The sequence below is a fragment of the Catharus ustulatus genome, chromosome 15 (genome assembly GCF_009819885.2).
Source record: "Catharus ustulatus isolate bCatUst1 chromosome 15, bCatUst1.pri.v2, whole genome shotgun sequence".
In the NCBI taxonomy this organism is placed as follows: domain Eukaryota; kingdom Metazoa; phylum Chordata; class Aves; order Passeriformes; family Turdidae; genus Catharus; species Catharus ustulatus.
In genome coordinates, this window is record NC_046235.1 from 7264876 (window position 1) to 7374192 (window position 109317).

The 109317-nt window shown below is 37.5% G+C and overlaps 1 protein-coding gene across 2 annotated transcripts; it reads right to left on the reverse strand.

The window, feature by feature from the left end:
* Positions 1–24467: 24467 nt before the first annotated feature.
* Positions 24468–66180, reverse strand: GABRA1 (gamma-aminobutyric acid type A receptor subunit alpha1). Of its 2 annotated transcripts, none has more exons than XM_033073084.2 (10): positions 65798–66180; positions 63477–63564; positions 59692–59804; positions 50120–50187; positions 45392–45612; positions 43912–43994; positions 39290–39433; positions 33561–33713; positions 30652–30854; positions 24468–27307 (listed from the first exon to the last, which is right to left on the reverse strand). In XM_033073084.2, the coding sequence occupies exons 2-10, from the start codon at positions 63548–63550 to the stop codon at positions 26999–27001; spliced, it is 1368 nt and encodes a 455-aa protein (XP_032928975.1). In that variant the 5' UTR covers positions 63551–63564; positions 65798–66180; the 3' UTR covers positions 24468–26998. The 2 variants fall into 2 exon arrangements, with proteins under 2 accessions (XP_032928975.1, XP_032928976.1); XM_033073085.1 differs by lacking the exon at positions 65798–66180 and adding an exon at positions 65612–65714.
* Between the last annotated feature and the right edge of the window lie 43137 nt (positions 66181–109317).

A 109317-nucleotide genomic window follows, 5' to 3' on the forward strand; every position in this document is an offset into this window, starting at 1 on the left:
GGGGGAGCTGCAAGGCAGACTTCCTTAGTATGATAATGGGAAAAATTCTCCACAGAGGAGGAAGAGTAAAGCCCCCCCAACCCCCAATACGCACACATCTATCCTGTCTAAAATTTAGGATGAGAATATTAAAGAATACAGTAATTTCACGAGTATAAGCCACACCATTTTGACTAAAATTTTGATCCCAACCTGGAAATGCGGCTTACACTCAGGAGTGGCCAATATATGAAAAAAGTTCTGAAATTTCCCAACCCAGAAGTGCAAGCCGAGGTGCCGAGCCTAGCACCTACCAGTAAAACCTGGGATTGCGCGATTGTTACAAATTGGTTACTCTGTTGCGCGGTGGCTGGAGGCGGGCTCCCGCCAGCAGTGCTGGGGGGAGGCAGGAGGCTCTCTCTCTGCCTCCCGCCGCGGGTGCGAGCAGGGTCCCGCCGGCACCGCAGGGCAGCGCCGGGCCGGGGCGAGCGAGCCCGGCGGCACTGGTGCAGGCAGCGGGCGGGGGCGAGTGAGCCCGGCAGCGGTGGCAGCAGCAGCCGGCCCCGAGCGGCCCCGCCAAGTGGCAGTGCCAAGCTGGGCCACCCAGCCCCGAGCAGGCCGAGCCTGCCTAGCCCTGAGCCGAGCCAGTAAACCCCGTGATCCCACAATTCAGTTACTAATTTTTTACTTTGTTGCACGCAGGTCCTCTCTGTGAATGAGAGTGCAGCTTATAATCAGGTGCGGCTTTTATATGGACAAAGACCTAAATGTTACCGACACCCAGAGGTGTGGCTTATAATCAGGTGTGGCTTGTAATTGTGAAATTATTGTATGCTTGTCCCCAGAAAGTCTGATTTGTAATATATGGGAGGATGATTTGTAAGGATAGTGCAGAAGGCAATTTTCCTCAATGAATTCCAGCTGTACTCATTACCGAGGAGTGGAAACAGCCTTGCCCATCCAATTAGGATGGGTGTCATAAAAGAGTAGATTAGCTGGTTGTCAGTTTGTTGGAGTTGGAGCTTGAGAACCAGAGTCTGCTGCAGTTTAAGGTAAAATCTGCTGGCTGTGCTGTGAGGAGGAAGGAAAATATAGTTGTGCAAGGGATAGATAAGGTGAGGTGTTGTGTGAGGGACAGATGGGATTAGGCAGCTGGGTAAGGGACAGGATGGAGTTAGCCAGGTATGCTGAAGGGAGAAGGCAACTTGCAAGGAGAAAGAGTCAGTGCTGTGTGGAGCAGCTAAATAAGCAAAGGAGTCAGTGTTGTGAGAGAAGTCCAGAGAAGGCGTAAGTTTTTAATATGGGACTGGTGATGGTGCCAGTTGTGTCTGCTCAACAACTACATAACTACTACTGTAATATAATGTAAGATGGTGCCAAATAGGCTTGTTGCTGGTTGCTTTTTATTTCCAAATGGCAATAATTTCTCATTATGAGCTCCAAGCCTTTGAAGAGTACAGTAATGTCACGATTATAAGCTGCACCATTTTGACTAAAATTTTGCTCCCAAAGCGGAAGTGCGGCTTACATTCAGGAGCGGCTTATATATGGACAAGTTTTGGAAATTTGCCAACCCAGAAGTCCAAGCCAGCAGCAGCCCCGAGCCAAGGTGGAGCCTGCCCGGCCCCAGGTGGTGGCGGGGCAGCAGCAGCGCTGCCCAGCCCCAGGGGGCGCGGCGGCAGCACCGGTGGGCACGCAGTTCTCCCTCTTCCCGATGGCACCAGCCAGGGACGCCCCTCTCCCTCCTCCCAGTGGCGCCTGCCAGGCACACCACTCCCCTGCCTCCCGGTGGCAGCAGCAAGCAAGGCTGGGGCCGCCCCGAGCAGGGCCGAGCCAGTAAACCCCACGATCCCGCAATTCTGTTACTATTTGGCAACTTTGTGAAAGTTGCACGCGGATTCTTGCTGCGAATGAAAGTGCGGCTTACAATCCGGTGTGGCTTATATATGGAGGAAAAATGAAACATTGCTGACACCCCGGAAGTGCGGCTTATAATCGGTGCGGCTTGTAATCATGAAATTACTGTACACATAAAAAGTAAAGGCTGGATTACTTTTTTTTAACACTAGCAGCTGGCTGCCATTTATTTAAGTGCTTGACTTGTTTCTTTAAAAATGTGATTTAGTTGGAAAAGATTTTTCTGTGGCACATTGTTTCCCCTCAGGCTATCTCTGAGTCCATAGCACTGGAGATGGTGGTTAATGAAGACAGATGACATTCCCAGCCCTCAGGCTACTGTTTTCATTTTTCAATACCACCCTTTGCATCAAGGAGTGAGCAGCAGCAGAGACATTCTCTACCAACAGCAGGATCTTTCTTTTGTTTCCCACAGTTGTCCCTTAATGGGAATATAAAAATTGTGTTTCTATAATTCTATGTTGTAGAAACTTTAAGGAACAGTGTTAATTGTAAATACAATGTTGAAGACAACTATGAACAACTAAACCAATGAGCATTACTGTGCCATTTCCTCCTCTCCTGTACCATTTCTATCATTATTTGATACAGAGTGATGGATTAGAGACAGGAGTGAGTAAATGAGTTTTCCTTCTTTGAAATCAGTGAAACTATACAAATTGCATCTTTCCTCTTGTGTGAATGTTGGGTTGTAATTTTATGAGAGTGGCAGACAATATTTGTGTTTGCACAGCAAACATCACGAGTCTTTGGGGATTAAGTAAATGGCTGGAATTTGGCTTGTGGATAAATACCCTTGCATGATTGTCAGGATTTCAATACTGGCCACTTAACTAGGTCATTTGTGTCCTCACACAGTATGTATATATTATTTAGTAGCTCAGATGAAACTGTGGTAGAATTTATTTTAAAAGAACGAGAATAGTAGTTTTCTAAAAAATTACATAAGCATGCTGAAGTCACTTGAGTTCTGCTTACTTTCTAACCTAGCTGATCTAACCCTAGATAATTAAATATGTTTCTCTTTAAGTCTGGAAAATATAAATAATTTAATTTAATAGATGTTCATATATATGAATTTGCTTTCATGAGTGCATTTTTGTTAATATTTTGTAACTTTGATATTAACATTGCAGCTTTTGCAATTTTTCTCATATTAGGCTATTTACTAAAATATTCATGAAAAACAAACACAAAGTTGTCAGTTAATTTAGAATATACATTCATTTTCATTTATGTTCAGTTGGCGAAGTTAAATTACATAATTGTTTTATACAATGCAGGGTTTAATGATTAGGACTGAAAGATGGAACTCTGTATTCAAAAATAGTTATGCTTTTGTTTCATTATGGTTTTTTAGTTCTCTGTTAGCTTCTGATTTTCTGAGACTTTTGCCATGTTCTAATTGCATATAATTAGTTTACTGCGATAAGTAGAACACTTCAAGAAAAAGAAATCTTAAGATAGTTAAAGTCTCCCAGAGAATAATCATATTTGCTTCCCTGAATCTAAGCACTTCAAAGTTAAAAATTCAAAGAATCTTTGAAGAAAGACAATCTGAGAAATGTGGAGATCAGTCTACCTGTTTATACTTTCTTCCTAGTCATATAGAGATGCAGGAAATTGAGGGGTAACATTACATATAGGCATGTAATCATCTTTGAAGCTTGAAATCCTTTCAAAGTCAATGTAGCTAATAATTTGTAGCTGACTTTAATAGAATCATAATTTGATCCACTTTATGAATTTTCTAGTTGAAAAAAGGTCCATGAAGTGGGGAGAGTAAGGGGAAGCCCACTCAATTCACTTCGGGGGAGTAAAAGCAGTATTTTATACTAAAGAAGATTAAATATTTAAATAATTATGTAATAGATAAAACCCAGCATGGTTTGGAACATTGGTTGCTTAGGTCTTTCTGCAATGATGAGCTATCTACATTTGCTCAAAATGACTAAAGCTGAAAAGTCATTTTTCTGGTGATGTTTAGAAGCTGCTGAATTCCTAGGATTGCCATGCTGAGATGCTGGATCTCTTTTCTTCTTTAAGGAAACTGGTTAGGAACAAAAAAATTTTTTCTGCTCTGCACTTGTAATATTACAAGAAAAAAAAAATCAGTTAAAAGAAAAGATATATTTTGGAAAAGAGCACATCTGGTTGGAGAAGGGTAAAAGTAGTGAAAGCCGCAGTCATATTATAGGATTTTTCTCCACTCCTGAGAAGTTTCAATTTACCTACTCAAGTGACTTATTAGCTTTTGGGAAACACATTTTTTAAAGAATTCTTCCCTTCTTTTATACCCCAATATCTCCCTCTAGCATATAGGGGATGGGGATGACACTTAACAGCTAAAATCAGAAAACCAGTGAACCTTTTTTTTCCTCTGCAATTATTGGTATTGGGGATGGTGGGGTTTTTTTAATTCAGAAATTTATTTGCAAAGGAAAAAATTGGAAAATTAAAGCAGTTATAAATCAAAATGTTGGGTGAGTTGTCCTTGAGTGGTGTGCATGAATAAACTTCCTATTTATAAGATGCACTGTAGCACTTTTTTGAAAGTTCCTTATCCTTCTCTTAGACTGTTTCCCACAGTTTTCCAGTTAATCTAGTCCCACCGTGTGTTATCTCTCACTCTCTTTGCCCATCAGAGTGTGGAGATCGCAATTGTGAGGTTCAACATAACCTTTGCAAGCTGGTGTTCTTGAGCAAGCTAGAAAGGAAACACAGTCAGGTTCCTCCATCCTGAGTAGAGCTGGCAGTCATGTTTTGAAAAGTTCCCTTCATGAAAAAAAATCAGTGCAGCTATATTAATTCAAGGGATAATGCTGAGTAAAGTTTTTAAGTCAATGAAACTTCTGCATTGGAATTTGCAGGGAACAGACTCAGTATCAGCAGAGGGTAAAGAGCAGTTTGAAAAGGGTCCCTTGATTGCTCAGCTAGCAGATTCTTCTTCAGATTATTCTACTTTCCACAATAAACTCATGACATGAAATGAAATAAAATAAATTACTTCTTTTCAGGGCTTTTGGACAGGGAAAGATCACAAGAGATAGCCTTGAATATGCCTCAGCCTTTTCCAAATTCACTAAATTAATTTTTCTGATTTCCCTTCCTCACTAAGTGTAGAAATAATGTGTAATACTTCTTTGAGATCAAATAATTTTTAAAAGATAGATATGTCTAAGCCTATATATATACACACACAGTGTTGTCCTAAAAATATGGCCAAGCTAATAGCCATATTCCAGTTCTTAATTTCATTTTTCTTTGTTTTGTCTCCTGTGTTGCTGTTTGATACTCAAACAAGTTTTGTGTATTGATTGAGGTTTCTCCCTTTTGGTCACTGACCTCCACCCACTCAGCTTCAAAACTTTGAGTCATCTACTTCTGAGCCTGCCATGATTCTGTAAACCTTTTCTGAAACTTAATGTTTCAGTGGGTACAGTATTGGCTCCCAGGCACACGAGCCTCAGTGAATTGCAAACTGAAGAACTGCTTATTTCGATTCACTTATCAACGATAACTTTATTCCATGGTGTTTGGGGTTGGGGGAGTTTTTACTCTTTCCCTCGGTGGAGAAACTTTTCCCATTATCATGCTAAGAAAGCTGGCCAGGCGGCTCCCCTTTAGCTCTTACTTGCTCAAGACAAAAGGGAGGGGTGGGGTGGATGGTCATGGGTTGCTTTGTCCTTTGGGGGGACACTCGCTCTCGCCGGCCTGAAGGCAGAGGAGAGAGGTTTTTTCTCTGCAGTGGGATCTGCCCTGCACTCCGGCACTGCTACAGCCTCCTGCTCTGAGAACAGCGCTGAGAACCGGGATGCAAAGGGTGAGCAGAGTTTCCTTCACCCTTCTCTCACCTGGGACCGCCCTGCCCCTGACACCTCGCCTCCTGCTGCTGCTGCTGCTCAGCCTGAGAGGGGCTGCACCGCCCCGCTCTGCACCGGGACCGTGCGGAGGAAAAGAGTGTCTGTGACTGGAAAAGGGACGGAGACTGAGTTTAGTTCTGTTTCGTCACTGATTTTTCATAGCTGATATTGTTCTTGTTTGTCTTCTAGATATATCAGTAAAGAACTGTTATTCCTAAAACCATACTTTTTGCCTGAGAGCCCCTTAATTTCCGATTTATAGTAAACTGGGAGGGAGGGGATTTTTCACTCCATTTTTGGAAAAGCTCCTGCGTTTTTCCTGGCAATACTGTCCCCTAAACCAGGACACATGGCATGCAGCTTAGTAAAAGTGGAAGGAAAGCAATTCCTTCTGCAGAGAAAAAATAAGTGGCTAGAACAAAAAGGCCAGAAAAAAATACCTAAGAGCATCTCCCAGATAAGAGTAGGCCTTTCATTATGATAAAAGGGAAACTGAGGGTCTTTCTTGATGGCACTTCCAACTCCTCATCTTTTCACAAAAATACAGTGGCCTCCAAGGGGAGGCTGGTACTTTGTGTCCTCTTCCATCAAGTTGAGTTTCTCATTTGTTCTTACAGGTCCTGGCCTTTTAAATCATTCAAGGAGTGTAGTTCCTTTCATTAAAGAAAACTCTCAGTGGAAATTCTTGTGTATATTACAAAAACTTTTCTAAAACTAGCAACAGAAGCAAAAAATTTGATGTGTGCTTTCTGAACATTTTTCTTGTTTGGGCAAAGGCTTTTTGAGCGTGCTTGTTTTACTCAGTGAGAGAGATATGGAAAACTCTGCCTCAGCTGCTCTTTCTTTTGAAAACTATAAGCATTCTCAAAGTTTTACTTTTTTGACCTTGAATTGACTTTGAGCTGAATGTTGTAGTAATTTCTCATGTTTCAAATGAGGTGGAAGTATGCCCAAGCACAGAATTCATCCCCTCTGAGGGCTTTCAGGTGAACACGCATGACTTTGGGAGCAGCCTCTCGCAGCTTCCTCTCATCCGCCACTGCAGTTCAGCAATTTCTTCACTTCCAGAAAGAACCATAAGCAATTAATCAAAGTTTACACTGAGATGCTTGATGAAGAGATCAATAATTTGTCTGACTGCCTTAAGTGACAAGTTCAAAATAAACAGGGGCATGGTGACACTGTTTAGGCTTGAGCAGAATAGATGATGACAGCTTATTTATGAATTGGATTGAAACAGCTCCTTTCCCTTGTCTGTCTCCCTTCATTTCTTATTTTCCAATGGAACAAAAGATAATTTTTAAAGTAGTTCTTAAGACCATTACTGCAGTGCAACTTGTTCTGAGTTTTATCTCGGGGGAAACTGCACATTTTTGCAGGGGATCGTGGACTGTGACTCACAAGGATCATTGAAATTGAGCTATTGGCCCTGCACAGGAATACCTCAAGGATCCCTTCATGAGACTGAGAGCATTGCTAAGCATGGCAGCTACATAAATTTTATAAAGTTGTGTTATCACTGCACTGGCACTGTTAGGCCATTTGTTACTGTAGATTAAGTTCTGTTTTGTTTTTAGTGGAATCATAAAGGCAGGTGGCAAATGAAAAGATGGGAAAGTTCACCAATATAGAATCACCTGAATTCTTTAGGTGTATGTCAGAAAAGAGCAATAAGCATTTAATTATATTTAAATAGCTAATAATAGAATGTGTTCAATTTTAAGAGACTGGGAGACTGTCTCTGAGAAGTGATGGCTCAAGGGTTATGGTAGATTATAAACTGGATAGGGTAATATGGTAGCCAGAAAAAAAGTAATGTAGCATAATGTATTTTTCACATGGCTATCAGAATGTACTCTCTTTATTTGTTGTACCTGTTGTCAAGTATGGAGCAATAGAAACAAAATATGGTGTCTGGGTATAAACAATGGTGTGATTTGAGTGTCTGAAGTTTACTCTGAGGAAAGAGTATTGAAGCTTTAGGGCAAAGAAGTAGCAGACACCTATAAAATAACAGCTGTTGAAATGAAATTTTGTGGTAGGGGAGCTGTATTTCACAAAAAGATAAATGGTTGTCTTGTAGGAAAGGAATAATAAATTTATAGAAAGAAAATTTGCAGTTGGATACTTCCAAATATGACTAGAATATTCTAATTGATTTAAGCTAAATAACTAACATTATTTAAGATTTCTTTGTCTGTGGAAGGGAAGGTAGCCATGTGTAACCAGGTTAGAGTTATTTGCCTCCCTCTCTGACCCTGTGCTGTTAATGAATTGCCCAGTAGTTTGTCTTATGTGGACACAAGATGTCTGACAGACCTTTTGTGCCATCATCTCCTGGAAGAATCCAATAGGCTGGAAACCTGAGTACCTGTTTCTATGATCCACATCCACTTGTAAGGAGCAAAACTAACAAGGGTGATTAAACCCAGAGAAGAATTAGAGACAGAGTAGGAAAATATCAGAGAAGCAGGATTTATGTTTTGTGGTCATTTAGATATCGCAGCTTCGGTGAAAAAGGTGGAAGTCAAATATATCTTCTGCCTTTGAACCATTAGTAGTTCATGTTCTTTGTTTGTGTTTGTTAGTAGGCTAATCATTGCACCCATCTGGTTGGTTAGTTGTTAGCAATGTTGAGTTTTTTAGAAAAATACCAGAAAGGAAGCAATCTGAAGCTAAAAATCTGAGAATTCAAGAGAACACTTTTAGTAAATTCTGTGGTCTTCCTGAATGTCAAAAGGCAATGGGTGTTTTCTTTGACATGGCTCTTGTTGGGCACTAAAGGGGGGACATACAGAGTGTTGCACATCCTCAAGGCACTGGGAAAAGTAAGACCTTCCCCACCCTCCTACCATGGGTAGATTGAACCCTAAGATATTTTTGGAGAGTATATGCACCCTCTAAATGAGAGTTCTATGAGACATTCTCATAGGTGACCTAATTTACATGATCAGTCATTATTTATGCGTTTGTTTTCAGAAATTGCAGCTAACAACTTGATTGCAAATGCTGATGCAGAAACAAAGTGAGTTTCAAGAGGTTATCAACTTGCATTATTTACTGACTTTAGGTCTGCCTGCTCCGTACAGTCTCCCTGGTTCTCTGGCAAGAACACAATGAAGATGCTTTGAATGCTGATGCCTTTTCTGTTTGCTTTAAGTTCTGAGTGAACCAGGGTTAGAGCATTGCTCAACAGATCCACATGTATCATTTCTATTGATGATATGGAGCAAAATCCTTTAAATTATGGAGCTGTTTCAATTCAAATGAAACCAAACTGAAAAATAGCCAGTTTTTGTTAGGTGATTGTCTTGGTTTCAAAGACAGGTGTCTGTAAGGAAGGTAGAAGCCTCCCTTGGAATAGAAAATGTAACCCCTATCCCTTCAAATTAATAAAATTTTGAAATTAAGTGATTTTCAGGCAAAGATATGAGAATATGAATAAAAATTCTTTACTAGTATGCATAATAAGGCAAACAAAGAACAATGACTATGGCATTAACACCAAACAGACCCAAAAACCCAGTGACAATCCTCTCAGCTGCGGGCTCTTTCCCTTTGGTGCAGTTCCCGTCACAGCCAGCAGGGGCGCTGCTGGCTCCTGCTGGGCAGGGCGGTGCGATGATTCCCGCCAGCTGCAGGGGGCGCTGTGGCGCGAGCTCGGGGAGCGCGGGGTAATGGCGGCTGAGCCCAGACAGGAAGGGACGGGAAAGAGAGGCCTTGCTTCACTTCACAACACTGGGGTGGATGATCCCAGTGCCCCAGTGGAACACTCAAAAGCATCAAGCTGGAACGGCAGGAACGAGCAAGCTCCACTCATGGTGAAGAAAAGCATCAGAAGATGGAACCCACAGTGGTGATGAATTCTCCCCACAGCACTGCAGTCTTTCTCCCCTCCAAATGCTGAGAGCACAAGAGGGCCAGTGGCTGCACCCAACCCCAGGCGGGTTTTCCCAGTCCCAAATCTCACTGTATCTCTGCCCAATACATGATAGCACAGATAAAGAGAGTTGCCCAGGTACAGAGAGCCAGCTGTGCCCCTTCCTTGAGCTGTGAAAACTTCTTTCGTCTCTCCGAAGTGTCTGGTCGTCAGTGTCCTAGCAACATGTATGGGGGAAAATTCCTTAAGAGGGGAATAAAAAAACCCAAAAAAACTAACAACAAAAGGGGAACTCCCAAAACCACAATAGTGGTTTGGTGTTTGTCGGATGGTTCTGTGTTTTTTGTATTGTAGCTACAGATGTGCAGCTTAAACATGCTGGATGTAGGTAGTTCACCTAAACCAAAAATTTTCACTGATCTAAAGCATTTTATGAAACTTTAGAGTTGAAAATCATAGCAAGAAAACCTTGGAAAAATCTCCAGATTTTTGTCTATGGCTTCTGTCCATGTGATGGAGTACTGAATAATCATGTATAATGGTATTGGAGTGTTAAGTGTCTGAATAACTACACAATCTGTATTAACAATCTTTCTGTGATTATATAGATATAGTTAATTCATACTTACCACTCTATAAAACTTCACATAAAAAATAGAACAGACATAAAAGACTCAATTTGTCATCTTGTGATTCTGAAAATAGTTTGACTCTATAGTTCAAATGCTTCTGAAATCTGAATACAAAATGCACTTCACTTGTAAATATTTATCATGAAAGCTTGTAGTATTTTTTTCCACTTATTTTCTCAGTGTATGTTTTTTGGGTTTTTTAAATGCCCTTCAATTCTGGATAATAAACAAATGTGCTGAAACTCAGGAATGTTGTGAAAATGTAGCATACAGTCTCTTGATAACCCATCTGACTAGGTGCTTGAACTTGGGTCTTGATTATAGAAAAGATATATATTACTTATTTACTAATCCACACAGTATACCTAATTTGTTATTTTATCTCACAAAGAATGATTAAATTCCATCTAAACATCAGTTAATCGTGCCTAGAAAATGAGTTCATTAAATTAATGTAGAAGTGTATTTTGTGGCACAAATCCTTCTCATGGTTGAATAAACAGTGCTTCATTTATGTTTCAGAGTAGGAACATTTTTAATTTCTTGATGATGTTTTAATTATGGCCACTGATGCTACAGTTAAGAGCACAACAAAATTTGCACAGTATGATAAGGCCATTCCCAGACTGTGTTTAGTTGTTGCATTCCAGAATACTTAGTTTCTTTTTTTGGTCGCCATGAGAACACATGCAAGAGGGGAAACACAGAGGCAATTTTTAAGCAAAGAGAGTGGTAATTAGGGCCATTCTTCTCAGTCCAGAATGAAGTGATTTATCTGTAATTGTCACTTCATGGCTGCTTTTGTTTCCTGTGAGTACCAAGCTGGTTCTCTGCACTTGTCACTGGTGGTTAAATTCAGTGCACAGAATTTCTATAATATATCAATTTAAACATTACTGTTGTACTGAGACCCTTGTTGAAGGCAGGAAATGAGGGAAGGTGTGAAAATGCATTTGGTGATTTCCAGCTATACTGATCCTTAAAGAGAAGAGTGGGGGTTTTTTGTCAAAGAGCTTATGAAAAAAAATTGCTTTCAAATTGCTTTGAGAAGTCAGTAAGACCACACTAATTTCTTTTTCCCATCTGTGTATAGTACCTGGAACAACATAGTATAGCTCCTGTTTATAATATAAATGATGATAAAGCCAGGGAAAATGAATAATCTCAGGCATTACCTATGAGGCATTCAGGAAGAACAGGTGGCCATTTCTGCTAACTTCTCTTTGTTTAAATAAACAAAATATTACATTATCAGAAGTCTGGCAGAGGAAGACATTCTTAATTTTAGAAATGTTCATTTCCAGTATTAAGTTCCCTTTTCATAATTTTTAAAATTATGCTGCATGTATATTTGCTGCATATTTGCATATACTTGCTTTCCTTGCATATGCTTGTTCATTAGTTTAGGCTATTGCACAGATATTTGTGAAGTGTGTTATTTTGTGCAGGTGAATTTATTTAATTTTTCATTCCTGGATGACTTCATTCATCTATAAACCTCACTAGATGTCTCTGCTATACAAAAGCTGACCGTGCCTTTAAAATCCTGTCTTCAAAATTAATAAAGAAGCATGTGCAACAACAAAATCTTAATGAGCTAACAGTAGTCTGATTACTAACAAAATTCAATTTTCTATAACTTTTTTTCTGTAGTCTCTTTGAATATCTACTGTAAAGAAACCTGATTATGAGCCAATCTGACAGCTATCAGTCACAGGCTAATTGGAGTGTATCTGTACAAAGATCTTGGATTCAGTTATGTGTTCAAGAAAATGCCTTAGAACTAACCTTGACTTCTTGTATCTTAGAGTCAAAATAAGGAAAGATGTGTTTCAGTTTTTGAGTTTGTCCCAGATTGAAAGACAGGTGTCTGCTAGGGAAAGCAGGGCCTTCCCTTGAAATAAAGAAAGTAAATCGTCTCCCTGTGGACTAATTTAATTTTGAAATTAAGGGGGCTCTCAGGCCCTCAGATATGGGGATAGGAATAACAGTTTTTACTAGTATATGTAACAAGGCAAACAAAACAACAACTACAGAATTAACAACAAGCAGAACAGTAACCCAGTTCTAGTCCTCTTGGCCATGGCACTTTTCCCCTTTGGTGCAGTCACAGCTGGCGGTGAGCGCTGCAGGCTCCTGATGGGCAGGTTTGATGATTCCCACACAGCTGCTGGGGCGATGGCAGCTGTGTCCCAGGTGGGAAGGGATGGAGGAGAGACAGGACGCATGGAAAACAGAAAACTGAAGGTGGGAGGGTGTCTCAGCAGGCAGGGATGCGGGGTCCAACAGCAGGAGAAGAGGCAGCTCCTGGCTTTGGGATATCAGCGTTAGCAGCGACCTTCCTCCTCTAAAGCCAAAAGCGAGTGAGAGAGGAAGCAACTGTCCCCCCGCCCCCCACCCTCCCTTTACAAGCTTCTAATCTCGAGGTGTTGTTCCAGCCCCCCTCCCCAAGAGAAACACCCCAAAAAAACCCAGGGAGGTTCCCCTTGACCCCTTATCAAGGATCTGGCCATCATTGCTTCTTAGCATGTCAATGGGAAAAAATTCCACAGGCAAAGAGGGAAGGAAAAACCAACCCTCAATAGTGTTTTTGTTCTTTCAGCATTTCGGAGTTTTTTCAGGACTGTGTCAGTTGTTTCCAGAATGTTTTTCTGTAAGGTAAGTAAGATTTTGAGAAAGAAAAGTGGATAAAGGAATACTCCCAAGAACAGATTTTTTTTTTTTAATGAATAAATGTTAAGGACAGAAATAACTACTTTAAGGTGCTCTGCACTATAACTGTTCTGGAGCCATTGTGGGTTGACAGAATTTTCCAGGTCATTTATGATAATCCTTTTGTGTTAGATTGTCTGGAAGAGTGATGGAACAAGTGAGCTAAGATCACTTAAATCTATTTATAACATGGGCTATGGCACTTTGATTATCATGGGGATTCAGAAGACACTGATTTTATATTTGAGTGCAAGGTCTGTCAGGGATGGAGATTAATTTTATAAAGAGGTTATATACAATCTCTCTCAAGTCTTTGGATGATGATTCCAGCAGAGCTGGAAAGCGAGCCTCCAATCTGTTGTCTCAGCATCTTTCAGTGTCTGAAAGGACATGGAAATAATCAGTGATTGGGAAGATGTGGATGAGGTGTAGGGGTGTGGGGGGAAGAGTCTAAGATACAATTTTTATTACCTGAGTGGGATGGAAATACAGCATAGTATAGAAGAGACTCCGGGCAAAATTTGCTTCCCTTTCTAAGACTAATCTGCTCTTATCTCTATGTCTGGCTCCTTTATCAACTTTTCTTTCTTTTGCTTTGCTAACAGTCATTTCCTGGAGATCTCTCATTTATATAAAAGTGCTTTTTCAAGGAAGCCACAGTATTGTCTGGGACTCTGAGATGTCTGTTGTGCTAACTGAAATTCATGGAGGGCCAAATAAGCATTTACAAATATGTCTTTCACTGGTTATCAGTCAAGATGACACAGAGAAGATTCCCGAAGTGGTCTGCTCATGTGCTTCTCATCAGTGTGTGCTGGTGATGGAGAATTAGGGTGATGGAGAATTAGGCCTAGAGGCTTACAATTGACATGTGAGTAGGATTTGGTGATGAAGGAGATTAATTTCCTCACTTCAGATTGGGAATTTGGCTTTTCTGACAAATAATTCCACCTTTACAGAGGGCAATCAATTTGACTTTGCTGCATAATATTAATTGGTTTAATCAACTTACTTGATTACTGTTTCTTAATGAAACAGGTAGCATGTCATTTTACGTATAGTTGTCCAAACTACTGCACAGATTTCTTGTTCATACCGCACATTTTAATCTCTCCTATCAGAGACAGTTTTTAATTTTTAATTTATTATATTTTAAGAAATCATTCTGATCTATATAAAGTCATATGATGTATATTAGTTGTGTTGCTCAGGCACTGTGGGGTAACTTCTTTTTTGTCTCAGTTTTCTGATCCAGAATTGAACAGAATTTCTGTGTTTAACATCCTATTACTATAGATTAAAAAAAAAGTAGATACCAACACCAATTTTTTAATTTTTAAAATATTAATTTTATGTTTAATTTTTAATACATTTAATATTTAATTTTAAAATGTTTTAAATTTATTTCGCTCCAGTCTCTTTGGAGCTCTGATTCCAATTTTCATTTTCCTGCTTCATGACTGCATTGTATCAGATTGAAATTTGTAAATTTTCAGCAACAGCTCCCAAATCCCTACCCTGGTCTGTTTGCAGCAGCATAAGCCTAGACCTCGTGTCTGTAATTTTACTGTTTGCTTTTCTGTTTTATTTTCCCAGTTTGGGCTTATAGGTTTTTGTTTTATTGTTAGGTAATAGGATCCTGCACTCATCTGCTATTTCTGTCTGCTAAGCCCAGGAAGTAAAATGATACTGTAATCCACTTTAAATCACATTAAAACAATCCTTATTAATTGAGTCTTTGTCTTTAATCACCTCATAAGATTATGATGATAGAGTTTTGCCTAAAAGCTGCTGCCCATGCTGTCAATAGGGCCACTGGATCTCCCTGGAATCCTCTATTTCTATACAATTGAGCATGTTACTTCATTAAAAACCTTTTTCTTTTATCCCAGCCTCATTCTGGACACATTTTTCCACACATGACTCAGTACCATACAACCTGCAAACTTTCAAATCTCTGTTCTGTATTGAGGTGCAAAAAGCTCACAGATAAAACCCTCCTAATTGTCAACTCTGAATGTGTGTCTAGAGCTGGTTGATTCAAACTGATATTTATAATTAGGGCTGAAATTTCTCATTGGATATTTGGGTCAGGTAGGAAGTGATCATGACAATTATATTGATTAGGATGCAGGAATGTTTTTCTTGTTCTTTTCTTTCATATGTCTCTTCTCCAAATTGATCAGGAATTAAATCCCATTTTAATTGTATTTATATTGGATCAATTACTATGCTAGCACAGTTTTGTGATGAAGCTGGAGAGAGTCCTAAGTCAAATTAGTACTTAGGTTTTACTTTCTTAACAGGAATCAAAACTGTAGAAATACAAATACAACTAAAGTACTGGGACATACATTAATATGCTCAAATCTCATTACTGGTAGATGGAAGCTTATTCCCTCTTATTTTTTTCTGCAACTTCTTTGAATCTTCCTTGTATTGCACATAGGACTTTTTTACTTCTTAATGCTTTCCAGCTGAATCTCTGAAATCCGTCATCTGTGCTGCTTTTTTGTTTCTCTTTGTGTTTTGTACAGAATACATTTTTTATACTATTCATATAAAATACAAGACAGACTGCAGATATGAGAATGTTTTGTATAGCAGAATATACCTAACATTTACAATATACTTTATTAACTCATGGAGATTGAGGAGGATTTTATTGGTCTACTATCTATTCCTTGTGAATCATTTGATAACACAATAATAGTAATGCCACATTATAAACCTTGAATTTTACTGATCATTTATAGAACCACTTCTTTTTCATAGTGTCTTATATTGCCTATTAACTTAGAAATAAAATACCAACATCATCGCATCAAAATCTTTTTTAGAGCAAAAAATACCTTACTCAAAAGAAAGTATTATATGTATCTTTTAAAGAAAAAAAACCTTATGGAGCACAGGCAGTGAAATTTTGAGTATTTACCAGGGTTCTTTTTATACTGGTAGTTCAGTATTGCACATCATATTATTTGATTGTACACAGTTTAGACTAGAGCAATTTTACATTGGTCTTCCTAATTCGGGTTTCTCAAATGGTATGTTACTGATTTGTTAAGATTTGACTACACAAAGGTTGATGTTGTACCTGCTGAGTACCTGCTCATTAAATATCATCTAATCCAAGTAAGTTCCAGTATTTGTTTAACACCATTGTCAAACTAATTTCTCCATTTTTTGAGTCCAAATACAGCTTATAGTATGGAGGAAAATTATATTAAAAAAATCCAAAAATCAAAAGGAAGTTCGTATTCATGAAAAAGATCCAGTTTGATGACTCAGCAGAGAGTAACCATACACTTTTGCTCCAGAAGCTAATTTTTTATCACAGACAAAGGCTAAGTTAGTTCAGTATAAGTGTCTCAGAATGCACTGGAATGCAGCAACTACTTGTTATTTGTTTCTATGTCTTATTGTCTCCTTTGACTAGATTGGAGATGACTAAATGGGGATTTTTTTTTTTATATTTAGGCCATATGCAGTTGTTACAAGTCACAGCTCTGGGGCACTGCTGTCCCAGGACTACTGCTTTCTAATTCTGACATAGGTTGCCTGCAGCCATAAAATCTTTCCACAAGTTTGTTGTGTTCTTAATCCCCTAGTCCCTTGTGGCATGAAACAATCTGTCATCTCACTTTTTTCCCTGAGTTTCTTCCCTATATCTTGCCCTAATATGTCTTGGCAAAAACAAGAGTGAAACAAAAGAACACAATTGAAGGTTTAGCAAAATTGAGGGAATCTGCAAGGAAATTCTAGCTCAAATGTTCCATTAATACCACTGAGAACAGAATTTCCATGACTTACTATTTCAACAAGATCTGTTGAGAGTGAAAGTCAATACGTTTCAGCCTACATCGGCTAAGACCCCAAACTTATTTAGGCACCCACATTTCAGTGGTTAACTGTGATTAAGATGTATCATGTACTTAGTCATCACATTTGGTCACCTTAACTTTCCTAGTTCATGAGAACTCTGTCTAGGTATACACAGCTTGAAAAACAGCTTTGCAGGAGATTTCAAACTAAAGCAAAATGTACCCCTACAATAAGAATTTGTGGAGAAAGAAGGAAGAAAAGGTGGCAAATGAGTGAAGAATTCTGCATCTGTGAAACATCCACTTAGAATCAGACTTCCAGGTAATGTGCATAATGTCATTCATACATTTGAGTAGCTCACTATTTATCTCCATGGAAAATTGGAACAAAATTTTGAGGGTTACTGAGATGGACATCACTCATGAGGAGCTTGATCTGGCTCATTTAAAACCATAATTTTGTTGTACATATGGCTTTAAGTAAAAAAGAAAGCCTGAAGTGAGTGTCAAACTCCAAATTTTCTACTGTTTTACACAAAGTTAGGAGGAACTGTGATTCCATGGCTCTGTTCATCCTTCTCAGGAAATTTTGTAGTGTGGTATTCTGTGCATGAATCCTGTTGTATTGCAGGTGTCTAGATACCAGGCAGATAGAAGAATCACTTGAACTTGGGGAGAAAATTCATATGTATGTGTATAAATTAATAAAATTTTAAAAGCATTGTAATAATTTGATTAGAAATTTAGAACTGTTTCATTAGGTTTGAGAGTTCCTCCTCATCATGCCACAATTTAAGCTCTAAATACATGTATTTAAGACATAGTTATTTTTCCTCAATGACTTTGTGTCCTTGGCATAGTCCCAGACCTGATGCAAATTTCTCTAAGGGTCAGCAGATTTTGCACTCTTTCTGTTATGTTAGCTATAGAAATACTTGAATTGTATTTTATATAGATAAATAATCTGTCACCCCCCCACCCCCAAATAGTAATTAAGAGCAATGAAAAAAGAAAAATCTGAATTTTTCTGACTCGTCCTGTTTCATATTTACTGAACAGCAGTCTCACAGTGTCCTCTTTGGAGGAATAAAGAGCCATAAGGCAACTGGTTGTATTTAGTAATCTTCTGCATCAGTAGTTTTGCCTTTTGGACTCCAGAACTGATTTTCCTCATCTTGGCATATTTTTACAGCTCTGCCCCTTGACCTCTGTTGCTCTGCACTGGCCAGCGGTGACACGAGTGGCAAAAGAAATGTAAGTAAGACTGGTGATTTCTGGAATATCAGAAGTGACAGCTGCAGAGTAGAACTCATGGGTAGAGTGAGTTCAGACAGTTCTTTTGAAATATATTACAGCTGGGAATCAGTCACCACAGAAAGACCATTCAAACTTAGGAAACTTTCTTTATGAAGAAATTCGATGCAAGAAAGGGAGCTTTTCTACCCTGCAACCGCAAAACCCAAAGGTGTTGTCAAGACATTTTAGGCTTCTGCTAAGAATACCATAAACTGTGTGATAACCATCTATCTCAAAAATCTTCATGTCTTTGATTTTTCACTAGAAACATGCTGGGGTGGAAAAGGTTTCCACAAAATGTATTTCTGTTTAATTTAGAATTCTCTTTTAAAACTGACTTAGCCACAATGTGCTTGTATGCTATTGCCTAGTACAGGCTAAAATTTTGGGTATTAATAGCACATTCCAGTGCTGAGACTTCTAACATACATGAACATTACCATTACTTGGGTGAGGTTTCCAGCTTTTCCTGCCTTTTTCTAATTACATGCCTTTTAGCTCTTTGTACAGCGTTCACCGCTGAGAAGTCCCAATTGCACACCACAGATCCTAGGTGCTGTTACAGATAATAGCAGTAATACTTAGCTGACACCTGACTTTTTTTTTCTCAGCTGAATATAAAGGTCGTTGAAGAATCTTGGGAGAGTAGAGGAGATCCTTGCATGATTTTTTCAAATCCAGTGAGCTGCAAACTATTCTTCCTCTTAAACATCATTTGTTTAAAGAGGGAAACATGAGTATCTATAAGCAGCTCAGCATTACCATTACCATCTCACATTATTGAAAAAGTAATTTATCCATGTTTACCAAGAAAAATACTTGGTAATTTGGGTTCCTTGGGCAGTTAAATCATACCTAAGCCTTTGGGTTATATCACCTAAAATATGGTATTGTCACATGGTCAATATTTTTTCTCTTGGCTGCAGTAGTGGACTGAAACTTATGTTCAGATGAACAATTTCCTAAATCTCAGACATCCTGAGTTACCAGTTATTGCATCTAACAGGTGGTGGTCTCATCTACTTGTTTTTTTACCTTCAGAAGTCTGAGTTTCTTGGACAGAAAACTGTTGGTATACATCCAATGTTATTGGTTTCTTGGCCTTTTTTCTCTTTGCCTTTTTTTCTGTGGGCACTGATGAGTGCAGGGTGTCTATTCTAACTATGCAAAGTACACTCTGTAATGAGTGAAGTACCAGAGCTGAGATCTCAGGAAAGTTCTTTTCTGTTCCTATATAGAAACTAATAGTAGTAGAAACAAGTTATATTTTCCACCTGAGATTTTAATGTGATTCATTGCAATTCTGTTTGTTCTGTGCTGCTCTCTTCAAGATCCTTCACAGTACTGGCCTTGATGTAAGATTGTTTTCCTTTATTCTTGCATGCCATCCAGCCACAATTGTGGTGTGAAAAGAAATCAATGATTATTTGCTTTTGGACTGACCACGCTTTCAATTTTTTGGCGCTTTCAGTATTTTATCTTTCAAATATGCGTTCTCAGCTGTTAAATGCTAGATATAATAAAACAAAATAATAGCTAATAATCTGTGTAGCTTGCTTGTAATACAGAGATATAATAGCTTGTCTGGCATTTTTAGAGCCAATATTTATCACTGGTAAATGCCTCCTGAGACTCATTATTCATGTAATTCCCATCAAGAGGCAGTAGTAAAACAGCTTGTTGTCTTACAACTCTTGTTGTTAAGTACATTATGTTTAGTAATAAATAGTCAGCTTTTGTTACATCAGAGAATTATTATTATTTCTTATCTCCAGACATTTATAAATAAATGAATCATGTGTATTTATAAACTTATTTCCATTTATTTCTTGCAGTAGCCAGATAAAACTGCTTTTCTTTGGGTACATGATTATATCCCTTGAAGCTTACTTACTCCTTTTGAACCTAAGGCTCTAAAAAAATTAATATTCTTGCTTTTTATATCTTTTACTTTTCAATTAACCAAGGATGGTATTTAGGAAAAAATAAGTTGTATTGAAAGATAAATTCTGTCAGTTTAGAATAATGTGGTAAGAATATGTCACAGAATTTACTTGTTATTCCTACTGCCACTATTAAGGCCTGACATAGGAACATAACAAGTAACTTGTGTCTAAAATCTATCTGATCAATGGTTCCATGCAGATCTATGAAAACCCTCAATAGAAATTTCAAGCTCTGTTATACAATTAAGAAAATCTTTTGCAGCAATGTGAATATAACCTAGAATTCTTTCACTATTTCGAAGTCTTGAAACCCATGTTTCCACGGCTTGCCACCTCAGTATTTATGGCATTTTTCATTTAGCTGCAAGAGGAAGACTTTTAGTTCCATGCTCTGGTAGAATTCAGACTCAGAAAATTTTATTAGCAGAACTTGCTGCACAATCTAATTATGTTTTCCATGTTATAATTGCTTTTAGCATCACCAGTATACTTTTAAAAGCCATTCTGTACATGGATAGAAATAATGATGTTTTCAAAAGCATCAGGCACTTGTTTAATTCTGCTTGTGTCCACTTGAAAGCATTTTTGTTGTTTTATTAACTCATTTGCTACTAACAGACGGGTGCTGTCAAGGGATTGAATGATGGATGGTTAGTTACCAACTAAAGCTATGATAAGGAATTTCTGCTTTACCAGTTCTTTGTATTGTCCATAATGACCTTTCTCTTCTGTCTCAGTAGTCTTAAAATTATTCTTCTCTATACTGTCTAGGAGTTGTAAGCCAAAAATCTGTCTGGTAAGAGACTGTTAAATGGATGCAGAATTTTTGGCCCTGCAAACTTTGTTGGAAAAGAAAGCCTGGGTTAGAATCAGAGATGAACATAAGCGTTGATATTCAGGAACTCACTGACCAGAACACAGCTTCAATACATTTTTAGAAAGCTGCTAGAAGTCATGACTGGCATTCTGTGGAACTGCAAAATAATTATCTTTTCTGCAAATATGGCTGTCTTTTGAAGGATAAGATGACATGGATGTAAAATAAGTTCTTGCAGGCATGAACATTCTGGCTTTGCAGCTATTAAACATTGTATCAGTACATTCATTACTGTCCTGGTTCAGATGGTCCTTTAACTGTTGAAAGGGGATCCAGTCACTTCATTCAAGTTTTTGTTCCCTTTCACAGAGAAAATGAGAGGTTGGTCAGCAACAAGCTGTTAAGCGTCCTGATGGCCCAAAGCCATTACTTGGTCTAAATCAGCAGAGTTCCTACAAATCCAGGCTGGTGAGGCAACACAGGAAGGTGTGCATTAATGGAAAGCAAACCCTATCAAGCCCTTGTTTTTACATTAATCGGTGTATTATCTTGTCGTGTCCATGAGGTGTAGCTGAGCATTATTTGTAGTTACAAAAATACTTTTCACAGTCATGTTTAAGCTAATGTTTGTTGTAAGACTTCTGATTCCTGTCAAATACATGACTACCTTGGAGAATGGTGTCCCTTACCTTTTCATGCCTACCACAGCTCCTCAGGCAGGAGAAAGATGAAACCAGAAGTTGAGTTTCGTGTGATTTTGTACAAAAACAAAATCAAAGCAAAACCCTGTCTGAAATGCATCCTGAAATGTTAAAATAAAAAATTCCATCAAGAAAGAGAGATGAGCTCTTCTTTGATTAAGTTTAATTTTTAAAATGCTAGTTTTCTTTCTTAAATGTATGTGCATAAAGCAGGTCCTAATAATTGGCAGTGGTTTTTACTATCACCTCCATTGTCTTTTTCTCTGATTCAAAAGGTGTATTCATTTGAAAGATTCTTGGCTAAAGTCAATTTTGCTGCTTTTATAAAGTATTTAATAAACAGATAATTTAATTTAGGAAAAAGAGCTTTCTTTTTAGTTTCACTATGTTTTATATTTGGGTTTAGGTAACCTTAAAAGGTTTTCTTCTCTTTAATTTTTTTCTGGGATTTTTTGTATCCTTGAAGTAAATTTCTTGTATTAATAAATATCACTACAATGGAGAGCCATCCTAGAAGCTTACAAACCACTTCTTTGAAGTGTGATTCTGCTGCTATGGGCAGTAATGGAATAGGATCTCCAAGTATGTGAGGTGTTTAAATAACTTTCATTAATTCTATGGCAGCTGAATTATTTTTTCTTATGAGGCACTGCAGGGATCTGGTGCTAATCACATGATACATGTAAAATCAGACAAAGAGTGCAGCGAAGGTACTGTACTGGGCAGACAACAGCAAATCACTGCAAAACAAATTTAATATCTTGTGGCTGGTTTAGATCCTTAGGCATGTACCACTTGAGGCTGATTAAATACCGCATACATAAGGACACTTGAAAAGAAATTCATTGTATTTGTTTGCATTCAAATGTCCTTGGCTGAAGAAAGAGTTCATCGAACACATCTTTGCTCCCTTGACAGCACATTCAGAAAAGCTGTGCCCTTTGTTGGTTGACCTGCAGGTTTTTGGGGGGAAGTATCTCTAGTCTTTGCATGAGATGCCTCTAACAGCCATGCTGCAAGTGCAAAATCCACTCAGAGCATCTTCAAATGCCTTGAAGCAGTTTAAACAAATAAATTTATCAGCATCTGTGATGTCGTCCTGCCACTTTGGATGGACTTATGGCCAGAGAGAATGAGCCTATAGAAATTTGTCATTTCAAGGCTTTTACCTCTCTTGTTGTATTTGACGTAGTTTGTAATGAGATGGAACATGACAGCAATAGCTTGACAAGCTGACACTTCACTTGCAAAATTCATGTGCTAGGACTGTAAAAACATTTTTATTTAAGATATGTCATGTTTATGCATAGCACAAGGATTTTTTCTTCAGTGGATCTGCTATATAAAGTCTGAGGAGATCTAGCAAAGTATGACTGATATTTATATTTTAAAAGTATGACTTTGCCCAGTCAATTTATTTGGACAGTAGTTCAGATCAAAGCATAGGCTGAAAAAAGTTATCTTATTACTTATCACTTATTACTTATTACTTGGTTCATAAACTGTTATTATTTATCATATGGATGGAAAAAAGGAGATAGAAAGAAAATCAGGTTTTTCAGGTCTTAGACTCCAAGAGAAAGAATTTCATTAGAAAAGTCATTGGTGGTGTAAAAAAGGTTCTTGATCACTCAGAAAGTCCTGCAGTAGCTTCTAGGGATGATTCAAGGAAAACTGAAGGAACTTCTGTTGATGTAATATCAAAACACAGAACTCCCATGTCAGGGTGTCATGCTGGACTGTTTGGTGGCTGAGAAACTGTCCCCTGATGAGGCTGTTTTTCCACACTGTGAAACTAAATAGTATTTTTTTCCTCAAATCTTGTTGCCTCTAGACATTTTGACTCATTTTTACTTGAGTAAAATTCTGTCTAAAAATGTCTGAGTAGTGACAAAGATGTGAGAATCCCTATGTATGCTCTGAATCTGGCATGTGAACATAGGAGGTGGGTGTTCAAACAGTTTCTTTACCATCCTCTTCCAGAAAGGCCCATGTGGGTTTTCATAGGGATTCATCTCCCTGGAGTCAATTGTAGGAGGCAAGGAACAGGGATTCAGACTGCATTATCCTCCTTCAAAATAGGGGAAAGCATAATAAATTAAGAGAATCTGAGTCCTTCCAGGTATTTCTTTCCATTTTTAATAATCTTTCTGTAGGACTCATGTTTGAGAACACAATGAATATTCTTATATACAAATATATGCTTATATCAGCCTTTTGGATCCTCTAAATCTATATGTCTGTTCATGTCTCTCCCTACAGAAGACCACAAGCCTTGCTTTCCAGGATAATTTTCAAGAAAGTCTGAGGACAGAATGCACTGCAATGACTTTTCTTCTCTCCTTTTTTCTATTTGGGAAAGAAAGAGGAGTTGAAAACTAAAATTTTTAAGGTGTACATATCTTGTTTGAAAGCTATCCCTACAACTATTTTAATAAGTGAAATATTGTTTTATACAGCCAGAGGTTCTTTTCTAACAATCTTTCTCAGATCTCTGTGTTTATTTAACCAGTTAAATCTCTGACTTAAGTAGTAATATTCTTACTCTCAATCTCTGGTTTATCTGCCATTTTGCCTGGGAGAAAATGCGTTTTATTTTGTTCCTATCTTGTATGAGCCAATGTTGTGGTACAAAACCTTAACAACTGTTCACCTGATGCAATTCATTGCCTTACTGGATGTATATGGTACAGAATGAACTGTCTTTTCTGAATGTCAAATCAGATTTGGGAAACATTCCTGTTATATTTGTCCCTGGAAAACACTGGACAGAAAATCACATCTATTAAAACTGTATTCATTACCAAATCCATGGAAACCAAGTTTTTGAATGAATAGTAGCTAATCAAGCAATGTGTCATAAAAGGCAGTAACTAAGAAAACCGAAGTAAAACATTCACTTGCATTATTGAACATTTTTAGCTTTATTATTATAATAGAATTACAGTCTGACATAAAATAAAGAGCTTTTGCTAAACTCTGTAAAGCAATACATGCTTCTGCCATAAACAACCTCTGTTAGATTTAGGTTTTATTGCCACATCACTGCACTGAGGTGCAATAAACATTCAATGTCATCTTTTTAAAATTATCTCAGGAGTAAACAGAAACTGTCCTCTATAAGAGTGTATCATTATTTTCAAGGAAGACTTACTATTATTACATGGTTTAGCAAAGCATTGTAAAAAAGCTACATAGAGAATACCTTGTCTTTGATAAAGTGTGCAGTCAAGTTTATACAGTATAATACTATTGGCATAGACTAACTAAGAGGTGATATAATGCAATCATTGCATAGCAAAAAGCAGACTAGTTAAGTAATATTCACATCTAGTGTGCAAAATGCAGACCAAAAGGTAGCTATGAATTGCTAGAAAGATAAAATGCCCTAAATGAACACACTAGTTTAATGCCAAAAATAACAAGATAAACAACTACACAGAAGTTAAAGAGCCATAGTTTATTTTTTTCTATACATATATCTACACATTATACCAGAGATGGAACATCCCCTTTTAAATAAGATCCAATCAGATAACTTATTAAGTTCAGACAGGACTAAATGTTAGACAATGAAGCATTTGGAAAAAAAAAAAATCTCTAAATCAGACATTACATATTTCCTTTTGTAGATAGAGAATGTCAACTTTTTTGATTTATTAAGAGTTTAGAAATGACTGCCTATTAAACTTGACTCTCAGTAGCTGTTTCTCTAGAGGCGCATGTAGCACTGTTTCAAAATCCATTCAGTAGCATAAATCATATTTTGTTAATTGATTCCTGCAAATCTTCACCATTCTTCCAATCTCTTTGAAAAAACTTTATCTGAAAGTTTATTTCTAAGAGTTAGCAGTAACTAGTATCTAGTAGATATCAGTAGACACTGACTGGAGTTTTTTTAAAGGGAGCACATACCTGCAAAATGGACATCTTGTATTTAAAGCCCTTACATATTATTCCTACAAATATATTGCTACAGTAAAAATGAAATGTAGTAAGTTTGCTCAATAAAATCTGTTTTTCTGTACATTCTTTTATGTATGACTTCTTTGTATTTAATGCTACATATATTACATCACTTATTGTAACAGTTATGTTTCAGCAAATATAGCAGTAATATACAGATGAACTTCTCTTTTAACAAATATTTCACCATTTTTATCTACCAAATATAATCCCATACTTTAGTGTTTATGCATGACCTGAGCAGACCAGTCATTAATCTAATAGTATACATTGGATGACATTGTCAAATTGCAAGCTGCTGTATACTTAACCACTTTACAAATGGAATAAATTCCAAGCACTTTCTGCTTATTTTTTTGGTAAGCTTTCCAGTAACACTGATTTATTTTTTTCTTTTAATTCAGGCTCTAAATATGTTTTATTGAGCATTTAACAACATATTAAGAGCTAAGAGGTGAATCCTACACAATGTATTAAGAACATAAATTTAAAAAAGTAAAAAAATGTACAATCTCATGCTGCATATTTACAGATATTATTTAAATACTATATTTTATCTTTCTGCTATTCATAAATCTCAGTCTAAAGCTTCTTTTAATGTATCATTTTATAAAAGAATACATTCAACATATCTAGAGCTTGCAAAAAATTTGTTTTTTTGTTTAACTCTCTAGAACATAGTGATGAATAAAAGCTATCTTTAAAGCATCCAGGAATTGTTTGGATTACACAGGTGATAGTAGAAATTTGGGGTCTGCACTTGGATGTGCAACTGGTTTTAAATCTATTCTAGTGACAACTCAATGCTTAGAACAAGCTTGCAGTAAGAGAGCAGATTAAAGCATTTGTTACCATTAGATCTTATGTGCTATGCAGTGACAAACTGTACCTAGAGTGAGTAGATTTCCTTTCTCATTAAAGACTAATATTATAAGTCAGGTAGTTTGGAACATAGAAGAGAAAATGAATTAGGAAAATACCATATCTGATGAAATTTAGCAAATGGAAAGCTTTACATTCTTGAAAAGATTATAAACAGTGGCTGAATAAATATAGTCTAGTATGTGCATCAGGAATGTCATAAAGAATATTTCCCCTCCTCCCTACAATCTTCTGAATAAAAATATCTTTATCATGTACATATACACTATCTTTTGGGGATATTCATTACTAAGCTTGCTACAAATGGTTTCTTTTTTTTCACCCTCCCGTCACTCTACAATTCTCTACAACTCTACAACTCTTCCATTTCCAAAATCCCTTTTCCAAAGTATATAGTTTAAAATGTTCACTCCCTCACACACAGGTTTTTAAAATATACAGATATATTTAACCTTTTGCTAAGTATAGAAACCTTTATTTTCTTTAAGACAGAGGCAATGAAGCAAATGGGAATTACTGTATGTGGAAAAGGGAAGCAATTCCCAGAGCAAAAGACAAAACAAAACTATGTGAATAAGTGATGTTATTGATGTGGAGTTTGAACTTTTAGCTGGGGCTCCCGGTTTAAATAGGTAGCCCAATAGACTAAGTTAAAGATTCCAAAAAGCAATGGGAAGGCTATTCTTGATAACCGATCAATTTTACTGACGCTGTTAAAAGTTTTCTTGGGTTCTGCAGGTTTTGTTTCTGGCTTAACTTCTTTGGGCTCAATTGTTGCACTTTTAGCAATGGTTGCCAGCCCAGGGTCCCTTGCAATATTAGGGGTGTAGCTCGTAGCTGCAGCTGTATATGTGTTGTTTTTCTTGATGAGAGGATCCTTCACTTTCTTTGGCTGAAGAAAGAAGAAATATTTCATTCTCAATACCTTCTCAACAGATGCAATTATGAATAAGCACTGTGACATTTTGCAATTAATCAAATTCATACCACAAAGTATAATAAGCTGTAAGACAGAAGTTAGTTCTGGATATATAATGTATGCAAAATATTTAGGTAAAAATAAAGACAAAATAATACATTTGTATTACTTGTATTACGTAAACCAAATTAGATAATAGATAAAAATAATGAGACCTGATGGCTAGGCTCACTGGCAAAATCACCTTTAATGATAATCAGCAGTGACAAACCACTCATAGTTCGATATTCCCATGAACAATTGTTTCCCTTGATCAGGATAAAAACTTAAAAGACACTAAATTCTTAATGTAGCCTTTCAACATTAGGACAAATATTGTGATATGAAGAATTTAAACATAATTTATATACAAAAATACACACTACATTATCATGTAACCATGCACTAAAGGAGTGGTTTATTCAATAAGATGCAAAGCTGTCAGGATACTATTCACTAATGGTTTACACCAAAGGCACATACATTATAGATTAGGAACTTAATGTTCTTGTTTGAATCTTAAAATTGGATCCTAATGGCTGAAATGGCATTCCGTATGCAAAGACTTTAATGTCTGTATGGTTTTTTCATCCACCTACTTATATTGCTAAAGCAAGAATGTATTGACTATCTTTGAGGGGGAGGAAGACTTATTGAGCTTATTTAGACTTATTTTATCCCTAAGTCTTTATATTTTCTAGTATTCTATTTTTGGAATATAATTGTAGGAAAAAGTTTAAATTTTGACATCTGGGCATACCAGATAGAATTTAACTGTCCCAATTTCTGGCAGACCAAACTTCAGCCGCTGCCCAAGGATAAACACAGAAGAGAGATGTAGTAGGTCATTAAGAAGTTGTAAGGATTCTTCCAATTATGAGAAAAAAACCCCAACAACAAAACATACAGTGAAAACCAATTCCAACAGCATAGAAAAATATTCAGGCAGTATTTTCCACAAAAAAGAAAAGGCAAATGTTATCTATTTTTCCCCTTGAGATGGGGGAAGATTTGGTTAAAGAGAAAATATCAGTGGAATTTGATCTATTGTGGTATTTCACAAGACAGCAAATACAGTTCTATGTTTTCAAGAAGCAGCTATCCCAAGGAGACAATATTTTTATGTGGTCACAGTACTTTTACTGACAGATCAACTACAGGTTAATGGCTACTTTGACACCCTAATAATGTGGTTTTGATAAAAATTTCTTGTTTGAGATGTGAATGTTTCAGGGAGCGGACAGACTCTGGTTGGACACAGGGGAGCAGGAAACAAAGCTGCAAAAACCTGAGGGCAAATGGGGAGATGCTTGTGGAGGCACAGCTTGGAGCCCCATGCTGGAAGGAAATGTAGGCTCAAATGCTAAAATTATGCTACTTAGTAAGGAAAGGGATTCACCTAATGACTCTGATGTAGATGTGCTTTAATTCACAGCAATAAAATTCTTAGCTTCAGGCCAAGAAAAAGCTTCAATCTTTGGAACAAACAGGTTTAAAAAATGTAGCAACAAAAAAGGCATGTCAGGTTGGTTGGTTGGTTAGTTGGTTGGTTGGTTGGTTGGTTGGTTGGTTGGTTGGTTGGTTGGTTGACTAGTTGGTTGGATTTGGGTTTTCTGGGGTTTTTTTGGATATCCATTTTTTCCCCTCCCAGGTAGGGAGGCTGCTAATGTCGTTGCTGAATGTGAAGGCAGTCCTGTTTGCTTTTCAATCAGATACTCTGGTGAGCAGTAATAAATCCAGCAGACAAAGAGCAGCTTTACTGAAGTCTCAGAGGAAACCCTTTCAATAGATTTGAATGTCATTAGAAAGCTGAACCACAGAAAACTCTGACACCAGCCTGGGTCTTAATATTTCATGTCAAATTCATCTTCATAAAAAATCAATATGACAGCTAATTAGAGCTCTAAATTTGATTAAGCTGTGATGCTCTGATCATTGTGAGCTTTCCTTGCTCACTTTTCCTCACTGCAGAAAACTTACACCACCAGGTGTAAGGACACATAAAGCCCCTTACCTGCTAATGAGCACAAAGCCATAAATCTTGCAATGTTTTAAACAATGTTTATTGGTGTAGGGCTTTTTTTAGAATGTAATTTTCTTTGTGACAAATGAAACAGCTCATTATAGTAACTACATTGCAAGAGAGGATAAATTAGTAAGGCATTATTTAATATTTAAGGATGCAGTTCTGTCAATGCAGTTCATTTTTATAACAGATGTCATAAAAATAGGAAAACAAAGAATAAAAAAAGTTATTTTCAGTGAAAATATCATCAATAACTGAAAACTCAACATTCAGCAGCAGTTGTGCAGTTTATTACTGTAAGTTTGTTTTGTTACTTTACTCATTTGTTTTACAATACTTTTGTAGTCATTGCCATTGTATAAATGCCCTAATTTAATTGGGAGGTTTTTTTTTCACTGACTTATGCAGCTAATATACATAAATAATATATACACATATGATTCTGAATTAAAAACATATCTTTGCATACCAGTGAGTTACATCTGCTCCTCCAAATACCTGTCCTATTGAATCTCTAGTCTGTGAATGTTCATGATTACCAGTTCAGCAAGTTAACTGAATGAGCTTGCTCTCAGAAGCAGCTGACATGGTAACTCTTAGGAAACTTCTCTTTCATCTCTCCTAAATGTCTTCAACAGTTTCTTGATGCACCTGTGGTTTATGGACCAGGTCTGATCCCAGACCAAAAGGAATCAGTGTGAGTTTTCTCTAGTGCATTTAGGGAGGTACAGGTCAGGATTGCACACTCCCAGCACAGCTTTCAATTCCCAAAACATTTTTCCTATAGCTAAGGAAGGTAAAAAGAACTCCTGTGATGATCTATTTGGTCATGATAATAGAGCAGCCCTTCTGAATTTCATGTTGGGGAGCACTGTATCTTGGGAACTGTTAAACACTGCAGCCACAAGATTTTTTTTCCCTACATTTACACTGAGGTATCCGTACTTTCTCTTGTTCAAAAGAAAAAATTAATTGCCTTCCCTTAAAATTAGACATGTTTATCTTTTTTTCTGCTCAGTTGTAGAAGTCAAAATCTCAATAGAATATTTCATTATTAATAGCATTAAGTATCACTCAGTATGTCAGAAGTAGTATTTAGGTCTAAAATGTCTAAGTAATCATGGCATAGAAATGCTGTATGTGGACACAGGAGGAAACAGAAGTAATAACTCTTCTACCTAATAAGAATTTTTAATGTGCTAAACCCTCTCCCATAGAGTGATCTTTTGGAATGGATATGAGGTGGTGTTACCTTTTCTGGAACGACACTCTTGCCATCCCATGCGTACCCTCTCTTGGTGAAGTAATTGACTGTAGCGAACTCGATGAGTGCTGAGAAGACGAAGGCGTAGCACACGGCTATGAACCAATCCATGGCCGTGGCATAGGCCACCTTGGGCAGTGAGTTCCTTGCACTGATGCTCAGGGTGGTCATGGTCAGTACAGTTGTCACTCCTGCAAAGCAAAGAGTTTGTATCTTCATGCCGGGGGCTATTTTTTGTACTTCATGTCCCAGCTCCTATAGGTGGGAAAGCCTTTTCTGCACCCCTGGTTCTTACAAACTTCCCCACATAAGTTCAGTTTCTAAATGAGGATATCAGGTTTCAAGTTCTGTGGAAGTGGCAGGATTTTCAAAACATTTTTATTCTTTTATTCTTTGATGTTGCTATAATAGAATACTATTTTTAAAGTCGTAATGGAAATATAATTTGTGAACTACTTTACTCTTCCTGGTATTTAAAGGATTTTGTTGCAGTTCTTTATTCATGCCCTCCAAATTGTACTACAGATGTAACAATTTAACATTCTTTGTTCTTTCTTGCAGCAGTTCTGAGATATTTAGAAAACTAAGAATCTTTTTTCAGCTTATTTGGGATATTATACTTCAAAGATATATTCAAAGGCACCAAGATTTATGTGTTATTTCATTTTTTTGAATTGATGGTTTTACAGATTTCTGTCCCTTTATTCACTGACACCCTGAACACAGCAAAGATTTTATGTAAGAATGACAATGTAATTTCATTTCTCATATCAGAGCTTCTCACTGCTGAACTTTTTCTCTTACCTGGCCCCAGAGTGCAAGCAGGACTGTACTGAATTTACTCTGCTTGCAGCTGCTTGGAAAAATGAATCTCCGAGTGCAGGCAAGATATTTACATCAAATCACATGTCCACAAGTTACCTTGACAACTGCACTGTCACATCTTGAATGTGTCTGGCAAGTTCATCTTCACTGCATTGAGTGTTAGTGGAAATGAACAGCGGTCTAAAATAGGTCAGTTAATGAACAACACACTTATGGGGTAGTGTGAAGAGCTTGAATTATTAGTGCCTAATGAGGAAGCAATTTCTCTTTCCTGAGATGCAACCAAACATTTTGTCGACTTATTGCTAGGGAGCTTATGTTTCTCTTACTTAGTACCAGAAGATTTATAACTTCTATTATCTGTGGTACTAAGTGGGCTAAAAGATGAATTATTCTTCTGTGTGTATATGCATTCATGCCAGATGTTCTGAAACTTTGTTTCACTGCCCTTTTGAAATGAAAAAGCTAACTTGATACCTAATGATGGAGTAAACACAAGAGTATTTACTAAATCACTGGCTTCTAAAAGGACAACTGAGAAATTTGTGGGTTCTTAAGCTTGTGAAGATAGCAGTTTGAAAATTGTGCAGTATTGTATATTATCTATTGAGACTAGGAAATTCTGTTCTCCATCTAATGACAGTGAAGTACAGCTTTTCAAATTGATGATCAGAAATTTCTTTTTAAATGGTATGTGCAAAAAGAGGTGAAACACTTACAATTTCAATAGCTTTGACTATAAAAGTCCCTAGCAGAGGAGTTCTCAGCAAAGCTGATGTTACAAATTCAGAATTAATTTTAGTTGCTAATCTAAACAATATTATGTAAATCAAATTTGATTATACTGTAGTCTAAACCACTGTTCTGTGTTTTAGAACATGCACATGCACATGTTTATGCACATCTGTATATCAACAGAAAGCCACTGCTTGGTTTTTGAGGTGTAAGGCTATGCAAGTTTTGACTGATTTCCAGAGGAACTGGGAAATTAAAGCACAGCTGTGAAGGGTGCAAGAAAAGATCCATAAAAATAGCTCTTGTTCAACAAGAGCTTCAGAGGCTGCATTTCTCAGCAGTGACTCTCTGGCTTTGCCGTGTTCAGCATAAATCTGTTAATTCTCATTGGCAAAGCCAGAGGGCCCAAAGCTTCCTGCCATTGCAGTGCCCTGAGCAAAAGGAGTGTCAAAGCCAGCTTGGCTGGGGGCGCTTCTACCTCCTGCCAAAGGTGTTCAGCAGTCCCATCTGGATGTCACCAAGGACTAGGTAATGTAGCAGAAATCTCAGGTTCTAGCCTTTCTAAATAAAAAAATGTTGCTTTTTTTTGTTTGTTTTCTTTTTTTGAGGTTTGGGGGAAGGGGGGGCCTTTCGTTTTTTGTTTGTTTTGTTTGGTTTTTGTTATGTTTGGTTTTGTTTGTTTGGTTGGTTGGTTTTGATTGGGTTTTTTGTTTATTTGTTAGTTTTTTAAAATATGTACTAGACTTGGGTTAATATCTCCAAAGAATATGAAAGAATGTAAGAATTTTACGACAGGCATTTGCAAGCAGTGGATAAACCCTAGGGACCAGCTGTATAAACTTGAGAGTCTTTTAGATTTCCTTCTCACTGCATTCCTTGAGTGCATGTATTCACTGCTGTAAGCACAATAAATTGTTGCTGATTTCAACAGTAGCCTGTAAAAGGGATTAAGGGGGGAAAAAAAAAAAAAGGAACTTTCAGAAGGCCTAAAGGTGTCAAGTGATGGATACCCATTGATTAAAGCCTTTTTGATGATCCCATGATGCACATTATTGCCATTGTCAGAGATGTTATATTTATAATCTGATTGCTTTGGAAAATTCAAGTGGTAATGGATAGTTTGAAGTATTTTCAGGTCTCTTTTCACATTCAATTCAAGATCAGTTTAAAAGCTTTGGACCTATATCTTCACAATGAAATTTTTTAGCTTTTGTGTGCTGCAACATGTCCAGATTCACACTGTTCTCCAATACCATGTTACACATAGCTATGTTACCATAACATTTCTGAAACCCAATTGCCTCATGATTGCCAGGAGATTTGTAGGTCTTGCTTACCAAATACAGTTCTTGCTGGAACAGATTCTCTGTTAAGCCAGAAGGACACCTGTGACAGTATCACTGTCATGATGCATGGCAGGTAAGTCTGGATGACGAAGTAACCAATCTTCCTTTTCAAATGAAAATGTGTAGTCATAACAACATATTCCCCTAAAACCAAGAAAAAAAAGAACATTAAAACTTTTATTAATCAGAGATCTTTGCAGAAAATATTTTTTTCATTACATTCACCCCTATTATAAAATAGAAGCCCTCAAATCAAAAGTTCTTCAGAAAACACTTAATAAACCTGGTGGGTTTTAAAATTTTTCCCTAATAATACAAAATTAGACATTTATGGGAAATGTTAATTAAATTTACATATTTTCATCTCTGGTGAGTAGTGAAGGAAAGTCTGCATTAACTGGTGGTTGTTTAAAGCTCTTGTAGAAGGTTTTATTCCATTAGAAGATGAAAAGCCACCACAGCATACCCATGTAAACATCATCTAAAAACTAAATCAAGACAGCCTCCCCAAAGTGTTTCTGTTGGACCAAGATTAAGATGTAATTGATGATATGATGGTTTTTGCATTACACTGTCAGTGCTTTGCGTACTCTGAACTGTCCCTGTTCTGCTAATTTAGTACCTTAGTAAATTATTATTCTCTCCTGAAATTAATTATTGCTACAAGAATAACACACAATATTTTCATTAACACTAACGCTTTTGGAGCTACAAAATTGTATGAGCTGGGTGCTCCATATGCAATGAAAATTAGTTGGTTTCTTATATATAAATAAATTTTATTTCTACTTTTAAAAATAAATATATCTAATATTCTGATATATCATTCCATAAACCTTTCTTGCCTGTAGAGCAAATAATGCTCATTTTCAGATCATTATATATATAATTTTAAATTTTGGAGAACAGTATATTCTCCAAAGATTGAAAAAACTATTGTTTTGATGGTTTGGGGGTTTGTTTTGTTTTGCGTTGGGGTTTTTTCTGTTCTTTTTTTGTTTGTTTTTCGGGTTTTTTGTTGGGTTTTTTGGGGATTTTTTTGTTTGGTTGGCTTTTTTACTAGACTGATTCTTCTTATTATGCAATAAAAATCTTAGGAATGAAACAAATAGACATAATTGAATGGAAAATTCTAAGTTAGAGATTATGTGAAGTTACTGTAGTTCTATTTTAAAATGTAGGCAGCTGGAAGGAGAAAACTGCTCTTGTATAGGAAAAGCTTAAACTTGATTGAAAAATTATGTCTAGACATTGACTGCTTATGCACAGAGCATGTCAAATGCCCATTTCTGTAGAGTCCAGAAGAATATTCATTTGAGCAATCTTGCTCAATTTCTAACCCCAAGGAAAGCTTATTTATAAGATGTGACAATACTCTTTCAATATCAAATAAAGTAGAAAAGGGGGAAAAGAGGATAAATTTTAAATTGAAAAGTAGAGCAAAGGACATACAAGAAATTTTTTTTTATTTCAAAAATAGGATTGGCTGTAGTATAGTGGGAATTATTACTTGAAATTTGCTCACCTTTTTTTAACTTTGACTGAAACAAACTCCTTCTCCTCTGTACCAGAGATTATGATCTTACAAAAGGTGCCAGTCTTAGCTAGGAGAGCCAATAATTTAATTTTATCTACTTAAAATATGACATGGGAAACTATTTTAATGCAATCAGATATAGAATGCACACAATGGTATGTCAGAATTAATTCAGTGATTGTAGATGGCAAGCTAAGAATACAGAGTGAAAACAGCACTGTACTCTGAAGCTTTATTTAGCTCCCTAAATTATCAAAGTATTTTTAACCTCTGGAAAATGAGAACAAGATCCAAAACCTAAAGGCAATTAAAGAGACAGGGATTACTCTCATCTGTTAAGCACTGCAGATCTGAGCTGGGAATCAGATAAAGGTAATGCTGGGAGGAGTGAGTTAGGTAAAGTAGAGGCCTGGAATAATGATCTGCACTTCATTTACAAGGCAAAACCATGTTCTTAAGTTGCCACAGTACCAATGGACTGCACTTATTGGGCAGTCACTTATTAAAAGACAGTCGATGTTTTACAAGATTGATTGAAATGACTGCAGGACATGAAAGCACTCTGGTTATTTACTGCATCTTTAGCTTTCCATATTTTATGGCTTTCTTTAATTGAACGCTCTTGCCACATTGGTGGAAGCTGTTGATCACTCTATAACTTTCCAATATCTCTCTCATTCTATCTTGAAAGCATTACAATACAATCCTAAAATTCCCTACAATCTAAAATTTTCAATAGCTCTTGAGCAAAATATTGTCTATATTCACACTGTCTGATTGTTAGGCTTTCACAATTTGTAGCTTATATATCTTTTATTCTCTTATCTTTTCTTATCCAAGGAAGTCAGAAAGAAATTTATTTCTTTTTAGATAAATTGTAATTCCCAAAGTCTTCTACAAATAACTGTATTGTGCAGATGAATTTGGTTTTTATTTTATGTGTTCCAATGTTTAAATTAATTATATGTAATACAAAATATGAAGCATTTCAAAGTCATCAAACAAATTCTGCATCTATATTAACTTAATTTTTGAATGACTATCCATGCTGGAATATTTCCAGAGTTTTGGAAGAGTTGTACCTATGTTCAGTGCTTCTGTAGGTGCAGTTTTTAACCAGCCCTTAATTCTACAGTATATTGCAATAATTGAGTCAAATGTGCAGGTGATATAAACTAACCTGTGCCCATAGAAGAAAGCAGTTGATAATTCAGTGAAGTTACATTAAAACTCTTTCTCAGTGTTCTGTAAACTATTTGTAAAAACCAGATTTATCAGTGCCTAAAGTTAACGTGCATCACATCAGACATAAAGTTTGAGGTGGGGACTGAGTTTGAGCTGTAACAATAATTTTTCTAGTAATTTTCTAGTAATTTTCTAGGTAGAGAAGTAAGGCTTTCCTTGTCATTAATTTACGACAAAGTATTTATCATTTACTATTTATGCCATGTAACTCAGTAAAAAAAATCTCTTAAGAACAATAAGAACAAAAGTAATTGTTTTGAGTATAAATCCTGATGATTCTCAGTGCAAAGCAATGTTTTCAAGGTGGCAAAGTAATTCAAATTAAATGGAAACTTGCATAAGCCCTTTAAGCGTTTGTTAAGGTGCTTACAAAAAGAATAATTTTAAAATCTTTCTGAGTCAATATGAATCAGTGGCTGGAGAGTAACAGTAATTTTATATGCAAATAAAAAATTGATAACTTGGCTTAAACAAAACAGCAGCAGCAATAATTTTTATTTCACTTAATACTGTTTTTAAGCCTGTGGTGCCTGCATATTACATTGCTAGAATAGATTAATAAACCATACCATAAAAAAATGTAAATGTTTCAAGCTTCTCTTGTCATTAAAAAATCAGTGTTTGTAGTTATCTTGTTCTATATCCATAAATAATGGTTGCAAGTGGCTTACTCACCAAGGAAGAAATTTAAAAAAACAACACTCTATAGGTCCATGAAATCATTTAAGAGTTTTGAGAATGCTTAGAATAACTTGGCTACACCCAGAAAATAGGTATCTAGAATTCCACACAACTATGAATATTGTCTTAAATTTGCCCAACATGTAGATTGCTCTCATGATCCACAGAATTAACCACAAAAGGACTTTATTTTCTGGCCTAATAAAGGTTTGTTGAGAACTCTTAAGTGAAGATAGATTTCAATTCCTTTTGTCTTTTTTGTCACTATCCATGACTCTGAAAGCAGAGAGGAATTTCATCGCTTTCATTACATATGTCATATATTAAACCAGAGGTGATCAGAGGATAAAGTCATACTGGAAAATGCTGTTGAGACAGAAAAGGGATTATTAACCACTCCTGATCCTCACCTTTAATATGGGGAAAGGAAAGCATTCTTCTTCCCAAAGCAAATAATAAAGAATTTTCCTTTGAGACACTGAATTTGCAAGCAATAAATATATTTCTTCCACAGCTGTGTATTCTCATCAGGTAGTAATTAAAGAGGATTGTAAATTTATAAATATTGAAAGGATTCTCTAACGGGATTGTATTTAGTTTTGGTAACCATTCAATTTAGTTACTTGTACTGTTTTTCAGCATCTAGACAACATCTTCATTTCAGCATGTTTTATGTATTAACTATACTGTATTTAACTTTATAGATAACAATGATAAAGAGTTTCCTCACGTAGAAAAGGGAGGCAGAATTCAAATCTTTGAAACAGCATGGACAAAACAAACTGTTTCTTCATGGAAAGGCATAAAGAAATCTTAAGCTTATGTTTCAGTTCTGTTTGAAAATTTGTCTGCCCTTCTTAACAGTTTATAGCATGATCCTCATATTGCTATCTAATTACCCTGAATCATGTCTGGCATTTCTATTTGGTTTAGTTATGTTCCCTCATTAGTCTTTTCTGATTATCCTACTGCCCTTAGAGCACATGCATCAAGCAGGGAGCAAAGCCAGCCCCACAGACTGGAGAGGTCTCTGTGAGAGAACCTCACAGAGATCCCTTCAAATCCTATTGACTTTCCAGCAAAGGGCAGTTGGGGTCAATTACTGGCTGCAGAAAATCCAATGGCAATATTCCCATCAGTGGGAAGGTCAAGAGCTCTCCCCTTTTTACCTGCTTGTTGCACACCCCTGTGCTCAGCAATGGGAGCAGTTGTGTAGATGCTGTTCTTACGCGAAGCTCCTATTATTGCCATACCACTTACTTCAACTGAACAGAAGCTTCCAAGCAGTAACCTAGAAACTTGTCTGTGAGAGCTTTTCTTGGCTTAATAGAGCATATGAATATATTTTAACAGCTAAATAAAAAATTCAGACACAAATTACAGTTCACCTTAAAGTAACTCACTTTCCCTTAAATGTTCATTGACTTTAACAACAGCACATCAGGAAATTTGGCTTATGCAGTTACAAGAGGACTTCTTAGTCACAATGTTGGGTGTGTCCAAAGCAATACAACCACTTCATCCAAAGCAGAGCTGCTTTTGGTCAATTGACCAGTCAATCTGGTCAACAGAGCTCTTGTTCGTGCCCAGTGCTTAGTTTCTTACTGTATTTAGATCATCTGAATTGTCAGAAAATAAACTTTCAAAAATTTACATTTTGAAATAAGCACTGCAAAGTTAAAAAAAAGGGGCTTTAGCCAGCTTCAAGGTTACAGTTATATCATACTATAAATGTTAGATGTATTTCTGTATCTCATTAAATTTTTTTTGAAGTTAAAGCTGGTGTGAATATTAAAGGAAATAATGTTTGGGTGTTTCAGATAGTTTTGAATTTGATGACAATTTTTTTCATTTTCTAAATACTTCCTTGAGAAGCTAAGTATTTGTTTTTAGTGACTTCACTGCCTCCAGAAATGTGATCTTTGAGGATTCATATTGTTATGCTATTTTTATCAGCCTATATAGTAAGCAAATAATATGAGAAGAGCATGAGGAGTTCTTTATTACACAAATTATTGTTTTTTCTGGCTAGATCTGACACTGTAGGAAGCCTTTTAATTGTTCAAATATTTTTTACCACCAGTTGAAGTAGGAAAATAATTCCAGGCTGTATTATCTTTTCATGGTAATGTTTTCCTAGTTTAAAGTACAATTGCTATAATTTGCCCCTCACTCTTATGTCTTTGTATTTTTTAATCCTCCTCTAAATTACATCTTGACAGTTAAATATCACCCTTCCAAAAGTTTTTTCACAGACCTGTGCTGGACTGCACAATTCCAGAGTCCACAGTTTGTCCAAGCAGATCGTACTGGTTCAGTCGAGACCCATCTTCAGCCACAACCACTGACCTTGCTGGTTCCCGTGTCCACTCATACACAACCTCTGCTCTGGTATAAGCATCTAATTTAAGAGAAATACATTGCATTTAAGCTTTGCACTTTCTGTTGCCTTATGGTTTTGTCAGAACAGTGTTTTGAGCAGTAGTTCGAATATTTAATTCTCTTTAATTATCTGTGGAAACCCACAACTGTTTTACTGAAATTTATCTCTAGGAAGTACAATTGATTTTTACATAATAGCTAAATATCTGCTGAAGGACTGGATTAAGGTTAGTCCTCCATGGCATGAAAATATTTCTCTCTCATATGCATTTCCTGCCTATGTAAAGAAGTGAGAGTGAGAAGTGGAATTTCTTGAGCATGCAAGAACCTCAACACTTTTTGCAACTTCTAGCTATTGTGAAGAAAGATGAGCCCAGACTTTTCAATTTTTCATAGTATGATGTTGTCTGGGCCTCTGAAAGTCCTTCTCAGAGTGGCTTCAGTGACAGTCTCCTCAGCCTGGATACAGCTCCCCATTCGGTCATGCCCCCATCACACTGTCCTTGCTGTAAAATTGGCCTAGCCAACAATTCTGAGGCTGAGGCTGCCTGGGAGAGAATGAGTTTAACTCACAATTATTTTTTTTTTTCTTTGGTTATTCCTGAATAGTTCTCAGTTCTCACACTTAAGACTTGAGTTTGGAATAAGGCAAAAGAAAAGTACTGTAGGCTCTCCAAGCCCAAGCAGTCTGGTGTGTTACACAGATAATTCAGTAGCATCTATGCATGCCATTGAGGGGCTTTGTGCTGTTTATGTTTTTTTCTAGAATTGAGTTACACATAAATATTTTTATTCCTAATTCTGCAGTAAAGTTGTGCTGTCATTTTGTGAGGTCTGGAATCTGCCAGCTCTCACTTGGAGCAGTTGGGTGGGAGTTAATTGACTACACAGAGGCATCTCATGTAATGCTTTACACCTAAAGAGTATCCAGAAGCATGAATGGGATAGAATGTATGGCCAGAATCTGCATCAAGCTTGCACCCACCAAAGGCAGCTGGAGCTAAGGGCATCCAAAGTGACAATAGGATTCTACCTACAAGATGAGAATTTCGTTTTTTCAGACTGACAAGCAGGAAGGGAAAGGGAGGAATCTGATTCACTTGACTTCATTTGTGAGTTAGCAATTTTGCCTTATCAGTGTAAGAGATAATAGCTAGTAATTGAAGAGTTGATTGGGTAGAATGTGCTGGTAAATTAATTGCATTGCATTTGATCCTTCATTATTAAAGCTGAAGGATGCTTTTATCTTCAGGCTTCATATTCCCTAAGCACTGTAACATATCTTGGAATATGTTTTTGGAGTCAATGGCAAACTCAAATCTACATCTTAATAATTCCGACTTTTAAAATAATGGCCAGAGTAAACGCAGAAAAGGACTTGCTAAGTCACATAAAGGCAGTAATAAAATTAATTTTCAAGCATTTGTTCTGGAGTATGAGAATACCTTGGAAGAGAGTGTGCTTTCTGAGCTACTGAGAATGACTGGATTGGTTTGGAGTGAAGGGAGTGCACTGGGCTAGAAATGAACTGCCAGATTTGGTGCTTGATTCAGCTGCTCCCCTCAGCTTCCAATTCATGTTGCATAAGCAGCAACATAGCTGTCTGCTCCCCTCACTGCTGGTTTCCAGAGCGTCCTCAGTTTTAAACTAGAAATCAGGTATTTGTGGTAGGAACTGAGGAGAGCATCTGCCTTTCTGATTTTGTTTTGCCAACATATGGCAATTTGTTGTTCCTGAATTTCTTTAGCATTTGTCACATTGAATTTATACGGGAATAACCTCTAGCTTAAGCTGCTCTTTGGCAAATCACTTTAGCCTTGGAGCTGGTTCAAACATTTATTGGTCCCTACAATATGGGCAGAGCCCACAGGAGATGTGCAACTCCTTCATTGTGAGGCTTTTAGGAATCCTGCTTCAACAAGTGATGAGTAACAGTGGAGAACTTAAAAAACCTCTTATACAATTTAATCTAAACCAAATGGAGCTAGGCAAACACTGCCTTGGGGAGCTAAGTGTTAGATTGTAGTCTGCACTTTAAGCATGGATTTTGTGACAATTAAATGCATTTTCCAGTAAATTTTCCAGTCCATTAAGATGATTATAATTAATTGCTTTAGTTTGACAAAAATGTCCCAAATGTATTTAAATACGTTTCTCACTTTAAAAGTGGCAATTAATTATAAGATCTGTTCTTTTTTATGTTTAACAGTGAGTCCCACTTTCATAACTTGCTTGGGTCCAGCCATTTGTCCTGTTGGAGATATTTCTACTTATACCAATAACAAAATATTGAGAGAAATATTCTATAACTTCATAATTATGGCACATTATCTGATGAGAAAGAAGGGAGAGATCCAGGTTAAGGGCTGTTTTCAACAGCGAATTCTTCATGCAGTGTTTGCAGTAAAATCATGTTACAGAAGGAATTCCACCTCATGAGGATCCCAGATTAGGAGCTCACCTGAATTTAATGGGTGAATGAAAATTTTCCTTGAAAACTCCTTGATTTTGTCTAGTGATCCTTCCAAGCACATGTAGTAACTTGTTTTTCTAGGGCCAATTTTGAACAGCTTCCATAGAACATTAGTGTTCAAACAAAAAAAAAAAAAAAATTGAAAAAATCTAGTAAAACATGACAGTCCACAGCTGAACTCTGAGCTCAGAATGTCAGTTGTGGTGTAAGAAGTGGTCCTTCTATCAGAAATATCAGTGATGTTTTTGTTCAATTAAGAAAATTATGTACATTCTGAAAATATATTCTAAGGATAAAAAAATCAATTTAGATACAAAAGATGCAGATACACTTGCATGGTTTTGGCTGTCTTGTTTTTATCTTCTGGTGTAGTTCTGGATTTTTATGCAAATCCACATCATCTATCCCTTACATTTAAAAATTTCTGCAAATCTTAAGTCATTTATTTAAGTGAGGCAAAGTCCTCAGTAATCTGGAAAACTGTGCACTTTGTGAACAAAGACTACACAAATTAATCTGGGACAGTGAGCCAGAAAGAATTAGTGTAGGGAAAAAACAGGGAACACTGTTCATACTAGGGAAAGTCTGGTGTTTGGGCTGCGGTTCAGTGATGCACAGATGAGGTCATATGTGTCTTTTCAAGTCTATAAAATTCAGTCTAGTAAATCAAATTTGTTTGGAAACTGTTCCTGGTTTAAATTGTCATTAGCATTTTTTGCAGGATTAGCCACCTCCCTACTCGAAATTCCAGCAGGACGCCTGCAGGGACACTTCAGTGAGCACATCAAAAGAAATTTGATCCTGCAGCCTGATCTCACTGGTATCCCGGGTGCACAGATCTCTTATTAATCAAGAACCCATTGCAATATCTGTCCTGTTATAAGCTGGAGTAAAGCTTCCCTACACTCCACTCTGTTTCATGAGATATTTGGAAAGATTTATTGGAAGTGCTCTCTAAGAAAACTTAACATTCAAGGAGCAAACTATTCTTATCAGTTTTACACCAAGGTTGTATGAGCTTTTTGTACTCCAAGCCTTATCTAGGAGATTAGCAGCTCTTTAAAGACAAAACATCGGCGCTGTCTCATGGCAAACATAGAACTATTCAGCCCAAAGTAAATTATCACCTGTCGGGTACCACGTGAAGAATGAATTGAGTTTTCTGCTTGTTGACTTCTAAAATTGGTCAAGCCACGAAGTAACCATTATCAGTGAAACAACCTATTTCTGTTAGAAAAAAGTAGCCATTGAGGAAACAATTAGTACACTATTACATCTTCCATATATTTTAACTTCCTTGTTTGTGTTAAATTAACTAGAGTAAATTAGATCTTCAAAGTTTATTTTTTCTTTATATTTTATTTCTAAAAATATTATGTTTAGTTATGTGTCAGGTTGGTTGCTATTCAAATTGACGTTTTTGGGAAAATTCTTAGCTTACTAAAGGCTTTGTCAGTTATTGCACTGATTTCAATTACATGACTTTGTTCAGTATGTTCTCCCATCTAGGGCTCTGTATGCTGCAAGTGTAGGACTCTTTTTGGAGATTTCTGAGATTTTTCATTATCGAAAATGTTCCATGAGTGTATATGAGTGTCTTATACATAAACTACTAAGACTACAGTAGAGAAACTGTTTTCACCTAAACTAATTCAGTTAGCCGTGGCATGTATTGCTTTTCTTTAAGATTGATTTTGGATTTTAACATAACAAATCAACTATAAAATTAGCGACATTTTCTATGTGTCAAACTACTTTTTTAGATATTTAGAGCACTGTCATTTTCGTCTTTGGTGAATGTCCAGGCATCACATTTTAGGATATTTAAGTGTAGGATATTTAAGACACATAAAAGAGATGTGTATATATTATATATATATATATATTTTTATAAGAATAAAGATACAACCTTGACAAAAATGTGAAAAATACACAACATTAAAACCTTGAGGATTTCTCAGTTGCAAAATATTCTTTTAAAGTGGCCTAAAAATGAGAGAAACCTCGATTTAAAATAAACTTACAGCTTCCAAATTTCAAGGGGCAAGCATGTGCATCCATAGGAAAGTCTTCTAAATGCATTGGACATTCTGCTCTCACAGTCAATCTATAATGGATTAATGAGCAAAAGGAACACATTTATTCTGGTTTCATAGAAATAGCAAATAGACTTCTAGCAAGACATATAGCACAAGTACAGCACAATATCTGTTATGTGATTGATTAGCGGTTACAACTGGACGTGAATTGTCTGGCTGAGGGTGCAACTGCTCTGCCCCCCTGCCGTTCCTCATGGCACATCAGAGGTGGACTCAGGCTTCTTATTTGGTGTGAGGATTAAAATCTATTAGCACCTGCAATTGCTTCCTTCCTGCTGTCATTAAATTGGCCCACTCTGGACGCTCAGACATTTGCTGAAATCATTTAATTGCTATCAGCTTGAGTGCAAACATGTTTCTCAATAAAAGAGATTAAATGAACTGCAAACAGTCACATACCACACATCAGCAGAGAATGAACAGTAATACTTGAAGAATAGGCTGAAGATTGCATTAAGACACTTGCAAAGGTGAGGAAATAGGAATGGTTATGATCAAAAGAAGAAACACATGTGAACAATGTGCTGCCAAGATAGTGTTCCTGTGGATTAAATCCCTGACAGCTGAGCATTTACAAAGACAAGAAAAATTGACCTGGACTTGTGTAGCTACCAGCCAAGACGATTCTACTTCAGTCTAGCCAGTCTTGAAAGATGCTGCACAATAAATTGAACAACCCAGGTGCCTCGAGAATTTTTTTTTTCTCCAAACACTTGTACTGATTTTAAAAACATCTTTACCATTTTTTAAAGAAAACTTAGTGTTCATCTATGTACTAAGTTATTCATCTTGACTTGAAGTCAACAGAATCCGTTTATACTTTGTTTTTATTCTATGGGAGACATAAAGGGAGGATGTGCGGCTTTATAGAGACAACATACCCTTTTTCATTTCTTGATTTGTAGCTTTTTAATCCAGAATGTTTGCATGACTCTATATATCATTATTTCAAAAGGATTTATTTAAGTCCTCTAACAACTGGACAGCTAAAGTTCAGTTAACCATGAAGACAATAGCTTTCTATAGGATCCAAAGATTAAAGACCCTTGCACACAATTTAGGATTATATCAAACTTTCAGGCTTTATTATACTTGCTGATAGAACCCTTGAAAGCAATGCCAAATTAAGATCCTCTGCAAACTTATGGATTCCTAGTAATGTAAGAACCTTTTTAAAATCAAGCATTAAGACGCATGCAGGGTCTGTAGAGGTAGCACAGCAGGAGAGGAAAAATAAATACTGCAAACAACTCAGTTTGCCCATCATCCCAAGGCCTATTATGAAAATAATTATTAAGCCAGGAATTAGGAATATCAATTAGGAAACCAGTTTCCTATCTGGAAAATATACTTTCACAAGTTAAATTTTAAAACTAAATGAAGGATGTAATATTTTAGGGCTCACCTCATTGTGTATAGCAATGTCCCATCCTCTGTAATTCGTAATAGTTTATTTGGCATTGTCATGTTATGAGCCACTGACTTCTTTCCATTGTGGAAAAAGGTATCAGGTGTCCAGATTTTGCTGGCCATTAAATTATTCAATCGGAGAACAGTCATAGGTCCTTTGAATTTTAATCTCTCATCTTTCCAGCTTTGGCGGAAAAATACATCTATAGTGTATTCCTATCAATTCAGAAAAAAAGGGAAACACTTATGATATCATATGTTGCACTATGAGAACTTGAAAAATATGTTCTTACCATTCCCTAGAAGCAAGATGACTATTAATGAAATTAGTCATTATCAGAATGTTTATTTAGTATATTACTTACAATGTACCTGAAGCTGGTTATTAAACAGTTACAATATCATTACTGTGTTCAACAGAATAAATATTGGGAAATATTTCAAAAGTGCCCATGAGTTAGATATAATAAAATGGAAACAAAATAATCTTTTTCCCACTTGAACTGTAATTTGGAGCTGCAGATGGGTGGCCAGTATGCATGGCACAGGAAACTTGTGTCTAAAATAAGCCTTGTGAGATGGGGTCTTACTACAGCCTTTTGTCCTAAATGTCTCGTTAGCATAAACATGTAATCAATCTGCAAAGAGTTCACAGTTCACTAAAATTATATGGTCTGATTGATGAAATGTGGAATGGTTCATCGGGCTAAATGGTTGGACTACAAAGAGCATGAACTGAGGACACCTTTGGGCCAAGAGTTACAGTCTGATTCCACATGGACTGGGCCAGTGGGGGAGAGTAGCAGTGGACATGGGGACAACCAACACTCACTATAAAATGAAAGAAATATTTGTGACAAAGCAACAGGAACCAAGTTAAGAGGGAGAGGGTGAAAGAAAGAAAGATATGTTGGAGATATTATATATAAAATATAGATGTATGTGGGGTGAAAACATGAAAAACTGTTAATGCAGTGTAGTACAGTGTTTTCCCAGAGAAAAATTCCATCCTCGTGTGGAAATTCAGTATGGGATTATCCTGCCCCCTTCCATCTTTGATAAACTTTGATCATGATAAACATCAAAAGAGGTTAGCCAAACATGGTTCTGAATTACTCTGAATGAGACAGTTTGGGCTGAGAAGTGGAACCTTTGCTGAGATCTCCTGTCAATGGAGATGCCAAATCCTGAAACAGAGAGAACTGTAGTGAAGGCACACAGAGCCATAAGGAAAAAGCTGTCCTGACAAACATCTTAGTAAAGAGAAACATTCTGAAAGGAGCATGCAGAATGTCTCCACAGCAAATTCCTTTAGATTTGGGTTTTTTCTTTTTAACATCAATATTACATACAGCCTAAGCTCTTCTGAGCTGTTTATTCCTTGTGCAACGATTAGCAAGAAAGACTGGTGGTTCTTACTGATGTGTATTTTTCCTGCTCTTAGGGTATGAAATGCCTGAATAAATTTTTGTTGACATGGAAATGTAGTTACTTGCTGTGTTCTAATTTTGGGTTTGTTTGGTGGATTTTAAAATTTAATTTAATTTTATTTATATCCCAGACTTGTGAATCATTTGTGTGCATAGTTAGTTGTATTTCCATTTTTTAATCACTTGCTCAGTGAAATGCTGAAGCTTGAGTTTATTCAGCTTCAGTGAAAGCAGTGTGCACTTATAACCAATTACTTGCTTCAGAATTTTGCTGGGTCATGGCCTTAGGTTGAGTTGTGACAAAATCCTGTCCCAGCTGTGCAGTAGAGTAGGAGAGAAGGAGGTGTAAAAGACAGTAGCCATCATTAAAATTTTTTATTTCCTCCATGTTTTACCATTACCAAAGAAAATTTCCTCTTACACACATGGTAAAGGTAAAAGAAGCTGACAGAAGGTGACATCATTTCAGCGTGCATGTCAGCCACTCCCATTTTCAGCTGCAAAGGGTGTGAGTGGGAAGTGGTACAGGTTCAGAAAAGGGAGTCTGGTTTTTCACTTCATGCAAACACAAGGTTCATTTGTTGGAAAAGGACAAGGAGTCAGAAAGATTTGATAAGGGTCCTGGCAGCATAAGATAAAATTCAATTAAAAAGCATCTGACCAGTCATGCCTGGCACAGACTGAATCTTTCCCTATCCCAGGTCATCACACCATATAGAGTGAATTAATTTTGGCTGAGTTATCTCAGCTGTTCAGCTTTCACTACCCACTTAATTAATGTACATTAATTCTCCTCAAATGAATCCTGACAGACAGCTGATCTTTAGGGCCAAGCCATCAGATACTCTCATTAGGGCTTTCTTCTACAGCAGAGGGGTGTACAGAGTAAGGGAGCTGAAGGATTTTCTCAGACTATGTGCACTAGCAGTCGCCTATGTGCAGACATATGAGTGAGGTGGAATTTGGAATAAATTCTCCACAGCAGAGACTCTTCATTCCACAGTATGCAAGTTTAAAAAGAAAAAAAAATTCTTATCTTCATTTTGAATAAATTATATTGTGTTGAATATTTACAAGACTTGGACTTAAATGTTCTCTAATTTACTCTTCTAATACTTCTCCCTGGAGATTGTTTATTCACAGGGTAGACCACTCTGTGATCTACATGAGGTTCTGTACAGGAAGATAGTAAGACAGATAATCATTCCTGGAAAGGTCGTTTTACAGGAAAGCTGGGAGTTAAGGTTTGCTAGGAAAAAAATCTGTCTTTATAAAAAATTAATTTTGAAATTATTCTTATTCCAAATAATATGCATCAAAAAAATTCACAAAAATGACAGTTTGTATGAGAATAGCCAAGTATTTGTTCAGTTCATTCCATCATGTGAACATGCCTGAAAACCTCAAAGTTTTTCAAAACAAGATGATTTTATTTTAAAAAGTGCTTTTCTCCCATTTAACTTTGTTCACAAGTATACGAACAATTCAAGACAGCCTCTTTATAAAATAACAGGTTATATCTACTGCAGTCTTAGAAGTATAGAGAGTGGGTAGGACCACCATGGACCACACACCCTGACTTATCCATGGAAGTGCCTCACTGATCCCTGCAAACAGATGGCTAAGGTGTGCCAGTGTCTCAGTGTGGCTGTGCTTCCCAGCACCCAGTGTGAGCTGGAAGAGCCCCAGCCCATGCTCAGACATAGCACATCCTCCCCTTGCTTGTGCAGCCTCCCACATCCCACAGCCTGGGCTGCACACAGGGGAGTCTGGGGAGCCCTTAGATCTACCTTAGGTCTACCACCAACCTGTCTATGCACAGAGCACATTGCACTAAGTATACAGTGAAATGAATATAAACTCTGTATTCTGGTAAATTCTTCAATTTATCTTTCTGTCTGTGATTTCACACCTAGTTCCTCAAGCAAAGGTTTAACATGAGCAGTCTGCACACATTACTTTTTATGGGATCTGAGTAGGAGTTTTACACTAAATACTTCTCTGTGAATTCTTTAGTTTCCAAAATATATGAACACCTGACTCTGTGTTTCTTGGTCACACATTTTATTAAGAGGATGATGAATTCTTTCACCTGTTTAACTGATTGAAGACCAAGAGTCAACATGGTATGGGTATCATGGCATTGGTTGCAATTATAAATTTGACTATAGTTTTATAGCCATTTTCCAAGCAATCAAAAAACAGTGTCTTTTCATAAAGTTCACTTAGAAAAATAAACTGTCTTGTAAAAGTTACTTTTTCTGGTTTTCCATTCCTTAACATTATTTTGAGTAGTAATAATTATTAACATTATTTTGGGTAGTAAGAATATTTTGTAATAACCTGGTGTTTAAGGCCTGTCGATATTTTTAGTTCAAATTAAGCAGTTGACAAGTTTGTAGTCAGATATGGAACTTGTTCCCTTTTCTCTACTTATTTTTTCTTTTTTTTTTCTTGAATCCTTCTTTTGGTAAGTGTATTTAGCTAAATGTAGCCAACTACAAGTTTAAACTGCTTTCATTTCTTCATTTAAATTAGGACGTTTCTAGCATTCATCCCAATACAGCATCCAGCAGATATTGGTGGCTGCAGACCAGGCTTTACCCCCCTAAAAAGCAACCTACTTGTGCAAACCTCATTTATATGCAAAATTTTAAGTACCTTACCCATATTTCTACACAACTCTTAGTATCTCTTAAGACCAGGACTCACAACATCTTCATTCCATTTTTTGAAAAAATCTCCATTCCCCGCAGTTATCTGGCAATTTGATTTTAATATTCATTCTGTAAAGAAGTGACACTAATTCTCTCATTAATCTTCTCGTTTGAGCAGCCAAGATCTAGGAAAGTCACTTTCTACTGATCAGTAGCTTTTAATGTAAAAATACAGGTTAGACTGTACAGATGTCACACCATGGGCATAAGTGTTAATTGCATTTTAAGATGATGATCTTTCTTGGCAAATTGGATCAGTGATGTGCCAGCAAGGACCTAAGCAATCAGAAGAATACGGGTCCAAACTCTAATGTATTTCATAATATATTATGTAGCAAATATAAAGTCTGTTAAAACACATTATTAAAGTCACTGAGGCTTCTAAATTCAGGGCACTTAAATGCAGTCACAGCAGCAGGAATGGTAGCACATAAATGCTGATGATATTTTCAGATCAAGGGTTTAAAGAAAGCCCAGCCTTAAAAGGGGTAAATAAGTTATTGCATATATCTTTCATCCTCCAAATCAAAAAGACAAGAGAAAATGAGTGCTGTAGAAATACAGGCCATCACTTACCATATCATGGTCTGAAACAGGCCCAAAACTGGTGACGAAGATGTCAGTCTTCACTTCAGTTACACGCTCTGATGAAGCAGGAAATTAGGACAGTGAGTGTCTATAAACAGCCTTCATTAGATCTAACCACTAGCAATTCTCACAATAAATAGCAAAATTATTGGCCTTGATTAGCCATTCTGAAATTGGTCTGCAATATGATCCTGAGGATTTACTGTAGAAGCAATTTCACGGTCAATATTGTCAGAAAAAGTTTTTTTTTTAATTGCAGTTTTTCCACAGAAATTTTTGAGATGCAACAGTACAGCAACTGCAGTTCAACTGTTGTGGAAATCTTGTCATTCTTTTTCTGATAAATCTTCTTGTCTGACACTATAACCAGTGCTGAACATTGTACACAGTACTCTATAATCTTATTGGGTACTTAGTTTCCGGGCAAGCTAAAATAAAGTCTCTAATAATCAACCCTGGGCTTGCAAGTTATGTATTTCATACTGAGACCAAAAGCACAGAAGAAAGAGACAGAATACATTATGGTGTACACAAACATGAATATATTTCATTGGTAAGATGGATGTACTTTATTGGTAAGAGTTAGAAATGGCTGTATTACCCTTTACTTCAATAAATAAAAAGGAGTTAACTTTTTAAAAAAAAAATCAGCTAAACTTCCCTACTGAAATCATCTGTGTAAATGTTTTCTGAGAGTAAGTTCTCCAGTCCTATAAGCCTAAATAATCGATTGGTATTAATGATACTTCAGATTTCTGTAACATGTACATAACAGATTATACGCATATGCCATATCATAAAGCTGGACCCCTCTATGATTTCCAGGATGTCCATATGCTCCATGACACAATGACATTGGAGATTTCAGAAGCAACCAGTGATTTTAGTGGTCACAGGTGCTTAGATGCCTAAATTGGCATTGATCTCAAGAAAGAGGTCAAACATCTAACTTCAGTAGATGGACTGGCAAAAGACACTTTGAGAAACACCCAAGCTTAACTTCCCTCCTTCCTCTCCTCTCCCTCTACACACACACACAGAGTATCAGTCACTTCTGAACATACTGGTATTTTCTAGGGCATACACAGCAAAATATTCACCCAGGGTGGCATATATCAAAATAACCCTGTTGAATTAAATATAGCTGCAGGGAGTAACACCACCTGGAGGCAGGAATCCAAGCAGTGTTGAGTGCAGCTCACCCCATCAGCTTCTCAAAGTTATGGTGACGTTAAGTCTGAATGCATTTACTATTGTGCTCCACAAGTGAGGATGGGAATTTTGGTAAAAGTTTCAAACATGGAACAAGTGATAACACTTCTGAAATAACATTTTAAAAAAAATAAATTGATCAATCTGAAATATTAAAAGTAATCTTAAACACTATAGTACATGTATAGTAAGCAGACATGCAGCAGACAAAGATTTTCCTAAGACTAAGAAATATATATGTAGATATTTGTATAATGTTATTTAAATATTGCAAAATAATTAATGAAACCTCTCTAATTTAATAAAAGCATCTGATTTCCAAAGACTTTAGACTGCTTAAACACAATTTGTTCCATCTGACAAGAAAATTCAGACTGGAAGGAAGTAAAATATGGAATCAGGGTTATGCAACCAGTTACAATACACATTTCTGTATCTGTGCAAAAGTTCTAATGAGAATCAGTGTTCCACAATGCTCATAGATGTATTTGACTTTCATTCAAAAAAAGTGTACAACCACTAAATATATAAAAATGGGAACAGTTTCCTATAAATATCTAGTATAGGTAAAATAAAATATGTCCTTTTGTGAGATAGCAAAAATCAAAAAGTTCTACTGTTGGTAGGAATGCAGTTGATGACCCATCTTCTGTTAATAAATTAATGCAAAAATTAGGTGGTATCAAAAGTAGTTCAGGACTCATTAGAATGACGACATTTCCAATGTATTATTCACAATCAAGGAAAGTAAAATACTGTGATGTGGCTGAACTGCTTAATATTATTTTTATTCTTTATATCTGTGATTGAGATGTACAAAATATAGTGGCTGTTGAGAAAACCACTCAATAGATGAAATTTTCTCCTTAGGTGTCCAGTTGAATTAATACATGACCTCATTGTTAATTACAAACTATTCAATTAACTTAAAGAAATGTAAGTATTTTCTTGACATCTAATTTTCTCTGGACTTAAAGAAGTTCATGGTGAGAATTTGACTTTCTGGAGCTGAAAGAGGCATATGGTTGTTCAGAAATTACTTGGATTGGAAAGGATTCTGTCTTTCATCCCATCACTGTCTCAAAAGTTCAAGAGGCTGTGGTCATGTATGAAACAGTGTGAAGAAGGACATAGAGATTTCATAGGGTCCAGTAAAACATTGCTGAATGGACACCAGCTACCAAATAACCTTCTAAGACTGAGAAACTGATACCATCCTGAAATCTATAGCCTTTTACACAGTGAAAGAAGAATCTCAAACGGCTTTTAAAGATCTTTCATCATTGTTCCTCACCCCTCTTCTTTCCTCTGAGGTGTTTTGGGAGAGAGAAAATTCTGCAAGCTCTTCAAACACAAAACGATGGTCCTTAAGAGTCCCAGCCTTGAGCAAGGTTCTGTTTAATATAATTCAGCTGATTTGCCTTGGACAAACACAGAATATGCTCTTTGAATCAGCAGCATATGTTGTGCTATCCTCAATTCTGGCTTTGGGAGATGTCATAGAAGTGAGGCCGAGGCTTAAGGAAATCACTTGAGGACATTAAATGGGTACTAAAGACTTTTGCACTAAGAAGGATTTCCAAGGGAGTGAAAAAATAAGTTACACTTTTTATTTCTGTATAATTGCAAATAATATACGTGGCACATAAATCACATGAAAATTAGAAAATTCAGATTGTGAACTCAGAAGAGGTTATATTATCTTCACACTGATTACACTTTTGCAGTGCACCTAATCCCTTCAAATGCAGATAAACCAATGTACAAACCACCAAATCATTTTTTTTTCTTTGGTGTGTACCTCACTTTCAAGACCAATGAAAAAGTGTGCATCAAAACACAGAAAAAGATTAGCCTCTCCAAAGCCATATGGAAGTTTTGAAATTTTTGTTTACTGTTTTACTAATTAGATGATTCAACTGTGCTTTGTTAAGTTGCTTCAGAAGTTGTGAGTCACTCCTGCACAGGACATGTGTTTACTCATACAGTTGAGCTATATATTTAGAATCAAAGTTACCCATGTTCAATTTGCATCTTGATTACCATAGGAAGGTTTAAATTGTGCTTCAAATTCTCAGAATGCTTTTTTCAGGAACTACAAATCCTGAGCTGTATTCAAAACCTTCACAATATCCCTGAGAAATAGAGAAAAGTCTTAGTCACTGACCAAAACAGGCTCAGGTCAGGAGTTGATTGGATTGCTGAAGAGAAATCCAGCAGTTCTAAAGATGCATTAACTATGTCTCTTGACTATAACATCTATCTCATGAACCAGGGATATCTGTAGAATATGTAATGATTTCAGTAAAAAACCCTAAGGAAATTAATAATGACTAGTTTGACTGTAAGGCTACCACGGGTCTAAGTAGTTACTGAGTGGCAAAAAAGCAGCTGAGTAGCACACCCAGTCACTCTGGGACACAGTTTTAGGCAAATGATCCACGTACAGCTATGAAAGCATCAGTCAACCTCAACTACTGTAATTTTACTGTTTACAAATACTGTGTTTTGCTAATGATGCTAGACTAGTGTAAACTCAAAATTAGTAACAATACATTTTTTTTATTTAAAGTCCCAGGGATCTCATTATTGCTGGAACTGTGGTTGGATTATAAATTAAGAACAAAATAAATACAGATTTATTTAAACAGCAGAAAATAAGCCTATTTATCAGCAGAGACCATACATCAAATATTTCCCTTTATGATCTGCCAGTATTTGAGCACAAGGTTTATTTGAATTGCTCATTTTTGTGGTTTAAGTTAATTCTGTTTTTTGGTAAGGCACTTGTTCTTCCTGTATGTCTCATGTCTGTCTGTGCTATAATTAATACGGAGGAGACGTTTCCTCTGGCTTTGAATTAAAGCAATTTTGATACCTGTACACTTAGACTAATCAGCCCAGCTGTGTCCTGTGAAGTGTTTCAACTGAAGAACCACAACAAATGCACTCAGAGAAATTTTGTGCTGCTGCATTAGTAAGAGTAGAAAGCAAAAAGGATAAGAGTAAGCTGTCCTGTGATCACACACTGCAGTCTGTGCAGAGGTTACTGGGACTTGCACATGCCAATTAGTAGCTCAAAGCTGCTCACATCCTAACTACCTCCCTACTCTTGTATTAAATCAATTTTCCTAGGATTTTCTAAGGCTTTTTACAGTTGTCTTTAAATTAAACTGGTGCCAACAGAGTGGAAAAAAAGGACAAAAATCAGCCACTTCAGTTTTACGAAGTTAAGTGTAACACCTGGTCCTTCTTTACTTACAGAATAATGTGTAGGGGTGAGGTCTTTTCATTTAGAGTAGAACAATTTGACTTTTTATTATGCGTACAAATAAAACTCTTATTTTCCCTAAACTTTATATTAACTCAGATATGCTAAAATCCAACAATTTCCATTGAGATCTCAATAACCAAGAGGAAATCTTACCATGTTTATATATAAGGTTTTCATACAACTGAATCTTAAAATCTAATTAACATAATACTGTGAGGTTCATTTCCCCAACCCTTCCACTCCATGGAAGTAATAAATTGCCTGAGATTGACTGACGTTCCTCTTAAGGACAGTCCCACTCAATTTTGATAAACATCACACAGGAGACATCAGCAAATACCTTTTACTGACAGCACAAAATAAGCATAATTCTGTTCAATACTGAAGTTGATAATCTACTTGGGTGATCTACTGAGCAATCAACCCAACAATAAAACCAAATTTAATTCAGGAAGATTCTAGTCTGCCAAATCAAACCCATTGTTGTTTGTTCAATATTAACTTTTCACTTCAAAATCCCTCTCAAACAGATAAACCACATATACCTTTAATTTAAAGGTCCCAGAGCATGTGGTATCCTTTAGTTTTAGGGAGACGAGATGTGCTATGCAAAGGTGAAAGTCTTAAAAAATCTGTAGCTGCCCCTGATTTCATATTAATGAATCTCATCACCAAGTACAACCTGCTCTAAGCAAGTCTTCCCTGTCTCCATGGTGGCACTTCAGACTTGCTGTGGCAGCAACCCAGGGATCATGTCTATGCCCCACATGAAGATAACCCTGAACAAAAGGGTTATCCATATCCATTTACCTGAGGAACTTATTTTTTCCACTCTTTTTCATAGCATTTCAATTTTTTTTAACTCCCACTCTAGACAGAGTGCTTTACTAGAGAGATCACTATGCACTGAAGTGAATTTTGCTTCTTATTTTCCTCCTTCCCAGTACTATTTGATCCTTTGGTCTTTTTTCAGGACTGTGTATTTGAAAAGAGATCAGCATCTTTATTATTTAGGCCATTTTTTATCACCTCTAACTCTACAGTTCAGGTAGTTTCCATAGAAAATTATGCCATTACCTCAATGGCTTCTCTTGGGTTTTTTTCCCTAATGTGTGACATGATTTCCTCTTTTCAGCTTCAATATGTTACTATCTGCAAATCCTTTTCCTTGCTTTTTGTGAATGATAATCCTCTCATAGAGTCAATAGGTGTTCTCTAGTATCATTCTCAACATTTTTACATTCATTTTGGAAATTCTACTTTCCATGCATAAATAACTAAATGTAACTATTTGTTCATATTAATGGATGGGTACAACAGATGCTATTTCCTAGCAATGTCTGACTAAGTGACTAAGCCCATATATGAAGGAGGCAAAACAAGTAAATAACATAATTTATATCAATAATAATTGCTAAGAAGTGAAAATGTGCTAATGTATAACGTAGTGCAGCATGCTCTTTTAAAAAACAACCAGATTAATTTTGTCAACTATGTCATTTTTTGAATAACAAGCATGTTTAATCACTCTAATTTTTCCCTGTGGGTCACCAACTCCACTGTTTAATATTTTGGTTAATGAGAAATAATTCTTTCTTTCCCCCTTATTTAATGGTAAACTGCTCAGAGGTTCTAATTTAATTTCAGATATGGCCTTATTGGGTTATCTGATGAGAATTTCCATTCCCATACTCTATGGAGCATATATGATTTTTCTTTTTTTTAAAGTAATATCTCAAAAGAAGATTAAAAAGGCAAGGACAGAGTTAATTTTAATCTAGCACTTATTCTATGCATGCTCTAAGAGTGATTTAAAATTAAACACCTCTAAATTTTTCATTATCTTAATACTCCACCTTTTACCCTGGCTTTCCCATTAATACAAAGTATAGCTGTTACAGTTAATATTTGTAATGAGATTTCTCCAGAAGGTTGTTCTTGGCTTCATGGTTCCTCATCCGCCGCACCAGAATACTTCTACCTAACAGTAAAACCGCTCACCACACTAACAGGATGTGTGCAAACTTGGGATTGAGAAATGCCATGGTGTTTATTTCAAAAAGGATGAATTTACTCCTCTAAATAAGTAGAGCCAAGATCAAACCCCTTTCACAATTCATTATAATTTTTCAGTAACTAAAGATAGCTTTTCATCACTGAATTCTTCATGCATACACATAATGGCAAGAAAGGAAAAACAAATAACTTTACTGAAGAAACTATCATCTACCTTTCATTCCATAGATAAGAAAGAAAGAGAAATTGGTCTCTCTTGGTTCGTGTACACAACTCTGTTTCTGTAGATGTATAGATCTGAAAACCTGCACTACAGGAGGAGAGGTCGTACTGGGAGAACCAGAGTTTTCTGCAATGTGCCCTTTTCTGTAAGACAAAGTAACTGCACTGCGAATTGTTTTACCTCATCTGCTGTTTCTCAGAAGGCATAGAAAGAATAGAATAGATAGTTTTGGATGATTGGAAGAGAGCTATAATGCAGTCAGTGATAGACAGATTTACACGGTGCCTAAGAGCATGAAATTTACCAACATAACACATAATAAGGGTCTTCGGTCTCTTAAATTCTCTAATAGCTACATCACAGTGAATATGGAAGGAATGAGTTTTAGAGCTAATTCTATATATCTAAAAATATTGTTGCTAGATTTCTTAACTTTTGCTTCAGAGTGGATAAAAATTGTATTCTGATCAAAATATTTAACAAGAAGCCATCACTGACGTTGGGAAGAAAAATTACAAGAACTGCTTTTCCATAAGTTTTAAAATTTCCAGTATCAAGTCATGCTATGAGGGAAGGCTACTGAACTTTCAACACCAAAAGCCATGCTACATTTTATATATTGATTTCGATTTCTCACTGGATATTTTTATGCATGGAAATTTCAGAATACATTTCTCTATTATACCAAGAATCTAAATCAACTGTCAAAATTGAGTTGTCCTGAGGTACTTCACCCAGATTTAGATACTTTAGGAATAAGGTTTTGAAGATGTGAATTTCCAAATTCCTGAGCACATCCTTTATTATAAGTTGCTACCAGGACTGAAAACATCAGCCTAGGTATTTGTCCCTAGTTTTGAAATCTGTAATTTATATCTTTAGATAGTCAAAAGAGTATATCTGCTTCTTACTATACTTGATTTCAAAAATTAATTTAATGTCCACAATTTAATCTAATGTGGTATTTTATTTTTTTTTAAAGCCATGGTACTCTTATTTCTAGTGTTCAAAGCTGACAAACATAAGAGAGAAATTTGCTGAACTGACACCATGAAAATATGAGTACACTGTGCAGAAGGAAAATTGGGTATTTGAGGTTCTTGGTTACAGGCAGGAACAGGCAGCACAATTCAAATACAGAAGGATGCAAAGATTATTTAAACTCCTCTAATCCGTAGTCAGAGAAACTACTCCAATCCTTCCTTCCCTCCACCCTATATTTCCCATCAGTCATTGTTGTTTTCAAAATCCATACAGATTGTTATTTAACTTTGTGAAGAGATTAATTTCCTTTCTGTCAGGAGTAAGTTTAAACCAGACCAGATGATTCTTCCCTGAGTTCACCTTTGAAGTGTGCATTCAGAAACATATATGTAGACACAGACATGAGAGTCGATACTGATATGCTTAGTTCTCTAAATTGCAATCCAGAGAGTGAGAGAAAATCCTTTTCCTCAATCTCCCTTTGTTTTCCTTCTAGTACCAGTTAAAAAAATCATAATTGTTATAAAACTCATATAAGAAATCATCATATGCTCAGATTTTTCTTGTCGACATGTACCAGACTCAGTTTACAGAGTCTCATTTATTTATTGCCTTCTGTGATAGAGTAGCTGACTGAACTCTGCAGTTCCATTAAACAAAGAATAAAGGAGCATTTATCTACCCTAGGTCAAGGGTTCAGAAGAAAGCAGGCAATAATACTGGTAGATAAAAGTAAAAAATTACTCTTATTTTGTTGTCTATTACCTGAAATTACACACAAAGATTTGCAGACCAAGACATTTTGAATGTGTTAATTAATACTTTTAATCAGAATTTCATCTTCAGCCATTCCTCAAAATCATTTATTGAAGAGCCTGGCTCACAATTCAAGAACACTGGCAAGATGGTAGCCTCAAACCACAAAATAACCTTACTCTTAATTACCTTCCATTTCATCCACAGAAGATGATATAAGAATTCCTAATGCAATACCCCCTTATATGGCAATTCCTCTGAGAGTGATTATAGGACAACAGTCTGAACTATATTTTTGTGGGGTTGCTCTGTTTTATTTTATCTGAAGAGTCCAAAAGGAAAAAAGAAGTCTGGAAGAAGTCAACCTTTCCATGCACTGGAAACAATGGATTTGAGCTCATCCATTTAGAATTTCCATGTTTGTGAACAGTAAGCTTTGAAAACCCAATTTTGGGATCATGTCACAGTGGAACAAATCAAAGAGTGAACAAAGAGGGATGTTGGTAAAGACCAGTCTTTGTAACAATGTGTTTATAAGGACATAATTGCTATGTGGTTTTATGCCTTTTTCTGGATTCAGCACTGAGAGCAGAAGAAGAAAGACTTTTTTACCAAATCGAAACAAAAATGTTACAGAAACAAATCCTAACATACTTACGTAGAAAGAAAAAAATCTTAAAAACTTCTCTGAGACAATCTACCAGGATGGATTGATACTTTCACTTTTAAAAAAGCCCAAATCTTCAAGAAAATGATCACACATATATGGGTTATTTAGGCCTCATTCATCAACTTGTCAGATCATAGGTTGTATTTTTTTATCTTTTATTCTTTATACATTCAAAGTTTTAATACACTCAGAGGTCTTCTTGAATTGTGAACCATTTTCTTCTTCTTTTGGGTAAAAGTGTGAGAAAACGAAGTATGCAAAAGACAGGGATGGCAGGGCTTTTGGGGGAAAAAAAGCTATATATCAACATTACTTTATGTGCATACCTAAAGAGGATTGAAACAAGTATACTGTGGAAAAATTAATAATGTTTTTACTGACTTTTTTATCTAGCGCGTAACGTTGAGAATCATAACACAACGCACCTCCCAGTCCTGGTCTCAAGCGGTTGTCATAACCATCCAGAAGACGATCCAATATTCTGGTGAACACAGTGGTATTGTCTTTAAGTTCATCTTGTGATGAGGTTTGTCCATAGCTGAAATACACAACAGTTGATATTGAAAAACAGTAATCCACCAATAACCTTAGAAAACAGTAAATTCCAAAATCTGTTTAATCTCACTTATACTGGTTTATTGCCTCTTCCATATAACGAGATTGTAGTGCTTTGTAGACTTCTTGCATGTTTTCATTACTTCCTTAAATTGTAAGATTTTAAAATCTAGAAAAATCAGTGCCCCTCTATAAATGGTGAGCAAATAGAATGCCAGTTCTTTAATGTTTATCTCATTACTTCTGAATGTTCATAATGTGAAAATATGTGTTTTCCTCAGGAAAATGCTCATTTGTCAGCAAAGAGTAATGCGTTTAATTCATAATAGCTATAAACAGTTTGCATACAAAGAAAGATACAGTAATTTAGAACACGGACAAGTACCGACAAAAATAGAATATCTTCTTTTTGAATATAGAAGCAGATTGAGTGAGTTTACATTTTCATAGATCGATATGTAATTTTGGTTTTATTTCTCATTTTCCTGTAGCAGTTAGATTTGGAGGACTATCTCTAACTTTGCCTTTCAAATGTGTAACAAAACCATGTGTTGATATGAAAATCTCATATCTATAAAGCTTCCCTTACAGATCCCTATGTATATCTCTAACTCAGTCAAAGGTCCTGAAATTTTACTTGAAGAAGGATAAAATTAAAGCTCTTTGAACTCAGCTACCAAAATCTTACTTCCATCAATACAAATCAGAATGAAATCCTTAGGCTTAATGGTTTCTGTCTGCTATAGATGACACCAGAATCAACCTTTTTCTTAAATCTGAGACCTTTACCTAATACCCAGTCACAGATGATTCCCTTAATCGTAGATTACAGTTGTCTTAAAATCTAATCCAGTAGTGGTTTTTCATTCATTACTAGGAATACTTCCATTACAAACACATGGAGTCATCAGGGATAAAAGCAAATGTGCTGCTTTTCAAAACACCATTTTATTGTACACATTACTACTGAACTGGAGAAACATTGCAGCACCAAAAACTTTCTTTAGAATCAGGTGACAGAAGTGATTCTCCCACTGGCCAGCCTGTTTTCCATTTGGGGTACGTGGTTCTTGGTGCCCTGCCAGTCTTTCCTGCTCTAGCCACTAAAGACCCTCTCAGAAGAAACATGTTAAACGAAATGATCAGGTCCTCTTTTTTCTGTGAGCTGCATCAGTCAGACATCCTTTGTGCATGCTACACTTACGTTCCACTTGTTTCAAACACAGAGAGAAGGAGGAAGGACATCTTGTATATAGGTACTCTGGAAATGCTTCCAAGTTTATTTTGCAGCACAGGTTTGGGTATTTAACACTACAAATTTAAATCAGCTTCAGGACTGACATCCACAGAATTTTTAATATTTTTTGGCTTATTTCCATAGGGTGTGATATTTTAATGCATATAAATAATTATTTCTAATGAAAAGACAAAATACCTAACAGTTTTTTTAAAATTTTATTCATTTCCTCTAACCATGTCATACAACTTCATTTAATAAAAAAATAGGATTTTTTATATTTCTTGATCATACATACCTACAATTGAATTTTAAGTCATAGACAGTATCTTTTATGTTTCCTCTATGTTACCAAGTAACAAGTTCTCCTGCTGTCTCTAGCAAGCATTTTATCTTTTAAAGGATCTTTCCTCATACACCTTCCCCACAATTTCAACCAGGACCTTCAGTGGATTAAATTTTGTATTAACACTCATTGTCAGAAAGAAAAGCTGTTCTTCATACATATCTCAAGGATAGCAGAAGGTCATCACTAATAAGGTGGGAAAAGGACACAAAAACACTTCAGAAATGCTAATGGTAAAAAAATGAGCATGTTTGTGAAGAGGCATCAGGAAGATGGGCTGGAGGCAGTGCAGTTGGACACCATGCCCCACTCCCATGCTGGAAGTCACATTTGTCAGTGCCCTCACCTGTTCTTCCCATCATTTTAGCAAAGATAAAAAACACTGTGAAGGCCGAGTTTAACTACCATATGGTCACAACAGGAAGATTCTGACCATTTGTGCACATATGGAGCAGACTGTAACTCCAGAGGGATTGCGATTTTTCACTCAAAGCACACATATTAAAATAGTCCTATTGCTGGGCTTTTTTATGATAACAAGAGTGACATGGGAAGACGGTCTTTCAGACTATATCACAGAAAGACAGTTGCTTTTTGTCATAAAGCATTAACAGCACTCCAGAGAGAAAGCAAGGCAACTAACAATGACAAAATGGCTTTAAACCCAGACCTATTTTGCGTGAGGTGTGTACATTTTGAGAAAAAAATTACTGCATGCAATTGTGTTTTTACAATGAACCCCAGTCTCATAAAAAACTGTGCACGGACTCCATCTACAGGTCATTATATTCCTGACACACCATCAGACTTTTAAACTATGGTCCAATGTGTTTTAATTTTCACATTAAGAATGCACATGCACCCGTAACAGCTACAATAAATACATGTGCATAGATATATGTGCAAATATCTATAGAATAAATATGTTTTCACAAAATTATCTAGCTAGTTCAGATGAAGCACTTCAGGAATACTTCAAATCTTGCCTCAATATATATTACAAAAACCAAGGGGTATTTTTCTAAAACATTATTTGATACAGCAGCTGTTACATGAATCACCCATTGGTTTTTTTATTTTTTTTTAAAGGAAATGCTTGTGCAGATGAGCCTTTGCCCATTACCAGTCCACACAAATTTAAAATCTTCAAGGCAATCAGAAAATAAGTTCCTCTAGAAATGTGAATGCTTAAGATGACACTGTGGAGATCAAGGCACAAATAGATCTTTTAGGGATCACTATTGACAATAAAAATATTCTACTGCTTTCTGGTCATTAGATAACATCTTTGATAACCACATTAATGTTTTTTGTAATACAAAAATATATCTGACAATCTTCTTAAATGTCTTCACTGAATTTTGAATTGCAGACAGTACTTCAAGCATACTCTAAACTGCTATACAGCCTTTATTTAAGTTACTAGGTTTTTGATGAGATGTTGTATGATTACAAATTGTTCTTAATACTAACATTTTTAGATTATGATTTCAACAAATATTCCACAAATACTCAGTGCAGAATGGTCTTTCAAACATAACTGTCATGGACTTTGAGCTTACAAATTCTTCTTCTTGCAAGTAGTCTCCCTTCACCAGGAACGTCTACTTCAGATTTTCAATACAACTACTAAGCTAGCACACAGTCCTGTCCAACAAAGAAGTTAAATTATGCCTCTGCTTGCAAGCACAATAAAGTTACTGAAAGTTACTTAAATGAGATTAAAAATAACCCTTCATTATATTTTTCCCCCTCTGAAGAAACTTGTACTTCTGAGTAGTGATTATATAAGAATAGAAACAAATTGCACAGGTGTTTAAGAGGTAGATTAGTTTCAACTTGTTTCAGAAAGCTTTTGCTTATTTTCTTCACCATTTTGAACAAAAAAGTTTCATGCAAACAAATTGTAGTTTTCTTTTAAACTTCACTTGGATTTAGCTGGGATTTGAACAGGGATTAACTTCCCCCAATACACTTAGTGGTAGTGCAGCCCATGCAGTATTTGTCTTATGCTACTACATAAAATTAAAGGTTCCTAAAATATGTTGGTGCATTAAAAAATACCTCCCCACCTTCTTTCAGTCAGTGCATTCAGGAGGAGGCTCCAGGCCCAGAGGCAGTCACAAAGCACCAGGAATCTCTTCATGGTGGACTCTGGAACTAGAAGAAAAAAAACCATTAAATCTCCCACATTAAAACAGGTATTTGGGGGGGTAGAAAATCTGACATTGGAAACTTGTGCAGAATAATTTGATGTCAGGCAATGACCTCACAACAGTAGAGCTGATGCCACTTGGAATAAGAGTGCATGGCTTGGCTGTTCTCCTGGTTACGTTTTACCTTTAGGCCCCCAAACCCAGGATGGGGTTTATTTTGTGGTAAGGGTGTATTCTTTACGCATTATTCTTGAACTTTGGCAAAAACAATTACAAGTAAAAGCTGCTGTCCCCAGACTCTGTTACAATTCTTATTCAGTTTTCCCCTGCGTTGAAAATATGTCAAGGCACCTCTACTGCATTTCCAGATAACCAAGTGTAATTGCTTTTTCGTTTGACTTGAATCAGCCTGAGTCCTTCCAAACCTCTGGGAAGGTGTCAGTGTGTGGTAGTGTGACTGAGAAGAGTGGTGCTTTCCTCACAACCACTGTTTTGCTTTGATGTGATGGAAGTAACTTTCTTCTAGAGATACAATCTTCCTCTTCCCTTATGTGCAGCAGCAGAAACTGAGTAAAATGAGCAGATTCTAACCCTATGATCTGCTGCTACATAGGCAAACTTTAGGGCTAAAGGGCACAATTCATAATGAAACCACATGCTGACAACCTATACACTACCTCCTAAATCTCTACCAGTCTCTGAATGCTGCTAGGAAATGTTTTTGCATTAGCAGCCTTCTCCTCCTCTCCAAGCATCTCCTATACTCTCTCCAGATTTCACTGATTTATTCTCAGTTTACCTTTGAGTAAAAAGTAACACAACTCAGAATGTTTCTTCTGCTTTCTAATAAACTATAAAATAAAAAGTTAGCTGATATTTGTGGAATCAGTGTTGCAGATTCAACTAATTGCCCAGGAGATGTTGCAGGTCCCTGTACATATCAATTCAATGTGTGCTGGAATACATTTGATTTTTAGGATTCATTACATAAATAGAGTTAACAAATACGATGCCTGTGTTTTCCCCCAACAGTGAATTAGAGGGGTTTTTACGTGCCCTAGAAAACGAAGCACTGTATATAGAAATGTTGTTGTAGCTTTAAATAAAGCTCCCCCAATTCACTGCACTCTCAGGAACAATTTAAATCAATAAAATACCGCTACAAAGCGGTATGTAAGCAATGAGATATAATTATGCGTTTACAGCCAAATGATCGGCAGATATGCATTGAAGGGGTTGAGCTAATATGTGGCAGGAAAGTGTGGATAAAGATCTTCAGGGACGAGACTGCATCGTAATTTGCCCTGTAATCAGCTCCTTTACAAGGGGAAAGACAACATCTGTGGCTTCAAAAATCACCTTCTCCCGGTCCTGCCAACTCCTGCCTTTGCAAAAGGCTCCTCGGGATGAAGAACGGAAAGTGCATTATTCTGAACTATACTGATCTGTTGAGCTCCACACTTGCCCCCCTTCTCCCAACACCACCCCCTGCTTCCATAAACCCATCCAGGTTTATAAATCCCTGAGAAGGAAAGTTTCTTGCAGCTGGAAAAAGCAAATGTTAGTAAAGACTTTGAATGAGCTTTAAAGCCCAGCAGCCCCGGCCTCCCCCACCCGCACCGCCCGAGAAACCAGCACCGGTTCTCCCATTCAAAATGGGAGCAAGAGCCGCACTTCTGGGAGCGTTTCAGCAGCGCCCACCGGAAAAAAAAAAAAAAAAAAAGGGGGGGGGGAGTTTGGTTAAAAACATAATCAGGGATAAAAGGCGAGGGGGGCGCCTTTTGATGCATTTTGACTCTCTGATGCTCAAATCGAGACTTGTTTTCCTCCCGGCATTTCAACTTTGCATCCCCCGGCCCGGAGCAGCCACCCCTCCCACCGCGCCCGCGGGAGGGAAAAACCCAAACCCAAAACCCTTCTACGAGGGACCGGCGGAAATCAGTCCGCGCTAAAAAAAATAAATAAATAACATAATTGACAGTGCCCATCGATCGCTGCGGATTTTCAAGCTGGAGGGATAGAGGAAAAAAATCACCCCGATTCGGCGGTACCTGCGGAAAGAGAGGAGAGGAGCCGCCCGCGCGCCCGGACGCGGTGCCCGCAGGCGGGAGCGCCCGGAGGGGTGCGGGCGTGTGTCCGTGTGTGTCCGTGTGTGTCCGTGTGTGTCCGTGCGTGCCCGGGTGTGCCCGGGTGTGCCCGTGTGTGCCCAGGTGTGCGAGCCAACAAGCCGCCCTTACCGGAGCCCTCGGGCGCGGGTCCACGGCGCCGCTGCCCGGCACTGCCCTGCCGGTGCCCGCCCGCCGGCGCGGAGGCTGCGCGGCTCCGGCTCCGCCGCTCACTCCGCCTCGGCCATCGCTGCCGCTGCTCCGCTTCTCCGGGCTCAGCACCGAAATTTCTCTTCCCAATATTCCGACCGCCGCTATACAACAAAAGCTTTCTCTTTACCAAGACAGTAGTAATACGTCCCAGGGTAAACCGGATGTGAAATAGGCTGTGACTTCATGCCAGAGAGATTTTATTTTAGAAAGGAAGGTGGTACCAAGCTCTCATCTAGAGACCAATCCGCCCATTTTTTATATGCAGCACAATTTAACTTCCAGTGCTCTCGCCCTAATCCCTTTCTCTCTGGCTGCAGACTCAAATCCTTCTACAATCTGCAGCATTATTATTAGTGGGGGGGAGGCTGTGCGGCCGGGGGAGGCTGTGCTGAGCATCTTTAGACACTAGCAGTTTACAAAACAGTCTATTTTAAGGGTCGTATATTAAAAATATAACCTATCGGCGTTAGCGTTCAACCTTTGATCGAATATTTAGTCGCGGCATAAATATGAATGAAGGCTGGCCAGGGGTGTAGAGGATGCAGCAGTACGCTCGTGTACCTATAGAGTGTATGTACCTATAGGGACCTGCCGGCAGACCACGGATGTAACCAGACGGGGACAGAGATGCTGTGCAATACTAATTAAACGCAGGTACCACGCATTTTGGGTGAGACCCGTAGGAGATCAGCTCCGGGAACAGGCTGCTGTCCCCCACTTCCACACGCCTTTAGTGTGGTACCGGGCAGGCACCACGTTTGCCCGGTGCACTCCCGGGGCTCAGCCGAGGGCTGTGCTCGGGGGCTAACAGTCGCTGCCCCCTGTCCCGCTGTCCGTGGGGGCCCCGCCGGGCACCGGCCCCGGGACATTCCCGGCCCCGGGACATTCCCGGCCCCGGCAGACCCTCGCCCAGCTCGGTCCCGCGGCGGGGGGGGCTCCGGCCACTCCCCGGACACGCGCGGTGGCCGTGCCCTGCCCCCACCCGCGGTGAGCGGGGGCACAGTCCTGCCCCACATTAACGTCACGTTAGCCCCTATCCGGACCTGCTCCCCTCAGATAGGAACGAGCTGGACGAGCCCGGCGGGCCCCGGCACGTCTGCGGAGAAACAAGGAGAAAGTTGGATGCATCAGGTCCGAGAGGTGTCGGTGTGCGGGGGAACGCAGGCAGCGCTCACCTGCCCAGCGCAGGCTGCCGTGCCTTTAGCTCGAGGCGCCTTTCACCAGCTCCAAGCCTTCTGTAGATACCAGACACTGCTGCCACGAGCACAGCGTGTCAGCTGTCTTTGCTCTCGTTAAAGATAAAATGAAGTCCTTCGTCAACAGTATCTCTTCCTTATAAAGCTCTACCAGCATCTGCGGGGTGCAAAAAATTTCCTTATATCATATGCACCTACTGGATTTGAAATACCATCTGCTTTCCCTCTTCTCTCAACGCCATCACCGATTCAGTTTCTCTTCCCTCCTATGATGCTGCTCCAAGGGAGATCAAAATCCATGTATCTTGTCTGGGATAACAAGAATTGATATCTTAGTTAAGCTATCTGTTGCAAGATTTATCCATATTTTTAAATGAAATATTGAACATTCTGTGCATTCTCATGAAATGCATGATCTGTTTGTCTCTGTACCAGTGCAAGAACGTTTTGATTTGACCTAAGAAACCAGTGACATTCATAGCTAAGGCTGGCAATAACTTCCAAGGTGGCAGTCATTTTGGATAAGTGCCTGATATAACAATCTAAACACTGCAATGATTTCCCTAAACACAAGGAAAAATGAAATTTTGTTTATCAAAGTCCCCTAGTCCACTAAGTCACCCAGTCATTATGATCAGCGCTCAATAGCCACAGGTTATTTTAAAGGCTTGCAATTGACTTTTTGCTTAGTTTCTTGGCATTTCCAATGTAGCTCATCATATTTTGATTCAAGACCTTTAGCAGTGCACAGAAAAGTCGGGAACAGAAAACCTACCCACTTCCCAAGGAAATTATAAGTAGTGACTTTTCAAATTACTATTGCACAGACACAGCTTTGTGGCTAGAGGGATTTTTTTTTTCAAATATGCAGCATTTTCACCTTCATTTGCTCTTAGCTAGCACAATTTACTAAGTTTTTGTTCTTCCACTGAAGCACAAGAGAGCTTTGCTTAGGCAACAAGTAAACTGAGGTCCTGAGTTTACAAAAGCAACACAATGGATTTTTATTAAAGTACATGGACATTTTGTGGTTGCAAAACCACTGAGATTCCTTCCCCTCTCAATAAGGCATTAATTACATTCTTAAAATGACCTTAAACTATTTTTTCTAGATGAATAATGTATGTTTGCAAAAATAAATAAATATTCAATGTAGCTTTGATATTTTGTTTTCTCCTTCATTACTCATGAACAAAGATAAGACGTAAGTATATTTGCTTTTTGTGTGTGTCTGTTGATAGGTAACTGGACAGAAAGATGGACTGAAAAGTGGGTGATTGAATGGACAGAGATTCATGTACCTCTGTGCACTAAAATCTGAGCAACTGGAAAACTGACGCAGTTTCAGAGTCTATGAGACATAACCTTGCATCCTATAGTTTTCACATACTTTAATTAATTTATAAACAATGGCAACTGTTTTTAGTTTACTAAAGTGTCAAGGATTACACATGTTCTTTGCCTCTTTGCCTCCATGGACACAATTGCTGTGTGCCAAAGGATTGTGTGTTTTCCTGAGTTCCCGCTGGGTGAAAATATTGACCTAAAATGGGAAGTTGCTCATTCTCTCTCTAATTCGCATCTGCTCAGAAAGTAGGACAAAACTATTTTTCCTCCATGGCTGAGATTCCTGTCCATCAGTGCTCACATGTAACCCAGATTTTATCTTTTCCTTTCAAAAGCTGTTACTGCAGTTATCATGACATTCCATAGTAAATGCTAAACATATTTGGATATAATCAAACAAATAGACTGTTTTATAATGGATAATGTTATCAAAACAACTGCTTTAAAAAATAAAACACAAATTATTTTTACCAGCAAAAATACTCTTTTGAAGGAAAAAAGCAAAGTGTCTTCCAGTTCTTACTTTTCCCTTTTCCATCTGAATTCCACTGAGTAATCCAAACACAACTAGGGGTAATGCATTTATCAAATAAGTCCATGTGTGGATTTCAGGCACCTAACTTAAGAGAATACCTTTGAAAATCTCAAGCTATCTATAGGAATGTGCATTGTACCAGTGAGTCTTAGGGTCATATGATTTCATTCTTGAACAAATTGTTCAAATGAGAAAGGAAAGATGCCTTTGAACATATGTCTTCAGGTAACTCAGTCTTAGGTGATGTGCATCTCTGCAGTTTTACAGTCACATTTGGAAAAGGAAGATGTCGGACAGGCTTGAAAAATGCATCAGGTTCATGATTCCATAAAGTTTTCAAAAAGAGTTTATGTCTTTCATGTTACATGGGAATGTAGAACTATGTAGTTTAAAAACAATATTATTAAATATAAACAGTCAGCCAAAGCAAGCCTGGCACAGCTTTATGCAATGTTTTGGATCCTGATGTTAGTGCAAGTGGTTAGTAGCAGTGAAGTTAAACCAGTTGAATCCTAATTTAGTAAAATGTATTTATTAAATGATGGATTAAAATTGTCATAGAGAAAGATTTTCAGAGTAGTTGGAGCTGTTTTCGCTTTTACATTTCTAGTAAACACTTTTTGAAGTCTGACCTATTCCTTTGGTACATATACATATACATATACACATGCATATGCATATGCGTATACATATACATACACATAGTATTGAAATAGGTCACCTGGAAAGAATATATTTTTTCAGTCTTGTGGTTTTTATCATATTTTTTGTTGTGTACACAAAATTTACATATGTTTTATTTTCATTTAGGAATATATAAAGCAACTGAAATGCCACAGCAGAATGCCTTGACACAATGTGTCCTGAATAGCCAAGGGATTTGAATAAAGCAAATGAAACTCAGAGATTTACTGGCATACAGCAGATCAGATGAAGAATTAAAACAGAAAGACCATCTGCTCCAAAGCTTTGAGCTCTGTTATTTACAAGTCCTGCTCGTGTGATTAAATGGAAATATTTTGTAAAATATATGACTCCAATTTGATTTCTAATTTAATGTGTTTCAGTAATATATCAAAGCAGAGTTTTTAACCCTTTAGTACACATAACAAAATTCAGTTGCTTAATTTTTCCCCCCTTTTTTCACATTTAATTTATCACAGTAAAGAAAATAGGACATATACTTGTCACTCAGTGGTGGATTTTTCTTTTTGTTTAAAAGGCAAGTAATGATATGTTTAAAAGTTCACTCTTTTTATGCCTCTTTCATTTTAAAATAAGGTTTTGTTCATCATCTCTTTCCTCTTCAAAAAATTAGATAGAGAAAAAAGCATAGAAACTTTCAGGGAAATGCAACTGAGAATCTTCACGAAAACAAGTTGCACTATTTTCAAAGAGTCAGTCTCACTTACAATGTCTGTTAAAGACATATGAGTGTTCTTTCTAGAATTGTGTTGAAAATTGGAAGTAGCGCTTTTTTGGACCCATTATCTATTAAAAATGGAATAAAGAGATAAAATAGCTGTTGCCCAGAAACTTAGAGATGATTATTGTCTCTTGAGTTTTAAAGTCTTTAAGTACACTATTTCAATCAGAAAACCCAGTTATTGACAAGTTTCTCAGATTTTCTAATCCACAGAGGCAACAATTAATTATACCTTGCCATGCTGTTACTAAACATCACCACAAAGTTTAATCTGTAAAGCCAAAAATGTAGGATTCTTTCCTAAATAACAATATGATTTCCTTTTTGATATCAGAAAAGAAGAATGGGATATTAATCTATTTGCTAAAAAAAATATGAAATTTACAAAAACCACCAAAAAGAACACAGGTCACAACTGGGTGTTTTTGGGGATTACAGAAGACTTGTAAATCCAGTGGTGATAATTTATGAGATCTTTGTCTGGAGGTTTATCCTTCAACAGCTGGGTTCATCTGCAGTGGAATACAAGCACCACATGGAATTATCTCCTACATTCTCAGTGCTGCTGCTGTGGTGAAGTCTTGACTAGAGATCTGCAGTCTTCTGGAGCTTTTATAATGCAAGGTCACCTGTCCTTAAACAGCAAGGAAGTTCTCCCCACAGAAAGTGAGGAGTGGACTCCTGGAATCATGGTGTGTCAATCAGTTATACTTCAAAAATAAGTAAATAATTTTGCAACTTACTGTTCTTCCTGCTTTGCAGATGAAAGAAAAGGTTTGTTTAGGACTCAGAATGATGACTTGCAGTTTGATATACTTAATGACAGTTCATGTTCCCTATGGACCGACAAACTCACCTGTATCTTCATATTTTCTTAAGTAACAATTTTGATCTGTAATGATGATTTTTTCCTCTTTCCTTTAAAAAAATTAACAAACCATGCAATGTTTAGTGCATTAAAAAGCCCTTGATACTGATTGTTTGAGGATAAGGGAAATTAGTGACTGTGAAAGGAATTGGAGTAAACTGAAATAAATATTTACAGAAATAAGAAACAATACAATATATTTTTTTTAAACTAACAAAAAATCATTAAGAAAATCTTCAGTTCATCCGTCCTTCTATAAATACTTGCCTTTGATTGAACTAAAAGATGTAGAGTCAGAATATCTCAATCTATATTCAGAGATTCACATTATTCACATTAAAACATGTTTAAATCCATCCCTTTTCAGCAAACATTTCAAAATCCACTTAAGGCCATGGGTCATAAATATTCTTAAACTTAAATGTGTCCCTCTAGGCTGAATTTTGCTTTGCTGCTTTGGAAGCCTAATACCCTGCTGACTTCTCAGGTGACCTTAGACACATTTACTCTCTCCCTGTCTTGGTGCCTTTATCTGGATTGAGGAGAATGCAACTTGTGAAGTTCAATTAGCTCAAATGCCTGTATATTACAGTGGATGCAGTGCTAAGCTGGAACTTTCCTGCAAATACAGCTCTGAAGTCACAGAAATTTGTGAAGCAAAGGTAACTCACGCATTGCCTTGTCAGGTGCTGGATTCCACCCCAGTTAGAGGCACAGTGTTTGACTCATCCATTCCTCCTACTCTAGTACCTTCCTCACTTCCTCAAGATGATGACAAGGAGACTCATCAGATGATTTTGTCTTCCAGTTGGGAGGACCATATGCTTCCTGACTGCTGATGTCACTGCATGGAGCTCTGCTCGTGCGACTGCAGTGTGCGCTGTCAGAGCTCCCCTGCATGCATGGTCCTGTTCCAGGGGTCCAAGGCTGTTGAAGAAACAGCCACATGAATAATTTAAGTGATATTCACATTTTCAAATTTGATTTTTGCATTTAATTTTTGCTGCATGACCTGTTTAGTGCTAAAAATCCAAGTGTAGTGAGGGATGGAGATGGGGACTACACTGGGCAATCATTAACAAAGGGATGCAATTGTATGATTTTTAGCTTAGCTTTTGCATTCATCTCATTTATAGTCCTTATCCAAAAGATAATTCTTCTTCATTTTCCTCTTATTTTAAAATTATTTATGTTTAGCTTTGTACCTACTGAAATTACACGGGCAAAACCTGTGTAATTTTCCCAGAACAGCTTTGCTGGGAAATTGAAGCTCCAGGTGTTAGTGGCAGACATAGTGGCAATAGAAAAGCAGAGCGCAGTAGATAGAATCTTTTCTTCTGCCCAGGGCTCCTTGTTTCTATTCATTTGCCTTCTAGGGTGGGTTTTTCCTGATTTATTTTCTGGTATGTGTTGCCTGTTTTTGCTGTTACAGATTATATTATGATTTATATATTTTGAATTTCCTTGCAGAGTCCCTGGTGTTAGGCAGAACTGTAATTTTGATGTTAGCTAGAGACCTGCTTGATAAAATTTAATTTTTTTTCCTTGTTCATTGAACCACACTGATTCAACTACAATTCCTATTGCATCTATTTAATTCATAGAAAAATACCTCACAGTTGTTATATTTATATCGAAAGCGTCAACATCAAATCTGCATTTGCAATAGTTTGCATGGATGCTTGCATTATACTAGGAAATTATTGTTTTCATCCAGAAGCAGACAAAATAATCACTGGACTACAGAGTCAAAACCCCAAACAATTGAAAATCAATATTTTTTGGACACTATTAATGAATGTAATATTAGTTGGGACTGAAACTGTTTTATAATCTAATTCTGCCCTCTATTCTAAGGGAGAGCTCTACCAATACAATTTCTGAATGTTTCTGATAATCCAAGGTGATTCAAATAACTTTTGAATGGAAACAAAATTTTTTACTGTTGAATGGTATCAACAGTTTTGTAGGTGTAAGGATTAGCTGCCCAGTACATGTAACCAGCCACCAGAGCTGAGTTCAGCTGGGTTGTTAAAGCTTGATCTGGTCCCTGCCCACCACCCTGTTCAAAAAAACTGGAAACTGATATAAGCAGGGAGACTTGCTCAGGAAATATGTGAAATGGGAGCCAAGTTCATATGGAGCCATATTCAGTATCCATAGTCTTTACTTGCTGCATTCATAAAAACTCTTAATATTTACCAAGACTTTGCTGCAGGGATATTGGTGTGCATTTTTACCTCTTTTGAGATTCCATGTCCCAATTTTAATTTGGTTTTTTTTTTAGAACATAAACTGTAGTTTATGAAAATTAGGAAATATGCCTGCATAGAAACAGGGCCTCCTAGGTCAGTATTGATTCCCTAAAAGGGGTTATTGAGCCTTTTTTCCTTTTTACTGCTGCCAATCAAGAACAAAGAGATCAAAATTTGAGGAATATTTGGGCTAACAGTTACTGGTATGACTGGTATGACTGGGAGGGAAGCCACTATTTCACTTGTGTTCTGTTGTGGGGAAAAGAGGTCTGTATTTTTGAGAGTAACTTGCTGGCATGGTTATCCATGCCATCCTCTTTATTGCCATGGTCTACTCTTAGCAAGGAAAATGAGACTGCACAGGCTTTGGACAACACAATGTTATTATTAGCAATGTTTCAGAGACTGAAAAAGTTATCTTGACTTCCTCATTTTGTGGTAAGATAACCACTAGAGCAGTAAGTTGTTAATTTTCAAAGGAAAACTTTTGCAGGTTATCAAAGGCAAGGTTCATCTCACCCCCCTTCACTTGTGACTAATTAGATCCCTAAAAGCCTATGTAGACACCATTTGTAAATGACAAAAGAAGAGATGTACCCTCAGAATACCAATAAACATTTAGCGAAAAACTTAATTATAAATGTAATAAAAAGTGTAAAGTAAGTAAGTGTAAATGTAAAGTTAGACCTATAAAATATTGCTTTTGTTTTGTAGCAGATTTTTTACACTTTTAAAATTTTGAATTTCATCAGTTGAGAGTTTGAGGACAAATATGAAATACAACAATATTTTGATACTGAGCAATGTGTGATGCCACAATACCCTCTGCTTTTTCAGGACAAAACTCCAAACCATATTGGTGTATGGAGTCTCTTGTCAAAAGTGGAAATACATTCCTCCTTGCAAACTAAAAGCAGTATCATTGACTAATACATGTAATTCAAACAATAATTTGAGACGCTTAAGTGTTGAAATGAAAAGGCTGTATCATACAACAATTCATATGTGACATTTACCTTACCAAAATTCTGTAATTGTGTCATGAATTTCTCTGAGCTGGGGATGCCAGTGGCAACCATGACTGCAAAACTGCTGGTATTTTCTTTAGTATGCAGAGTGGTTTGCTTTAGTAGCTAAAATACATCAAGGTATGCTTTGCCTTGGATGATAAAGAAAGAGACTAGAGGTCCTTTTCTATGCTGGGGCTTGTTCTGTTCAATATTTTCATTGATGACATAGATGAGGGTATTGAGTCCTTCATTAGTAAATTTGCAGATGACACTAAGTTGGGAGCATGTGGTGATCTGTTGGAAGGTAGGAGAGCTCTGCAGAGAGACCTGGAAGGGTTGGATGGGTGGGCAGAGTCCATTAGGATGAAGTTTAATGAATCCAAGACCTGAGTACTACATTTTGGCCACAATGACCCCCTGCAGTGTTTTAGGCTGGGGATGGTGTGGCTGGACAGTGCCCAGGCAGAAAGGGACCTGGGGGTACTGGTGAACAGCCAGCTCAACATGAACCAGCAGTGTGCCCTGGTGGCCAAGGAGGCCAGTGGCATCCTGGCCTGGATCAGAAATGGTGTGGCCAGCAGGAGCAGGGAGGTGCTTGGCACTGGTGAGGCCACACCTTGAGTGCTGTGTCCAGTTCTGGCCCCTCAGTTTAGGAAGGACATTGAGACACTTGAGCACATCCAGAGGAGGCAAGGAGGCTGGTGAGGGGTTTGGAACACAAGCCCAATGAGGAACAGCTGAGGGAGCTGGGGCTGTTTAGCCTGGAGAAAAGGAGACTCGGGTGATCTTGCCACTCTCCACAATTCCCTGAAAGGTGGCTGTAGTCAGGTGGGGCTGGTCTCTTTCACCAGGCAGCACTGACAGAACAAAAGGACACAGCTTCAAGCTGTGCCAGGGGACATACAGGTTGGATATTATGAAAAAGTTTCTCACAGAAAGAGTGATCAAGCACTGGAATGGTCTGCCCAGGGAGGTGGTGGAGTCACCATCCCTGGATGTGTTTAAAAAAGACTGGATGTGGCACTTGGTGTTATGGTCTAGTGGAGGTGTTAGGGCATGGGTTGGACTTGAAGGTCTCTTCCAACCTAGTCATTCTGTGATTCTGTGATTCTGTATAAAACTTCTTTAACTGTACCATCTAGACTATTGTATGTGGGTGCACTTAGGGAAAAATACTAACTAGTACAAAGTCAGTGTAAAATATCAAGTGCCTAAAGCATAATATTAGAAGCCTAGTTTGGAGAGGTCTTTCATGAAGAAACACAGGTTATATGGTTTCACAACTCTCAGCCTCTTTTATTTCTTTTGTGAGTTTTGATTTATTCAAAATATTACACAAAATTAGAAAAGGTATGTAAACTAAATATATTTCTGTTATATAGTGAACAATACTGGTCTCAACAATGAAAGGAAAAAACTTGGTTTGGAAAAATGGGTGCTAAAATTGGATTATAACTTAGAGTATTATTTACTCAAATAAATTTTTACTCATTTATAAAGAGAGATGGTTTTTATAATTAACTTGGCATTTATTTTAGTATGCCAAGTGAGTACCTTTAGAGCAACTTTTTTGACAGAAAAGCTTTTTAAAGACCACTGCAATGAAGAATGACTGACAATATGGAGCAGCACAGAAGGGACCTCATTAGTTTTTTACAGGAGGAGGAAATTGGAAAGCTAAAGCTCTCAGAGGGCAAGAGTCAGCCAATGTAACAAGGAAGTCCTTATCAGATTGTGCCTGTTAAGTTACTATATAACAACCATTGCAGTTGAAATTCAAGTAAGGGGTGTCTAGAGGTACTGTATAAATGTGAGATATGTTTGTGAGCTGTCCAATCCTTACAAAATTATTTGTTAGAGAATTCAACATAAAAATGCAAAGATGCAGGCAGAACTGTCCTGATAACGAGTAAGAAGCAAATACTTTTTGACTATAAGGCATTCTTGTTTGATGGCAATGATGTTATCATGATAAGAAATAAATATCAGTATCAGATGCTCTTACATCACTCATACAGTAGGAATAACTTGGAAGGTTTTTTTTGTTGCAGTTTGGAAGTTGTGCTTTACAGGGTAGTGAAACTATAAAGCAATTTCAAGGATTCAGAACTGAACAGGCATTTCAGGTAATTCTACTCAATTTGCATTAAAATTTAGCAAAATAAAAAAAAGAAAACAAACCACCACAGAACAAAATTTATGTTGAAGCTCTTTACACTTTCTGGAAAATATGCTGCATTCTTCAGTTATTATAACCACATTAGAGAGTTTTTCCAGTGAAGTGATGGGGACAGGCAATTCATAGAAATGCACAACAGCAAGCTCCCTTCAACTTGTCTTAACACATGTTTACTGCTATGGAGGAAGAAATACTAAATCCATAAAAACTATAATCTTTAAAAGATACTGAAGGGTGAATTGTCATGCTTTCTCTCTCTGACCTTCAAAAATAGTATCTACATGTATTCTCTACTCCTTGATAATTCTATCAGAGTATTATAGCGTAGAACAGTTCCATACAAAAGGGGTGGTTTATGCCCTACCAGTGCTGATAGAAAGTTTTATTTCAGTTTTTGTTGCCTCACCACCAGGCATCCTTGGTCCCAGCATGGGCTATGCAGAAGCATTTGTGCTTCAGCAAGGGAACAGGACTCTATACCCCAGAACTGGTCACGACAATTGCAAAAACAACTTGTGACACCTGAGAGTGTCCATGCATTGGCATCTATGTTTCAAGAGTGTGATCATGAGACATAAATTTGCTAAGCAGAAGAAATTTGGTAGTAAAAAATATACCAAGAAAAATAAAGACAAGACCTGCACAGAAAACAATCAGCAGAGGTGTAGCACCACAGTAGCAGAAACAAGATGGGAAACACACTCCTGATGCAGTTACCGTTCATTTGAAAATATGGGATAACACATGTGCTTCTGAATTAAGTTGAGAATAAGTCTAACCAGGAAAACACCTTACGGATCTTGCTGTAACAAAATGTGGGGAATTGAAAGTCAAAACTATGAAACACTGTCAAATTTGTATTGGAAAAAAGTACTGCAGCACTATTAATGGGTCTGGTCTTGAACTTTGCATCCATCATTTTTGTAAGCCAGAATGTTTGTTAAATTCCTCTAGAGAAATTGGTCTTTAAAAGAGCATTGACATCATGTAATTTTAATACATACATTATATGCTCAATTCCTAGCCTTAATCTCCCAGCACCATTCTTCAGCTATTAATATGTTTAGTTAAATAACTTCTTGTACGGGGCTAGAGATGTAGTGACTGTATGCCATGGATGAATTATGGAAGTAATTTAATATTCTAAACATTTATTTATATTGTGACATTTTTCATCAGCTCAGAATTTGCAGTTGTTTGCTTAGAATAGAAACTACTCACAAATCAGCAAGTAAATGAAGGTTTCTGAAATTCAGTGTCATGGCATATGATAATTGATATTTAGCCATTACAAAGGATAGAGACCTTATTCTTGGTCTGGTTTTGATGGTGGAACTATAGTTACACTTATATCTTATGCCCTAGGTTATTAAGGATCTCTCTAAATCAAAGCTTGGGGAGCTCAGTAAGTTTGATTTATCTTATATGCTCATTAGGCAGAAGATGGATATGAACTTGCTCTTAATGAATGCAGTTATAAGTGTCATTTCTGCCTAAGCCTTTTATGTGCATTTCCAAAGTCTGAGTTGGTATTCAGAGGAATTAATATATTGACTTACTGGGGATATTGGCACTTATCTTGCTGACACTTCAAAGCCCCTTTCTAGACTCTTCAGAAGATTAGCACCAGACATGAGTAGACAGATAACTAACCTTCCCAGGAAAAATGTGTGTGTGTGTTTTAGGAGTAGCTGATCTGGTTTTGTGATTGGTTTTTTGGGTTTTGGGTTTTTTTGTTTTTTCTGGGTTTTTTTTAAGACTATCAAGAGAAGTATAAAAACACACACACTCAAAATATCCCAATTTTCAGTGTCTCCAGGATTTCAAATCATACCTCATAAACAAGATAAGTTCTAGCATTAAGTCAATCCTTACATTTTCCAGCAAAATCGTTATTCTGCATCTTTACTTTGCAAACACAGCTTTTGACCAAACACCTGATAAAATAAATCAAGAAGGAAATACGTAAGTTTATAAAACAAATTCTTTGTAATATACATTCATTCTTTTTAAAACAAGAAAAAAATTAAAATAATCTCTTTATTCTTCCTGTCAGTACCAGGAGACCTGCTGATGTTCACGTCCAATCAATAAAGTCAGTAGGCAGAACAAAGCACAGGAACTGATGGAAAATGTGAAACTTTTTTCTATTCCTTTCACTTGCACAATCATATCTTTACACCAGCCAAACTTCTTTTTTTTTGCGGTGTTCTTTTGTGTGACTGCTCTATTTCTCCCAAGTTTAAGGAAAAAGACTCTTCACCTATAACATGAGAGTATTAACTGTGAATACCAGTTAAGTTATGTGTGTCAAGATATAAAACTGGTATGGATTGTCAAGTTACTTCATGGTGTTATTTTTTGTCTTCTTAATGAAAACTTACATTATGGAGGTAATATGGATGAGATTTCAATAAGCAGGGAATAATGTCAGCTTTCTTCCCTTGTTAAAATTTAAGGACCTGGTATCTGGTTTTATTATTTCACAAGACTAGTTCAGTGCCACTAGAAAGCCAAAAAAACTCACTATGTAAAGCTGAACCTTGTGGTGTCTGGACCTGGAATTCTATTTTCAAGAGTTTGTGTCCCTTATGGGTTTATGACCATATTAATTGAGAGCTGTATGTTGTCTCAAAGAATTCTTATAGGAATTATTTAACAATTCTCATAACACTTTGGTTTTAAGCTCAAGAATATTATTATGTCAAGATCTCTCTCACCTTTGCTGTTCACTATTGACATACTTTTCACATACATACATACATACATACATACATACATACATACATATATACATACATACTGTGATCTGGTTAAAACCCAGTAGAGCAAAGAAAATTCAGTCTCTGTATATAAAATGGAAAGAACTTTGAAGGTTCAAAATATACCCCAAAAAAAGATTAAAACCAAGGTTAAATATTGGTGCCAAAAATATTTATGTTTTATTTAAAAGAGGCAAAGAGAAAGAAAAAGGAAAGAAAGAAATAGAAAAAGAGAAAAGAAAAAAATAGAAGCAGGAAGGGGGTGGTGTGGGGACAGAGGGAGAGTGGTGGGGGTTAGGTGGGAGCATATCACCCATCCAAGGGTCCCAACAATATCTCATTGCTCCCCTTATCTGGTCTTCTTGGAGGTGAGGGTCCCCTGCTGCCACACCACACTGCAGGGTATAGAATTCAGTGGATTCATGCACACTTTGGCAGGTGGGATAGCCCAGGTGCCTCCCTTGACCCTGTCCCTTGCAACACTGAGGGTCTGTTGCATCAGCTCTGGTGCTCTGGTGCAGGGTCTGGGGACCCCTTTGGGGGGACCTTTGATGGGCCATGACACTCCCCTGCTGTCCTTCCCGTGGATACAGCTTTGTCCTCGGGTGAAGGGGCCCTCAGCTGAGCTAGTCTGCACAGTGGAGGGTGGGTGTTCACTGTGCCTCTGACCAGAGGCTTTTTCCAGCACACACCCAAAGCCTTTTCCCCCAATCCTTTGGTGTGAGGGTCTGTGTGAGCCTGGCAGCTGATAGACCTGGGGCTGCAGTCTCCACCCTGAAGGTGTTAGGTTTGTGCTATTCTTCTCCCCCAGCCTTGAGCTGTTACTTTACCATATCTTCATCAGTGAGTGGTGAAGGCCTATTCAGGATGTGGTGGTATTCTCTGCAGCTTTTGTAATACAGTTTTAAAAGTCCTTAATGAAAATATTCAAATCTCTCAGATAATATTTCAGTCTCTGACAATACAGGAGGTATTCCTGATAGCCAAGTGGCTGAGAAGCTAACACAGCTGGTTGCAGTTTCAATTTTGTGATGGTGGTTTAAAGATGGCATAGCTTCCTCTTTCCATGGGCTCAACCATGTGGCATTTTGAAGGACATAGCCCATACCAGGATCGGGCAGTACTCTGTGAACTACTTCATACTTAAGTCTGAAGTCCAAGTGTATCCTCAGCTTTTGCAACCCCAAGAGTCTTAATACTGTAACATCAGGGATCTAAGGGGAGCATTTTTTTCCCAAGTAACACACTGCCTTAGGCCTAGGGCCATGTTTCTTATTTGAAATTTGGCAGTGATAGGTATATTCTGAGATCCATCGTGTAAGGTTAAAAATATAGTTCCAGATTTAATGTCAGCATCCTGTTTCTAATATTTCTTTCTCCATGTAACTTTAAGCAATGCACTAATACCAGGATTTTGTGAAAAATTATATTCTCTGTAGGGTCGTTCTTTTGCTGACCTGCTTAGACATATTCACAGGGAAACTGGGTTTTCCGGCCATTTGGTAAAATTTATATTAAAAAAAAATCCATCCCCCCCAAACAAACGAAAAGCCCAATGCCTAAAGATAAGGTCCAGATCTCCAGAGGAGGATAATGAGAAGTAAAATAAGCCCTTAAAACCACCTTTTTAACTCCCTCCTTGCCACCGACAGCATAGGGGGATGGAGGTGGGGGTCTTGGTCAGGCCCTCACCCAAGATTTTCTTCTGCTGCTCAGAAAGAGGAGTCCTTCTCCTGCACCATGGGGTCCCTCCCACGGGAGACAGTTCTCCATGAACTTCTCTAGTGTGGATCCACTCTCACAAGCAGCAGCCACACTGCAACTGCTGAAAACATAAACTCCCCCCACAGGCAGACAGTCCTTCCAAAACTGCTGTGGCATGGGTCACTCTTCCATGGCGTGCAGTCCTCCAAGGACAGGCTGCTCCAGCCTGGGAACCAGGGCCTCCTCTCTCCATTGAGTCTCCCACTGGGTCACCCCCTCCTCCAGGCATTCACCTGCTCTGGAACGTGCAGCTCCCCCAGGGGCTGTGAGTGGATCTCTGCAACCCCCATGGATCACCAAGGGCTGCAGGTGGATCTCTGCATCCCCCATGGATCACCATGGGCTGAGTGGATCTCTGCATTCCCTGTGGATCCCCAATGGCTGTGGGTGGATCTCTGCATCCCCCATGGACCACCATGGGCTGTGGGTGGATCTCTGCATCATCTGTGGATCCCCAATGTCTGTGGGTGGATCTCTGCATCATCTGTGGATCCCCATGGGCTGCAGGGGCACAGCTGCTTCACCATGGTCTTCACCACAGCCTGCAGAAGAATCTCAGCTCTGGCCCCTGGAGCATCTGCTCCCCCTCCTTCTCCACTGTCTCTGTGTGGTTTCCCTCACACATTCTTCTCTCCCCCTCTTCTCTGGCTAGGAGTAAAACTGTGTGTGTGTCCACTTCATTTTGCTTTTCTTCTCAAATATGTTATCACACAGGCGTTTCCAACCTCTCTCATTGGCCCAGCTTTGGCCAGCAGCACATCCATCTTCAGAGCCATCAGGGATTGGCTCTGCTGGACATGGTGGAAGGTTCCAGCAGCTTCCCACAGAAGCCACCTCTGCAACCCCTCTGCTACTAAAAACTAGGCCATGCAAAAACACAGTAGAAAAAAGTTGATCAGGTGTGGTTTTGAGAGGTTTTAAGAAAACCTGAGATTTAGTTTAAGACAAGTCTCCATTACCTCTGAATTACTTTCATTAATGTTTTCTCAGAATTAGTAAAATATCATGAAATTGTATTTTCATTACCCAACTTTTTATGTCATATTCATGAAAAAAATTGAGGGTGTATTCTGATATCAGAGTGATTTCTATCACTTTATTGTTACAGAAACCTTAAGGTTTCTTAGGGAGTTTACTGCTGGGATGGTGGCATAATAAATTTACTGGGGTCCTAGGTAAGAGTGCACAGGTTGTAGTAGAAATAATGGACTTTCAAATAGGTTAATTTCAATGGGAAAATATCAGGAGACAAAATATTTCTCATATTTTTGCTTACATTTGAGTGCAGAAGAACATTATTAAAAGACAGTAAAGTGTGACTAAGTATTTTCAGAACAGATTAATTCTCTGAGTAATGTTATTCAAAATAAAAGAGAAAGTCAGACAGCTATTAATGTCATTGGTCCAATCACACAATTAAAGATGCTGAAATGCATATGGATTTTTCACGATGAGATGCAAATTGCATAATAAATAAATTGAAATTGGACTGTCTATAATTAAACCAAAGCAGAAGTCTTTAAGTGATTCCCAATTTTAGTCAATGGCTAGGTAGAAGTGTTCAATTTGGGTACAAAATACTTATTGCTTGATTCTCTGATTATAGAGTAGGATAATTAGAGACTGATGAATGATTTATTACTTCTCTTAAAATATATACCATCACTTCCATTTTAGCTTCTACTCCTGTTCACTTGCTGAGCTAAGTATAGATTTGAAGGTCTGAGGTCTTTGCCAGAGCTTATATTGTCTATATTTATAACAATTTTAAAAATATACCAGTCAGTATATTAAAAGGTATTTTTCATTAAGCTTGTATTCTTTTCTCTTCCAGTCTTGTTCCCATTCTGTGCTCAGCATAATCATGTCTAAGCACCTGTGGGTGGTAAAGCAGCAAAGATCTACGGTGTCTCGAAGTTTTCCATCTGCTCCTGCTGTACCTCCAGCTGTGCTGGCAAAGCAGGCCCTGGAGGGGGACAAAGCCTTGTTTTGCTCCTGAGTTTCTTGGTGGCTTCAATGCTGTGCAGTCAGCCTGGAGATGCCCATCCTCTGGGCTTGTGAAAGCCACTCGCTCATCTCCAGACTGAGCTGGGGCTCAGGAGTGGGTCAGAAAATGAAATCTCTCCAAAATAATCATCAGCATAGCCACACTCTCCTTTGGCCTTCAGCCCCAAGCATATAACTTAAAGTATGTAAATAGTCACAGTGAATTCAGAGGAGCTGACACCTAAGTATTTTATTAAACTGAAGCACCAGCCTGGATCTTTTGTCTTTGTCTTGCATTGTTTCTATTTATGTAATAGATATTTTTAATTTCTTAACTTCTCTCTGTAGTGTCAAAGATAAATGGCAAATATAAAATTCATAGGGATTGTGTAAAGAATTTTAAATATTTCAAATTGTACTTAAGATCTAACAGAATATAATCCATACTCTATGATAAAGTAAGAAATTACAATTTCTATTGGGATGAAATTTTAGTAGCTCAAATCCAGTTGTGTCAATACAGGAAATCATAGATTCTGTTGAACTACTGTGCATAAAAAAATTATATTTAGAAGAGTCTTAGTCAGTATCTGGTCTTTGAAGTATTTATGAACCTGCAGGATGCACGTGCACAGAATCACAGAATCTTTGGGGTTGAAAGGGACCTCTGGAGATTGCCCAGTCCAAGGGAGGGTCACTCAGAGCAGGTGACACAGGAAATCATCCAGGTGGGTTTTGAATCTTGAGAGATTCAAAACAAATATATGTAAATGTATGTAAACATAGCAATGTAAATGTATATATGTTGGCCTCATTTAATATTTTTTATTAATTTAAAGCAAACTCATATAAATATCTGATCTCTAGCTATGATTACTGAACAATAAAAAAAATTATTAGAAGTTAATATTAATAGCTGCAGGTTGTGGTTTCCTTATTCTAAACAAGAAAGCCTTGGCTGCAGAACCTTTACCAGAATTGTAAAGTCTCTTCTCAGTGTAAGAAAACACTGTAACAACCTCTGATATGTTGAAGTCATCAGTGTTTGTGAACCTATCCAGAAACTGCAGTTTGTATGGTAAAATCTGAAAAGATCTGTCAAATTATTTTGACGTTTGAAGATTGCTAATTAGGACATAAAGACTAAACAGAGCCAATAAATTTCATCTTACTATTTCTTCTAAGTTATATCCAACAGGAATACTGAAACTTGCTCTGATGTTGTGTGTACCCATTAATTCATCAATATCCTCTGTTCTAATTCTGAAATGATGGCACAAAGCTGCTTTCCAGAGCTGACCTTTGCTGGCAGAGCCTAGAGCCCACTCACAGGGGGTGCTTGGTCTGCACTGGTGCCACAGCAGCAGGGGGAGAGCACAGGCCAGGTGCCTCAGCCTGGAGTAACATCTCATCCATAAACAGGCAGAGGGGCTGAATGCAAACTCACAGCAGTTAATGGCGAGGGTCTAAAAATGTCCTGACTGAATACATTGCACAGGGAGAGGAATAACAGGGAATCTATTTTGCTGAGAACCGCTTTATTTTAAGCATATTTTAAGGAGAAGGCAAAGCCACTTAGCAGACCAACTCACACGGAGTGCCCTTGCTGGAAATGTTTTTGCTTTTCAGAAGCAGATGCTGTGCATGCTAATATGCTGGTGCAGAGCTCAGCTGGGAGAGCTGGGTAAAGCAGAAGAGTAAAGACCTTGTAGGGAGGTTATCCTCCTTCAGGAACAAGTCCTCTGAAAATACCTGTCATTTGGGGCAGCCTGATACATTGCAAAAGAGAGATTTTCTCTTCTAAAGCCTCTCCCTAAGCTCCAGGGAAAAGTAATTTCTAGCAGGGATGATGTAGTATCCAGTAAGGGGTGTGCTCTGTTGGAGACAGGGAAATCAATCCTGCCTTGGGTTTGGTGGTAGGATTCTGAGGAAGGCTGGTAGGGCCCCCGAGAGCCCTCTGGCAGAGCTGGTGCTTGTATGCAGTGTCTGAGAGCTGAGCTGGAGGATTCAGGTGGAGCTGATGCTTGCTCACACCATACAGGGAATTTCTGTTTCTCTGTTAGGAAGATATTTAAATTCACTTGGCAGTCTAAGCACGTGAGTTCTTTCTGAAAGAGGTTTACTGCTGAAGGTTAGGCTGTGCTTTACATTGACTATAGAGTTTTAAGTGTTAGAGTTCTGGATAGTAAAACTACAAGTAATTTCTACTGACCACGGTCCACTAGAAACTGTTAACTGGATTCTTTTTAGGTAGGGATAGTTTATTGTTAATCTTTTATTCAGATAGGAGAAAGTGTTGCATCATCTAGATTTCTTTACTGTGTATCAAATATATTCTACCTCACCTATTTTTTTTATTATTATATCTTGTTTTATATTAGAATGGAGCACAGTCTTTAACCACCCTTCTCAATTGTCAAACATGTCTGCATGGACTGAGAGAGAATAGAGAAAGCTCTGAATAGCATTATGGCAAATATTATGCTATTGTTTTAAGATGGAGGCCATTTTGACAAGAAAGAATATATTTTTATACAGTGTTTATAAGTAATTAGTGTAATTAATTTATGAATCTATTCTTCCTGTACAGTATCAGCCTAATCTCCTTTGAAATATGTTAAGTGAGGGAAATGACAAACAATTTCCACATTAACCTCAGGAAAGCAAGTGCTGGTACTAAAATGCATTTCGATTTTCATTTTATTTGAGAGTTATGATTTCTTGTGAATAACATTTCTCTTTACTCCAAAAAGCTATTAAAGCAATAAGGAAAATGGAATCTTGAATTGGAAAATTAGTCACCTCTAAGAATAAAACTTTCCTTTGAAAATGGGAATGTTCATTATTAATCACCTCCAGACAGTGTGTCCCAGAGGTTCTATGAGTTTTTCTTTATTTGATTATATACATTTTTGACAGATTAACCAATTTTTTGTTCTTCTGAGTCATAAATTAAGGCACCTGCTGATTAAAGTAGAATGTATCAGGTGCAGGACAGTCTCTTGTGACAAAGCAGTTTAAAGAGCAGAGAAATAAGAGGAACTGTTGCATTTAAAAATGTTGAAAACATAGTTCAGAGGAATTTTCTTCTGTCTCACACGCACCTTTACTGAAGACTGAAAATTTCCAGGCAGAATCAGATTTCACTTTTTCAGTTCCTCTGTTTTTGTTTAAAGAAACTGAAGATAAAGAGAATAATTATTTCACTACATCCCAAGTTGTTTGAGGGTCTCTTAGTTTTCTATTTGATATTGTCCTGCCCTGCAAGCAACACACTTTATTCAAACTGGAAAGGACAGCACTGATGTTTTTCATAGCTGCATTAAGCACCACAGTGGGCTATGCATGACCACAAGAGTTGCTTCTTGGTAAATAAAGCTTGTGCTGCAGGAATGCTTAAGTTGATGTGCTCAGCTCCCTCTTTTCTTTGCATATCAAACTTCTCTGGATCATATTTTAAGCAGTAGATTGTCAAATACTGAAAAATTAAATGCACTGCTCTGTGGGCTTGTGCCTTTGCCTGAGATTTTTTCAGTAGAAATCCAATAAAGCAAATATAAAATAAGTTCTACATTGTTTTGTTTCTATTTCATTCTAGATTTTCACATATATTACAATTTTATCCTGGAATGAAAGGTTTCTTCAGGTCTGTACTTAATTCAGTAGCTGATGGTTGCCAAAAATGTGCTTGATTGATCCCCAAAATGTGAGATTGACCCCCTCAATTATATGTGCCTTGAGTTTGTGAAATTCAGAGTGGTAGCATTAACTGGCTGTCATTGGCAGAAAGGATCTCTGTTAAGAGATTTGGGAAAAGATTTAGTTGTTATTCAATTTATAGCAGCTGTCAGGACCATAGCAGTCAGGACTGGCTCAACAGACTCTGGAAGCTGGAGAAGGTCTGACATAATACTGTCCCAAACCTACCTTATTGAGTTGAAAATCATAAGGAAAGTATTCTCACTAGTGACAGATTCATAGAAAAGAGTAGCTTTTAACTGGAGAATGTATTTACTGCCTTAGCTGGGTGTAGGATTTTGGCATTTTATTGAGCTATGGGATTAAGATCAGACAAATTGATCTAACTTTTACAGAAACAGGTAGGAAGTGAGATGCACGAAATACCACAACTCTGTTAGTTAAACCAGCATAACAAGCAGTACTGGTCAGTAATAAATATATTAGAAAAGTGGTTGTGATCCAAATCACTCTTGCTCTGATTCTGTTCTGTCTTCTCTGGATTTATTGCATACAGTGGCACAGAGAGGCACAGAAAGAAGTTGTCTTGTTGCTGCAGCAGGCTTTCATTTGTTTTGAATATTAAATCATTTCAGAATAAACAGCAACTGAAATGACTGAAGTGAATGTAGTCTGCTAAAGAATTTTGCACTAATGATTTCTACTAATGATTCCAGCCTTGTTAAAAAGTATGTCAACAGTAAGAAGCAATTCTAAAGCCCTCTGATGTCAATTGAAGCCTTTCTATCTCAGAAACTCGTATATGTTTGCTTTAGAAAAGCAGGTTCTCTACAGTGGAATGCTCACAGCAATTTCAAAAACAGCAAAGCAATTAGTTTTCTTAGGCTGAGGTTGTTGAGTGAGGCTATGTGAAAAGATAAAATAGGAGATATCTAAGCAATGAGTTGGGAGGAGGATGGAATAAGGGTCTTTTATGGTGGAAAATCAACTTTAGCTTTCAAATCTTTCAATGAATTTTAGTAACCTACAGTCTAGCAGCAAAGTTATTAAAATAACACTAAATTTGCCATTTGATAATGATCTACATAGTATTTTATCAAACTTGTTCACTTATAATAATTTATAAGATAATAGTTCACTTTAATTGCTACAAGAAATTAAAAGTGAATAAATGTTTAAATAAATATAGTCTATTGTGCTGAAACCTTTATGTGAAGTTAGGCTTATCTTTTCTCAGTCTTTCCAGGGACCATATTATAACTTTAAACATATGCTTGTAGGATTTTCATTATTTTTTATATTGTTCTTCTAGAAATGATCCTGACGATAAAATTGGTTTTCCATAACACACAATACATATTGTACATAAGGCCAGTACTTTAAATTCAATGGGCAAACCCATCTAGTTTTTTTTACCTGTCCAAAATGAGCTCAGTTTTGCCCAGACAAGAAACAGGGAGTAATTTTCTTTACTCTTCACTCAGAGAACATGATTAATGCATATCATGTAAGGGAACACAATGCAACTGGATATTCCTCCATATTTTTTTTTCTGCTTGGTGACCTATCCAATGAACCCATTAGTGAAAGGCCCCATTTTGTGACTGACTGTGAAGCATGATGTGCCTAAAATGCATGAAAAGGCTTCAAAGAACTGTGCTTATTCCAGGGAGAAACAAATTATCAGAAATATATTAATGGCTAAAGCTGTAATAGAGCACATAATTCTTGAGACAGAACGAAACCTGATATTAAGAATTAGCAGAATAAAAGAACCTGTTTGATGATACTCAGTGTTCAAAACCGTTGTTAAAATACTCATTTTTGATCAGTCATAACTTCTTCCATTCGTTATTGCTTCAGGTATGCACTAAACTGAGACTGAAGATGGAATGTTAGGGAATTTTTCCTTACCCCATTTTAACTCCCTACCAAATAGGTGCCTGCATCTGAGCTGCTCAGCTAGACTTCCTCACAGACTCGTTTCTAGGGTATAATTTTTATCTGCTGGTTCAGACAATTGCCCCTGTCCCAGCTGTGGGACTAGCTGTACCCAGAACAAACCTGTTTCCTCCCTGTGTCCATAAAGGAGTCCAAACTCCATGAGGAACTGGAGCTGCTTACAGCACGTGTGACACAAGGTGTGATGAACCCTGCCCAAGAAAGGGTGTTCACCCCAAGTTTGGCACTGCAACTCTTCTGCCATAGGAGCAAATGTTATGGTGAATAAATTCAGATGAAGATTTTGCAATGCTCGGAGATGATGGCAATAGAATTTATTTTTTAAAAAAAGTTGTTGCTCAAGGCAAGCTTTTATTAGCATTTTTTCTCTTAGTTCAGTTCAGTGAGTAAATTCCTTGCTCATGGCTTACAAAGAAGTTACAACAACAGATGTTACCCCCTTCCTTCTCCCCAAACTACCTATATAAAAGGCTTCTGTGGTGCTCATTGTCATGTCTCCCAAAAGGCCCACCCTCCCCAGCTGACACAGAAGGTTAAGTGTGCAGCACATCTGCTGAGCCACAATGGCTTATGGTAGCAAGGACAGGAGTAACTAAACTATTAATTTGCTTCTACTGCATGCTACTTAACACAATAACTGAAGCCTAGCTTTTCCTCTTCACATTAACAAAGGTTTTTGGTTCTTTGTTGTTTTTTTTTTTATGCTGATACATCATTTTTAGCTGGAGAGTTTAGAAGATCCCAAGTATTATGCTTTCCACTTCTTTAATGTATGATATTACATAATGTATTTGCCTGTCATGCCCTTGGAAGAGGACTCCTTGTACATTGATTGTTTACACAAAACAGAAACGCACAAGTGTCCGACAATAAGAGCCTCTCTAAGTAGTGTGACATCTGTAGAAGTAATCACATATTATAGATGTGCCTATAGAGACTGAGCTCAAACTTCCCAGTTACACAAGATCAATGCAACCAGCAGAGGTACAAAACTAGAACTTAAGGAAAATTTTGAGGTTGTCCAACTTCTGTTCAGTTTTTGAATATCTGTAAATTTGTGACTCTTCACCTCCCAGTTAGTTTTGACAGGGTTAGTTGTTTTCCTAGCATCTCCTTGCCTTGGTCATTTTAGTCATTCCTCTGGATGCAGCTTGGACTTGCCACTGAGTTTTCTCTAAGTTGACCACTATTGCAGCAGTATGCAAAATATAACCACAGACCATCATCTTCTCATGTGTTTGCAGCTCAGGAAATATCAGGAAAAATTTCTCAGGGAGCTGAAAAGTCTGTTTTTAACTCATCTTTTTCCTAGATTAAGTCAAGGTTGTTGAGATATGTAGCTCTAGAAACACGCTTATGTGTATGAGCTCAACATATTAGTGGTTAATTTTCTTGTTCTAGACTGAACACAAAATCTCTGAGTAATTAACATTTCTGTATTAACTTCATGAAGTTTTGAAGTACAAGTTTTGACAGAGTTTTGAACTATAGTTCTAACTCACGCAGAACCTCAAAAGCTGAATTGATGCTTTTAAACTGGACTGAAATATGGTTAGGACTCAACCCACATCTAATATCTATTTCTAAAGGGTAGTGGTAACATTAGGTCAGGTCCCCCACTGTCACTCTTAGCAGAACAAGAGGGCTTATATGTAATGCTTTTGCATAAATGCGTAGTAGCAGATAACAGAAATTCAACACCTTTAAGAGATGACCAAAGAAAGATGATCAGACTTGCACTGAGTGTTGGAAATTTGAGAGTTTAGGATTATTTTTTTCCTACTTGTGCAGACTATTTTATTCCTCCATTACGCAGTTCCAACAGTTAATTTAACCTAGTCATGACTTGATCTATGTCTCTGTATAATGAATGCAATATTGAACCAAACTTCACAAAGATGCTAACAGACTTAATGCTAGATGGGACTTCCAGTTTTTCCCTATTTGTCCCTCAAGAGACTGGCACTGTCACTAGGCAGGAATAGAGTTTTCCCCTTTACAAAGGACTGAGTCCTCTGTAGTAACCAAAGGGTAGAGAAAAAGACAATTTCATCTCTATTTGACTGCTCTCTTGTGTAATACTGTGAAGATTAGAAACTACTTTTTTAATGTACTATCAAGAAGATCTTAAGATTTCATGGCTGAAAAGTCATGAGGAAGGGCAAGTGATTCTGTTGATATAGCTGTTAAATTTCAGCACATTGCCAAAGATTAAGAACTTGGAGCAAAGATTTTTAACAATCTGGTATTCCAAATCTCTATCCAGCATCAATTGCAGCAGAAACTCTCTGAATAATTTGCATAGCAACTGTTGCTAGGAAAAAACCTGCAGCCTAAACCAAATTTCTGATAAATTCAAATCCTATCAGCATTTCCAGCAGCTGGAGAAGACTAAATATACATAGTTCAAATGGCTGGCTTCCTCCAGCAATAGTATTTTTAGATGTTTCAAAGAAAAATAGTGATTCAGAACACACAAATATTCTTGCTATATATAAGCTGGGGGGGAGGGGGAATGGCCATCTCAAGGCAGCAGAGCCTCTGGGTTTCAGATGTGTTATCTAACAACGGGCATAATTCATGTCTGAAATCAGATGCACCTGCTCAAGCTGACTGATGCTCAGAGGAAGCTTCTGCTTCCCCCAGGCCCAAGCACCCTTCAAAATGAGGTGAAATGGGCCTCACAAAGGTTTCTGAATCAAAACCTAAACTATCCCAAATTTGTAGAGCTTCCCTTTTTAAGAAGTGGTCCCAAGTCCTAATGGGAGACAGACAGTGTAGAACCTCAGTTTGGTCCCCACACACCACTTCTAGATGAGTTTTGTTCAAAAGTCCTTGATGCAGTAGTGTTCATCTCCCTAAAGGTTTCCTCTGGTGGAATGTTTTTTGGGAAAACACACCTCTGTACCATCTGAAATGAGGGAATGAAAGATCAAAGAAAAGTAAGTGGACTATTTTCCTTAGGAAAAGGGGAAAAAACCCCACCCCATAAATGGACATGGCAAGCCATGCATTGATAAAATCATATATGTTGACTCAAAGAAAAGACTAGAGTGATGTGACTTGTCAACAGCACTACTGAATGAGTATAGCCCAAATAAATCTGAAGTGATCATTATTTCAGCCAAAACTCTGAAGTCCTTTGCTTCTTGCTCTAACAAACATATCCCAGACAAGATCTAGGATTACCTGTAGACAGGACTGGGTAAGCAGATGACTGGATTGCCCAGCAGAAGGAACTAAATATCTGCATAGTAAAAATAAGGATGTTCATATTTTGTTCTCTAAAACAAACTCCTGTCAAGCAGACTCTTTAATCTGCTGCCAAAGGAAAGACATTATTTCATTGCTAACAGTCTCGACTATGCTGTTTGCAGAAAACCATCAAAATAGAAAGAAATTACTGTAGTTATTTTTCTGAGAGAAAATAGTAATGTCTCCTTCTAAATCCATGAAATTATGTTTCTGCAAGTTTATATGTCCATATGTGTGACTGATTTTACCAGTAACAGACTCATGTAGCCAAAAGTTTTCAAATTATTTGTGTAGTTCTTTGGAAGTTATGGTTTCAGTATTTCATTTCCTTCTAATGAAAAACCAAACAAACTGATGAAAAACCAAACAACCATAAACAACAACAACAAAAAAGCTGTTTTATTTATAAAGTTCCTGGGCTCTGTCTAGAACATTACTAAGCTGAGCATTCTGGCCATACCTGCTAACCAAACACAAACTGCTTCAGGTCTTATCTGCTCTTATGGCTCTTCTAGTTTGTCCCTTTTTCATGTGAACTGGGCATAATGCTTTCAGTAAGACTACAGCAAGCAGCAGACAAGACTCCATTTCACGTCACTGATAAAAGAGTTTAACATTGCACTCTGCTCAAGTTATCTTTCCAACATCCATTCAATCAGAATGTGTTTTTCTCTGAAAGTAGCTGTGTCAGTAGTCTAGAAGACCTCAGAGGCTTTATGAAGTATCCAAATCTTGAAAATTTACTAAGTGATCTTTCTGTAGTTTACCTTCAAATTCTCTAGATCTCTTCAAATTGTCTTTGCTCTAAATTTACTCTAGTTCCTTCTTTTCAAGTTGAACTGTCTTCTCCCATTAAGAATCACAAAAAAAAGGTGCCACTATTTTCTTTCAGATTTTGCTGCAAAATCAGAAGCAGCATGTGTGTTACTAGTCCTCTTTTCAGTACCACTTTAAATACAGCAGCAGTTGAATGGCATATGCTTGGCTGGATAAAGTGGCCTGTGCTTGAACTGCCGAACACAACAGCCATTTAGCTGCTGTCTAACTGGTTTCCCCAGATCATGGCAAGAACTGACACAAGGATCCCTCCCAGCCACCCCTCCAGTCCCTTGTGCTGGGAGCAGCAGGCACACAGTGAAGTCTCAAGTTCTCCTGAGATGTTGGGGAAAGACCAGTGCTTTTAGATATGCTGTGAACCACAGCTCCTGTTCTGTTCAGATTCAGCCAGTGCTCTTCAGCATTAGCTCACTCCTGCTACGCACCCAGCAGTCCTCAAAGGCAGTGTATGTGTGCTGTGAAGATCTGGGGTTTGGATTTATCACATTTGTTACATAAACTCAGACCTGCTGGAAAATGCTAGAGGTAATAATTTTCTTCAGAAATTTCAGATCTTATCTCTATGCCCATAAAGAATAAAAGAGGGTTTTGCCTTTGAACAACAGCACCATGTCCCACGTGGACCTGATGATTCTGTGGCATTGTCAGTCTTAGGAAAATGAAGTCATTTAAGAATACTTTTTTGGTTTTTCTTTTTCCAGACAATTAGCACAAGATGATCTCTTTAACATCAAGGTCAGAGGACTAGCCTAGAATATCTTAGGCTCTGTCCTTCCATAGGGAAGGGGAGATCTCATGGTCAAATAGGTTTGACATTTGGCAGTTGGACAATGTCCACACAGTCTAGAAAGCAGCAAAGGCAACAAGCACAGGGAAAGAACAATGCAGCAGAAAAAGAAAAGGGAAAATAAGTACAAAGGAAACAGAGACTGGTGCACAGCCCTGCAGCTCTGTCAGCAGCCTGACTATGGTGAGGCCCCCTGTCCTCCCATTGTCAGAGCCTCTATCTTCTGAGAAGAGCTTTAGATTTCCCTTCCAATTTTTGTTCTCTGCATTACTGAGTGAAATGCTCATCCCCTTCCCTGAAGACAGTCAATATTTGTTTTGCAGATGTAATGACTGTATATCTGGAAAATCTCATGGGATATAAATTAGATGTAGAAGTCTAATGTCAGAGATTCTAAACTCCCTTGCTGCTGTGCATGTCTGAACCCTGTGTGAATCCTTCTCAAATGGGGTTGGGCTAAGCCTGTCCTTGGGCCTGGGCTGAGTGGGTCTGCCAGGGACTCTGCATTCCCCTCCAGTCCAAGGACTGGGAATGACTCACCCCATTTTTGACCCCACTTTTCTCTGATTTCGCAGTTGTACTTCTGGTAATCACAGAATCATACAGTGGTTTGTAACACTTTCATTAACAGGAGCGTGCTAACATATTGGAGAGAATAGAAGCAAAATAATAAATAGAAAACAAGAATATTTTGGCCATCAACTGGAATATTCTACACCTCTAAATTCTTGAAAAGAACAGACTGTTATTTAAATACCATTTTCCAGCAAACAAGAGCCATTCTTGGATTCTTTTTGAAGGAGCAGATAGTTCTGTATGAAAATAGGAGTTTAACTGTGGACTGCCATTAGATAATCTTTTACCTGCCTTTGGGATATGTATATCCCTTTGTCAGGCAGAGTTTGGAATGCTTACAGTAGTTTCACGAATACAAGCCGCACGGATTATAAGCCGCACTTCCGGTGCCTCAACAATGTTGCTGTCTTTGTCAATAGATAAGCCGCACCCCGAATATTAGCCGCACTTTCGTTCGTCGCGAGAATCCGTGCGCAGCTTTCACAAATTGGCCAATTAGTAACAGGATCGCGGCATAGAGGGCTTTACTGGCTCGGGGCGGGGCCAGGAAGGCTCGGCCCGCTCATGGTTGCTGACGGGGCTGGCCGGGTGGTGCTGCAGCCGCCGCCGGGCTCACTGGCCCCCCTCTCCTGTCAGCACCGCCTCGCCGCTGCGTTTACGTACTCGCCCTGCCGGCGGGCCAGCCACTGCCGCCGCTGGCAGGCATGCCGGCCGCCTCGCCGCTGCGTTGTTTACGTACTCGCCCTGCTGGCGGGCCAGCCACTGCCACCGCCGCCGGGCTCGCTGGCCCCCCTCTCCCGTCAGCACCGCCCCGCTGCCGCGTTCCCTAGCCCTGCCGGCGGGCTGCTGCCGCCCGGCTCGCCGGCCGCGCCGCGCCGCGTTCCCTAGCCCTGCCGGCGGGCCCCTCCCATCTGCACCGCCGCCGCGTTTCCTCGCCCTGGCCGGCACTGCAGGCCCCCGCACCGCCGGGCTCCCCCACGCTGCTGGCCCCGATTCTGCTGGGCTTCCCCCGCTGCCAGGCAGCCCCACCCGCCGGCCTTCCTGCTTCTGCCATGCTCCCCTGCACTGCTAGCCCCAGTTCTCCCAGGCTCCCCCGCCCTGCTGGCCCAGGTTCTGCCGCCCCCCTGCCCCGCCCTGCTGGCTCAGGCTCTGCCGCCCGCCCCCCACACTGCTGGCCCCGCCTCTGCCAGGCTTTCCCACCTCTGCCGGGGCCGGCCGGGCTCCAGCTTGGCTTGGGGCTGCCGCGGGCTCTCACTTCCGTGTTGGCAGCTTTTAGAATTTTGTTAATGTATTAGCCGCCCCGGAATATTAGCCGCACTTCCGGGTTTCCACCAAAATTTTGGTCAAATTGGTGCGGCTTGTATTCATGAAATTACTGTAATCTAACCATAAAACTTTTTTTTTTTTCCTTCTCATTATGTTTTGAATGAATACTTTCTAAAGAGCCAGTCTGGAAGCCAGGTGTTTAGGGAAAATGTCTTGCATCCTGAATCTTTTGATAAGTTCCCAAGTACAAGTTACATATGCATGTGCAGTGACATTATGTATAGAACAGAAGGATTTATGATACTTTCTGAAAATACTTTTGGAGCTTAGATTCCATAAATGACAAATACTTTACAAATACATCAAAATATCATTTACCTCAAACACTAAATGTGATTGTACATTGGCTGTCTCTTTCTTGGCTTTCCTATTGGAGAAGTCAAGTCTGTCCATCTCCTTCAAATGTGAGATGGGACACAGGCTGAAGGGATCCATTTGGGAGTGTTATCAGCTGCTGCCATTGTTAGGAGCTGGGAGTAGCTCAGCTTTTTCATGGCCACAGACTCCTCTTTCACTGCTCTCACTGAAGCAGCCTTAGGCGTGATGGCCTCAAGTCAGCAGTCGGGGAGGGCAGGGCAGCAGCCAGAGAGGTAACTAGGGGCTAGGGCTGTGAGCAAAGTTTATTTTTTTTATTTCAGTGGTCTTCGAGGTTAATATGACATTATTGCTTACTTGAGTGCTTCAGATTTTGTGCTGATAGATGACATGTATTCCTGCCTTATTTCCTTCTGTTCATCCATTAATGAATATAATAATAAAACTTCAGCTTTTTATAAAGGAAATTATTTTGTTCTGAGCAATAGACATTCTTACAGAAAATGATAGCATGTGTATTACTCTAAAACACAGTGCAGTATTAACAAGGAGGACCGACAATAGCTTAACACTGGTCTCTTAATATATGTTAACGTTATTCTGGATTTTTAAAGGAAAAAATCCTACCCTTTCTCTCATAATAAGGATTTCTTTTCTGTTATTACACCCATCTGGAAAAAAAATGAGGAAGCTGAAATATAAATAATAACATATTAAGATCTCAGTGTGGCATTTCCGGGATATTCAGAATGCCAGTCTTTGCTAAAAGGAATATTTTATTATTTTACTATGCAAACAAGGTCATAATGTCATGCAAATTAACTTTCAGATTGGAGAGGTCTCTCTTTCACACATTTGTTATGCTCCATTTTCATGGATGCTGATGACATTAAAGCTTTTAGTTAAACCCAATGTTTTTTGCAATAGCTATGCATTAAAATGATCAGTGGGTGATATACCCCCCTAATCCCCTAATACCCCCTAATTGCTTACTAGCAAAGCAGCAAAATAAATTTCTTGATATGAATTTGAAGGTTTATGCCTATTGAAATTAATGGTGAAAGTTTTTGTTAGCTTGATAGTCGGTAAGACATTTTCAATAGTAAATGTTACATTGCAATGTTTTCTGAAATGAAAAAAAATCGGCATGGTTGTAATACTGAGCAATAAAGCAGAAAATGCCTTCAATTGTGAACTTTGTTAATCAAAGCTGCAGGGGAAAGAATTTAATATTAAATAAATTATGGATGGCTTTTTTCCCCTTTTTTAAATTTTCCTAATATATACCACATATGACACATATTTAGGAGTACGAGAATAGTTGCTGGTGTTGAGAGTTCCGTAGAGGCTTTGGTAAAGAGCTGTGTGAATTCTCCATATTATCTTTTTGCCAGAAGTCATGAAAACCACACTGCTGTAATGAAGATTAAATGAAACTTCATAAATATGTGAGATGCCAGTGAGTTGTGTGAATCTGTGTAAGTCTCCTATAAGTGATATGGAAAGTCGCTTAAAGAGCAAATAAAAAGTGATGATAATTCTTAATTCTGTGTAGAAATTTCTGCTTCAGAAAGTAATTTCAGACCATTATTATCAATTGCTACCTGCAAATGGTGGACTTGATGTGTTGGGAGATACTTCGAAAGATGAGTATATGACTTGAATACGTCTTGTAATTGTGTGCTTCTCTGTTCCTTGATTTCTACCTTAGCCCTGCCTACTTAAACACATTTGAATTTAGAAAAGATACTGTTAATTGCTGAAAGAAATGTCAATAGAGGCCTTCTCATCAAAGAGCTTGTAAAAAGTTAACTCTGGCTTAAGTGTTTGAAGGATGCCTGCACAAATGGACAAGTCTTACAGTTCAAGTTCTTTATCCAGATTAATTATTTCTGCTCTCTTCTCCCAAACCCTGTACTGACCAGATACATTTCAAATGCTTTGGGAAATAATTATTCTTATGGGACAGCATCCAACATCAAATTAAAAAGTAAAACAAAACCAGATTTATGTACAACACAGAAGCTGCTGTGTAATTAGTTTTAAAAAAATCTTTCAATAAATGCTTTCAAAATATCAGGATACAATTCCTAAATTTTAGTGCTCAAATGCAAATATAGAACAAATACATATATGTAGTTTTCTTTTTACTCTATTAAAAAGTTGGAAATTTAGATAATTCTCATTTAGAGGTGTTGGAAATGTTTGTGTAGAACTGGGCATCAAAGCTGCTAATTTCATTAGAGAAAAGGCTTCAAAATGATAGACTTTTTCTTTTGGACTTGTTGACTTGTTCTGAAATTCTGACCAGGACTGGACAAGACTAGCTTTGGTAAAAAAAACATTATTAATTGTGTATTGTACAGACCCAAATTGTTGCCTGATTTCACCACAAAGAGCTAGAACCATGTTGTAATGTTCAAAGAAATTTAATTTCTGAACAAATTCTTTGTTTGGTAGCTTTGTCATACAGCACCATTAAATAAACCCAAATAGTTTCTGTTTCTGATGGTTTACACAAACTCTTGGCCTTTGATTAAGAAATAAAATGTTCCTAGAAATTGTAATGGTCTAGTGTCGCACAGATACTTTATTCCCTCTAGACTAGATGCAGGATGGTAATAAAAGTTTAAAGCAAACCTTACTTTACAAAGTTAAAACTAATGTTTCTCACATCAAAGGAATCACTAATCACTGAGAACTCAGTGGCAGGATATGAATTTCTTTTAAGCTCCAACTATGAAAACCTTAAAAATTTAGAGGCTAGCAAAATGGCCTCCTATTTTGTCTATAACAGAGGTATGAAAGCAGAAGACTTTGTAACATCAAAAGATTAAAAATACCAAGAATGCATAGAATTTAGCAAAAGTTATAGGTTTGTAAATAATATTTAGTAAGTAAAAGAACGAAAATAAGTACTACATTGATCCTTTCTCATTTCCCCACCAAATTACTGCAAGACTTCTATTTCTTTGCCGAGCTCTTACCCACTGCTTTCTTGTCACAGACTTTAATAGGGATAGTTAGGGCATAAATACATCTATTCTGATAGAAACAGAAATTGTCACCCATTTGACTCCTATCTCTGTGTGGTCAAAAGTCTGGTGGAAAAAAGCTTATAAATTGTTTATTTATGAAGCTTTGGCACAGGAAAAAAAAATGAATACAGATGAAACAGGTTTAAAATTGGTTACACTATTAACGAAATTTTGGCTCTGAGATGCTGCTTGTGCCATGGCAGAAGGGCCCATCCACTCGTGAGTGCTGCAGCTGGGGGAGGTGAAACTGGATCCTCTGTGCCACTCAGGGACACCCACAGAATCCTCCAGGCACCAACCCTTGCCAGGGCCTCAAGGGAGGGCAGGATCCTTGGGGAGGCACAGTTACACCCCTCCTGTCAGCTGACTCCAAGGTGCCACTCTGGGAATCTCTTCATTGGTGCCAAACCCTCGATTATATTGCTGGAGAGTGCTCCAGAATCTTCCTTTAGGTGCTTCATCTGCTCTGTGAATGCAATGCTTGATGCCAGACTACCAACATTAAAACCTGATTGTATTGGTAGATGGTGAAGCTGAGGAGGTGCTGAGCTCTCCTTTCATTTCCAGCTCCAGCGGTCACCAAAATCCTTCTGGTTTCTGCAAGTTGTCAAACTCTATACACTCATTCCAAGGAGACTCTGATGGCTTAGGCTTACCAGAGCAGCAGTCTCTGAGAGGAGAAGGAGTCTCTGCCAGTCTCATTGGTCTTTTAGTTTCTAAATCCTGCCCCCTTCTGATATCCTTGTTCCTTTCAAAACTTAATCTAAGCAAGGCAGGTGACTCATTTTATACTTACAAGGCAGGAAATTTTTGACATTGAACCTATAATGTGTGTGCTGCGAATAGAGCCCCAGCATGTATGCTGTTGGATGGGAATTGTGTTTAGTCAGCAATCCTGAGGGAAGGTTCCTACAGTATTGAGAACCAGGAAAACAATCAGCAGACCCTGGAACCTGCTGACAGGGCATTTCTTCAGAGTGAGCTGGGCTGGGTGAGAGATGGAAAGGTTAAATGAGGGTGGAAAGGTCAGGGGAGTTGCACTGCAACCTGGTGCTCAAGCCAGCATGGGAGGATGTATTTAAGAGGGTTCAGAATATTATGACTCGTATGCTGTCTACTGGATAATACAGCTCAATTCCCCTTTCCCCAAGTCTCTTTTCATTATCTGAATGGAATCCTAAGTGTTACATCCCGAGAAACACTCTTTGCCTTTACTTAGAATTCCTGAGAGGCAATCATCTCTTGCGAGGCAATTCTCAACTCCTACTGGAGCAGGCCTAGTTGTTTATCTGCTTTTTACTTTTCAAATAGTTAATGATAATGAACTGTAATTGAGAATTGGTTTGGGCTCATTATTATGCATGTTGTCATCCATTTATCTCCGTGTTTCCTTTGAAATCACCTTCTCAAGGGTTTGGAATGGTGTTTAGTATTCATTTTTTCTTCCTGCCTTCCTGTTAATATTCACAGGTTTTTATTTTTGACCTTTTATAGCACTGCATTTTTCTAATTTTTTTCTGTGTAAGTTTCTGATTCTCCCTTATTTTTTTTACTCTTTTTTGTAGGGTTCTTGATTTCTAACCACATTATTCTCGTTTTGAATGTATATCCAGCATATAAATAAGAGTAGAAAAATCTTCCCAACCTAAAACATTCAGGTACAACTTGCTTAGCCTCTTGTTAATACATCTACTGTTGCTGTCTTAAGATACTAGTGAAAACAAGATGCCATTATTCTAACTTTTATTTTGTTTTTTGAGCAAAAACCAACTATGGAGTAAAAATTTATCTGTGTGAGAGTTCTGGGTTTTGGTTTTATTTTGTGTTTGAGCAAGAGTGCTTTGCTATTGCTGCATACAAATGAACTTCTGGAGATTCTTTCTTACCCATTCCTGGTGTCTCTGTTTCCTAGTCTGTTGGAAATGCTGAGTTTATACTGATTTATTCTGGTGTAGCATGGACCTGCACAGCTCATCACCTCCCTGATTCTGTATGAATTAATGAGTTAGCATTCAGGCTCTACACCTTTGAAAAACAGAATATTAGGTACTGTTGGAATGCTGTAAGGGTGCAGATTGCTCACAGTGCCTCCTCTGTCATCCTACCCCCATGTTCTTGCTTGGTGCATCCTGAAGATCATTCCTTGGACCCACCCTGGGTTCATTTTTAAAACTTCTTCATCTTCTCTACTTCCACGAATAGCAAATCTGCTTTCTGAAGCAATGCTCAAAGAAAATGGGAAATGTGAGCTCAGCTCTGAAAGCCTCATTAGTGCATTTCAATCTGAGTGATCTCACATGAAAGAGTAAGAGGACTGTATCATTAGTAAGAGAAATAAATTTTGTTCATGATCATTCTCAGTTAAGTGGAGAGCTGAAAATAATAACAGATGAAAACTAATATGAAATTGTGTTTATTCTAGTTCTATTAATTCTAATTTTAGCCAGCCTTATTTGGGTACTTTTCAAACATCAGATTTGGAAGAGATATTCCCATCTTTAAGAAAGCCAAGAAAATATACATAAAACAACAACGAAAAAAATCCTGAATACCTGAACAATTTTTATGTTACATTAGTGCTTGTTTCCTAAAAGAAGAGTTTAGCTGTATGGTTTTAATGACACTTCATTGTCAGCTCTCCTCCCTTGGTAACACAGCTACAAACATCAACAGTGAGAGCTTGAAAATCTGCTTCTGAGAGCTTTTGACAAGCACAGCTCCAAAGATGGATTTGACTTTACATTCCCCTGATTTAAAGAGGGGCGGGGGGCACACAGCATTTAGAAATATTAAGTCCTTATCTAATGATTCCCACCTCACTTTTCTTAACAGGGATCCTTTCACTTTCTGTACATGTTCACATGGTTCAGGCATCTGGTCTGCTCCTTATAACCGGAATGCTGGCAGAAAGAGTTATTTACTTTCCTTTTTTGTGTTTTATTTGCCTAAGCTTCCATCCTAAAGGTTTTCCTTTACTTGACAACCTGCTTTGAGTACCTCTTCGTGTACCTTGCAGTGTTGTCAGGCACAAGTCAAGTTGCTGAGCTGTGCAGAACATTTTGAAATGTCCATCCAGGTGTGTTTGTGGCCAATGATGGCCAGAGGGCTGCTCTGGCACACCTCCAATGTATAAATAAATCTACCATAGGTTCCTGAATTCATGAACTAGCTCTTCTGCGAAGTGTCTCAAAGACAAATCATGCTCCTTCTGATTGCTGTGACTTATAAAGGAAAAATTCATATAGATCATAGTATCTAGCCTTTGGTTTCAAATATTTCCTCATGTCATTTCTTTTCATTTCTTTACACCACTGTTGTCTTTCTTTGCATCAAATTACTTGACATCATAACTCTCGTCATTACTTTGGTTAGATGTTAAAAATTGTTGGACTGTTGTTTCTGGTATGTGATGATGATTCCATATGTGCCTTAGTAAGCAAAACTTCTAGTTGTGCCAATTTCCTCTGCTTTCCCAAATGGAAAATAAGCAGGAGAGTGCAATTGCATAATTAGAAAATATACATTTATCTCTTCCCCCACTGGTCAGAAAGCAGCTTTGCCACCATGACTCTTGCTGGTAGAAGAGCAGATGTTTCATAGCTGACATCCCTGCTACCCCTCAGCCAGCTGGCAGGAGAGGGCTATCATTGCCTCCCACTTGAGTTCACAGATGTCCTGGGACATCTTTACAAAGAGGGTGATCAAACTGTGCCAAACTTGGCACTGCTTTTCAATGGGGGGAGTTGTATGTCTGTGAGCTTGTGCTGTTGTGCTGACAAAAAAGCCACAGAACTGTGTCTGGGAAATCCCATGTAATGTGTCAAATACTCAAACAGCTAGATATATGGATTGTGATTCATGTAACTCCCATGGAGTCTGTTTTTCACTCACAAAACACCAAGAAGACAGTGTTCATGTCAGCTCTCGTGTTCCCGCTGCCTAAGTGCTCCTTCTCACCCTCCAGCAGCCTTGTGCAGGGCAATATTCCACAGGGATCATCTCCCTGCTGTTAAAATGCCTCAGTTAGACATGCTGTCCAGCTTTTGGGGTAGTGATGAAAGGAAGAACAAAAAATTTATAAGAAGTTTCAGAAGAGAAGAGGACCAAGCATGGAAACATTTAATCTAGCACAGGGCATAAAGCTTACCACAGCTAGCAAAATATGTCACCTCTATGCAAATTCAAATTAAAGCAGCCAGGTTATGTACACGAAATCTTATTTTTGATACATAATTCATGTTTCACTGCTGCTGTGATACCTTGAGGCAGGAGTGTGAGAGAACCTTTGCATTGGCTGAGGAGCTGTGATCTCTCCTGCAGCAGGTACCAAAAACTGCACTGTTTCAAGATGGCACTTTTGGAGTTCCTCATGCCTCCTACAGGAAATCTGCAGGATTCTAAAGGAAAGGATTCTAAAAAAAAAAAAAAAAAATCTTTTCTATCCTTTCTACAACTACAGGGTGAAGGAATCCCAGAGCAAGTCATTCTCCTTTCTCTTATCCGCTCCCAAGCTACTAAACACTGCAGTGATGTTTATCTAATAACTCCATTCTCCTTGAGGCATATTTTCTATTAATAGTAATTATCTATGACTTATAATTTGTCTTGAATTCTCCTTACTAGTGAAGCACTTGATCTGATTATGGACTCCCACTACTAGAATAAAAAATTATGTGACTGCTTTCTTAATAACAGCTGTATAGAAGTGAGTGCATAAAAATATCATATCTTCTGAAAGTGAGAGGTGTTTCTACCCACTGTGAGGTGGATGAATGCTCCCCAATTGCAGAATAAGTAGGATGAAGAGGCTCCTGACATTCTCTTTAATGAGATAAAATGTCTCCTGACATTGATTTGCATGACTAAGAATACTCAAATAATTCTTGGTGTATTTATATATTGTGGGAACTCAGAGAGCAATGATGAGTTGGTGCTAATTGGGAATTTTTAGTGAAATAAATATGTAAGAAGGCACAGATCCTGATTTGAAGAGTTTACAGTGTATGTAGAAGAGAGAGAAATCATTACTGTGAGGATTTCCCAGATGTAAATTCCAGAGAAATCATGAACTTCTCAAGGTCATATGTGAGACTTTTGACTGCATCAGAAAAGATACATGTGTAAATGTCCTTAATACTGTTTAGTGCATTTATTGGAAACTTTAATATCTAACTGGTATCCTTTGGGATAAAAATTTGGTCTACTCTGCTATATCTGAGTCTGGACTGTGGCTGAGAAAACTGTGTGTTAGTTCTTCACTTCTTTGAATGTTGGAGCAAATCCACCTCTTAGGTAGATCCTTTACCTCCTTAAAATCAGAATTTGACTTTTGCTGAGCACACAGAAGACAGTTGGAAAATTCCAACTAAAAGAAGAGCAGGTGCACTTCACTTTCCTGTAGAATGTTTTATTTTGCAATGGTACAACACTTGGAGTTCCTTGTGTGGTTATTTTGAGTCTATTGGTAACTATAAAATGGCCAGAGAGGAGGGAATATATGAATTCTCATTTATTTTATGTCTCATCAGACCTTAGAAAATTGCATTTTGAATGTCTTATGTCATCTGAAATAGATGTACACACAACCTTAACCTAAATTATTAAGAATTAGAATTTTCCAGTCCATAGGGTCATGACTGTTATATTGAGCTGGTGACCCTGCCATCTTTGTTTTCTCATCAGTTAAAAAAAGTTCAAAAACCCCAAAAACCCACAAACAAAAAAACAAACAAAAACTCCACCACATTGCATTCACCTCACAGGAATGATGTAAAATTAAGTAGTTTATCTTGAGAAATCTTCTGAAAAAATTTATTTCTATAAAAATGATTTTGTTGTAAAACTGGACAAGACCAAAATAATGTGGACTTTTTGAAATTATGGTTATAATTTTAATATTCTTTAAAGATATTAGGGAAAATAGTAAGGCATTTTGGACCAAAATCTTTCAAGATTTATGTTCATAAAGCCCCTTGTTTCCAAAATGGATAGCAGTTTGCATTTCTTCATCCTATTTATAGACATAATCAATGCCTTTTTTCTAAAGGATATTGCTTAATCTTATTCATAGCAGCTACAGGTGTGGCAGTGGCAGAATAAAATTGTCAATATTTGGATGTGCTGACTGGGTGAGAGGTGAACAATGCAGGCCTATTTGAATATCAAGAGGTATAGAATGCCCATGGGAAGAGAATTCAGTGATGCGGAGCGCCCAGCAAATTAAACAATAAACATGAATCTGCATTTAACTATCTTGAACAGATGTTCATCAACACAATGCGGTTTTTTTCTTATTTTAATCAAGAAGCATAGAACAAACATTAGTTTATTGACTTGGGGGAAGCAGGGGGGTATGTAAATCCATACTAAGACTACAACCATTAAAAAGGTAGAGCCTAAAAATCAGAGAACACTTCAATTTTCTTTTAAAATAAGCAACCAGTAGAATCTGAATTGCAAAACAAACAAGTATGTTTTATTTTGTTATAGTAAATAATTCATAGCAGAAGATTAACAAGTCCTATGACCAGTAGTTGCTCCATTTGGTGCTACCTGTCATTACGATAAGTTCAAATTACTTTTGTATTTAATACATACATTTGATAAATAATCTTGCATGGAACATTAAATTCACATAAATAGTCTCATTTTAAAAGTCTTAATTTTAGAATTAAAAAATGAAAGCTGCATCAGGTGGAAGTAAATTAGGTAATGAAAGATTATAATTAATTAAAAGGAATTCAACAGCATGCAAAATTTAGTTTTGAAAATTTTCACAATTCTCTCTTTGCTTTTGGAAACAAGACAGTGAGTTATACAGCCAGTGTCTTCCAACACTTCCACACGGAGTTCTCATGCTCTATGAAAATAAATTAAGGGGACTTGACATTGCTGAAGCCTGTGGAAAATCCCCTATTTTAAGGACACCATGAAAATGTACTATGTTAAATTAGATGTAAAAGTGTATTTATCAACTTATGAAATAAATTTGCTTCGTCTAACCCTTGAAAAATCCAGTGGTTAAATCTAAGAAGTGCTGAATGGAGCCAGCAGAGAGGTGCTCTCCACTCACCCCTCAGGCTTTGCATGTCTTTGCTAGCAAGAGTAGTACTGGACACTTTTAATAAGGCCACAAAGTGAAAATTTCTGTGAAAGGTATGTTTATATACGAGTTTCCATAATTATCTTCTCATATTAACAAGTACCTCTGTCAATTTCTCTATTTAGCAAAATGAGTGAAGCCCCTGAGCTCTGTGTACATTTTTCTGTTAATTAAAGCAGGGCTTTGATACCAGCTTTTAGCTGCTAGTAGGCAACTGAAAATTTCGCACAATCTGCAGGGAAGTAATAAGATGGATATGTAAGACCAACAAGCCTAAAGCAGGAACACTGTTCCCTTCACAAAACCCAGTAAAGTTTAATAACCTGAATTGCTTGAGAATTATTTTCCCAAACAGCATTTCTTTGGCTTGGAAACTTTGAATATGGACTGGTCATATAGACACACTGTATTTTGTACCCCTTTATTTTAATCTCATTCCAAATAGCTAAACAATGCTGCCGGGGGGTCTTCATGGTTAGTTTAGGGTTATCATAGAGTCCATTCCTGCAGTTGTAGGGAATGTCACCCTACAGAAACATTATATGAGATGGCAAAATAAGAGGTTTTTCTCTATTGCCAGTGATCAGACTTTCATGAAAACCTGCTTGGGTTTGGTCGTTTTGATTTTTGTTGCATTTGTTTCTTCATTTTCATTTTGTGTATATGATGATGCCCTCATCCTCCCCCCGTTTTCTGCCTCTTCTTGGCCTTGTACTCAAGCAAAGCTTGAGAAATTACTGTGAAAATACTCAATTTTTACTGACTTTATGACCTCAGACTGGGGGTGAAATGTGCAATATGTCAGTAGTGCTTAAAGGAGAAGAAATAAAAGGTAAAAGGAGCAAATTAATTTTTTGACAGTTTATTAGCACTGGAGGGACATTTTAGATGTACCTAAACAGAATCAGGAAAAACATGTGTCTAATAAGCTTCACAATTTAAGTGTCTTGACTATACATATATCAGCATTTAGAAAGTATCCTATCACCACAAATGCTATATAGCATTTTAACAGGTTTAGAAGGAAAAGAAACTTCATTTTTGTTATTAAATTAGACATTTAATTTAAATTATTAAATTTAAACTATTAATTATTAAATTAAAATTTAAAATTATTTTAAATTAAAATTTAAATTATTAAATTTAAATTATTAAATTAATTCTGCTATTAAATTAAATTTTTTAATCTAATTTAATAAAAGTTTACTAGAACTGTTTTTTTCTTGGTAGTGAGCTAGAGTTTAAGCTGTCATGGTACTAATATTATAACTAGGATAATAAACCCAGCTTAAAGAGCTGATAGCAGGTAGGTGCTATATTGCTAGCAGATAGCTGATAGATGAGATACTGCTTTCTCTACAATGACAAATACATCTAAAGGATCAAGCACTTGGGTTAACAAATGTGCAAAATGGATGCCAAGTAAATAGATAGAAACAAGATATAAAAGACACTTTAAAGATATGTTTCCTCAGACCTTCCTCAAAGTGACATTTGCAGCCAGATGATTACTCAAGGTACTTTCTGAAGTGAACTACTTTGCTCTTAGCAGTAGAAAAATGACAGCTCCATTTTAAAATTTCTCTAAATATTTCCAGAGAGAAAATCCTGGTCATAAAGAGACCAAGCAAAGTTAATGGGTGTTATTTAGCCCCAGTTTATCTCAATCCGATTTGATAGCAGACTGGGAGCTGAAAATCAGATGCTGTCTTAGTGCTGAACTTTGGAATCATCAGTGCTTCATGATGTACTTGAATACATTTTTATATCCTGCATTACATAACATACAACTACAGCAATAAAACAAGATAGCCCAGATATATTTAACATTTACAAATATATTTCTGGCAATCTTATAAGCAATCAGGTAGGGGTTTTTTTCAGTAAAAATTATAGGCATTTGAATTTTTTCTCTGTTTTGAAATGTTCTCCTCTACCTGTTCACCACAGATTGGTCTGCACTTTTTACATTGGTGCTATTAAGAGAAATTGTATTGGAGAGTTTAATTGCAATTGTTAATCTGTCTGTTGCATGATGAGATGTTTTAGAGGCCTCTCAGCACATTTGCCTGTTCTATTGTTCTGACTGGAGACATTTAAATACTACATTTTCTGCATAATTACTTAGTCATGAGATTAATTAATCTGTGCATTCCTGGCACATACATACAACTCTGGCATTATTTTGTTACTTAAGTACAACAACTCAGTAAGATATTGACCTGAAATACTGTCTGGGTTCCAGCAACCCCTGTCATTTCAGTCAATAAACCAGCATTGTGGGCACTTAATTGCATACACTGAATGGACATACACCAGATGAACATATGTGTGTCTACAAGTAAAATAAAAGTTCAATAAATTACAGGACATCATAAGCCTTTTAATCAAAACATTTAGTCATGAAAGGTAGAAATGAACTCTTGAAGAGGCTATTATGGAAAAGTAGCTTTGAACAATTTGTAAAATATTTACAAAGTGACAGCATCAACTTGATGGGAGTCTTGTACAAGGTTTTGTAACAGAGAATTAATATTGATTTACTATAAATATCTGTATTTGGATGGATCGTGCAGGGACTTTTAAAGAGCGTTTTCTTTCTGTAAAGCAATATGTTTTGGATGGGCACTTGTTTGGAATTTTGGGATTTGTAAGTGGCCTTGTCCTATTTTATGAAAACTTGAAATATCTCCGCTCTTTTAAATTGCCTCTCTCCTATTTAGAACTTGCTATGAGATGGAGTTAAAGGACTGCAAGAACCTGAAAACTGAGGGGTGTGGCGCTAATGAAGAAAAGCTCACTGGCAGTACCAGAGGTCCCATTTTCTACAGTTTGTAGCAGCAGATTAAACCACCATGTTTTAGTGGTTTAATTGCAATAGCGATTAAATATATGATGGGTTTTTTTCCGTATTGTATGTGTCATAAAAAATTAGGGGCCCATGTCACCTTGCTCATGGAAAACAGTGCTGTATTTAAATAAAACCAAAGAGATGACCTGGTTTTTCCTAAGACTATCACTTTAAGCTGGGCATAAACTGATTATGTGGCAAATATGTACTATTAAAAACATGTTAATAGCCTTGGATGTGAATTGGCATTAAATCAGTGGTAAGGTAATGAAAGGTCTGTTTAAGATCTCAAACTGCTCTTAACTTGGCCTGTCCCAGTATATGCACCTTCATGTTTTTGCAAAAACCTATGTCTACAGCATT

Coding starts and splice junctions, on each gene's coding strand:
- GABRA1 (XM_033073084.2), bottom strand. CDS start 63,550: ATGAAGAGATTCCTGGTGCTTTGTGACTGCCTCTGGGCCTGGAGCCTC. Junction 45,613..50,119: donor CTGTTTCAGACCATGATATG/GTAAGTGATGGC, acceptor CTGAATTGATAG/GAATACACTATAGATGTATT. Junction 27,308..30,651: donor AGAGTGTCGTTCCAGAAAAG/GTAACACCACCT, acceptor TTCTTTCTTCAG/CCAAAGAAAGTGAAGGATCC.